General features: G+C 44.2%; 6 protein-coding genes, 2 long non-coding RNA genes and 1 other non-coding gene across 10 annotated transcripts; 3 read left to right on the forward strand and 6 right to left on the reverse strand.

Moving 5' to 3' along the window:
• Nucleotides 1-2,682: 2,682 nt before the first annotated feature.
• Nucleotides 2,683-38,925, reverse strand: LONRF2 (LON peptidase N-terminal domain and ring finger 2). Its single transcript, XM_064438932.1, has 12 exons — nt 38,047-38,925; nt 21,829-21,947; nt 18,407-18,529; nt 17,226-17,387; nt 16,540-16,765; nt 14,446-14,542; nt 13,970-14,084; nt 13,154-13,275; nt 12,175-12,333; nt 9,080-9,242; nt 6,952-7,101; nt 2,683-6,590 (listed from the first exon to the last, which is right to left on the reverse strand). The coding sequence occupies exons 1-12, from the start codon at nt 38,813-38,815 to the stop codon at nt 6,432-6,434; spliced, it is 2,364 nt and encodes a 787-aa protein (XP_064295002.1). The 5' UTR covers nt 38,816-38,925; the 3' UTR covers nt 2,683-6,431.
• Nucleotides 38,926-44,183: 5,258 nt separating this feature from the next.
• LOC135310620 (uncharacterized) lies at nt 44,184-51,368 on the reverse strand. The gene is made up of 3 exons (XR_010370693.1): nt 51,153-51,368; nt 45,186-45,425; nt 44,184-44,942 (listed from the first exon to the last, which is right to left on the reverse strand). It is a non-coding gene; the product is annotated as an uncharacterized LOC135310620 (long non-coding RNA).
• Nucleotides 51,369-62,332: 10,964 nt separating this feature from the next.
• CHST10 (carbohydrate sulfotransferase 10) lies at nt 62,333-81,726 on the reverse strand. 2 transcript variants are annotated; one of them, XM_064438954.1, is made up of 6 exons: nt 81,704-81,726; nt 75,308-75,442; nt 72,470-72,567; nt 69,564-69,798; nt 66,787-66,892; nt 62,333-64,920 (listed from the first exon to the last, which is right to left on the reverse strand). In XM_064438954.1, the coding sequence occupies exons 2-6, from the start codon at nt 75,405-75,407 to the stop codon at nt 64,383-64,385; spliced, it is 1,077 nt and encodes a 358-aa protein (XP_064295024.1). In that variant the 5' UTR covers nt 75,408-75,442; nt 81,704-81,726; the 3' UTR covers nt 62,333-64,382. The 2 variants fall into 2 exon arrangements, with proteins under 2 accessions (XP_064295024.1, XP_064295013.1); XM_064438943.1 differs by lacking the exon at nt 81,704-81,726 and adding an exon at nt 81,258-81,672.
• Nucleotides 72,521-75,313, forward strand: LOC135310623 (uncharacterized). Its single transcript, XR_010370696.1, has 3 exons — nt 72,521-72,584; nt 73,503-73,630; nt 74,967-75,313. It is a non-coding gene; the product is annotated as an uncharacterized LOC135310623 (long non-coding RNA).
• Nucleotides 81,727-88,228: 6,502 nt separating the features above from the next.
• LOC135311673 (U1 spliceosomal RNA) lies at nt 88,229-88,390 on the reverse strand. The gene has a single exon (XR_010371286.1). It is a non-coding gene; the product is annotated as a U1 spliceosomal RNA (small nuclear RNA).
• Nucleotides 88,391-97,002: 8,612 nt separating this feature from the next.
• NMS (neuromedin S) lies at nt 97,003-105,098 on the forward strand. The gene is made up of 8 exons (XM_064471470.1): nt 97,003-97,166; nt 97,303-97,358; nt 97,711-97,761; nt 98,851-98,910; nt 101,364-101,399; nt 102,367-102,408; nt 103,409-103,439; nt 104,988-105,098. The coding sequence occupies exons 1-8, from the start codon at nt 97,100-97,102 to the stop codon at nt 105,008-105,010; spliced, it is 366 nt and encodes a 121-aa protein (XP_064327540.1). The 5' UTR covers nt 97,003-97,099; the 3' UTR covers nt 105,011-105,098.
• Nucleotides 105,099-118,676: 13,578 nt separating this feature from the next.
• Nucleotides 118,677-119,027, reverse strand: LOC104043369 (histone H2A-beta, sperm). Its single transcript, XM_009502979.1, has one exon. It carries the CDS (start codon nt 119,025-119,027, stop codon nt 118,677-118,679), a length of 351 nt encoding a protein of 116 aa, XP_009501274.1.
• A 3,369-nt stretch (nt 119,028-122,396) lies between these two features.
• On the reverse strand, nt 122,397-122,816 carry LOC104043370 (histone H2A-beta, sperm). Its single transcript, XM_009502980.2, has one exon. The coding sequence runs from the start codon at nt 122,814-122,816 to the stop codon at nt 122,397-122,399; it is 420 nt and encodes a 139-aa protein (XP_009501275.2).
• Nucleotides 122,817-129,196: 6,380 nt separating this feature from the next.
• Nucleotides 129,197-136,110, forward strand: PDCL3 (phosducin like 3). Its single transcript, XM_064438980.1, has 6 exons — nt 129,197-129,325; nt 130,700-130,829; nt 131,518-131,608; nt 132,247-132,390; nt 133,200-133,408; nt 135,662-136,110. The coding sequence occupies exons 1-6, from the start codon at nt 129,320-129,322 to the stop codon at nt 135,802-135,804; spliced, it is 723 nt and encodes a 240-aa protein (XP_064295050.1). The 5' UTR covers nt 129,197-129,319; the 3' UTR covers nt 135,805-136,110.
• Nucleotides 136,111-142,671: the final 6,561 nt, after the last annotated feature.

Consider the following 142,671-nt stretch of genomic DNA (forward strand, 5'->3'; position numbering starts at 1 on the left):
TCCACACATACAGATAAGCTTTGGGGATGGTGCATCTTCAGCAAAACAGGCCAGATACAGCAAGTCCATCTGCTAGAAACCATCTTCTCTTAGCCAACAAGCAAGGGCAGCCAGCAAGCACTGTCAGGTGCCTCAGCCACCAGCAGAAAACATGAAGTATTTGCTCCATGGCAAGGCTGAGTCTAAGCTCAAGTTGGGTATCTTTCCTCTTCTGAAGAACAACATCACATTACATATTCATCCCTCCTGCTTTAAGTGTCGTCTTTTGCCTGTCAGATCTGCTCTGACAGGACATGAGGGGACCTGCTGCCTGAACCTGCTCTCCCAACTGCAGTTTCAGCCAAAAAAAAAGGGAAGTGGAGCTACAGGGCAGTGAGCCTTTCCTGAATGTTTAGTTCATTTCTTACCTTATATCCCTTTTCTCCCTTGAAAAGAAAACCAGCAGATCAACAAGGGAAAAACAAGGGCTCGTGACAAGAAGGGGCTGGGAATGACAGGAAAGACCACAGCCACGATGAGCGGTGGGTCTCCCATGGGCTCCGTGAGCTGAACTGAGGGTGGGAGGATTTCGTACCACAGTGAACACAAACGGGTTGATGGACCGAAGGGACTGCATGGAGGTGTTTCCCTTTGGCTGTTGTTACGGTTAAAGAAAATTATGCTCTTGGGCACTTGCAGTACACCATCCTTAAGCCTGCATGGACACCGGTAGTATAACTTGAGAAATTTCAGCTCTGCCTCTGGAATACACCGGGTAGAGGAAAGGGGACCAGAGCTGTTGCTCTAACTTGGTCTATGATGAGGTTAACTGGCCTCACCCCCAGTCCCAGCTTCTGGTCTAGCTTCTGTGTTCAATGTCCAGGTCTTCCCAGGATCAGGCCTCCAATATGGTTGTTGCACACAAAGAGCAGATGTTTATGAAAATAAAATATAAGTGACATTTAAAAGTGAAGACATTTATTCCATGTGCATGGAGTCCCAAATTTAGCAGATAAGGCTGAACCCCACAAATGGCAGAACATACCTATAAAAGTTGACAGCAAATGATACTCATCTTGGTTTAGAAACAACTTGCTCCTACCATGGAACATAAACGTGATTAAAAACATGCCTGTCTTTTAGCTGCAAATATAGTATACACATTTGTTAAAGGAACTAAGGAAAGTGCTGGTATGGATTCATATTCCCCCCCGCCCAATACACAGTCCCAGGTTTTTTTTGGTCCAGATTACTCATTTTTCTTATTCTATGGCTCAATAACCAACAGCTTCCACAAGTGCTTGACCTTCCAAATATAAGTGCTGCTGGACAGAATAAAGTGGTGTTATTTCAGGTTCCTGTTTTGATGAAGCAGAAAGTAATGCAAAGAGGACAACAGATCACTAAGGTTTCCGTGCTCTAGGAATGGCATCACACTAAGGCTCAGGGAAAAGGGCACAATCTGTTATGCTGCCCTTCCAGGGCTCGACATCACCTAGCAAAGGATATGCAGGGTGAGAAAGAAAACACCCTATTAATACTAACCAACTTCTTGGAGTTATTTTGCTTCTATTGCTCTCAAAGTCTTGAGGCATGCAAGGGTCTGGATAATAAAAAGGAAAGATAAATCAGCCATCTTTCCCCCTCCTCCCTTTGGTGAAAGGAGTGATGTTTAAAGAATGCTGTTGTCTAGTGTATCGAAACAGCTCAAGCACCATTTATATGTGTACTCCATCATACACTTGCAACTTCTAGAAGAGCAGTCCTATAACTGATGTTTGTTCAAACATGCAGCAAATACAGGCATAAATAAGGCCAAAGTCAATCCAACACCAAAGAAAAAAAAAGGCTAATATTTACAGAAAAATGCCTTCAGAGTGGTTTTGCTTAGCTGGCAGTGACACGGAGCTGAGGGATCGGATATGGTCTCCATAATCTGGCTTGGCTTTGCACTCCCACAACTGGATTTTGCTGCTGCTGCAGCATCCTGGCCAGTCTCCCACTGCTCCCCGCACTGGTGCCAGCTGCGCCCAGCAGCTCAGCATGGAACATCACCTCCACCGTGCAGCATGCTGAAGGCATCTTCTTTCACTGGGTTTAATGAATAAAGCATTTTGTCTCCTTAAGTGTAACCATATTTTTCAGAATGTATTCCGTGGGACCAGTCAGGTCACACTTAGGGCTAAAAAACTACTCAGTCCAAGAAGCTATCAAAAGAAGAGCCAACTCCATGACCCCTCTCCCGTGTTTGTCACATCGCACCCTGGGGGAGTTAAGGGTTCACCTCCCCTGGCCCATCTCTGCTGAGGGCTCCTTACCTCCCTCCCATTTTGGAGACCTTCTGCTCCCCTTAAAATCCATCCCTCCTGTTCACACACAGCGCCACAGGCTGCCCTGGACCCCCAGCAAACCCCACCGGGCTCCGTCCTCTGCAGCCTCCTCTACTTCTGCCGCACCGCGGCTAAGATCTTTGCCATGCAACTTATGAAGTGCAACATCTAACCACTGCTTCTGGAATGCCATTTGCTTCTTAAAACTTCATGGGGCCCACTTTCATCCCTTGGGCTCCTGCCAGTGAAATCAAACAATCACCCCGCTTCTGACAACAGTACATCAGTGGCTTCTTTCTGTTCAGACAGTATTTACACCATGGCTGTAGCTTGTAGCCCTCACAAAGCAATAAAGCTTTCCCATAAACTCACGCTCTTATAAATTCCATCTGTTTTATTCCAAATATCACATAAATTAAATACATTTCCCATGAATATTGCAAATATACATGAAATGAACACTGCAGTTTTTAAAAAAAGTTTTGGCTTTGCTTATGCAACAAGAAGTGCCAAATGTGGTTAGAACATGAACTTCTCCTGTATTTACTAGATACAAAAGGTGCAGATTAATAATTTATATTTATACATATGTACACACTCCATTTCATAACTAGCTTTAAAACAGTAAAAAATGGTTTCAAGTTTAATCTACATTAAACATACTCGTTTAAATCTGGTCAGAAGCCCCAGATAAGAGTTGATACAATCATTTCACAACTGCAAAATTAAGGCGCTACCAAAATACCAGTTCCACTAGTGTAAAATGTAATAGGAATAGAGAGTGTACAGCTTTCTATTTAATCAATTTAAAAGTGGACTGGAGAACAAGGAAAAAGGAGCAGTAAGAAACATGACAAGATCTACAGGTTAGAAGTACAAAGAGATCTCGATGACTATCAAATGAACATATTAAAATACAGTAGATAAAAGGCCTCAGTGGCAAACAATTAGTATGCTTCTGAAAGACAAAAAAAGGTTAAAATATATATATCATTTTGTAGCTTGAAGCTTTACAGGTGAACAACAGGTGTAGAGGTAGAGGGATTTTTTTTTTTTTTTTGGCCTCTTTACGATGTATAAAGAAGGGCCACATTCACCACAGTGAAAAGACTCATCATATATCCCAGCATCCTTGCTTGGAGAGCAAGCAAGAAATGTGTAATGAGCTAGAAAGGCAACGAATCCTGTCTATCTCTTCCAGGAGCTCAGCTCCAATGCTTCCACATGTACCTTGGCGACAAGTTACACCTAAGCGTAGATTGACCATAATGTGGACATTTCCTCTAGAGAGGAATGAGATAGCTAGCTTCTCCCATGAGGTACTACTGGATGCTGTAGAGATCATATGGCAGAGATAATTTGGTAACAATGAAGTTGGTACTCTCCCTTACAAAGTAAGTACCACAGGGCAGTGGTGATTTTTTTATTTTGTTTCATTTTATTTATTTATTAAAGCTTTGCCATTTGATCAGCATTCAATGTTTTGGAAGAAATGTCAGCTTTGGGCTGCTAATATGGTTATTCGCATCCATACACAGACAATTCCTACGTTGTCATCATTTATCCAAAACATCAGTCACTGAAATATTCACAAACCACTTTAAACCTTGACTAAAAAAAAATCCCTCTACAGTTCTGCTTTCTCTTCGATAACTATCATTCCATTAATTATGCAGGCCTTCATGAACACAGTAATGTCACTTTCCATGTAAAATGTGTCTTTACACATTACAGAACAGCAGTAAACAACCTCTCTTGTTACATAGGGTTTCCTCTCAGAAGTACCTCAAAAGTAGATATCTTGAAAAATCACTTTCGCGAAGAAGAATATTCACATTAGTTACTGAGGCAAAGCCAAGAAGACACTAACTAGCACCTTGATTTTTTTTTTTTCTTAAACGCACTCCTATATGTAAAATTAAGCACATATAAGATCAGGGACCAGCAATACACAAATACCATTGGCGTCCCCTGCAGCTAAACTAGTAATACTCAAAACTAGGCCAGACACACGAAGGAGCGAGATGAGTGACTCTAGAAGAAATACACAGCACAGAAGGGGATAGGAAGAACAGGAAGCTGAACAGAAAGGATTGCGAGATCAAATACAGTCCCTCTTCTGGTCTGAGAATTAGTTTGTGAAACCACATTTCGGTAGCTGAGCTGACAGTGGGCTCAAGACCTACTGACTTCTGACATTTCCTCCCCCATATATAGCACAATTCCTTTATTCTTCAGTGACTTCATCATCTTCAAATCCTGGAGGAAATGCATTCAACTTGAATTTTGAGTGTTTTGGTGATGGTAGCAGAACTTGCAGAAGGCTACTGTAGAGGTTATGACATCATTGGTTGTAAGTTATGCACTTCACAATTCAGAGAATATACTTACAAACTATTTAAATAGAAAAGGCGTGTTCAAGGTAGAGGCAGTTACAGTACATTCAGGGTATGTTATAGAAACCATTTGTGGTAGCCATTTGCTGAAAGGAAAAAAACTCTGTATTTTTGTTTCCCAGACCACACAGGTTATGACTACAATACCCAAAGTGAGCAGGTAATATATCTTAATCACTGCACGTAATGCAGTCTTCTTCTGGAACTCATGTGCAAATTGGAAAAAAAGTTTAAATACATCTTCACTGACAAATAAGGACAAAAGAACTAAAAAAGAAACCAGGCACTTTGACCGTTTAGGTAAACAGCCATTCTTCTTACCAGACTTTTGCACATGAACGTCTTTACATTGGTCTTGCTATGCTTGCAGCACATGGAGATTCAAGTCAACTTTTTTTTCCCTGTTGGTAGTATCAGTTCTACTTACAGGAAACCATGCCAATTGATTGGTAACACTGTTAGTTTTTTCCATTGGCAGTTGAGCAAACGTTGATCATTTGACTGACAAGCGATCAATTTAATAGCTACCAAAGTTAGATAGTAACAAAACAATACATAAAAAATAGTCAAAAAGACAAATGAAGGTTAACACCTGACTTAAGCTTGCATTGAGACTTGCCTTTATAGGTTCAGTTTGTGCCTCCTTTCATGGTGTTATTGTGGACTGATTTCCATCACATGCAGCAACTGGTACTAAACTACAATACTTTTGGTTTGAAACGTGTTCAGTAGAGATCACTCCAACATAACAGGAGGTTGGCATGGCACTGCAGGCAGGATGGAGATGGAAACCTCCCTGCGTTTCATCCTCGCCGGTCCCGCATGCAGAACAGGCATTCAGAGCAAACTGCAGCATGCCTCCCTTGTGCTTGGGGTGAAATCATTATTTCACAGCAGAGTTTATCATACTTTAGGGAGCTAGTTTGTTTTGAATTTAGCGATAAGACCAGCTGGGATTACTTCGATTTTTCTTTTCAAATAAACCAAAGTACACCTTTCCAAACATTTTGTACAAACTCAATCTGCTACAACACATAAATCACAACATGAGGGATTACCTAAGGCTACTAAATAGTGTACTTATTCAGTAGCTATTATTCTTTCAGATAAACATCCTCAGATGTTTTGACCACAAACAGCTTAATTTTTTTTTCCTCACAGAGTGCTATTTGCTGAAAAGAGAGAGATGTGGGTGTATGACAGACTGCCTACCAATCCACTAACAGAGCATACTGTTGGTTATAGTCTTCATGCATACTTCTGCTGGGCAGCGTAACTCCTCTTCACTACCTTCAAGAAAGTCTAGGAAACACCTCTTCAATCCACTGTCCAGTTTCCTTTTCCTACCAAGTGGAAATCCAAATCACATGCAGGCCAATGGTGCTACTCTAGTACTTAACTCTCTTGCAGGCTAGAAACATCAACTCTATCATAGTACTTTGAAGCAATTATCCACATCTATCAGCTATGCTCTAACTGTAGCACAGCTTTGTAGAGGCTCAGATTTCACCAGGACAACAGGAGAGAGTGCAAGGTTTGATGAATACCCAGGATAACAAACCGATGCAATCAATGGATGCTGGACACAGTCAGAAAGGGCTGTTCCTTTTAGAAGGAATCTTTAAAAAAAAAAAACCACCCCAAAAACAACCCCTCCCCCTTTGCCCTCCCACAAAACAACCTGTCGTGAGATGTTTTCGGTGCCCACTCACAACTGAAGTCCATGTTATCTGGGTCTTTTGCGAGTCACAAATATCAATACACGTCTGATGGCGATAAGACGATCTTTAAGGGAGGTCATAGCCAATATAGCCAGCTGAGCTCTGTTTTCCAGAGGCAGCACTGCCAAGAGCCACCAGTACCAGGCAGGACCACTGGGGTTGCTCTGCAAAAGAATGGAAAGACATGCAATCGCATATTCACTGGCACTGCCCCATAAAGAACACCACCTTCCTTCCCACCTTCTACTTCTATTTGCTAACAAAGTCACCATAAAACAAACAGTCCAAGCAGCAACTAAACACATCGTTTCAGGTGCTCTCCTTGTCTGTATGCGCCATTGAGACTGATCTCTTCAGGTATCAGATTACACTGATATACTGTTTTCCATGCTTCACGCTAATAGACCAATATTGGGTAAGTAAGAGCTTAGAATGCACAAAACCACAGCAAAAACCTGTCAGAAAATAGTCTTGTGTAAAAAGTACGTATAGAATAACGATGCATAAGTAGGATGGTTTTATTACCTGCGGCTCTGGCTCTTTTCCTGGCATGGACCCAAAGTGATTGAGAATTTGTACTTTCATATTGTCTTTAAGAGAAGTAAACCAGGCAACGGCTTGATCATAAACCGAGTCATGAAGGCGGACAAGTTCTTCATATTCGGGTCCTTCAACCTTATTGTTAGAAGAAAGGAGATGGAACAAAACAGGTTTGATACCGTGGAGTCCTTATGCTTCCCCAGAAGCAAGCGAAGCAAAATAATGCAGTGACTACAGCTGTTCAAATGTCCTTATCTAAGCAAACTGTACCCAAGTCTGAGTTTTCAAACCTGTGATGCTGGAGTCTTTTTACCCTCCCCTAGGTGTTCTGAACTGGCATTTCTTGGAGCAGTTACTGCCTTAATATCCATTCCTATGGCACAAGAGAGGAATCCGCTCTCTAATCCCGGGATATCATATTAATCATCTCAAATGCACAAGCTCGACTCCCTGTCACAGAAGGACCTCTGAACGTTATTACATTGTCTGGCAAAACAAAAGAAATACTACTGCCACTGAGCACAGAGACAGGGGGGCTAAGGCATTTAGAGATCAGCAGTGTTTTATAGAAGTGTTAAGGCTGTGGTAGGACAGCCAAGGAGGAGGAAGAGGAGGGCAGACACCTGAGCAGGCAGGAAGTGGGAAAAGTGGATGCTTTCCCAATACCAGGAATGGTCATAAAAAAGACCCTCGCTGAGGCGAAGAGTGCTTTAGTTGCACAGGCCTGACTATTAGCCATTAGGCAAAAGAAAAAAGCATACGCAAAGCCCACTACAAATTGGCGATTTGGCTTTTTTTGTTTGTTTGCTTGTTTGGGGTTGTTGAGGTTTTTTTTCTCCTGTGATCTGTACACACTAATAGTGTGATTCACCAGTGCTACTCAGATACGCATCATCTGAGCTACCTGCTCTGGATGTCCTTCACAGTTGAGGAGAAACAGCTCTAGAGGGCAATTAATTTCATCTTAAGGTAGGTATCCAAGACAGAGCAGGTAAAATAGCTCTGGACTGAGATTTCTCACCATGAAATATAACATGAACATAGGGTGCTGAATACAGACGTCAGCCTCTCAAGTGAGACAAGGTAAATCTCACCCTAATTATGAAGAGGTGGGTCTCTGGCACCATCTACAAACAATCCCTGGACACCTGTGTCCCACTGCCCTCACTGGGGATTTAAACACAGCAGAGCCCTCACTCTGAGCAGGCTACCTACTCTGACCTTTTGCAGAGGGAGGCACCTCCATGCGATCCGCCTTTCCTGCCTTGGCAAACAACTGCATCATCCTGCACAGGTTAGAGAAGCCCTGCTAAGACTTTACAGACTTGCACTTGAACTATGAGAGCACACCGAAGAGCTATATGACCAGACTGGACTTCCTCAGTTGGCATGAGATTACTACTAAACTCAGTGTAATGAGGGATCAGGGTTTTATAGACATGCTCTAAAGATGATCCAGGAAGTCATCATTAAGCATGACCAAAAATCCACCCTTTGGCCAACACCCATCACAAGCACCTCACTTGATGCAGGTTTTTTAAGAGGATGTGTTTTTAAAAACTGCTCCCCTCTGTCCATTTCTCTGCTCTCAGCCAGCTCTAATGGATGCTTGTACAGGCACGGTTAACTACATGTCAGTAAGATCTCATTTTAAGAGTGGACTCCCGCATTTGTTTGAGGACCTGTTTGGCAAACCAGAGCTGGGAGGTCATTTGAAGTCTGCCAACTGTCTGTTCAGTGTAAGAAGAGAATGGTCAGTTCTCTAACAACAGGGGCAGGTGTTCTTGGAAGGGTTTCAAGTCCGTAACAGTTTTAAAACATTACCCTGACCTCACCTACACATCATCACAGACCTCAGCACCTCAGTCTCAGAAGCTACTTTGAGATCCATGAAGGGAGTGCAACACTTCAAGCAGAGATAATTGTAAGGGCAGAAAGGAAGAAAGGGAAGGAAGAGACAAAGTTTGTTCCATGGTTTTCAAAATAGAACTTTAGTATTTATAATGATATTGGTTTAAAAATAAGGCACAGCTAGCTTGAAATGCAACAAGGAAAGGCTATTTAAGTGAATCCAGCAATACATGGGTATGAATAACTTTGCACCATAGATCACCTTTTTATCTTCAAGATACTCGATGTTTGCTGTGTTATATCCATCTCGCTGGCCATGGCTTAAGACCCTAAAACGACGGACACCAACTGTATCAACAACTGAGCGTCCATCAGGAAAAAACTTTACGTCCCTGATCTCTAATATACAGCCATGATCTGCAAATCTGAAATGACAGAAGGGCATAAAAGTGGAAGTCATCAACAAGTGTTTATACACATCAGGACAAATACTGGGCCTAATTCACCACTTTTTATTTGAAAGAGGATCCTGCTTTGGTGACAATACATTTCTGCTTATTCATGTAAGCCACACAACCCCCCCCTTCCCTCAGAGGTCCAGGGCAGCAGCATTTTCAGACTGAAATTATCTGGGTTTGGGAAGGGACAGGAAACTAAATGGAGCATGTTTCATGCTGGGAGTTGCCAGCTACTGGTGGCAAATTCACCTGGTTTGCGAAGAAAACAAGATGGAGAAAGATACCATATGGAAGTCCAGAAACTGAGGAACAAATGCAGGGCTGGGAGGGCTATACCCCTGCTCCAAGGTATAAGCAGAGGATTACAGGCTTTAGAAGGAAAAGGCTTCTATATAGCAAGATTTTTCTTGCACTTGTATCCTTTAAGTTAAAAAAAAAAAGAAAAAAGGCAGAAACCCCCCAAAAACACTTTTAAAAAGCACATTTGTATCTGTTATATTTAAAGTAGGTACAGGGTTTAATCACGTCCTGGAAACAAGCATGCAATAAATTTTTATTTAACATTATCAGGCTTACCTACTCTACATTTGTGCAGTGGTGAGTTCTCTAGGGAGGTTGATTGTACAATGACTTCACCACTATGTTTCACCTGCCAGCATCTGCAGCTCTGTACCTCAGCTTACTGCTAACCAGGAGAATGCACTGTATCTAGTCTCATCTCAAGATATCAAATCCCTGCAAGGTCTGATAAATGTTTCATCAGGGAAACACTTGTTTTACCAGGGCTTGGCCATTTCTTACATCAGAGTGGTGAAGAAACAGTGACACTGTGGGGAAATGAGTCCTGTTTCTACACTACCAGAAGTCATGGTTTTGGGACTGGAAAAAAGCTGACTGCTGTGAACAACCAACCATCACACAAAAACTGAGGAAGAGCAAGAAGAGAACAGCTGCACACAGCTAAACCCTGGTGCTCTACAATGGGATTATGAGTGAGTTTATTGTAGCAATATTAGACTAAACAGCTACATAATTTTTTAAATTAAGGATTTTGGTGACATTCATACCAAGTTTAGGAACTAATGTATAAGTGATGGTTCTGGGGTTTTTTTGTCATTCTTTGAGAAGTTATTTTTGAATAGAAAGTGACCTTAATCAAAGAGAGACAAGAAAGCAGCTAGAGATGGGTATAAAATGTACTGACACATTAGGAGTTTATAAACGATTCTTCTCCCAGTTTTAATTTCAAGTGGAGAAATAAAACAGAGTAAGGTGGTTAACGGAACATGTCTTGTTACCGTGTTTTTCAAGGGAGGTATGAATCTCAGCCTTCCATATCCATGTCTCAGTAGGGGAGGCAAACAAGTTTGCCCACTTTTTCTGTTCCCAGTTCATTTTGCAATTTTGAATAAACAAAAGAACTTATTTACTTGTGTAAGAAGCTACAACAGCCTGCCAGGTATCTTCCTGCACATCAGTGTTTGATTTAAGTAGAAGTTGCCATGCTTAAAAAGTTTAATTATTTCAGTAACTCAAAACAGACAGGATATAAAATCTAGCCATACTGGCTGCACTTTAAAATACCCTTTATGACACTACATAATAAATCAGTTCTTGTGTTTTTAGGATTGTAACCCCTTGGCCCTCTGTATTAGACCTGACTACAAATAAGTTTGAATGTTCTAAGCACCTTCACAAATATAAGGAGAGTTATCACTCATGTCTCGGTCATTTTGTCCTCACTCTTACAAGTATTTGCTTCCAGAAGATTGGTAACAGGCCTGGAAGGGACTGTGAGGCATCACCTGCTGTTGGATCCTGAAATCCACTGAGTGCAGCACTGACAGCATGCCAAATGGCATGAAACACAGCCAGAGCTGACTGGAAGCTCTAGCATCTCCTGTGTTCTTACTGCCACCTTACCATCCAGTCTGGGAGAAAGAAAAACAACGCCTGAACTGGACAAGGAAAGGCTGCCAAGTCCTGGTATGAGTGCCCTCCTCTCAGCTCCAGTGATGATCACCTACAAAAATGCTGCTCCTGAGGATGCCTGTCTAATGTATTCTTAAAAATTCCCCACACTGGTCATCCATTCTACAGCCTGCATCATTCCAACCCATCTTCTGAAGTCAGCAATTATCTATTACATCTCATAAGGCAGACCTTTCTTAAGACCACTGTATTTTTTTTTCCATGAGCATCTTATCCCATTCACCCAAAAAACTATTATCTATAAAGGACTTAAAAACATTAAGGTTTTCATCTAATGATTAGTATTATGTCTCCACATAGGGAGCTGGAAACACACCAATGTCAGAATTCACAAAAATTAATTAAAGGTCAGATCATATAGAAAGACAGTGTAACCCGCCTACTGCAGATAGTTTAGACATTGCAACACAGCACTAAAGACAGACATCGAAATTCAACATTCAGCAGCAGAACAGGATTCTCAGCCAAGGGTATACTTTGTCTCATTCAAATGATACCACCTTTGCAGGAAAACTATGCAAGGATTGCTTTTTTTTATATATTATTTCTGTTTTTTAAAACTGAGCAGGCAGAGGAGCAACCTCATCCAGTCAGCTTTCACTAGAACAAACAGGCTAGAAAGCTTTCCAACCACACAGACAATTAAGTGCTATTTTTGGAGCCTGTAGTAGCAGGATGAGTTGTATTTTTGCTATCCATCCAACAGGGGAACAATAAAAATTCCATCTTTGTGTCAAAAAGAATATTTAATATATGAAATTAAAATGCCAGCAACTTCTGTACTGGTTCATACAGGACTGGAAGGAACTACAATGGTTCGGGGAGACAAGTATACTGCGCTGTAGTACTCCATTAGCATCACAGCAGCCTCTGCAACAACAAGGACATTCTAAGCTCATCTCCTTACCCTTTCAATTCATCAGCTAAGCACATGCCAAACTGCTTGGTACCAGTTTCCATGCATCTTCTTATCATTAGACGATAACGAGGCTCAAAGACATGGAGCGGGCAAGGGATGGTAGGGAAGGCCATGGTACATACGAAGATGGGAACATCTTTATTCAAACTGTAAGATAATTGTTAAAAAAAAAAAATCAGCTTTTTTCCTGAGTATTACTATGTTCAGCATAAACCCTTAATACGACACAAAGTCCAGTGGCTTCTTTAGACTCATTCTTTGTAAATATGTATCTGGTTGAAATTTGTCATTTTTAAAAGACAAACATATTTCAGGACTCCTTCTGTTAGTACATTCAAGAAACAATCCGTCTAATCTACTTTCATAGAGGAAAAGTCAGGAAATAATAGCCGATTTCCCAAATGTGTGTATATCAATACTTAAGTACAAGTAGTAAGATTCTGGTGGTAACTTTCCATAGCAATATAGTACCTAAGAACTAACCACGTTCAAAGCAAGGTGGTAGAGAATTCCCAAGCTTAGCAAAACCCTTTAATTTTTAAGAAGCCCATTAATCCTTCTATTATTTTTTCAGGCTTAATTGCATGATTTTTCTTTTCACCTGAGTTTAAACATAAGATCCACAAGTCACTGACAACACTGAACCCCTGAACTTCTCCTGAACTGAAGTATAACTCAATTATAATTGGACTTTTACTCCCAGAAAACCCCCATTATAACTTTTAAAGCTGTTATATTATTTCAGAGGCAAAAGCAATTATTTTAAGAATATCGTTGTGCCTCTCTACCATCCAGGCATACTGTTTCTTGTATATCTGCAACAAACATCAAAAATACAAAACATCTGGCAGGTTCATTTACAAAGTCATTCATTTTGTGTGCTTCCTAAGCAAATGAAGCTTCTTCAAGTAATTTAGATTAAAAAGACGTTTTTATAACAGCTGTCAGTAGTACAATGAAAGCCTACTTTGACAATTCCTTCATTTCTTCCTCATAAACTTTCTTCCTTTCAGATAATTCCTCTGGCAAGTAACGGACTATCAGTTCTTCTGTAAGGACGGTCTTCTTGTAAGTTCTGCTTGCCAGAAACTGCAAGGAAGATTCAACTCCTAAGTCTGATAACGAGAAGTCAGGTAACACCTCTTCCTCCCAGCCCGTCCCCTTTCCTAAGGCCAAACAGCATGTTTGTTCAGGATTGTACCAATTCCTCCTCCTTTCCAGCCTTAAGGTGTCAAAACTTCCACTGTAGGATATGAGGTTCACTCCAGTGCCCATTTAACTATAACCCTGTGCCCTTTTTTTTTGGCAGAAGTTGTACAACCACCAAGAAAAGGCAGTCCCTCTTCACTTTTGCAGAACATACGTACATTATTTTCACCTAGAGCTGCCAGGTTACTGCTCCTCAAGAAGTACTCCACGTACGAGACACGTTATGTCTGTCGGAGCAGAAGTTTTGGCCAAGGAGTGACCATTCCTCATTCACCGCAGATAGAGATACAGACTGGAGAGGTGGTAGGAATAGGGCTATGGTTGGGACTTCCCAGGCATGAGCCTGACGTGACACTGGAACCCTCAGTTCCTTTCAGCACCAGCAAACCACGTGTGTCTTCCAAGGAATGACAAAATATATTCTGGAGCAAATGAGATCTGTGCACAGCTTGATGCTGTGAGCACTACTGCGTTGTTCTGGTCTGCGAGTAAAGCACAGAAAATCCCCACATACGTGCTTTCAGAAGAACACAGCTTTGTATTTTTTTGTTAATTAGGACAAGGACATACTTACTTCTGACAGCTTTTCTTTGCAGAGTGGGCAATGCGGATTATGGTCAAGGCAACGCTCAAGGCATTTGAGGCAAAAGGTGTGTCCACAGGGAGTGGTAACAGGTTCGTAGAACAACCTGAACACGAAAACACGGAGCAAAAAAGCTAAGCTGCCAACATACACAACACAGATTCACAAACTGTGGAAAGAAGTGACTAGATCCAGCCACCTCTTCCTCTCCTGCTTTTGCATAAATCACAGGTGACAGTTTTAGCTGAGGATATAAAATAAGTTTTCTTTTTTTAAGTGGTAAAAAATGGAGAAAACCATGCATAATGGAGAAAACTACATCTGTAAAGATTCACCAGATGCAAAGCTGAGGAAAAGGAACACAGTAATAACAATTTAGACAGGTTTCCCTTCTGGCACCAAGAAAGCTTTTTTTTCTGAAGCTACAAAGGCTTTCTGATCTTAATCCCAGGTCAACGCATTCGTACCTCATGCAGAGGGAACACTCAAAGTCCGATGCATCCACCAGAGTTGTTGGTATTTCACTTGAAGTGACGGTGGTGTTTTCAGGTAAAACATCTGCATCTAAGTAGGTAAGATGATGTTTATAGTAAATATTTAAGTATTACTGCAATTTCAGATGCTGATTAAGTTGTTTTCCATAAAGAACCTAATTTATCCCTTTTATTTTTAAAGTTTTGTTCCAAACAAACATATTTTCCATCTAAATTTTAAACTTTCTGGCAGGAAATCTTTTGGAGAGCAGAGGATGATTTCTATGGCCAGAGAAAGCACTTTAGAGCTGAATACCCATGAGCTGCTACTCAAAAAATGACTGCTTTGGGGTTTTGTGCCTTTTTTTTTTTTTTTAAGGGTAGTTTTTAAAATACTCTCTTGCTTTCCCACCACCATCACCACTCCCACATCAGCCAGGCCAGATGTTTTAAAGTACATTAAGTCCAGGATTTAATTTGTTTACGCACAGTTGGACTATTTCATCAGTGTTTATTATAGATTTCTCAGCAGGGGTAAATTTTCTTGCAAGTATAAAAAAAGCTTCCGTTCTTCTAGACTAGGCTGTTGTGGAAATCCCATGTTTCAGACGGCTTAATGTTTAAGGACTACCGGACCTGCATTAGCTAATACTGATTTCACTAGCTCAGCACTCTGCAAACATGGAGACAAAACACTTCACTTAAAATTCTGCCCACTCTGGCTTTTTGGGGGTGGTACATATCCCTGTGGTTAACATACATAAAGGGTATGGGCTTCAGACTTCACAGCAATAGCATCTAAGCTCAAGAGCTATCAGCTCAAGCTTCTGATGACATGTATAACAAGCAGATTCTGCAACTTTTTACAATCTGCATCTTTGCCGCTCAGTGATGAGTTGCAACAGAGCCATGAGTGCTGCCTCCATGTCCTAAATTCTTGACTGTTAAAAAAAAAAAGCTCAGCTTTTTACGTTAAGTTAAAACACAAGGATGTTTTTTGTTAAAGGATAACTTTTGCTCAGCATCTGGTTTATCTCGAACACAGACAGGATAGGGGAGAGGGCACGGGTGTTGTGTGGCCTACAAAGGAAAACAGCGTTATCTTTAACCTACATCTCACATGTTAGCATTTAGTAATAGCCAGAACCTAACTATGTTAATTCTGCAAATAGTAACATGGCATCGGGATCTAGCACAGACCAGAAATTAATGGTTATGGGTAAAAGGCGATCTCTGGCCTTTGCTGTGAAGCTATAGGCAGGTCAGATTTCACAATCTATTTACTGAGTCTGCAGTTCACGGGCAAGTACGTGGTTTTTCCCTTCAGAGCAATGTAGTCAGAAACTGGCCATACGCTGATAATTTGCAGAGGTGGCAGATGAACAGCAGCACTTGAAGACTAATATTTCAAGGCAGAAGTCAGATTTGTCAAGGTGGTGGTGGCTGGTTTTTTTTTTCTTTTAAGGGAAAAAAGGCACACTAATATAGCAGCATTTTAAAAGCCCCATTTAACCAATTATTTCACTACTCAATGCAATAAATTGCCTTCAGCATTTTTATCCCAGAGTACTAAAAACACTTTGGAGGTGTTTGTTAGAAGCTTCAGAAGCATGGCAACTGTAAGCACAGCTACTGAGCTTATTACCCTTCAAAAGGTTTCTTTGTTTGCTTGGAAAATTTCATGTAAAGTTGCATGTGACTGTTTCTGGTGCCAGTTAAAGATTAGTTTCCAGGCTTACTGCATGTTTCTTTCATATAGAAAGACAATGAACTTCAGCTATACCTCTGAGACCTAGAAAATGGAAACGGGGCACCAGCAACACAAAGACTACACTGTTAGTGGATTACATACTGGAAATGGCCCATTTGAGAAAGGAAAATACAGCGTTCATTGAATGAATTGAAACTGCTCTGGAATAAGGTAAATAGGCTGTTACAGCAGAAACAGACAGACCAGACAGCAAAATATTATTCCAGTCCCTGTAGGGAATGTTTCACTGACATCTATAAAAATGGAGGAGGAAAAAATTAGTTTATCGTTTTCAAGTATGTGCAAAAGAAATCCCCTTTCTAAGCCACAACACAAACCTTTTTTAGGAATCTTATTGGGGACATCCAAGCTTTGTAAATCCCTCATATCACTGGACAGCTTTCTTTTCAAGCCAACCCCAGGTAAACTGGAGAGAATAGCTCCCAAAGACTTCTTGTTGTCTTCAAAATAGAGATCCAGAACATGATGGGAAACAGGAGAATCTGTACTTCTAAATACATCAGATTCTTGTGAGGGTGTTTTTGTTAACCTGAACACAGTATCCTAAAAAAATTAAGAACAGATATATACGACATGAGACGATTTTACTTTGCTTTTTCCTATTAGTTGTACACATCAGCAATAGATCAATGTCACTACAACAAGCTTAGCACGGGACAAAGGTCCATATCAAGGAAGGCACTCTCCAGTTGCATGATAAGGGACGCTTCTCTCCCCACAGGTCCCATCTCTAGAAATAACAGTTCCTGAGCGCATAAAAAGCACAGACGGGGAGAAAAAAGGCCACAAATATAACCAACCCCGATGTGAAGGCACCACACTATTTTGTAAAGAACCAGTTTCATCCTCTTGTTTTTCTGAGGAAGTACATCCCAACAAGAGATCTAACAGCAATGGAGAAAACAGGCTTACCATGAAAGTAAGGGCAAAGACAATGTCACACAGATCAGACAGATCCTTGGGTTACTTTTGGTATTTTTATGTTGAATGCTTTTTACTTTACCTTTGAGGACCCAGCAATAGAGCTATCTTCTGCAGCTGACTGTGTGTTTATGCTACTCAGAAATGCAGGTTTCAATCTTGTATGGGATGTTCGACTAGAGAAAGGTGCTGTTAGACTATCATGCACATTTTCAAAGGCTGGGAAAAACATCTCACACATTATCTAGTCAATTAGAGAGAGAAAAAAAGAAAAAATAATAGTAATTATGACACAGATATTCATGTTTGTATAAACACAGATACACAAACTTCACAGCTTCTGGATGCCAAGAGCCCTGCAACAACCAGGACATCTTGCATTCCCCAGTGCCCACAGGACTTGAAGAGCAGTCCCCACCACAACCACGGATGTGTCCAAGGTGCTCTTCTGGTGTCCACCTCCCTCCCAGAAGGCCTCTGCTCCTCAGGAGCACCCAGGGCAACAGCCTGTTGTGTCTTTCTCCTGCCTCCACTCCTCTCCACTCTGACCCTCAGACCCCTGCCTCCAAAAGTCTTCAGACCATGCTCTCCTGTCAAAACTGGTTAACAGAGATGTGTTTCAGTTCTCCTCATCCCCTGCATCCAATTCCTCTATCATCAAGCAGATTTCTTCTCTAGCTAAAAGCTGTGTATAGCCTGTTCCCCCTCTCACCAGTCCCCACCAAGTGCCTTGTCAAATCCCCATTTCTCTTTTTAAAAAGCTGCCTGTATGGATCATCACAGAGAACCTGACAATGGTTAGTTAGCAGTAAATGCATCCCTTATAGGAAGTTATACAAACTGCTAGGGAGACTGCAAGATTTTTCCAGGACAGGGCAGCACACAGCTCCCCATTCTCAACCCTCGTCCACTTTGCACTTAGAAGTCGTTTTCTGATGGGCACTAAAATTAGCAGCCTCAAGCCTACGAAATCCAGGTGTACTCAAATCCGGCCAAAATACTGCAAGTGTAATCCACAATGGCAGCAGCCAGACCTACAGATTTGCAGTGAAATCCACAAATATACAATCCCTCTGGTTGAGGTGTCAATCAAACCCAACAGGCACCTCACACAGCATAATGCTAATGAGGTTTATTGGAGAATCTACTGAATCAAATTATCCTTTGGTTGTTTACTGTCACCTGAAATAATAAGAATTTTACCTAGCTGCAGGAGTAAGAGCAGCATGGCACCCAAAAAGTGGCCAGGAAATACATTTATACCTTTTGGGCTTCCTTCTTCATTGAGCTCCATTCAGGATTTAAGGCAACACAATAGAGAAACTCCTTCAATGCTTCCTCAGTCCTTTCCAATCCAGAAAGAGCTTTTGCTTTCACATAATGGCCCTGTTCACACAAAGGAAATGTACAAACCTAGAGATCATTTCTGAAGTAGCAGCAAGAATCCAGCAAACAAACTTGGAAGTTCACACAATTCTACAAGGGAAGAATAAGACGCTGTTTGGGAAACAACCTCTTTGATCCTCATAACTCAAGAACAGTCAGACCCTTTTGCTGATAGATGATCTCCCAGGAACCCACTATGGCATCACCCCCTGCTGAAGACGCCGCTCCTTTCCTCAGGGAGGACTTGATGCAGGATAAGGAAGGGTATTTGTCTCCCCAGGGACCGAGACTACTACATATCCCACAGGGCTTGATACTCCAGAGAACGGTTTCACATACCAGGGCAAACTTAACAGTAATGAAGTTGCATGGGAAAGACCGTGGCACATGCAGGCTGGAGGTGGCAGCTGGGGGGGCAAAAGATTTTAGGTTCAGGATGCTCTCACTTCTCCTGGGTGTCTTACCAGGACAGAGATGATTTTTTACGTATTTTATTTGGCTAGAGAAGATCAACAACATTATGAATTTAAGGCAACTTATCAATACTTAACCTGAAACCTTTTGGCCCATCCTACCTCTCCCACGTCCTAGAGTAACACATCCATGGCCAACAAGTAGGGTAGTCAGCTTGGGGACAAGCCTTATTTTACTTGTTACTAGTAGCAAGAGAGGAATGCCTCACCTCTCAATTTCTCTGTGGATATCAATTTCCAGTTCAAATCTGACTATGGAAATTAACTTCCTTAACGACGAAAAGAAACTTAAGTGTGCATTTAAATATATTTGCCTCTTGCTTATTAGACAGAAGTGTACTCTGCAAGTCCACCTCTGATCCACATGAATACCTCTAGACTGTGCTGAAAGTACAATTTCACTAGTCTAAATGACTGGTTTGATATGCTTTTCTATTCTTCCTACTAATGCCAAAAGATCCAGTATCACATAACCTTCCTGAGCAGGTACCTCCCTCACTCTTTCAATACAGCCCTTCAAGCTGAGGACCGTTAAGATCCTCACCTTTCTACTGTTGGGAAGATTGCGGCTTGTACCAAAAGCAAGTAAGGGCACTGTGTAGGACAGGATAATTAATGTATGACATTTGGTGACCTGAACAAGAAGTCTCAGTAGACACCAATCTCTCACGATGAAATACATTTTTCTTTTCCTAAATGCAGGAAGAAGAGAGGTACTGTGAGGCCTGACCCTGACCTTCTCATCTTGATGCTTGTACAGCCTCTGTAAAACTTTTTTAGAGAGGTCCTAACATGCCTGACATCGCTGTCAAGATTACTCCACTGCACTGGGAAGGCTACAAGATTGTTTGGCCTTGTTCTCTTGGCTGCAAGAACAATTTCTTTATCCAAACTGCAAGGGAGGACTGAGCTGTGCTGTCTATGGACAAACTACCTGCAGATTCACACCAGAAGTTAGGCCCAGGGACTAGAGGCCCCTACACTTCAGAGACTACTGCTGCCACCTTCCCTTTCCTATCTTCACACACCCTAATAAGCATTGGATTGAAGGGTAAGGTCCAGGCAAGACCTTGTGCAGCAGGCAGGATCTAGGCAGGAGGGCATCTGTTTCTACCTACCACATAAAAGTACAAGTGGAAACTTCTCCCTGCCTCAGAGAGGCCAAGGACCTGGTTTTCATAGCAACTGAAAAGAAACCAACTTGTCTATTGCTCAATGACTACAGTAGACCCAAGAGCTTCACCAGGAACTCAGCAAGCCACTGCATTTCAGTTACCAAAAAGCCAAAAGGTACTGGCAAGTGAAAGCTTCCCTCCCAGGAGCTACTCCCAGAATCAGTTTGATTTTATGGTCAATTTTTCCAAATTTTACATTTTATTTTTAACTACACAGCGCATGTTAAAGCTAATCTCTGCCACTGGATGAGATGCCACAAGATACTAAACAAAGCAGATGCCCAGAATTCCTGGAGAACATGGATTCAGGATCAGTGTAGCTTACATGGAAGTTCTCACACACACACGCAAGCACAAGTGAAATGCAACTGTGACACTGCTGGTTATGCCATGATGACAAATTTCATTCTCAATTAGCATTCTTCAGATATGTGATTAATGAAATCTTTATCTGCCTACAACTGACACATATCCCATTTCCATGGATTCAAGGCAAACAGAGAAGACACTTCAAGAAAACATTTGAACATGCGTAATTCATCTATCTCCCTCCGCACAGAAACCCAGCCAACGCCACCTGAGATGGATTCCTGACTTGATGAGAAATGATCCTAGACAGAGAGCCAAACTGGAGGCAGGGGGAAGACTATGAACTGCCTTCAAATAAGAAAGATTTTGATGGGTGACAAGACAGATAGCTGTCAGAGACAAGTATCTAACTTGTCAGAAACTAGATGCTTCAGACAGCTTACCCCACGCCCTCCCCAGCTGCAAAGAAAAAGCTAGCTGCAGCCCCCGTGCTGAGGCAGGTGGCCAAAGGGTTCATGCAACACCTCCTTAGTCTTCACAGCGAAGCCAAGGTCTACCTAAAATCCTTCCCCAGTTCCCCATGCTACCGTGTCTCCAGGTAGCACCCAGGGGCTTTATATGGTCAAACCTGTGCTGCAGTTTTGCTGCTGACGGGTGAGAGACTGGAGGTATAATCCTAGGTGGGGCCAGCTCTCAGACACGCAGTCTAGCCTCAGGCAACTGGTGGTAATAACAGGCACCACATGCTTCTTCCATTTCTCTCTCAAAGCATTATTTCTGATGCTTGCTTCAGACTGCCCATGAACCAGTGCTCCTTGTAGCACCTCCTCTCGTTATGAAAAAAAAATCCCAACCTCTGCTATGAATCACCATGACACAGATAGGAATCACAGATATGAACTCTTAGTACTAAAAGGGGAAAAGAAATAATCCTGAAATACAGTCTGGGGTGCTTCTCAGAAAGACGCATTGGCCAGCAGGTTGTCAAAACTGCCCACTGCCTGGGAGACACCATTCCAGAGGGAACTGCAGGGCGATCCTGCTGCTGGAGCCTTACGGACCCGATTCTGCTGCCAAGCTGCAGCACTAACCCCAACAGATTGACGTACACCAGCACAAACAAAACCTCATCACCAGCTGCCCACCACTGAAATCCCTGGCTGGAGACATGCTAAGGACCTTCCAAGACCCGTCCTATGAAGAACTTAGCTTTTGGTAGACATTCCCAGCTCTGATAATGCCACAATGTTCTTCCAACAATGCCCTCAGAAGCACTGTCCCCCACCACAGAGAGAAGCCCTAAGAACAAGCAGTTTTAATTTGGTACATGCAAGCACCGTACCGCAGGCCAGTGGGGTTTGTTTCGGCAGAGGACATCCGCGTCGTGAAGAGCTTGCTGGTAGTTTTTCATCGACAAACAGAGTTCTGCTCGTTGTGCTATTAGTGAACACTTGCAAGGAGCTGGAAAACAAAAAAAGTTACAAGGAACTCCATTAAAAGAAGCACTAGTACATACTAAATACAGTAACCTAATTTCCAGCCAGAGTAACCTAAAAAGCACTACTGCACAACAGTTACGTTTATATTCTCCTGTAACAGAAAAAAGGCAATTCCTTCCTTTTTTTCTTCCCAAAATATACTCCTCAGCCTGGAAGCAACCACTGCATTTTACCTAGCAGGACAGATTTCATATGCACACACAGGATGCCACCTGCTCTTTCCCTCCCCTTGCTCACAGGACACTTAAGAATGCAAAAAGGAAAAAAGCCCCAGTGTGGCTCTGCTTGAAAGAAATTACCAACGCAAGACTTCATCTAAAACGTTCCTGTAAGCCACTCATTAAGAAAAACGCATGCGGCCTTCACATTTCATATCCATTTCCACCCATGTACCCTGCCCTTGCATTAGAGGCAAACCTCTCATGATCACACACATTGTCTCAGCACCCACACACACATGAACTGTTCTGTTTGCGTGGATTACCAATATTATTATTCTGTCCTTTCCTAAGGTCTCCATAACACATTTTAAGATGGAAATCTAGCTCCAACATACAACTTCATAGAACCCATCCTGGTTTCGGCTGGGATAGGGTTAATTTTCTTTTTAGTAGCTGATATAGCGCTGTGTTTTGGATTTAGTATGAAAATAATGTTGGTAACACACTGATGTTTTATTTGTTGCTAAGTAGCACTTGTACTACTCAAGGACTTCTCCAGCTTCCCGTGCTCTGCTGGGTGCACAAGAAGCCGGGAGGGGAAGGGATGCAGCCAAGAGAGCTGATCCAAACCGGCCAAAGGGATATTCCTACCATGACATCATGCCCAGTATATTAACTGGGGGGAGTTGGCTGGGAAGCAGCGATTGCAGCTAGGGGGCTGGCAGCATCGTTCCACAGGTAGTGAGTGGTTGCATCACTTAAGGTTTTTTCCCCTGGGTTTTTCCTCTTTTTCTCTTTTTTTTTTTTCCTTTTCATTACAATATTATTATTACTATTTTATTTTAATTATTAAACTGCTCCTATCTCAAACCATGAGTTTTCTTACTTTGGCTCTTGCAATTCTCTCCCCCATCCCGCTGGGATGGAGGGAGCAAACGAGTGGCTGGGTGGTGCTTAGCTGCTGAATGGGGCTAAACCATGACAGAACCACGGAAAAACCTTGGCTGATCTATGTTCAGCCTGGCTACCAGGACCTCCAGGTCTTTTCTGCAGCACTGCTCCTGCCCATCCTATCCTGTTGCATGCGATTACTTTACCCCAGGCGCACTTGCCTTTGCTGAAGTATGCAAGACCAGCCAGCCCATGCCCATATGTTGGTCTGAATGGCAGCCCTGCTCTCCAGCGTGTCAACCACTGCTTCCTCCCCCAGTCTGGTGTCAGGGACAAACTTGCTGACAGCGTGCTCTGCCCACTCATGGGGGTTGTTAACAAGGTGTTGAACTGCGTCAGCCCCATTACCAACACCTGAGCAATGCCACTGGTAGCCGTCCACCCAGCAGCCCTCAAGCCACTAACCACCACCCTGTGCCCCTGAAGGCCCAGCCAGCTCTCCACCCATCCCACAGGAGGGTGCTGCGGCAGGCTGCCTCAGCAACCTTGCAAAAAACCACAAAGCCCCAAACAGTGCTCTTCTCTTTGTCCACCAAAGCAGTTATCTTAGGAGGCGAGATTTAGGTGTGATTTGCTCTTGGTCACTCTTGTTCTTTGCATGCCAGGAAAGGCCTCCGGAGGGCTGGAGGCTGGCTGCTGGATGGTGCAGTAGCCCTTACCCAAACATGAGCTGATTAAAACTGTCATAACTGAGATTAAACTTCAAAAAGGTTCCAAGGTCTGCCAAGAAACAGCGCTGCCTCATTTCTACAAATTTTAAACTCTACCTCTAAGCTCTCAAGACTGTTCCTGCAAGGTGTCACCTCCTGTTTGTCCCTGTGCAGGGCTCATCTCCATACCCCTTCTGCTCTCTCCAGCCTGCTTTGGCTTCACTGTTTGCACCTCACTTCGGCACGAGCATCCTAAACACGTCCTCAGTAAGAGCACGTTGCCCATACAAAGCCTGGGCACAGACCCAAGCGTGCATGGACACACAGAATAAGCTCGTAACTGCTGCAAGTGCTCATTAAAGTCAAGCACCTACCAGGAGGGATGGCCCAAGACTACTTAACACCCCACTTCCACCTCCTCCCCTCCCCTGAGCTGACACTAGCACTCGCACAACAAACCAGGTTCCTGTGGTTGCACAGAGAACCAGACAAGGAACCAATTGACTGAAAGCTAATCCAATAAAAACAAATAAATAAAAAGGTTTAAAGAGGATCAGTTTCCCCTCAACTGGTTCACTGTACAGCCACGCAAACACGAGTGCCAGGACAAAGGATGAGAAAGAAAGCAGCAGCAAGGACTGCTGCCTTTTTTGGCTGTAGTGTGGACTGACTCCAGATACACTAATTGCAGAATGACATCCCAGGGTTGCTGCCACCCCAGCAGTCCCAGACAGTGACAGCTAAAGACTACACCTAAAATAGGGAGCTCTGCAAGAGCTAGTTCACACTGGGGTTTGGTTTTTTTTTTTTGTATGGTATTGGCATTTTGTGTGTTGGTTGGGGTTTTTTCCAGTATTACACATACAGCCTGCTGCATGACACTTTTAGCTGGTAATTCTTAAAAAGACTGCAAATTAAATGAAATTGAAAACAATTAAGATCTTCAGAAGCAAGCTTTTCTTGTAGTAGATGCTCAGATACAAAATTATTTAATGGAGCTACCATTTAAACAGTCTGTTTCTGTTTGTATTAAATACAAATGCATATTTCCATCATCGTATCTGCTGCAGGGCATTTGTGCAGAGTACGCTGAGGGAGGTGGGTGCAGGAAGCAGCGGTAGGTGCGTCGGCAGCCAGGCAGCGCAGTGGGTGGGGTATTTTTTGGCACCACAGGGGAAAGGAAGCAGTGTGAGATTAGGGGGCAGGCAAGCCGGCTTCCTGCTTCTGTTCACTACTGCACACTTCAGCCACGCTGACACTTCCTAGCACTTTTCAGCACAGTTCATACATTCAGCAGACTCGGAGAGACAACAGCTTCTTTTTTTGGGATCTTGTCTCCACTGCAAAAGTTTTAAGCACACACAAAAAAAAGCCAAAACGGTGAGGCAAAGGCTGCAACTCCTCCCAAAGCAGGGTCCAAAAGGCTCTCGCAACATGAAGGGACAATAACAAGATACTGAAAAAACCCCAACCCCCAAGGCAAACCAGAAAAAGCTGGGCTTGTACCTCTTGTTCACGGAGTCTCAATCAAAAAGCATAAGGCATGGCCCATCTTCATGACTAACGAGCAAGGAATGTTTAGTTAACAGAGAGAAAGATAAAAAAAGACAACCCAGCTTTGCTAAAGAGAACAGTGTTTAAAAGACTATAGTATAACAGGTTTTCTATAGGGAGACGAAGCAGATAGACAAGATGCTGTAGCTGGAGCGGTGCCCAGACTCCTTCATTCAAGCTCACCCCACTCGGAGACACAGGGGCACAGCACAAAAGCCAGCTCCACGCCTGACCCGCACGTCCCCTTATCCCCAGCCTCCTGCTGTCAGCAAGGTGGGCCCGGGAGGGCACACAGCTGGTCCCAGGGCAAGGCTAGATGGACTGAAAACATCATATTCTCTGTCAGTGGAACTGTGGCATCAGCTGGCTGCCTCCAAGTTCAGAGCGTGTGTGGCAGTGGGAAGAAAAAGTGAATATCCAGCTATAGCCTAAATAACTACAGTGTTTATATAAGCACCGTGATACCGAGTTGTTCCATGCCACTGGATGTGCCATGGTGAAAGAAGTTAGTCAGGGAAGGTGGATGGAGATGCTTGAGGACATACAGAGTTTGTGAACACTGCTAGATGCCGCTATACTATAACTGTCAAGTTTATTGAGGGTGGGGAAAAAAAAAAACCAGTCACACAATAGCCAATAGCTTTTTCTAAAATAATGCACCCATTCTTTCTTCTGGAGCTTAAATAAGAAAAGATTTATTTTATGAAATTACTTATTATTTCAGGACAAATTAAAAAAGAAAAGCGTAGAAAATTTTGCTGTTTCCACAATACCAGCAGATGGCATTTCCTGAAGCAAACTCTTCTGGGAGCCTGCAGCTGCACAGCAAAATTTATGTCCTTGTCAGCATCACGGATCTACCACTGAGGCTCCCAGGATCTGCGGCTCCGGGCAGCCGGAACACAAGAGACTTCCTTGGAGCCACAGGTCCTGGGAGCCTTCCTACGCAGCTCCCTCCCTTTGCCCCAGCTGTAATCCCATGCACCAGACAAACCCCAGCCTGAGCAGCACCCAGAGCTGAGGGGCTTTGGTGGCTCTTCTGCATCCTGGACCCTCCTTGGGACCGGCTAGTATTGCCTACCCCAAGTGTGGTTGCCAGCTTGGATTTTCCAAAATGGTTAACTTTCCACTCACACCACCTTCGCACTCATTTGCAGATGTTTGTTAGATTACGCTTTTACTTATGGAGAAGCTAACACCCAAAATTACTTTTCCAGATATGCCCAAACATTCAAGTATTTAAAAAAAAAAAAAACCACCCACAAACCAAAACGAACCTATGCTGCTTGAGTTCAGGAGGCTGACAGGAGAACAGGACTCCCCAAAATCTCCTTATGCCAGGGAGGCAATTAAAGCAGTTAGAGAATTTGCCAAAACTGACCATAGATAAAAGTTTTACTGTAATAAACTACTGCTGAGATTTCTTCCAGGAACTCAGCACAGAAGAACAAGTTTAAAGTTGCTAGAACTCCCTAATCCTCCTTATCTGACATTCCTTCCTAGAAAAGCACATTTTATTCAAATCTGTTTCAGTCCTAAGCCCATTTCCTAAACCCATCAGCAGAAATAGTGTCATTACAAAAACACCTTTCAGTCTTGCTAGCAAGAGTCAGCCTGCGCAGGACTTCAGGGGAAATGTTTCCAACATATTAAAGAAACTTCTGCCCCTGGAGAGAGGGCTTGCTTTGTTAATGCTAAGCATTCAATTCTGAACAATTCAATATTGAAAGCCTTTTCATAAGCTTAAAAAAAAAATACGAAACATTTATTTTCATTTCAGTGAGAAATTAGCAAGATTTAGTAATGAACTGAATAGCAAGCTAGTTTTTCTCCTCCAGACTTTGTGCAAGCATGACAAGTGTGCACACAAAAAGTGGATGGACAGGGGTTGTGAGGTTGGTGGGAAGGGGAAGGAGCATGCTTGATAAAATAATTAACAGAAGCAGTAAGGACATTCAAGTAAAACTTCATTCTACAGCAAAGATGAAAAACAAGGTCAGCTTCCCAAAAATGATTAAGAGGGACAATGAACATGATCCATACTTGCAATCAGCAAGCCCCCATTGTCTCACTCACCAGTCTACCTTAGTTGGATTAATAACTGGATTTTTTAAAAACTTAATATTTTCAGGATATCATGGCTTTTCCTCCTGCATTCACATCACTGGCAGTCTTCAGGGGCTGAAGTAACCAAAAGACCCCAGTGGAAGCATCCAAGAAGTTTTAGTGCACAGAGGATGCAAAGAAGGAAACCCCTTCCACAGTAAGCCCACTCTTGAAACCAAGCATGGTTCAACTGTGATTAGGAAGCAGATGCTTGCAAACAGTACTCCGCAGGCAAACATAACACCTGTTTCCACCAGCTGACCAACACCCACAGGCAGACACAGCAGCACAGGAGTTTAGGAGCTCTTGAAATAGGCTGCAGCAAGGAGCAGGAGGAAGAAGAGAAGAAGGAGGAGCACAGGGCACCACCACTCTCCGCTTGGAGCCTGCACCACCAGGCAGCAGCTGGCTTGTGCGCGCAAAGGCCTCTTTCCTCGTCCACACTCACGCTGCCCGCAGCCAGCGTAATAAAACATATTTATCTCCTCCTCCAGTGGAGTCTGCCTTTCATCGAGCTCTTCTAATTTTCTTTTATCTTAATGCAGATATAAAGTACTTTTCTTCATACTTTTCTTCCTTCAGAAGTGCCCATTAGAAATTTCAAAAAGCCACCCAAGCCAAAGTTTTCTTTCCCCTCACCTCCATAGGGAAGCTGATTCAGATGCCACCAGACAGCTCCAGTACTGCTTGTTTGCACTACACAGCTGGTCCACGTGTGAGTGGGATTTCATGTCTACATACAACCTAATCGTACTGAGATGAAAAAGTAGGAGACCTATTTAAACCAGGGTGAACAACTTACAGCCACCACTTCACTGGCAGAATTGAAGCTGCATACCTGTCCCCTTGCTGTCCCACCCAAAAATACAGGACATCCACCCACTCGCTTCTTTGCCCTGCAGCATGCTTACCTAGGTCCTCTCTGGTCTGGGAGACAGGGAGACATCAAGAAACTCCCCCATATTATCACTTCAGCTGAAGGAAAGAACACTGGTGACAGATGAGCTGGATTATTAAGAATATATGACTTAAGACTGAATTAACTTCTTCCCAGGCCTCTGTATTTTGCTATTCAGAAGTCCAGATGTAAGAACACAGATTTTTCGGTGTGCTGGACAAATTGCTTTGGATTTCCAGTGGTTTTATTTCAGGCTCAGTAAGTAAGTCCTCAGCTAGGAAGCTCCGTACATTATTTAAAACTGGACTGTCATCACTGCTAAGCACAGATAATCACTGCTCCCATCATTACTCAAGAGAAACACTGTAAGGGAAGTTACATGCCACCTGGAAGAAGAGCTGCTACAAAGAAGGTGTGGCTAATTTTGCACCCTTGCTTTCATGTTGTACCTCTAGCCTCATGAGGCAGAAGCGTGTCAGACCAATTACATTAACCTACAGTTTAGTTTGCATTTCCACAACTGCAAAGCCAGTGAAAACCTTCCTTACAAACCCATTAACTGATAAATTGCACAGTATAGCAGAAGTCCTCAATTCAATCATGTCCCAGCATAGAGCTAGGTGTAATATATTAGATTATTGCTCTCTCCTATCCAAATCCTAATCTTTCAACACTTTGCTCAGTGCATGCTACTCTTGCCAGATAAAACAGGATGAATCAACCCCTCCGCCCTGTATTTTCAGTTCCCACTCTCCCCTTTGGACATTTGGGCACTTCTTCAGGTGACATACCCCAAGTCCGTCTGTGGCTGCTTGGCAGTAGTAGAAGAAAGCCAGTAAGAAAGTACACAAACATGACTTATTTTCAATGCTTACTAGTTCTCCCAGCATTTAGTTCGGGGTTCAGGTAAGGTTTCCTACCAAAGCCTGTCAGAACTGAAGTATCCTCTCAAACAGCAGGTATAGAGACTGTCCCAAAGCAAGATGCCTACAGATTGAAGACATAACAAGTAAGCTTCAAAACCAAAACACCCCAAGAAGTCAACCCCCCTGCCTGATCTCTTCAGCGCCCAAGGAAGCCCTGACCCCCCACAGAAACACGGAGCTGCGCTAGGTGCACATGAACCTGTGATGGCAAGGAGACTCCAAAGACACATGCGTCACAGCCAGGTGGGACTGGCCAAGTAGGTCTGCCATGACCACAGTTAACAAGATCAATTTACAGCCAGATATTCTATCATAATATGACTTTACTGGTGATTACCTAGTTGCCTACTTTGTCACAGTCTCTACATAAGCTACATTTCTACCAGTTACTCTTCAGGTCTCTATAACATTCTCTTTTTCCAGCCCAGAATTTCTGACTCTCTGCAGGTTGCAAAAAGGACCTTCTTTTGTCTCAGCTATTACCTCACTGTTTCTGTCCTCACTCAAATAGAGCCAATCACTTAATACATTTGCAAGAGAGAAAAGGAGCGGTACAGTATCCTACTAATTTTAAGAGTAGGAAGCGCAAGTCAGTTCTATAAATGTCTTCTTCCAAAAGCAAAAGACATACCGTGCTACTTTATTACAGAAAAACAGAATATGCCGTTTGAAGAGACTTCAAAAATTCTTAGGGCTTTCTGATATGTAGGTATAGTTCGTTCTCTACGATTGTTGAAGTAGTTCAATTATTTATAGAAAATTACATCTTGGTTACATACATGGGGGGGTACTCACCCTATCTTAAGTGGTGTATAACTCTAAGTTACATGAGCAATGTTAACTACTTAAAAAAAGAATACATCCAAAAACCGTCTACTGTACAGCATGATGCCTCGTCCCCCTCGTGCCCATGACAAATAAGCCTCCTGTCCACCCTGACCCTAGTCTTGCAGCCCTGCAAAGCCTCTGTCTTCAGCAGACCCTCCGCAAGCAGGCAAAACTTCCAGGCATCCAACTACAGGATCTGAGCTCTTTACAAATCAGGAGTAATGCGAGCTCCTCTTCCAAAGCACTTGACACATTGCCAGTGGTGTCAGATATGAAGTATTTACTACTACTTTTCAAGCAGCACCTCAGTTAAAAAAAAAAAAGGGGGGGGGTGGGGGCTGAAGGACAGAAGCCTGCAAAATAGTTTAAGTTTATAAATAACACTCAGACTACTGCAACAGTCTCTAGGTAACCTTGACTCCTACTTTTACACATTTTTCTGCCCCCGTAAAACAGAACAAACAGGTTTTGGAGACACACTTTAAACAGATTCCAAGAGGCGCTTTTACAGAGGGATGGGAAAGTTCCTTTTTTAGCACAAATCCTCTAAGCAGCAAGCATCTACTGTTTTTTATAGCATGTCATTTCAGAAAGACTACCTCTCATTCTTCACTCAGAAGTCACATTTTCCTTTAGGAGCAACAACATTAAATATTCTTTGATAAATTATTAAAATGACTGAACCATTTGCTGTTCCAGGAGTCATGACAGCTGTCTACCACGGCTTTTTTTTTTTAATGGCTGGTACAACATTGAAGACTTACTATTTTACTACTGGAAAGTGTTCCGAAGACTCTGTGAAGAAAGATTTGGTCAACCTTTTTTATCACATCAGAAAAAGACAACCAACCTTATTCCTCTAATAGCAATCTTCTAGACATAGTGTGCAAGAGACCATTAAAGTGTACTTAATACACATAATTCACATACGGGTGCATGTGGATGCTCTCTAGCAGTTGTCTTTGAACCACACAACTTCAGTGCAAGCATATCCCTAAGGAGTGCAAGTCTGTAGAAAACAGCAGCAGAAGTAAAACGCATACTATGGCATCAGTTAACGTGACGAAAATTTAAGCACAGCTTTCTGAAGAGAGATCAGCAGCTTCCCTTTGTAGAAGGGGACTCTGCTTCTTCTGCCCTTGACCCACAACTAACACAGAAACCCTTCAACCATCAGGTCTGCGGTAGGATAGCACCAAGAGGATGTCCCACCACCCCACCAAGAAATTCTGATCCTTCCCCTCCTTACCTGACACAGCTCAGAAGCAGGTTTGGAAGGAAAATACCCCAGAAAATGTTTGAGGCATGGCAAAACGCTTGCCCATAACTATCTTACTCACGGCTGTAAGCGCTCAGCCCAACTCCAAGAATGCTTGGTTGCAAGTTTACCTATGCCATGCTCTCTGGGAAGCAGCATAACTCTGCAACCTGGCGTTTAGCTAGCAGGAAAATCCAGGTCGGTTGCTCTTGAATCAACTTGCACTGAAACATTACGCAAATTAAGACGGTCCATAGCTGTAACAGTCTTAACAGCCAGTATGGAAGGTCAGGAGATGCCGCAAAACACGATTATGTTCCACATGCACCACTGCTAGTATTTTTAACCTATTTAAGAGTTATTAATGTAAAGGGGAGATAGAAGGGAAGGAAAAGCCAAAGATATACATCAACTATGCACCTACCTAGCCAGTACACTAAGAGTAGCATAACTGAATTTGTTTGCAAAGACACTGACATGAACAACTGTCTATACAGACCAGAGAAAATAAGATAGGACAAGAAGGCCACGACAGATTTCAGATATTCTATACTGATATCAAACCATCCCACTTGCTACCTGAGCAAAGCAGCGGCCAGAAGCTCAGGAGCATGGAGGCAGCACCAAGCTCCTCACCACGCAAACTCAATGCTTGGCACAGGCGGGCGATGGGGGTACGGTGACCCTGAGGAGGTGAGCAAGGCCAGGGAGCAGGAACCAGCACTGAACTACCAAACCAGGAGGCTCTGTCTGCTTGAGAATAACTGTATTTTCGCTTGAGACCTTGTCCTTGCATGCCTGACTCTCCCTTTACAGCTCTTTTCTACTGCCTCCTGGCCTGCCATGCCCCCTTAATTCAATTCTTATGAACAGAGATTTTGGAAGGCGCCAGATAAATTTCCATGAATTGCTTGACCACAAAATGAATTAATGCTGAGTAGCCACACTAAGCTTTCTTTTGGATCAGGCCAATTTATGGTGAACCTCTGCTGGGATGAGAGAGGAGAAACCTCTCTCCCCTGAGGTCTGGCCAAGAGAAGCAGATCCTCCTCTTTCCACCAAAGCTGAAGAAAGCTCCTATATTTTATTTCTAGCAATGCCCCAAACACCACACCGTGGGCTGAGGGTCAGCATGCAGCTCTCCATCTCAAGAGATGAGAGACACAGCATCTCCAGCACCCAGGCAGCAGCATCTCCCTCGCTCGCTCTGGGGCATGCTACCTCTGACGCTATGTTGGGCTTGATACAAACTCGCCTCCTTGCCTTGGCCTTTCCTGCACCGTTCTTTACCCACTGGAAGCTGAGATCCACGCAGAGGACTTGGGAAGAAAAGGCCCCCTTTGCACATATATCCATCATTAAAGCTCAGCTGTATCAGAGTTTTAAAATACAGTGGAGTTATCTCCCACAAACTTCTGCTGAACTCCCTGGGTGGTTAAAGTTAAAACACTGGGCAGTTTGAGCAGCTACGTGAAACCTATTTCTGCTCAGAAAGAACCTGTTGCACCAGAAGTAAACACAACCACTCCAAGAGATTGCTGTGGCTTTTACTGCTCTCCAGAGGCAGCGATGCTTCTCAGGCTTGGCAGACTCCAAAGGGACACTTCGCAGCAGCGGGTAATTACATGCCAGAGCCAACGCGCCTCACGCAGAAACGAAGTGCCCTGGCACGCCAGTGTCCAGATACGACGTGTGCCACTTCACTGGAAGCCAGATGCAATTGCATGGCACGCAGCAGGCAAGCAAGCATCTGCTTCATCACGCCACAGGAGCCAGGGCACAGCCATCCCTCCCCACCCGAAGCAGCTCATTTGGGATTAGGGTCAGGTGGGTGCAGCTAGGGGGACAGCCCTTCCCAAGCAGAGCCGCAGCCCCACGCGCTGGCTTGAGACTGCTGGAGACCTGTAACTGTGACACAGCTCAGGCACCAGCGCCGTTCCAACAACAACGGCGGCAGCAAGCATCAGAGGGCTGCACCGCTGAGCTTTTTATCTCCAAGCAGGCGTCTTCAGGCTGATGTACAGGGAAGGTGCAGGGTACTAACAGGCTGTCTCAGTACAAAGGGCACAGAGAAATGCCAGCTGAAGGCACGAGCCACCCAAACCCCCTAATACACGCATGTGTGTTTGCTTACATGTGTGATCCCTCACCCTGAGGAGAGCTCCGTTTCTTTCAGAGGCGTATAGCATCTAATTTTAAAACCAGCAGACTAGCACAAATATGCTCCTATTTGATCTGCACAAGATGGGAGTATTTTTTGATAGATACTGTTCCCTAAGAGTGAACTTTGTTGTTGTACTCCCACCCCTGCCATGATACAGTCTTGGCCATATAAAGTTAGGCATGATACTTGGGAAAAGCCCTATTCATTATCTTCCCTATCACCTCTTACCTCTGTAATTGGGAATTGGCTTTCTAAAATAAAAACAACCTCAAATACACTCCCTAAAGCATATCCTCAAAATACCTACATTAACTTGTCACCAAAATCTAGCTTTTTATACATTCAGGCATACAGCTTAAAGAGTCTGTAAACCCTAATACACAAAAACTGTACTCTTCCCAGGCACAGTCCCTCCAGAGAACACCCCCATCAGAGAGCTGCAGGTGAGAGGAAAAAGGGTGCAGAAGGCACCTACTGCACAAAAAAAACCCCAAACTCAAACAAAACAAACACAAACACACGCACGCACCCACCCCTCAAAAAACCACAACACCAACCCTGCAGGCATATATGACAATATATTTCAGTTTAATTGACCTAAGAGTTCATATAATCAGAAGACCAGTTAGAAGAGAAGGGATGGCAGAGAGGAAGCCCACCTGATACCCCATCTCTCTGAATTTTATCTGTGTGGGGAACAGCCCTGAGAGTGAGATTCGGACAATACTCGATATTACGATGGCTGAACAGCATAAAGCTTGGCACAAAGAGTGATCCAGCTGGAAACAAATGCTTCCTTTCAAGCAGCCTGACATGTGCTTGCTTTGAAGTTGTGGTAATCAGATACCTTGCAATAATGAGGGATCTATTCTGATGTCTATGGTAGCAAAAAAGCCAGCAACTTCGTTTAAAACAGCAGAGATCACCAAGCTGTGGGCATCTCAAGAGGACTAAGAAGGATCTAAGAGTAAAGTTGATCATCTTAAAACCAACAACAAAAGAACGCCACACAACAGCACATGAATTCATAGCAGACTATCAGAGTGAACATGGGAGCAGCACTTGCATTGTAGATCCGATAGTTAAGGACAAAAGACGAACATGCTTGCTGAGAGTACACTTTTACAAGACTAACTAGTTCAGCTGGAAATAGTTGACAACTTGAAGGCATGCAGACCTCTTCCGAGACCTGAAATTAGGAGCAGATATTCCAGATTGTACTGGAAATAAGCCTACTGGCTACGTGACAGGAGCCTTTTTATAGTTTAGACTCAAAGCACCTCAAGAACTAAAATGCAAATCAGAAGACAGAAGGCTGCAGCAACCAGAATGAGAGAAGTGATCGGTAACTGGAAAACTTGCTTTAATATTACATCACACAAAGCCAGTTGTTGCAGATGGAGCAGGAAAGCACTCCACAACAAATGCCAGTAAAAAAAAAAAATCCCACTGAACGGGGGGATCTTTGCCATCAATGCACCCTGCCAAGAAGCCTGGAGTTTTACCTAGCTTTATACAGCAACTGTATAATCATTGTGTTCATGTGCCTTCAGACTCTAAAAAGAAATTAAAAGGACACCTACACCCTTGACTCTCAGTAGTAATATGTAAGCATTTCGAGGTTAAAAATGGCAGTTGTTTTCTCACACTTTAAAAATCTTAAATAGCTGACAGAGGCTGATAAGCATTTCAAGTTGCCCATATGCTAACACTTAAGAGGTCCTGAACAGTTAGAAAAGAGCCATGTTTTTCTTCTTTTTCTCCTATTGACTGTGATACTTGGCTGGAAAGCAAGAAGGCAACTCCAGCAGGCCAAAAGGCAGTACCTGATGAGCATGTGGGAAGAGTTTCAGAACACAAAGCTCAGACAGTTTGACCTGTGAGAAATGGCATCGACACAGGCGAAACAGGAAAAGAGGCAAGGGGCTGGGGGTGGGCTGCCCTTCAGCAACCAGAATTTGGATCCATAACTGGGACGTTACAACATGTCAGTCTAGAGTTTTAGGATTTCAAAATCTAGCAAGATATCTGCTATTTTAAATGAGAATTTAAAAAAATCTTATTAAGCAATTTTAGTGTCATTGACAGAGTGAGGAGTTTCTGAACAGATTCCCAGCGTGCTTGGGAAACCGCAGGAGACAGAAATAAGGACACTGCAAGGAGGTTATCTCAAGACCCTGACGCACAGCAGCCACGGCTGGAGATAAGTGCCCCAGGAGCAGGAGGGCGAAGGACAGGCTGTGCGTGAGCACCAGCCACACACTAATCTTCCCTCTCCTTCCACCCCCACGCTGACACAGCAAGAAGCACATGCGACAGCAAGAAACAGTTCTCTAAAAAAAATCATATTATGCGCTTATTGCATTGACGAGATGCTATTTTCCCCAGCAGTGGGACCCTGAACCCAAAGCTTTACGAGGCTCCAATACTGAAAACTCGCGGCCTCCACCAGTGACCTACATCAAGTCTCTCCCCTCCTTCTGCTTCACCTTCCTTCTTGAGCTCTCCGTCCTGCCCTACTTTAACAGAGATTACTTCAGCTAAACTGCGTAATGGTTTTACAGAGAAGACTCAGCCAGGACTGAAAACCTGTCACATCTAGCTGGAAAAGTGGTATAAATAGCCAAACTAACAGTTTCCACGGCCAGCATCAGCTGTGAGGTGACAGTACGCTATGCTATCCCAAACTCTCGCGCTTCTCAGATGCCTATCATGCAACCGCGGCAAAAAATGAAAGTGAGTCAGGCACTAGCATAATGATGTGTTTCTCTCCACAGCAGTCAACAAAATAGTAAGGGGGGGGGGGGGGGGGAAATCACAGCCATTTAACCCTAGATGTAAAAGCTAGGAATAAGGAAGCCAATTTTACTCAAAATAGGGAAGGAGCTCTTCAAGAGGAAGGGCACCGTTTTCTCTATATTTGTGTTCTGAAGATATTCACCTGCAGGATTTTGCCACAACCAAGGCTCTCCTCCCCCCCTTCCTCCCCAATTAAAACGGACATCTATCACACTCAGGCTGGAGGAGCGGCAAATTCAAGGGGGATTTGCCGAGATCCCAGCTCTTCCTGTTGCAAAAAATCACCAGATTTGATTATAGTAGGAATTGAATGTTAGAATATCGTGTGTTTTGAAAGTTGTAACCACAGAAACCTCACTAGGTAGTTACTGTTTTGTATTAAGAAACTAATAGAAACTGGATGAAACAATGAAGAATTGAATAGTAGAGTTTCACTGGAATCCTGTAACTCCAGGAACCATATTTGTTGATTATTGTATTTGTTAAGTCTGGTGAAACCAAGGAAACTTGCTATAAAAACCTGTAATGCACCAGTGATGCTGCTTAGAAATCCCCTTACCCTTCCCATCTTTGAATATCAAGAACTCCAATTAGTGGATATTAGTAGGGGGGACCAATGATTATTTTGGGATATGAATATTGATGAAGTTATATAATCAAAGGAACCAATCGATGTAAAGGTTACATTTAATAGCGAACACAGTATGCATTTTTATGGTAAACAATTTATATAATAGTGACTTGACAGGTGTATAAAAACTGGTGAATTTTAGTGCAAAGGCGGACACGCCTTTGGCAGAGTTATCTGCCGTGTCCCCAGCGCTGAAATAAAGAAGCGCCTGCTCACCCAGGCAGTGTAGGTGAGCTTTTCCTCCTACAGGTTTGTGACATTCCCAGCTGCATGCCTCTCTCCAGGCGTCTTAGGCACCCGCGGTGCTGTGCCACCCCCACCGCTTGCGGAGCGAGCAAGACGGGAGCACGCAGGCACACAAGCATTACTCCAAGGCTACAACCGAGCGAGCGGGATCCACCTACTACTCGGCGCAGAGACTGAAAACAATCTAGTTCTAATCAACTAAGGCTGCCATCGGCTTGGGAGAGAAGGGCAGCCCATGCCTCTTTTATTTACACCCAGGCTCTTCAGGGAACACTTTGCACGTAGGAAGACTGCATGCCTATAAACTCAAAACACGGGCGGACGATTTCCGCGAGTGAAAATGCAGATTTATCTCGAATGATTTGCACAGTGCAAGATAATTTTCTGAGCCGTTATGCCTACTGATATGTCGGTAAGTGTTTTCAAAGGCTATGATTTGCTGAAGATGCACGCAGCTGAATGAATCTGAACCACCCACTAATTTCTTCCACGAAGCCGCGGTCGGGCTCACCACGACCACTACTGCGTATCCTTTACTAAAAGATGGTTTCCCCATAAATAGGAAAGCGGGTTTTCTAGAAATACTGCATAATGAGTCATCGACTGCAGGCAGTTAAACGACAGGCACCTTCTGAGCAAGGACAAAAATAACAGCGGAACAAAAATAGCCATTCACTTGGGGCGGGGGGTTGAGTAGACCCGCTGGGAGGATTCATTCTCAAAACCACCCCCAGGTGCCCTCTCCCACCATTCACCACAAATCGCACCCCTGGCAAGGGTACGGGGGGCCGGCGGGCAGCGCTGCCCCCGCCTCGCGCCTTCTTCCTCCTCCTCCCTCCTCCTCCTCCTCCACCGCCCCCCGCCCCGCTCCGCTCCCCCCGCCACTCACCCATCTCCAGGGCCTGGTTGTACTTCTCCAGGGCGGCCGGCAGCTCCTGGCGCTCCCGCAGCGCGTCGCCCTCGGCGCGGAGCCGCCGGGCCCGGCTCTCGGCCCCGAACCACTTCTGCAGCAGGCTGCCCAGCACCACGTTGACCCGCGGGCGGGAGCCGGCGCCGGCGGCGGGGGTCGCCGGCGGCGAGGCGGCGGGGGTGGTCTCGGCGGGGCGGCGGGGGCGGTGGCAGCGGCCGCAGTCGCCGGGCTCGGCGCAGCGGCGGCAGTGGGTGTGCCCGCAGTGCAGGGTCACCGGCTCGCACAGCAGCCGCCGGCACAGCGGGCAGGCGAAGAGCTCGGGCGGGCGGCAGCACGGCGGGTCGCCCAGCCCCTCGCCCTCCGGCCCGCCGCCGGCTCCGCCGCTCCCCCAGGGCGGGAGGCGCAGCTCCTTGTCGCGGATGCTGAGGGCGAAGCTCTCGGCCAGCTCCCGCAGCTCCTCGGGCCGCAGCCGCGCCAGCCGCCCCGCCGCGCCGTAGGCGTCCAGCGCCTCGGCCATGCGGCCGGCCCGGGCCAGCGCGTCGGCGCGGCGGAGGCACAGGCCCCGCTCGGGCTGCGGCAGCTCCGCCAGCTCCGAGCCGTAGATCTCGGCCGCCAGCTCGAAGTTGCCGCCGCGGAAGGCCTCCTCCGCCACCTGCAGCATCTCGGCGCAGGGTCCCCCCCCTGCCGCCGCCGCCGCCCCGGTCCCGGCGGCGGGGGGCAGCGCGCAGGGCCCCGGGCCCAGCTCCATGCCCGCGCGGCGCTGCCGGCCCCGGGCCGCCCTACTCCATGCCGGGCCCGCGGCGCTGCCGACTCCGGCTCCTTCCTGGGAGGGGACGGCGACGGAAGGAGGGCGGGAGGGAGGGGGCGGGTCACATCGCTGCAGCAGGGGGGCGGCTCCTGGGCGCGGGGGGGCCGGGGGGGGAGAGACGGGGGGCGGCTGGCACCGCCCCCGCGGGCCCGGCTCCCGGCTTATGTAAGGGGCGGCCGGTTGTGTAAGCCGCCTCCGACCGCCCTCCCTCGTGGCGGGGCCGGGGGAGCGCCCCCTCCCTCCCTCTCTCTCTCCCTCCCTCTCTCCGGGCTCGCCGCCGCCGCCAGGTGCCGGTGCCGCACGTGCCCGCCCGTCGCCGCGCCCGCACGTGCGCCCAGCCCGCCGGCGGCGGCTCCCGGCGGGGGCGGGGCGGGGGGGTTTCCGCTGTGCCGCTCCCGCTGGGCTCAGCCTCTTCCTTCCCGTTTCCTGGTGTCCGGCTCCTTAACCGCTTCCTCGCCGGGGCCGCCCGCCCCTCCCCTCCCCTCCCCTCCCGCCGGGCGCCGCCGCCGGGACCCCCTCGGCGCCGCCGGGCTGCCGGGCGCGGCCCCTCCGCACGGGGTGGGTCGGGGTATGTCGTTGTTGTTTGGTTGTATTGCTCTGGTTCCCGAGGAAGAAAGCACGTGTCCTCTCCTAAACGGCCAATATATATATATATATATATATATAAAAATTCCCAAGCCCAACAGCTCTCAGAAAAAATCCTTTTCTGTAAGCGGCAGCCTTGCCAGCTCAGCTTGGGATCTGGGAGTCGTGCTGAGCGCTGGCTTGTGCATCGGCAGCAACAATAAAGATAATGCAGCTGGAAGTTAGTTAATCATGCGTGAGTCAGAAAGGCATCCAACTTGCTCCGCAGGAATAACAGGGGTAAAAAAAAAAGGAAAATAGGCAACGTTTATTTTAGACACAGCTGTAAACAAACCGTTCGGAGGAGCGGAGAGCCTGTCAGTCGGACGGGGAGGTGTCCGTGTCCAGCCGCTTCTCGGGCTGCAGCTGGACAGCGGCGGGTATGCCGGTTTTTGCCTCTCTCCTGCTAGGCCTTAAGCCGCTTAGCCTGTGTTAGGAAAATCTCGCTCCTTAATTATTGTACGAATTAGTCTTTATAGTATGAAATTGTATCAACTTTCTTAATAGTGTGGAATTGTATTAACTTTCTTAAGATCTATACAGTTTGCATCATATACTGCATAGTCATGCTTACGTAAGCATCAATATTCCTGGTGAAGTAAGCGTGACCGAAGGACCTCAGCTTGTGGCAAGGAGGAGCGGGACAGGCCCCACCCAGAAGGTAAGGACTTCTGTTTCTCAGAATCTTAAAGCCGTCCACGAAGGATAACGGATACCCGCGCACCACCGAGGTAACACCGGTGCCCTAGCCCCTCCGACAGCTCTGTGAAACCCTCCCCTTACCTGTCATCATAGGTAAGAAACTGTAGCAAGACTGGCTCCAGGGATGTCTAGATCAATAAAGAAGCAGGCGGATGATGGCCGTAGAAGTGGTTGCTTTGCAAAACAGTTTGTGTGCGTAAAGTTGTTCCACGGCTTACCCGTTTTGCACTATTAATGTTTCTAATAATGGTTCTTTGAGCGATGCTCACCAGTCCGGCACTTGCACCACCCTCCTTGGCCCAAGGTTTCTATCCAGAAGCTGACCTCAGCATCCCGTCACTATTTCATCATTCTCAAAGTTTTCACTTGGAATTACGATGGGATTGAATCCCATTGCCATTTTATCAGAGTCAGCTGGGGACGTGATCCATCAGGGATCCATCTAGGACAGAAGCAGTGCGGCTACTTCTGCTCTGCCGTATCAAAGACAGGCCGCAGGATCTTGGATGGACGATGAAAATGTGGACTTGCCACTTGAGTCACCCCCCAGCGTTATCCTCTGGTTCCTGGGACCCTGACAAGAAGCAGCAGCATTTTTGCCGATTGCTCCCATCCTGCTCCCCCGGCCCTGAGGCTCTTTGGCTGGGAAGTCCCCAGCAGCCCTCGTACTTTCCTGCAGAAGGTGGGAACAGGCGAACCCGTCGTGCCGCGCCGCTTTTCCTTGCATGTCTTAGGACTGTGGCGTGATCGCCCTTCGCTTCCAGTTGTCCCTGCTGGCGGGCGGCACCAGCTCAGGTGGCGGCACTGAACACCACCAGTCAGGCCCTCCATTTACTGCCAGGCTTGTGTCGTGCCGTGTGGGGAGGGCTGCGGTCCTTTCCTCATCAATGCTCAGCAGGTGCTTCTAGAAGACCCTACTGCTAAATGAGGCCACTGCTGCATTTAGCAACGTGATCAATAGCTTCTTGGCGTGAACTCTCTGTTTTTTCCAAGACATCTATTTCCAAGGGAACAAAATTACCTCGCTGCTCTTCAAACTGACTCAGCGTGCCATCTTTCTCCTTCCTCCCAGGCACAGAATTGCTTGCCACCAGCATCTGAGCACACCTCCATCTCTCTTCTCCTTGGTGTCTATTTTGGGGCCATATTCTTTTGCAGGTCTTGCTCCAGAACATGGTGCATTTGTCTGGCCATGGCATTACTCTGCACTTGTATCCGCTGTTTCCCTATCTGAGCAACAAAGCCACTTTGATACAGCTCCCTTTTGCAACATCCATGAAAATTCCCTGAGGCCAAGTGTTAATACTTTGCAGGGAAGAAGGGTAGCTGAAGAAACAGCAAGAAACAAGAAGGAAAGAAACTAAAGTAAAATCATTAATGATCTATACTTAAGAAGCTCATGCTTCTCACTGAAGTTGTCATTAGTATGCCCAGCTTATTCATCCACGGTCAGCGAACGTGACATAGGAGGCTCCTGCCAAGAAGTTCCGGTGGAACAGGTGCCCCATGGCATGGCCGTATGGTTTATGGCTTCTTGTTGGACAAACTTCGAGCGACTGATTGCAAGAACCACAAAGCAGAATGGATTTTTCATAAAGCAACTGAAAGCCAACTGAAACGCTAAAGTTGATTTGTAATTTTTATTAGAAGAAAAGCTGTAGCTACTGTGTAGGATTGAAATGTTGCCTACCGCAGGAAATGAAGGACCTCTTGTACTCACCAAAAGCATGGCAGGACTTCTGCTGGCTTCATCATCTTAAAAACAACAACAAAAAAAACCCCCAAACAAACAGACAAACAAAAAAACCCCATCACCCAAAATTAGCCACCACGTGGCAGGTTGTTAGAGGCGCTCGCCGTTAGCAGTACTGTTTTCCTGTTACTAGCACTCTTCCCCTTAGGAATGGCCTCACCACGCTGTCTCAGGCAATGCGCAGAAGTCTGTCCGCTTTCCAAGGGGAGAATTACAGGTGCTCACTCCTCTGAGTCACTGTTACACACTTTGAAGTTGACACGAAGTTTCCTTTAAGTTTGTAGCCTAATTTTCAACCTCTTCCTGAGGCCCAGCTTTCCCAGGGTTTTCCCCAGGGTAGAATTTTACTTGAAGTTTGAAGGGGAAAGGAGGAGGAGATGAAGCAACTTTGAAATGACAGCATTTACATATTTGGAGGGCTTTTTTCATTCCTCTAACACTTTCCTATTCCAAGGTAGTTTGAAGTGTTAAACTCCAGTTTGTTTTGATGATCTTGTGGAGGAAATCTGTCTTTTACTGTTTCGGAATAAGTTAATTAGGATATCATCAGCGCACAGATGCACACACACACGTACCGCACTGAAATGTTACTGAAGTTGTAAAGTCAAAGACACAAAAATTAGGATACAGCATAATTAAGGCTGTGTATGCTTATTTAATGTCTCCTTCGTGCATTAACCTGATACAATTTTAATTAATCACATGCTATCTTCTCTACAGGATACATGGCACAGGAAAGAAGATATTCAGTTAATGGGCATCCAAACAGCAATGTTCTCCCTGGTCACGGTGCAGACCCCTGCACCTTTTCATTTGTATTAGTCATACCTTGCTGCAGTAGCAGAATGATAAATTTCCCCATGTGCTTTTCTATAAAATTCAGGGTACAGCATTGGAATGTCTCACAGGTGTGCACACATTTGCGTTTTCAACAAGAGCATGAGTCAAAAGGAATAATAGTACACCAGCTGGGAAGTTGAGGTACAGGTGACTTGAGTCCAGACCGGCCACTTACTTGGGCCACTCAGTTTAGAGGATGAAACATCAGAGATATGCACATTATTTCAGAAGTACAGCTTCCTTCGGTGGAGCTGCAACTGGATGGAGGTGCCGAGGCTTCGGTCTGAGTGTGGGCCTCAGCTTGAGCGCTCTGCAAATGCGAGCTATACAATTAGCAATCCCCCTCTCAAGGCATGACGTATTCGCCTTACACTTTGGCACAAAGAAAACCCACGGCAGAGGGCAGAATGCAGTCCTTCCAGCCAGCACTCAGCTGCTTTTCTCCTTCCCTAATCACTGCCTCATTTATTACAAACTTTCCAGCTTTCAAAAGAAAAGATCACTGTATAATTTTTGCTACTGAAGCCTTTGTCAGCTTACTGAATCTGCCCCTGCTGAAATATCAGAAATAAAATGTTTTATATGTTTTTTTTTTTGAAGAAAGACTTGTTTCAAAAGTATAATTTTTATAAGAAAGTTGCAGGGTAGTGCCAGTGATGAAAAAGGTGCTAGCTAAAATCTATTGATGTTCAACATAATGAAGATTATTTATTTCCCCCCAGAAGACATGCAATACGTTAATCCAGCTGCCGTGAATCCCAGGAGCTAGGCCTGTTTCTGGAGGTTCTCATGCTTCCTTGCAATGTCCCAGACCGGGAGGCGGATCTTGCCTTTTCAGCGTGACACATGGGTATCATGTACAAAAGATATTATTCTTAACTACATCCTGCATGGTCTGACTGGAAGATTAAACAGCTTAATAACTGTCCAACAAATCATTAACACATCCTATGATGCAAAAGGAGCCAATTAAAGGGTACTGCTGGATTCCCTTCCAATAGCTGCTGCGCGGAGCAAGTGGCTCCTCACTCCGAGATAAGCACTGTTAAGAAAATCCCCTTCCCTATTATATCAATCAGTCTTTACAGTATGAAAGTGTATTAACTTTGTTAATACATATATTAATGTTAATGTTAATAACATTATATGTTAACACATATATTAACAAAGTTAATACACTTTCATACTATATTAGTTCACATTATACATGGTAATGTAATGAGGTAGTGGAATTTTACTGCAGACTGGTGTTGTTCACCCTTAAGTAAAAAAAACTGAAGGACAGCCCAGCCCTGGAAATAAGGACTTTGCTTCTTGGAAGCTTAGAGCTGTCCATGAAGGACAAAGGGTACCCCGGGACAACCAAGATACCTCCAACATCCTACTCCCTCCAACACGTCTTTGAAACCCTCCCAGCATTGTCCAGCCTCCTAGATAAGTAACTCTAAGACTGAATCCAGGGATGTCTGGATCAATAGGCAAGCAGCAAGAATGCTGCAAAAATATTGTTGCTTTGCAAAGTTTTACTATGATTAGTAATCAGTAGCATGGGTGTTAGTGATTAGTCAAATTGTGCTGTACCTCGACATTTGAAGGATATAAGAACCCTGCGTTAAGCGCATTCAGGGTGCCCCAATTTGACACCTCATGCACACGAATAAATATTTACTGTTGTCATTCTCTACATTGTGTCCGAGTCTCTCTCCTCGGTCGGCACGGGCCAGTTGCGAATTTTCCTGACAGCACCTATTTCCTAATCGGAGGGTTACACGGAGGGTGATGCCAGCCGTAGCACCCGGTGGGCTGGGGAGTGGCTGCCGTCCCGGCACGCGCAGCTGTGGACGTGATTAGCTCATCCGAAGGAGGTCTCTTTCCATATCACCTGCTTTGCTATTTCCTAGCATAGAGTCGGGGAATTTTTCAGTCTTTTTTGGTAAGCATCAACTTGGATTTTCAGAATATCGTTAATATCTTCCATTGTGCTGGTTCACATGCCTGAAGAAATAGCAAGACCTGTGTTTCTGTTGCTGGCGCCATCAGGGCTTTTGGCAGGCACAGGGTTGGAGCAGGATGTCCTCTTGTTGGGCGCTCATCTCCATCCACCTCTGGGTAGCTGGGGTCAGTTTGCCCATCGAGCGGGAGAGGGTTCTGCAAGCAAATGCGTGGTGAAAATGAGTCAAGTTACACCTGTGTTGCAATCCCTGTTTAAACTGTGGATTAGCAAAGCCCCGCTCAGACTCCTCTGGACTGCTGCACATGCTTAAGCACAGCAGCACCTGGACCAGGCTGAAAGCTAGCAGCCCCAGCATTTACCCCACACAGGTGGAAAGCGCCGTTGCCCAGGCTTATGTCATGCCAGGGCACCCTCAAGTTCAGTAAGACAACACACACCACAGCACGGGACTCTTCTGGCATCTGGCATTAAGCTCGTTTTACAAAGCAGGATAGCACACTGCAGTTGGTGGCGTCCCAAATCCCTTCTGGTGCCAGCTGCTCACATGGGTGGTTGTCCAGCCAGATGGTGGGCACAGCAAGTGGCATCTCCGTGGGTACAGGAGACAGCTGTTTGTGTCCGGGGGCCTCTCCCATTTCTGGAGTGCCGCACAAACATTTTTCAGGGAGATGGGCTGCCTTGGGAGTACAGACGGGGTTCAGTGTTTCTCAGGGTACACTTTCTCCCAGTCCTGCTAGCACACCATTACCTTCTCAAATGTTTTATCTCAGTCTTGTCGTCTTTGACTTTTGCATTACATGGTCTTACATATCATTTCAGATGGCATTTTTTTACTGAGAGACATCACGTTTTCCAACTGCTACTATTAGCTGAAAAAGGACCCACTGAAATGTAACACTTTGCCCCGTTTCAGAAGGGATTCCCTTATAGTTTTACAACATCGAAGTGACACCGCATACCAGCAAGTCTCTGAGACTGTACTCTGGAACAGATTTTCCAGAGCCTGGAGAAGGACATTCTGGATTTGTTCTCAAGCACCCTACCTATGGTCACGACTTTGCGCGGTTCGTGTACTGAGGCCCAGATACTACCTTCATTAATAGCGGTGACATGGGAGCTTTCGTTTCAGGAGCGCTGCCCGGGATTCACCAAAACTGGATCTCAAGCGTGAATGTCTTTCCCTACTTTAAAATTCTCAGTCAGTTGCAATCCAGCATGCGAAAGGCAAACAAAGTCAATTAGATGCATGCATGAGATACTGTTATGCCTGCAAGAAACTTTCTTGTCCTGTTTTGATGGCTTCTTTACTGTGAGTCAGACTATGACACATTTTCATGAAACTCCCAGACATTATGCTTACAAAATTAAATGTAGGTCAGATGGGAAAAAACATTCTGAAGAGCTGACAGTGTTAAGGCAGAAAAAAGATCCCGTTCCTACAGGTGGAGAGCCATGGAAGAGTCTTGTCCCCGCCCCGGAAAACTACTGGTCACTGTCTTCATGACCCCATTCAAGGAATACTCTGGGAGTCCATGCTGCAGCAATCCAATTTTCATTGTAAAGTGATTCCTGATGAAGCGTTCAGTGTGGGCCCCTCACACAGCACCCGTCACCTTGAACCTCGTTGCTATTATCAGATCAAGCATTAGAAACCTCCTGCTGACATCCCTGGTCCTAAAAGTCTTGCAGCCTACAAAATGCATAGGCAGCTTGAAAGATAAAAATTTTGAGATAACATAGCAAAATAAAAATATGTCTGTTCTTTGCCAGTCAAGAGCAGACAGGACAAGGCAAGTTTCCACCTCTTAAACAATGAGTGTTTGTCTTTTGTGGTTTTTTTGTTGTTGGTTTTTTTTTTTTTTTTGGCAGAGGCAAGTATTGGAAGGAGAGCATAGTGGTTTTTTATATTTTGATTAAACGCTGATTTTGGGTCACTATACCAGAGCAGGCTGCTTCAGCGGAAAGGTCAGCCATCCTGTTCTGCGGGGCGCAGCTGAGGGGGTGAATTTCATCAGTCTGCCCAAATCAGGGCATCTCTGTTTCTGAGTCAGAGCCTTCAGTTTTTCCGCTCAGCGGGCTGTGCTGTGGAAACATGTGCTCAGTGAAGATCACTGGTTGGTCACTGGGGGACTTGGAGAAGGACCTGGCTCCTAACTTCTCAGCTGAGAAGACAAACTGGATGTTTGCTGCCCCAGGAATGAAAATCTGTGTGCCAGGACTCTCCTGCAGTGGGAGGAGGTGGCGGATGCCAAGCCAAGATGAAGAGTGAGGTTACATGGCAGGGGTCAGCAGGGATGATGGTGTCATCCAGCCAGGAGGCTTGGTTGCACACATTTCCCCAAGCTCAGCCACCAGGACCCAGGCAGGACCGCCTGCCTCATTCACAAGGGACTGGGGCCGTGGCCACCCTCCCCACGAGAGAAATGGCCTTCACCAAGGGAGCACCCATTACCCCAGAAACCAAAAAGCCAGCCAAGCCAGGCTGAACAAAGCTATGGAGGAGACTGAGGGAGGTTTCTCCTTACACAGAAAAGGTGAGGTAGCTAGAGGACCTGAACAAGGAATAAGAGAGTAACGAACAGGAAAGGCAGGAGGTTTGAACAACCGATTAGTGAATGGGCACAGTCAGAAAGGAGACCAGAGATGGAGAGCAGCCCTTTCAGTCATATGGGAACAGCATGACTGAGACCAGGAAAATAATATGGGGGTGTGAACAGACATGAGATCTTGTCTGGAAAACACAGTGCAGGCAGGAATAGAAATATTTAGACAAAGCCTGAACATTACGGCCAAACCGCAGGAGACAAAGATTACAGGTGCCAGTTCAGCAATACGGATGGTTGTGATGAAATGTGGAAAGATCCAGCCTTCTGGCCATGGCTAGCTACCCACCAGGGGATGTTAGGAGGGCGCATCATGACTTATTTCAGCTGCGGGGAGAACAAAGATAATGGGTAGAACTGTTTGGGGCTGACAATGCTCAGAGGGGCACCAGAGGAGAAAGCTCGGGGGGACAGCATTCTTCTGCCCCAGGACATTAGATTCTAGGACTTGAAAGAAAGGGGAATCAGGAGGCAGCAGTCACAAAGTTTCCACGGATGACAGGATGTAACAGCAAAACATGTTGTGTAGGGGATGAAAACAGACTGGGGGGACCTAAAGTAAAATTAGAGGAAAGTAAGAGTCAGTGGCTCTGGGTAGAACATTGACAGCATTTGGAGGTGAAAGGGAAGGCAAGCAGGAAGGGCAGTGCTCCTTGGAGCAGGGCTGGCCCATCTGTTGTGTGACAGCTGACAGAACTGACATTTTCCATGTAAGCTGGTGAGGAGCTGAGAGAAAGAACGAGGTAAAGGGTAAGAGAATGCAGGGGGGTGAGAGGCTGCAGTCGCTGGGGAAGGAGAGGTTGAAGATGACAAGCAGTTTTAAGCTTCCACGGCAGCAATGCCATGGAGAGAGGCTTTTTCAAATGGCTGGGATGTCTTCTCAAATGTCTTTTTGCTGTGAAGAAATAAGCAAGATCCTGAGTGGAGAGGATTTTGAGAAAAAAAAAAAACTGCCCTGAATTCAGCCACAGGACCACAAAGATGGAAGAATGGGAGAAGAGGAGGAAAAGGTAAAATGCTTGTTTTGTTGGATTTGTTTTTGGTTTGGGGGCATTGTTTTGTTTTGTTTTTTGTTTCATTTTTTAAACCTACCTCTTAATTAATGTGTTAATTACTGAAGAAAAGCAAAATCACTTAGACAGTTGGGAGCCAAAGATAAGGTTGCATGCGCGTAGCTTGGCCCAGATGCAAAGATAATCCTTTATGGTGCTTTATTCAACATCTTCATCCAGATTCATTGGGTGTCATCCAGCCAAAAACTGATCCATTTTAAGAAAGATCCAGATTTTAAGGAAGGCAATAGTAAAACTCCAAAGAATTAGATCAGTCCCTTGAATGAAATGTCTGAAAGCAACCTCTGTCTATCAAAAGGACTGCACAAGAAAAATGTTGGTATCAGCTCTGTCATAAACAAATGGATGTCTGGGAACTAAAGAGCAGCACTGGAAAATGGATGCCAGTGTAATAATCACCATCTCCCCAGTTAAAACTAATGATTTGGAAAGAAGCAAGACGAGAAGGGAAACACACTTCTGTGATCGATTCCGATTGCAGTGTGTTAGCTAGTATACAAGCAAACCTTTAGGAAATTGAAAGAGTACAAAAATAGGGGTAGGGGATTTGTAGTAATTTTGGTTCAACGTATTTTTTAATCAATGCACCAGTGATTAGAATGGGTAAAAACACATTTAGAATCTCTTCTGTTAGGATATTTAGAACAAGACGTCTTAAAGCCATTAAGGTTTCCAGCAAAATTTACTCTGAACAGCTAACAGGGCTGTGCAGAGCCAGATACAGCTTTCAAATGTGTGTGAAGCTCATACGTAAAGCTCATCCTTCTACTCAAGCAAACACAAGTAAATTTTCGTAGCTTCTCAGTCACAGAAACACATGGTGTTTACTTTTAAGAGCTATAAGGAGATGTATTTTAAATGGCCAGCCCTATAAAGTCCTGATATGGAATAGCCACAGCTGACTGCTAAAGCTGACCATTAGTTTACATGTTACCACGTGAATTAGCCCTTTTCCAGCCTGCTTTCAAGCAAGCTGTGCACGATACATAGTCTACCTTTATCCTTCCTGCACACATATGCACACCTATTTTCTGGTTTTATTAAACTAGTAATCAGCAGACTCCACACCACTCTCGTCTCTTCTAGCAGTCTCTTCTCCCCAGACTGCTTGGCTCAGATCCTCTATAAACATTATTTAGACAGTGTCTTTCATTTTCCTTATTTTTCTAGCTGGGGCGGCAAGCCCAGCCCTTCAACAGAGTCAGCAGATCTCACGTACCATGGAGGCAATGCCAGCTAACCAGGTACAGTAGTGCAGGCAGGTGTCATTGATGACTTAGAACTACGTTCAAGATTAATTAGTTCCAAGGTGTCCTATACCTCATTAGGCAGTCAACTGGCTCACTCCAGGCTGAAATTCAAACTGGTCACTAAGAAAGAGGCTCACAGTGGCTGGAAACCTAATCCTCACAGCTCTGGTTTATCAGGTCAAAGAGAACAAACAACAGTGCTGTTAAGTGTGAATAGATGCAGGTGATTTATAGAAAGACATAAACTGCCGCTACACAGCTGCAAAATTAAAGGTCTTCTGGATACGGTGCCAGTGGTTTAGATTTACACCACAAGGGAATAAAAGAGCTCCTAATTTATTTCAGGCTTGGTCAGAGTGATTTGATTCTTAAAGCAAATTTTGGAAACAGAGATTGAGAAACAAAGCAGTACTTTTTTATTTTTTACATTCATCCCCTTCCATTTCCCTTGCACCCACATATCACGGGACTGACATACAAAGCCAAAGAAGTTGAAAAGCTGACAGTGCTTTTGAAGCGCATGCCAGGAACAGAGCCTTATTCCATGGAGTGTTACAGGACCGGTGGCATACATGAGAATATTAGGAAAGGGAGAAACCTCACTGCTACAAGTCAGTCCCAGTTCTTCCCACCTCTAATGATTGTTATGGTAAGGTGCAGGATCCTCTACCAGCACCAATGCCAGAACAGACCTTGTATCTAATCTCCTGGCTGTAGCGAACTGAAGCATCCCAAGTTTCAAAAGATGAAGCTTGAGGAAAGTTTAGACTAGAAATAAATAATAAATAATTAACTGTGATGATAATGGCATGTAATTACCTGTGAAGGTAATTAAAACTAAGACATTTTACTAAGCACTGTGATGACTTCTCCATTAATGGGCCTTTGTAAATTCAGGTCAGGTCAGAATCCTTCCTCCCCCCCCCTTCCCTAAACGTGTACCCATGGTCAAAACAGAGTCAGTTCAGGAGTATTGTGTAATGGCTGTGTGATGCAGAAAGTCAGAAGAGATGATCATGGAGTCTCTGTACAACCTATGAACCAATTTAGGATGCAGATCCCTAATACAACTTTTTTCTAGCCTCTCTGTGCTTGTTCTGGTTGGAAAGTCACTCTTGGAGTTGTGTGCCCATGTTTGGGTGAAGTTTCACTTGAGGCTTGCACAGCAGCATTAATATTGCCCTGTCTTCACCAGAAATCCCTGAGTACATGCCTAAATAATAAATGCTAGGCACAGGAGTGGTGACAACGCTTGACTCACTGCCAGAAGATCTGCGTAAAAGCATTCACAGCAGGACAGCTTAAGGGTATTCTGATTTAATTTGGAACTCAAACATAATTTTTCTTAATTAACAAAAAAATACTCTGTTTCCAGAGTCTGTCTCTGCCCACCCCAACCTGTAAAGCAAAACAAAAAACAACAAAAAAACCACTCTTGATAGGCCAAATAAGCAGTAGTGATGGAAGCTAACCATTACCTGTTTACAAGGGTTTTCTCCATGCTCATTTCATCACCTTCACACAAATACCTTATGGTTTCTGCAGCTGTAAAAGAATTATTAACAGAGTGGTTTGCATTCCCACCCTGCACTGAACAACTCAGTTGCTATGTGGGTGACAAGCTTCAATCAAGGCAATGTATAGCAGCCATCGAACACTTATTGTGTGGCTCTGAAAGGCACAGCGCACGCACAGTGCTGTTCAGGTGTGCCAGAGGTACTGTCCTCCAGTAAAACTGAGTCCATAGCAGTGGTGCTCCATGTTAAAAACCTGCCAGCCAGTGAGTCAACAGCATGAGCTGCCAAGCCAGAGGAACTTCCTGACAAGTGAAATTGCTGTTTGTGTTTTGCTCAGCACGTCACACCCAGTATATGTTACTTGGAAAACAGCGTGTGAGCAGGAGGTCACATTGCCTGGGTACGAAGGTGCTGGTGGAAAACAAGATAAGGAGGTCAAGAGTACAGCCAAGCAAGCGTTGCTTTATTTGTGTCTCAAAGAGGGGATTTTGACAGAGTGCGAGGAATTCTACAACGGGCCTTGCTTGCAGGCCAAGGGGGTTGGAGAGAGTGATGTTAATCAGGTGGAGAGAAAAGGCTAGCAGCAGATAGGATCACGTAGGTGTCCCTTTCTAGCCCACTTGCAGTGAATGGCATTTGGCCAGCATTTCACCTTCTGCATGGGTCACTTCATGGAACTAAAACATGCATGTTCCATGGGCTCCTCCTATTCCATACACCTTGTTTTGAAGAGAAAAAAAGACAGAAAGATAAAGGTAAGAAGCTGAGGAAAACTATGCTTACTGCGTACCCAGACCATAACAACAGGAATACGTGGGTTGGAAAGGATCTCTGGAGATCATCTATTCCAAACCCTGCTCAACACAGGGCCAAACTCAAAATTAGAAGGTGGCACTCACTCGAGAAGGTTGCTGTGTACAGCTGAGTTTCACGCACATCCAAGGATGGTGATTCCTCAGCTGCCCTGGGCATCTACTCCAGCACGGACCCATCCATGCTGTGAAAAGCCTATTTTCTTACATACAGAGTTTGCCAAACCTTGTGACTGCTGTCTGTCATCCTTGCAGGCCCAAGAATATTCCACCTTTTCTATAGCCAGCCACCCATTAGGCAGTTGAAGAACATAAGTCTATACAGGACTGAGGAACGTACTGTATATAAAAGAGATAGGAGGAGTTAAGTTTACACATTATATACTCCCCAGCAAATTGGTCCCTACCCTGTGCTGATGCCTGGGACTGTTCTACCCCAGGTGCTGAACCCTGCACTTCTTGTTGAGCTTCATTAAGTTTCCACTAGCCCAACCCTCAGGTTTTTCAATGCTGCTCTACCATCAGCATAGCAAACCTTTCCCTGCCCAACATGCAATTTAATGTCATCTACAAAATGGCTGAAGGTACACTCTGGCTGATCATCCAAGATCAGTGATGAACATATCAAACAATACTGACCTCTTGTATTGACCTTGGAACGCTCCATTTGCTACGCTCTGCCACCTGGACATTGAGCCATTGATTACTTACCCTTGAGTCCAACAGTTCAGCCAACTTCCAATCCATCTTCCAGTTCCTTCACCCAGTCCGCACTTCCTGAGCTTTCAAATGAGAGTCCTGTGGGAGACCATGTCAAAAGGAATTTTGAAGACAAGATAAACAATATCTGCTCCTGTCCCCTTGTCTCCACAGAGAGATGGCAGCCAGGCTGCCCGGGTTTGATGTTCATGTGGTGAAGCCATGCCAACTGATCCCAACGGCCACCCAGTACTTCATGAGCCTGAAAATGGATTCCCAGGGCACGTGCTGTGCAGTAATTGTTGCCCAAGGGACGGAGAAGAGGCTGACTGCCCTGGTGCTCCCTAAATCCTCATTCATTAGTGTTAGGCCTTTTTCCCATCATCAGGGAATCTCCATGATTTTCTACTGACAGTCAGCAGCAACCTTGCACTCACATCACCCTCTGCATGAACAACCTCTAGCCCCAAGCATTTGTGAGAAAACTGTGTGCAGTATATGCACTTGTGCAGCGCATTAATACGTGTACCATAACAGAACAGAATCACACAGATAAATTCTTCCTGTAACTAGGGCTGAGGTGAATGCGGTTCTGTGACATGGATTTATTTTGATGCATGCTCTTCACATATTTACCACCAGAATGAATTAGTGTGACTGTGCCTTAAGAAACACACTGAGCCCATTTATGCGCATTCTATTCCGTACCAACCCCCTCCTCCCCAAAACTGACCTGGAATGTCAAGATTGCGAAGTCACACTCAAAAGTCCAGTAGCATTAAAGTTAGAGTGGTCTAAACAGGTGTGAATTTACAAAGAGAGATCCTAGGGCTTTATTCATGCTGGCAAGTGATGGGGCCCAACAGGAGCTGATGTGCAGAGCCAACAGCTCTGAGGAAGCTACATCCACACTTGAGGGGTTTCCCCTTTGACTGGCTGTAGCCTGGCCCTGCTCAGGGGAGGACACATCAGGTGCTCGGGTTCAGTTCTCGTGCCCCAGCAGCAAGGGATGTGAAACACGGAATCAAAGGGGTGGGTCAGCCCTGAGCTTAATTTCAAAGGCATGCTCCTGACCCACACTATAACTTGCACTAGAGACTCTGTGGTATCATAGACTCACAGCCAGCATTAATACCAGCCGCCCTGGCCTCCAGAGAAATGTGCCTGCTAGTCCCGGCTCCCTAACTTGTCCCCTCACATCTATGCGTTATGCCTGGCTCTCCTCCTCCATGGCTGGGCAGCTTTTCCATGCTTTGTTTTGTCATTCAGGTCATGTTTATATGACACTGCCCAGAGCACGACTGAGGAAAAAACCCTTCTTTCCTATTCCTGCAGAGTTTTCCAGCTAGTAATTATTTTCCCCAGAATGCCTGTGAGGTGAAGGAACATGTATTAACCTGGTTTATAAGTGGAGATCTGGTGTACAAAAAGCCTAAGGAAAAAATACCCACCCATTTTGAGTGTCAGCTGAGGCACCTAAAACCTGATTTAATATTATATTCAGACTGCAGCCTTGACTGACTTCATTCACAGCTGTGAACAAACAGGACTTGTGCAAGTCATATCTCAAGGCTTGCGGTCAGAGAATGAGGAACCTGTTGCCAGCGACCACTTGTGAGAAGTCAGGGTTAGATGACACAATTAGCATCACGCAAAACTTTTGTGTCCACTGCTGACGTTGTAAGATTATCTTTTTTTCTTCATGCAGTTCTCCCATCCCTCAGTCCCCACCTTCTATATATTGCAGGAAATAACAAAACAGAATCACTGGCATCTTACTCTTCTTCAAGACCTCGCTCAAGGCAGGAGCACCCATCTCTCCAGTACAGAATTCATGTCTCATTCATTGTGAAAAAAATAGCATGTGACAATGTAACAAGAATAACTCCTACGCTAAGAAGTGTGGGCCAGAAGGGCCGGGGGAAGTCCCTAATTTTGGCATTTCCCAGACTTCAGTACCAGCTGTTGCAAACTCAGCACTTCCTGAATGTAAATTTCTAGACATAGGCAAAAAAAAAAAAAAAAGGTAAAGAGCAAAGCAAGTCCCATCAGCCCCAGCATCCTTCACAGGCCCTTAGTGCAAGCCTTCTCTTGCTCTGTCAATCCCTTGCTTCTCCTGTCTCCCACCTTGTTGGACCTCAGTTCTATTACTCTTCCTACCCAAGCATTCCTGAAGTGTCCAGTCTCCTTAACCATGCCTCTAGCCCAGATTCCCCCCAAATTATCCTTGCCCCTCTAGTCCCCAGTGGCCCACTCTCAGGTCTAGCACCTGAGGCTGCAGCAGGCTGTTGCAGAGATGAGCAGTGACTGATGGAAGAGCCATCTTCACCATTCACAGGCTGGGATAGGTCATACTCTTTATGAATAATTTATCCATGCAGCTATAGGGCTTTTCCCAGTTTGTGTGGCCTGAATTCTTCAAAGATTTGGCATTTCCCCAGTGGTTCTATCACACAAACAGCAAAAGGCACATTTCAAACAGAATGACTTCACCTTCTCACTGAGCTTTAAGTCCTTCATCCCAGCCAAGAGATCAGTGTAGCACACCAAGATTTATTTCCCATCAAGGGCACAACACAGTCTAAGTAATTTTCCTGAAGTGTATTCCCAGAAACAGCATAACCATTTTAGCTCTTAGAAACAGTCAGCAAAATTAGAAGTAAGCAAAGCCAGAGATTTATAAAGAAAGCATTTAGGAGACCTAATTGCAGTTGGAACTATCAGCTGTACATCCTGTAAAACAAACCACCTCAGCCAAATGCCCGAAACGGCTTGTTAGCTACTTCAAGCTGAAGATGAGGTGCTCTATGATCCAGTCACACTTGCAGAACTCACCTCAAGTAACACAGGTGTTAAGCAAAGCAAAACTCGAGTAACCCCATGAAACCCCAGGCTCCCCAACTCTCACCCGTGCCCGCCCTCTCAGGTAGAGCAGAGGATACACTAAGTCTTTCTGTGCCTTTAGCTCAAGCGAAGTGCCTAGCAGACTCAATGTGCTTCAGAATAATATATTACAAAGAAAGCCCTCAACTACATTTAAGTTTCAGGTGGCTAATGAAAGTATCACTTGCAGTCCGGAGCATTAGGTTGCTGCACTGACTGCAAAACCCATACATCTCTGATTGTTTATGTGTCAGTGCAAAATTAAAATAATGCATCAAATTAAGCTCCTGACATATTCAGCATAATCTGCAGTAGCCGTAAGCACTGGCAACCTACATGTTCAGTTCACTCTGCGTGATTGAACCCAGAGGTTACGATTGCTGTTTAAAGGTATCTGCTGATAGTAGAGCCATTAATATTTTATTCCTGCTCTATCTCCTACAGGAACTTCTCACCTTCTCTAAACATGTTACAAATATATTCAATACTCCCAGCCTCATAGGAAAAGTTTTGTTTACAGGACACAGTCATCAATAAAGCCTATTCGGTATATCGTCCCCCCAGCAACTGCTTCTTCATGTCTGAGGATGGCAGTTCCCCTCTGCAGAAAGTGCTTGTTATTCTCCCCTTCGGGGATGAGGAAGCAGAGGTGGATTGAAGCTTCAAGATTCATTTTCAGGAGGCGATACCTGTTTGAGCAGGATCGGCAGAGCCTGCAGTGGCGATGCCTTGTAGAGTCCTCCCGAGTAATGACACTGCACGGATGTCTGCATGCACTGTGCCACGCCGACAGTTCAGTCAGTCTGGTCAGTTAGAGATGAGATACCTAGAATTGGAGAAGTCATCTAGTTTCAGCGTCCTGCTCATCCTCTCCCTTGGATTAGGAAGGGAGAGGGGCCAGGGATCCCAAAAACTTTAAATGAGGAAGTCACTCTATGATACCCTTTGCCTTCCCTCTTGTTTCCTACCAAGTCACTTCTGTTTGTGTCAGACATCCAACTCAAACATGGGCAGGGGGAAGATAAGATTTCCACTAAAGAAACAAAGTCGGGGAATTAACTCTGCACTCCTGGCTCCTTGCAAGATTTGACATTTCTTCTATCATCTCCAAATATGATTAACATCCACTAAAGAAGATATGGAGGCAGTAGATGGCAACAGCTCCCCAGGTATAGCCCATCTCTTGGCATACAAGACTGGGCTGGATATATGTGGCTATGTGAGATTGGCCCCACCTGCCTCTGCAGATCCTTCTCCAGTTGCATCACTCAACGCTTGCACACCAGCCCTGCTCTGCTGTGCTCGCAGCCACGGCTCACTGGGCTAAGAGATGGGACCTGAAGGATCAGCTGGGACATGAGGTCAAGGCCTGCTTTAACAGACAGTGGCATACCAGCCTAGTATTATATTTTGCTTCCTTTATATACACCAAAATGGTGACAGAGCCTCAAGGTAGGAAACCTCCTCCCAGTTTCCAGCCTCAGCTGGCTCCTGGTCAAGTCAGACGAGTTTGTCTTTGTGACTCCACTGTCTTCTGGCTCCTCTCCTTCTCTGGATATAAGCTTCTCCCACTCCTTCATTTCCCCCATGCAGGTTTAGACAGCAGTTACACCCCTTCTTCTCTCTTAGATGAACAAGTTCTGCTCACTGCCTGGAAGGTGGGATCTTCGGTCCACTCAAACGCCATCAGCTCCTCCCTGCATCTCTGCTAGATCCTCCCGATCAGAGCTGATGAGAACTGGAAATGGGATCAAGGCGAGGTCTCTCCACAGCTTTAGTCCCCATACTCATATTTATTGGCCATTATTGGAAATATTTAGCTGGATGCATGCAGAATCAGGTGGTAGCTTTCTCACAGCCACGTTATGCTGCTGGCTCATAGTTCTTCATTAAAGCCTTCACACTGTCCCCTTTTGGCATACCTACAGGTCAGTTACATAGTTTCCAATGCGAAGTGTTTAAACCTGCATCAGTTCCAACCAGAAGCTGCAGGAGAGAAGCCCCAAAATAACAGAAGCAGGAAAACTCTGCCAATACTACTTCAGAACAGGAGAGGAATGCACAAAGCAAATCAACCATGCTGTATTTTAAGCCACAAATCCATCAGTAAGCGGATTACCATAAAATAGTATCACTATCTAATGAAGTGATTTTTCTCTGACTGGCAAGCAATCATATAACAGACGCCTACATGGAGATAGCAGTAATGCACGTAAGTTGTTTTCCATCAGAATGGCATTTCCAATAACCTATTAAGTCAACTCTAAACCCACAAAACCCAATTACAATTTACTGCAGTACCTTGCTCTCAGAGAGATGTATTTAAAACGGTGTGCTGAGATTAAAAGCCGATTAAAGCAATGTTATCATCACCAGTCAGCTTCCAGAAAAATGAAATTATGTTTATACTGTCTAGTAGTCAAGGGGAGTAAAGCAACACACTGCCACTGCTTAGAAAGCAAGGAAACAACACCTTTGCTCCATCTTTGCCATGCAGTTCTGTAATGCTTGATGGGACAAAGGTCGAGCCTAGGAGAACCTATCCTGACGATACCAGAGAATAGCAAGCACATACGTACATGCAACCAAGACACCAACAGGAAACCCACCTACGCTACACACTACACTCGACCTTAGCCAAAAGGCCAAGAATCTAGGTCCTAAAAGCAGCCAAACGAGTGTACAAAACAGAGCGAATGGGGTGGAACTGTGAAAGGAAGCGTGGAAGCTCCTTCCTCGTGCTGCTTTTCTTTCTTTCTTGCTGCAACTCTGCTCCTAATACCTTTCCTCTCACATGTTTCTAGATCTGTAATTTTAACCATAAATAGATATCGCAATGGGTTTTACAGCAAAGAGTTACTGAAAATATAATGAAAGGAAAACAGATAGCGGCAGATGAAAGAAGCTTGTGAAGTGGACAGAGGCATATGAATAAAAGTCCACTTTGGAGTCCCGTTCTCTCCAGGGTCTTTGCTGAGTCTTCTTCTTCGCTGCCTTTTCACAAGTACAAACAGCACAGCATTGCAAAGAACAGTCAGGAACTGAGGAAACCGAGAAAGTGCAAAGAGTTGACTCTTTACAAAATGCTTAAAGTAGAATGAGAGTAAAATAGGTGGATCCAAAGTGAAGCTTTGCGGTATGGCAGATTTCTAATTTTACTTGCTGTAAAACCTTACTGGAAGCCATTCAAAGCATAAGAACAAAGATGCCAAATACAGAACAGAACAGCGATAATTTTTCTGTAAGTGAATTCCTGACCAACACATGAAACATCTAAGAAGTAGCTCATGCAATCTTGATGTTTCAGTCATGGCAAGTCATTCGTCACCGATAACAACTCGCTGATTTTTCTCTTTGTGTTCCTCAAAATCATGGAGGACATTTTGTATTTCCTATAGCCTTCTGACAAGAGAAGAGTGATGGGTCATAGTGCGGTGTATCATCCAAAGACATCTCAGGACATGGGAAAGAAAACTGAATAAAGCAGAAAGGCTGTAGACAGGAGGAAAAAAAGATCTACAAGACTAAATGTTCCTACTTCTTAAATCGCAGTAGGTGCATAACACGTAGTTGTCGAAAAAGCTAGTTATTCCACAAGAGCTTTTTCTTCTCCTTGTATGCTTCCAGCGTAGCTATACATTTTTCCTAGATGAGATCTATTTACTTAGGCACGATCGAGAGCCTTGGCTGGGTTCTCAGTATTAATTTGCTTTCCAGAGTGCATACAGATGCCCTATGGCCTGCTTTTACCCTCCTATTTGCAGATTAGCTTTTATCCCACAAACGGCTCGGAAGTGACTTGTACACATCCAAGGCGGTCAATGTATTTCTGGTAGTTAGGGTGGGTACTGCACTTCCAGGTGTGCAACCTTCAATATTACTACTTCATTACTTCCTTTCCACTTTTTTTTTTCTCCCCACTTTCTGTGATTTCAAACAGACACCCGCAGCAGATGCTTCATGCTTTCAGCCTGCCATGTGCATGCTGTCCCATTAGCAGCTGCTCCTCTGGCATGCACACACACCATATGGGGGAGCACGCTTGCTCCTCTAACACCTCCCATAAAAAGCTTCAGCAACTTTCCTTCCACACAGAGTCCAGCATCTCTGGGGGCTTTAAAGTGACTGCCCTCGGCTTTTTTCAGCGTTGCTCTCCCAGGCATTGCCTGCCCTGGGTTTACCAGTATGGAATTTCTATCAGTGCAGCTCCTTTTTATGACACAAAGCTCACACACATCTTTTCCCCTTTCACTCCTTCCTGGATTATAAGGGAAAAATGATAATTTTACAGTAGCTAGCCCCAAACAGCACCATTTCTGTGCTTACACACACCAGCCTGTTATCACCAGCTGCATGGCTGCAGGCCTGATGCCGCTCGCTTCATAAGGGAAATGTCTCCTACTGCACAGCAAAACTGCAGGCCTTTCAAAGCTGCTCTGGTGGGGATAAGATGAGGCACCTCAAGCTACTGCCACACACAGGAAAGCAAGATGGCAGCTCAGCTGCCCACAACTGCATTAAACGCACAAAAACAGGGATTTATACAAGGCAGCACCAGAGTCAGCTGCACACATCAGTGCGAGCTGAACTCACTCCTCCTCCAGGAGGCAGGCACTCTGCACTCGCCAGCCCGAGCACTGCACGCTTTGCCGCTAACAGGATCATTTCCTTCTAAAGCTTTCCTCACAGCAGCAGCCCAGGAACATGCACAGCTAACTTAGGCTGAAAGGGAATTTTCCACCACCCACAAGCCTCTTTCTACCTTGCATAAATCTTCTCAAGCACAGGCCACAAAGAAGCTGCGCCAGCCTCAGCAGATGACACGTAACAAGCAACTAGCCACGATAAATCTTCAGGGCCCAGCTCCCGTGCCTAGTTTCCTTTATACCCTCACATTTAAAGTAAGCACACGTTGAATTTACACCTCCTTCCAGGTCCCTTCACATTGCCATAATAACAGGATGGGGACTTAGTGTAAATCACAATAAGGCCATTAAGCAGAAAGACCATTCACCCTCTCTGTCAATTAAGGGATATCAGATACATGCAGATACACTGACAGGACATCCTTTTTCATCTGAGAAAACAAGCTTAAGCAATCCCTATATAATCACTCTTCTTAGTAAACTTTCTGGAGCACAGATAAGATCAAAGGTGCCTTTCTGAGCTAACAAGTTATTAACACCTCAAGGAAAAAGTAATGTTACACAAAAGCCAGAGCTGTCTGATAGCTGCCTTGATCTGAGGAGAGACTAGCAGTAGCAGCAGGGGGCCGTTACCCTCAGTACAAACAGGGCAGCACCTGAGCATGAATAGGAAAACAACATTCTCATCTGCAAAAAATATGTATTTTCAGGGCATTATTGAATTGCTACTTCTTTGAAGGAACAGTTCCCAAGATAAAAAACTGACACATTTTTAACTACAGAAAAACATCTTCACAGCACGTAACCAGAAAGCATACCAGTGATAATGCACCGTGTGCTGAAGTTAAAATGGGACAGGCATTTTCCTTAATGTTCGTTCACAAGCAAGAGAATTCTGGATCCATTTTCACAAGACAAAAAAACCCCAAAACAACCCAAGACCTCAAAAAAACCCCAGTCAGCTGATGTCTAGAAGCATCCTCAATTTTATAAAGAATGTGAATATAACAGACCCATGGAATACATTTTAATTCATTATTTTTGCCTTTGTTAGCCAAGTTCAGGGGCCAGTATCAGAGCACCAGGGAAGCGAGTTCATGAGAAACAAGGAGCTCCAAATTGAGCAGAAACAGTAAAACTCAGATTCCTGTCTGTACTTTCCCTAAAGCTAACATACAGCATGGATTCTGTGATGTTCAAAGAACATTTTCTCTCCTATTTTCAAGATTACTGCAACTCACTATCCCTAAGAGCTCGACTTTCCTCTGTAAAATGTGGTTAAAATGGGCCAAAGGATTCAAAAGCTGCTGAGGAGAGACAACAGAAAGAGACAGAGATGCACAAAGTAAGGTTGTGAGCTTGTTTTCTGAAGCTGTAACAACAATAAGAAAAGAGAAGTAACAATCTGGGCCAGCAGTTCCCAAAATATGACATAAATACCACCTGCAGTTTGAAAGTGGTATGCAAATGACATCCAAACAGCCGAATGACGTTCATGCATGCCACCGGGACTAAATTTGTAAAGGCCTTTTATAGAGTACAATTAAGCTAAAATAAAACCAGAAACATTTAATTCATCATAACAAGGCATGGCAAGAGCCTCCTCCCGACTCCGTGTGCTCTGACTACCCTACCTGCACTGGACCGACATAAAAAGAACCCTACCATGCCTTGCCAAGGGCTTCCATGGTATCCAAGTTTCTGCAAGAGTCATGCCAAAATCACACCATCATTACTTCAGCCATGTGAGGAAAAAACCCACGCTTCCAGAAAGAAAATATAGCTCTGGAGGGTATCATTGAAAGGACAAACTTTGTGTTTGTATTGAAGAAATGATTACCAGTGTTCCAGGCCCAGCCTGAAAAGTGTAGGAGCACGGAGCTGGGAGAACAGTACACACCTCTGCCTATGTCAGTCCATAGCTCTGTTCGCATTTGCTATCAGATGCCTGAGACAACTCAGAGAAAGCTATTAGAAAAAAATATTATTACTTAATTCTTTACGTAGCACTTTTCACCTGGCAATTTTTAAGCAATTGATACATTAAGTAATTCACCAAGAAAACCAAAACGAAACATTGGCATTCTGCGTGATCAGGAGCTTATGCTTTCAGAGGAAAACAATTCTATTTTATCTTTATTAGAATTAAACTTTAAGGCCTGAATTTACTATACATTATTCACTGTTACATTTTAAATTGGCAGAGAGGTAATCAATCAGGTCATTAGCTCCAAAATGCATTTAACAGTACATTTTGCTAAGTTCCCGTATTAATAAAACCACAGAAGAACCTGGAGCTGTTAACATCTTTTTATCATGGGTTAAGAACTAACAAGTTAGGGCACTGTAATTGGGTTTTTTAAAAAAAAAAAATTGAAAAAAATCCCACCTTCCAGCTCTGCCACCTTGGACTATTCTCTTGCTAATGATGCCCAGTTAATGATTCTCCCTTATTTCAATTAGTATGTTGAGATCTTTCTGAAATCATTTCCAGCTACAACGGGGCTTCCTTTTTGTGGGTAGCAGCACGTGTCAGCTTGGCACAGCTTTCCTTTTTCACAAATGCAAGGTGCTTCCTTGTGTTGACACAGGAAGCTATCAAGAACATACTGTGGCTGGATTTAAGAGCAGACTCCATAGCACTGGCCATCATTAGCATTTCTAGCCAGCAACATTATACTAATCTGAAAATTAATCTTTTAGGACTAAGGTTTTAAAAAAAAAGACAGTTCACATGCTCACTGTGACAGAGCAATTCCTGTATTTCGGATCCATGGTCTCTCTCCCATGGCCTGTGGGATGAGGTGGCAGCACACTGATCTTTATTGCTGGTGATCACAAACAAGAGACTGCTCTTCATGAGACACAATGCAAGCACAGGCAAATATGACGGCTGCATCCGCTCAGTTCTGTTTTTCTTTTTTGAATGCATAAGATGTGTACACACATTTAAGTGATGTTGAAACTCCTGACAAGTTGCTAACTCACCCCACTGGTAACACAAATGTTGAGCATTTTTGAGTCGGGGCACCATGGCAGTGAATCACTGGAAAAAACAGGGATTCATCCTGTCTCCTTTAGCAGTAGGGAGATGAATTTTCAGAGGGGGGTAAATTTTCTGTTCTCTGAGGTACTGAACATTGAGCAAGGCGGGATATAAGAAAAAGGTAGATCATTAATCCAAGAAACTAGCAGCTCTTTCATATGACATCCTGCTTTTGTGGCTTCTTCATTAATCTTAACTGTTAGAAGACAAAAGTTAAATTGTGTGATATTTAGAGAGCATCCCATGGCTTTCTGTGTCCCTGAAAATACAATTATTACTTTCTTTTACATTAATTTTCCTTAAAGTTGCCCTAGCAGTTTCTTATTTCTTTTATGCTCCATTTGCATCTGGTGTTTTTGGATAACTTACATAGCCAGGAGTTAAACAATATTTTGAAAATCAGAAGTAGAATTATGAGGCTCAATAGACCAGTCATAAGTACAGTAAACACTCGACAAAAATACAAAGACAACTGGGCTCTGGAACCAGTCCCTTTAACACCCCTAAAGCTTCTGTCTAATTAGGTTCATTTTGTAACAAACAAAAATGGGATTAGATCAGCATTACTGTTGTTATAGCAGCCACATGACAGAACCTAGGTGATTTTACTTGTGAAGCATTTAATCAATTTTTAGTCTTGTACTGGCCTCTCATTTTTAAAGCCCATGGGAGACTGTGCCTTTCTCATGAGCATGAATCATCAAGTACACCCACATGTCAGAGTTAACCTCAGTGAAATTGCCACCTTTATAAATACTTCACCACATTTTAAAAATGGCATTCTGTCTGGGAGAGGGAGGGGAAGATCATCACTCATTCAGTCTCCCTCTTTTTTTCCCCGGAGGAAAGAGGGGAGAAGTGGAACTCTGTATTTGACATAACAGAGACTTCATTCCTAACAGATTGCAACGTCACATATGGAAAACATGGTCAGTAAACAACTGTAAGCCCCTTCTCTTCATATGACAAGTACTTTACTGAAAAATGGAGCAACATCAAAAGCTAGAAAACAAATGGTCATTCTCAGCTCTGTCAGTGTTGCAGCTGGCATTCACGCAGGTGTAGAGCAATCCATGAGACACTTCTTCAGAGCTCATCCTAGGTGTCAGTTAAGCAAGAAATCTGGCTCCCGATAACCAAAGAGTTTAAAATCACCTTCAAACCGTGCGTAGAGGCGTCTTATGTCTCTCTTGCTAATTCCTGAAAAATATCTCTCTACTTTTGTTTTGTTGTAGACTGTTATGCCTGGTGGAATCGTGGGGTATGATACCAGATGGTCTATGCCAGCTGCTTTCAAGATATACGGCGCATCGTCCTCCAGGGTTTCATGGTGTCCAATCACACTATACGTGATTTCACAGGGGGCGCAAAGTTCCACATATGTTACCCAATGAATGATGTGGTCACCAAACTGAACATCCAGCCATCGGTGGTTAGGGTCACCCAGATAGCGCACAAAATCCTCAAACTGCAGCCCTTTGGTCTCTGTGCGATTCTTTCTATATTTACGAATGATGCCAGGAGCAATTTCATGCCGGTACCAAGGTTCAAACCGAGGATTGTGCACAAACTTGTCCTTAAATGCAGAAATAAGTCTTTCAAACGGATCTCTAACAATAAAAAACTTGAAGTATAAATTCAGTCTAAACAGAGCAAGAAAAAAAAAAAAGAAATAAAACAATTAAGGAAAGCGTTTAGCAAAGTGTTTAAAGTGTTTTTAGCAAAAACTTACAAAATGTACATAAACTCTGACCACAGACACAGCAATATGAATCTTACAGCACTGGCGTAGTCTACCAATATTATAATGAATAGGACTAAAAATACAATTTCTGCCTTTTTACTAACAGTTTTTGGATATAGTGTACAACGTGGAAATAGTTCATCCTAGTTTTCACATTTTATTCAAACTGGAGGAGCTTACTTTATCTCAATCCATATAAGCAGGAGACGAAAGATGCTGAAAAGACGCTGAAAGCTCCATGTGGTCAAGCTCAAGAAGCAAAATACACAAAGACATGGAAAAAGTGTCTTGGTGCAGCTCAATGTATACAGAGGGCTGCATTTTTCACTGGCAGGTAGTTAGACAAATCACTGACTTAAGTGAAAAAAGAAAATCTGGTACTTTGACGTTTTGTCATGCTTTCAATAATGGCCAAGAACAGTTTTTGAGACCAGAGTTTTCAACAGAATTTCACATTTTGTTGTGATACCACTGAACTGTAATATTCTGTAGTCTGAAATTATCTGTAGGAGGAGTAAATTGAAAACAACGTTTATTTCAGTAAATAGCTGAGAAAGGAGATTTAGAGCCCGATCCCCACTGAAATAAGTGGATGGACTCTTTCCAGCCTCAGCAGGAACTCAGATCAGTCTTCAGGTTCTCCTGACTTACTCCTAACTAGGCAGGGCTCGATGTCAGCAAACTAGATCAACAGATCCACACCATCCCTCTCTCCACACCTAAACTCTCTGATGAGTTATTTCACAATTCCCAACCAAACCCATGGTGTGCATCTCCAGCACAGCTTCTGTGGTGGGCTGTCTGCAACAACCCAACCCAAATCATAATGGCATTCAACTTCAAATACCCTAGCTATGGCTCACTCCTCAGGTAAACAGTTACTTTCTATGCAGGGCTGTTCACAGTGAGGGTGAACGGATCCACATTTTTGTGGTGACAGTATTTTCTTTTGCACAATATCAACACCATCAAATGAGCCCGTTTCCACAGGCACTTGTACTGTTGAATGCAACAAACCTCGGACTAAGCTCTACTGATAGCTGACATCACACATATAAGGGGCTGACTCTTCAGAATGGCTTAATATACACAAAAACCACACCAGCACAAGCTTGCAAGCGTCCGCTGTCATCTTATGTCCTGTTCTCTCCATGCTGCCACCCCTTACAGGGATTATATATGGCATAGGCTCTAGTAGACATGAAGGCAGACACAGTCAAAAATCTAGCCAAAGTAATTTAGAAGGCTCTACTGCAGAGAAGTATTTGTTCTGCTCTGAGAAGAATCAGAAGCACCCAAACAGGAAGCTATAGTGGTTCAGCTGAATGGACAATACTCTCACGCTAAGGAGCACTAACGTTTTAAACTCATCAAGTTCAATCCCAACAAGTAAAACTGCCTGAATGACAATCTTACATGTAGGCAGTAAGATTCACTATGCAACTCATCAGGGTGGACGTTCCAACTAAACCTTCCCTTCTGAAGGTCAACTACGTGACACTGAACTAGAGAAACTCTATATCCAGAGGAAGTTGGTTGGCTCACCTAACTATATCACCAATTACACTGGTGTTCTTGTTCAAAGCCAGTAAGGAGATAGTCACAGCAACATCTGTGAGAATAGCAGAGCAGTGCCATAACACAAGTGCTGGAGCAGAAATCCCGTTGTCCTCAATTCCAGAAGTAGACTTCAACGGTACTCTTGATTGTCCATAACACCACTGACTCCAAACCCCTCCCACACCCCTGGGAAGCCACCTCTTACCGTTTTTTAATTTCAGAGTCACTGAAGGAGGACAAGCGTGGAAGGCCATTCTTCTCATGATCATGTACAATATTTTCTGGGATCTCTTCTATGGAAGAAAATGCGCCTAGACAAATAAAACAGAGAGCAAGTGAATCTTTCAAGGAGGAAAAAAGTGAACAAAAGCAAGCATGTGTGCCTTTGGCTGACAGCTTTTTGTTTTATCTTTCTCTTTTCTGTATTTTTAGCATTTATGGTTACTATGTTTAAAACTGTTAAACGATGAGAGATTCTGACTGCAAAGCTGAAAACTGTTAAAATTCTTTAGGGTATGTGACATCAAGGTCCAAGACCAAAAGGCCTCGAAACTCTCAGAAAAGCACATTACGCAAATTTCATCAGCAATTATGTCTAAGCCTATAACTCCTCACCTCAGAGTCCCCATTCTCTTTCCCCCTGCCCACATATACAAATGGAGAAAGACTGAGGATTAACTCCAAAGAAGGAACCAGCTTTTTGGCTGAGTTTCTACCACCACCAAAAAATAAACGCTGTGGGCTGCTTTTGGAACTGCTTCAACACAAAGGCACTTTGCTGTCAGGATCCGTGAAGTTATTTTAATGGCTATGCTGTGCTGAAACAAAAAATCCAATCATACAGTACTACACAGATTAAAAAGCACTAAAATTAACAATAGAAAGCCTCCAGTTATTCATTTTTGCAATCACATAAGCTGACAAGAAAAATAATGTCACTAAATTCTGATGCATTTATTTTAAGATCCTGATCCTGGAAGTTTTTATGACCTTGAGAAATATCTCATGTGGGCCCCTTGGGCTTTAGGAGTAAGCCTTCACACAACAGCATCATTTCAGGGTACCAACCTGCAACAAGAACAGGGTGCTACAAAACAAGCTCTTTAGGTGAAAGCCTCTATGGCCTTCTCTGTTCCAGACTGCAGTGAATAATCCACACCACTCACCTTCTTAGTTTTCTGGGTTGTTTTGTGGTTTTTTTTTTGGGGGGTGGGGTGGGGGTGGGGGGGTGGACTGTATTTTATTAATTTCAGTTTTCTAATTATGTTTTTTGGTACTTTAGGTGAATTCATGTGGACAACAGATGTTAGATTAGACAGTCTCAGAAACTGAAACCTTGCATTCATCCAGAGCAGAGACTTGGTACAAGCAGTAGGAGAGTTAGCTCCCCAACAGTGCCACATCTGAGTTTCTCCATCCCAAACCTCCAAATACCACATAGGTATTTAGATGTAAAGTATTCCCCCTCGAGTATCAGTCCTGCCTGATGGAACTACCCAAAGAGGAAAAAGTTAGGTCAACTGCAGTGGCAGTCTTCATCAGCAGATTCTAGTACACTGGCAGCTCACGGCAGAAGAGACCAGTGTTTACACAGCCATGATTTTCTACCCTTATCCAACATGCCAGAACTAGGAAGCCCAAGGTGGAAGGTTCCCTGCTGGTAAGAACTGAGAGATCATCCACTCAATACAGCCAATACATCTCTGCCTGTCCTGAGCTACTCTTTGCATGTTATCTGTTAAATTTTGGTAAGTGCAGGTCCTTCTAATGCACTCATATGGTTTCATATTTAGTACTTTCTTGTAGTGTAGTTTTAATATGTATTTAAGACACATGCCCATGCCTATGCACATGAATATTCTTCCCTGGATTTTCAGCTCTCATCCATTATCAAAATTCAAAATAATATTAAAGTTTTTAAAGACATACTCCTTGCTACAAAAGTTTTGCTCAGACACACAGTTCTTTTCCCAATTTGCGACTGTTCCTTCCCAGTGTGCAGATTAGCTCACACAAGGTAAAGAAAAACATAACAAGAGAAATGCAGAGTTCTGTCCATTCACAGGGTGCTTCAAACAAGCAAGCTGGGTTTACCATGTTCAGGTTTTGCCCACATCTTGGTGAGCTATGCCACCTGCAAAACCACAGAAGGACCTCAACTGACCTAACTATATGCAGCAAATTCACAGCCCTGGTGCATAGACAGGCAAGAGGGTCTCATGCTAAACAAAGGTGTGTTTTGTTAAATACGATTAAGTTTATGTGTGCAGGTAGTGGTACAATAGAAAACCTGAGGAAATGAGTTATTTTTATTGGCATACCAGGTTACTAGAAGAGGATGGGTAGGCTACATATAGACAGGCAGCGTTCACCTTGTAGATCATTACTCAAACACACTAGTCCTTCTACTCCTTCTTTTACAGTCTTTTATAACATACCTTTGTTGACCAAACTATTGCCTCAAGCACCTCAGAATCTTCCTAACTCCTGTGATGGCTCACTGACAGCACATACACAAGGTTTCAGCAGTACAGACCAATAGCAGCTGCCAAGTTTTAACTAGCTTTCTTCATGGCTAAGAAAACCCTAGTTAAAAGTCAGTGGCCTCAAGTCAGAAATTTTATATTATTCTTAGGGAATTGGGATACCTTATAATTTACTTGTTTCAAATTCTATAAATTAGTGCCACCCCTTCAAAGATAACCAGTCTACCTACCACATGCATATGGGTACTTTCTCATGACTCACATCACTTTTGAGCCAAGTAATAACAATATTTATTTTCACAGAAAGAGCAGGTGTAGTTTCTTTAAAAGAGATATTTTGAAAGGACTAGAAGCAATGCTGAAGAAGGAAAGGCTGAAATTAAGTAGCAGTGTACAGAAAAGCAGAAACAATCCATTTTTGTGTTTTCCCAGTTGGACCAATTCTGTTCTTTCCTCCTCCTCAAAGAAACCCACACACCCACACCAGAGTAGATACCATTTAAAACGATCAAGACTTTTTTCCACTGAGTGTTGCCCACTTTTGGCGTCTGACAAAACAGGATCTTGTGCTTGTCACACACAAATATTCGGTCCAAGACGAATTTGGAAACTGCAGTGTGAGAGAGATTTTTCAATGCAGTGTCTCTGCAGACATTCCTGAGAAGCTCAAGTCTTTCCATATGAACCAGGGGTTGGCGGATCAGATTTCCAGAAAAAGCTTTTCCAGTTGGCTTTATGAAATGCAGAGGGAAAAGAAAAAACAAAAGTGCAAGAATTTAGTTTTCAGATCAAATCCTAACGTATAAAAATCCTCAAACTGTGTATCCTCATGACTCCCAGATTCATGATTAAAACATTGCTATGTATTGACTAAAGGAGTAGCACAGTTTCCTTCCTGTGCTGCTGCTGTACATGTTTGCTTGACTCTTAAGTCATTACGTAGTAGTAGACAGTAGTAAGAGCTTCTCCATACAACAATTTAAGTCCACTACAGAGCAGCAGGGTCATATCTATGTGGATACAAGATGCCTTGACCAAATATTGGAAATCCCACAAAGCTTCATCAGCAAATAAGAAAGCTCTGACCAGTTGGGACAGGAATTTCAACAGAAATTAAGCTTTGATCTCTGAGAAGATGGGGCTTAGGGATGCTGACTCACCTGGATGGGAAAGAAGAATTTAGAATAAAAGTTTTTAGTTGTTTTCTAGCACCTGTAGGGATTCAGTATTTCTGCTTATCCAAGCGGCAACAAAATTAACTGCACAAAAATTCACACAACGAGCATCAGTGCTTACTGTGTCAAACGAGAGAAGTAGGCAGGATTCCTCTCAACAAAAATGGATTAACTGTTTGATATTACTCATTTTTCTGAGACTACAACAGGAACCGCAAGCACCTCTGCCTCATAGTTAGTGGGGAGAGAGGAAAAAGGAGCTTGTCTGAATAACAGGTGATGAGAAGTTGTAAATTTCTGCCAACAGATCTTCCCCCTTCCACTGTCCAATTTACACAGTTGGCAACCCCCAATATCAGTACAGGCTAGAGGATGTGTTGATTAAAAGCAGCCTGCAGAGAAGGACTTGGAGGTACTGATGAATGAAAAATTGGATATGTGCCAGCAATGTGTGCTCGCAGCCCAGAAAGCCAACCGTACTGTGGGCTGCATAAAAGAAAACAAACAAAAAACCCCAAACCATGGCCAGCAAGTCGAAGGAGGTGATTCTCCCCCTCTACTCCACTTTGGAGTACTACGTCCAGCTCTGGAGTCCTCAGTACAGGAAAGACCTGTTGGAGCAGGTCCAGAGGAGGGTCACAAAAATGACCAGAGGGCTGGAAGACCTCTCCTACGAAGAAAGGCTGAGCGAGTTGGGGTTGTTCAGCCTGGAGGAGAGAAGGCTCCAGGGAGACCTTACTGTGGCCTTTCAATGCTTACAGGGGGCTTATAAGAAAGACAGAGACAGACTTCGCCAGGGCCTGTAGTGTAAGGACAAGGAATAATGGTTTTCAACTAAAAGAGGGTAGATTTAGACTAGATATAAGAAAGAAATTCTTCACTATGAGGGTGGCAAGACACGGGAACAGGTTGCCCAGAGAAGCTGTGGATGCCCCATCCCTGGAAGTGTTCAAGGTCAGGCCGGACAGGGCTTTGAGCAACCCGATCTAGTGAAAGATGTCCCTGCCCATGGCAGGGAGGTTGGACTAGATGATCTTCAAAGGTCCCTTCCAACCCAAACTATTCTGTGATTCTATTATTTTAGGTACAGTGTCCAAGCTACATATGAAAAATGAATGGATTTTCTATATGTTTCAATCCTCCATGAGGAAAAAAATCTCATTCTACTTTTTCCTTTTGTTACTCTTCTCCAATAATCCCTGGTCAGAATGTATTCTGAACAGCCTGACAGATTGCTTATCTGTCAAAACAATTCCTCTTACATACAACCAGGATTAATATTATTGTTCTGCATTTCATGCTGTCAGAAAGTTAAAAGGGAATAGTTTTAGTTCCAGAAACCTTATTGTCTTCTTCCACACAAGTAAAGGAAGATAGTAAAACTCACTACACAGATCTGCCAGCCTTCCACTGAACAAAGTGTTCCTCCCAAGTATTTTGAGGATAACAAATTTCATTTGTTTACATATGAAAACAAAAATCATCATGATTATTCAGAAACCTACCTTCCGTGCTGCATCACAGAAATACACTAAACATAAGGTGACTTATGTAACCAGTGTAAAAAAAATTGGCCTTAGCCCACTGTGCAACTAGTCTCAAATTTACATTTGCATTAGGGATTTTCAGTTTCCCTGTAAATTAGCAGGTACCACATTTGTTCTGCTTTATTGCTAAAAGCACATAACTATGCATCCAACGGATCAACTGGCATTGAATACCATTGTGTTCGTGTTCTACTTTGGAAAAACGCCGAGATGTGAAGCACAAAAAGCAAAAAACATGAAAAGAAATGGAGACTGGTAAAAAGAATCAGAGAGACTGGGCAGAGAACTAAGAGAATAGACAAGACACAGGCTTGCCCTCAAGAACCACAAACCTGATGGCTACGGCAAGGCAGAATACAAGTAATCCAAAATCGGGCCATTATATTAAAAAGGCTAGCAAAAAAATGACTGTCCTGACTCAATAAAGGAGTACTGTAATGATTTTCTCCTAGAAATGGAAACACATTAAGTTGAATCATTCAGATGAAACAAGACAGCAGGTTACCATAACAAACTAGCTTTGTGAAGCTAACATTAATTCTGTTGGCTCTACCTAAACAGAACAGTCTGAATAAATAATTCCTGTCTAGCAATTCCTTTTAACAACAGGAAGCCCTTATTTAATCTCTTATTTTCTCCCACTCTTTAATACATGTAACCCTTATCTCAACAGTATGCACCTGGAATTCTTCAGGCCAATGTTTTTCCTCTGGCACATGTACCTCCTCCACTTCTGTCACAGCTGTCAGTATCAATGGCTCTTGCTTGGCACCGTACCCTAAAGGAGGAAGAGAGGTAAGAGCATTACAGAAGGTGGGGGAAGGCAAATATTTCTGCTTTACAACTCACACAACTGAACATCCCTTTCTGTATTAAACTTACAAAACATTAGGCTTTGTTTCCAAATGGGAAGGTACTAGACAAGACGTGAGACAGAATATGAATATTTTAAAGGACGTACTCTCTCAGAACTTTGAATGCAACTTCAGTTGAGTTTTATCAAAGAAACATGTCCGTTATCTTTTATTTTGGCCTTTTTTAAACAAACTGTGTGAAGAGACAGAGAAATCATAAATCCAAATATCACGACTGGTAGACAATTGAGTGTAACTATATGGACTTGACAGTTTGAGGTTTTTATTTTTCAATAAACTTCCCACAGCATATCCAAATAAAAAACTTAATCTATCAGTTTTCTTCCTCCCCTCATATTAGTACGTAGGTTTCTTCAGTTGTAAACTCTTTGGCATTACCAGAAGAAAGGTATCGTTAAGGTCCATCTTTTATTTCTTTGGTGCTCTAAGTAAACACCTCTAACCAGCAGTAAATACAAGATCCCTTCTTCCTTTATTACTAGACTGATGGCCTTCCTTAGAGACTGCCACAACAAAAGAACAAACTCAGCTGATACTCTTGGGTTTTTTTAATGATTTTAGGGCAGCTAATAGTTTGAGACCAAATTAAAATATGCAAGGGAAGAACCCTTTGCATCTTTTGCAATTGGTATGCTATAGAAAACTGAAAAATAACACAATACTGTAGCTTTGCCTTACACGGTACAGAAAGATCAAAAACAATCTGAAGCATCTTTCCCTAACCACAAAGCAAAAAGAACATTATTTCTCCCTGAAAATTTATTTCCATCCACATTGGACTATTTTTCCCTTCATATAGTTTCTTCTATGAATAATCTTTCTTCATTTACATCCACAGCGGCTTACTGTTTTATGGTCAAGAAAGCATGTGTACTGCCACATCCTTTCCTTAAGGGAGTACTCTACTTTGCCTACGCTGAATTTCAAAGGGCACGCATGGAAAAGCAAGTTAAAACTGAAAACAATGTAAGCATCCAAGCAATCAGCTACAGTAAATATTGTTGTGCACAGACTTACTTCACAGTACCATTTTGTAAAATCCAAGTAATCTGACTCAGTGCAAGAGCAGTTAAACGACCTTTCATTATCCCTGGGTAAATCGCTGCAGATGCTACGAGAGACGATGGACAGAACTTACTCCTTCTCATTAAGAAGTTCCTATTGCACACGCAGCCAAGACATCATTAAAAGGCTTAAACAAAAGAACATTGATTCATTGAGCATCTGCTGGTTTTGTTCTAGCTGCTAAGTAGGCACATCCAAATAAGGAAAATTTCTTACAAGCCATATTTTATTAAGTCTAGAAGGGTTCCTCCAGGACTGGCCATTGTGTTGGGACTTCCTCCAAAATTCTGTTGGTATATTGAAATTACTTCCCCTCATTAGTCCCAGTACAAACACTGGCATCTCCAACACATACATACAGCTTAACCACAGTCATGCCTTTGCAGGACTAAAGCTTAAGAAATTACACATTTTTCTGCTCAGAGAACTACGCAAAGGGGAAAGAAGATTCAGCTGGGGGGTGGGTAGAGAGGGGGGGGGAGGAAAGAGAGAGTAATTGTTTTTTTAAAACTACATTTTAATCCTCCCAACAAATGTTCGTGGAAAGAACCATTCAAAGAATACCTGAGCTGGGAAACAAGAGTTGGCATAGAATGAAATACTGGATATTTAGCTACCTAACATAAGATCAGCTTATTTGCAGAGGTACTAGGGCTCAAAAACAGCTGGGACCAAGGAAAGCTAAGTTAGCCTACAGTTCTCATCTGTAAGACTTGCTGAATAAATCTCCATTTAAAAAGGTACCTAATGTATTTATCCACTACAAAGTCTTTGAAACAAACGGCACTAGTGATGTCAGCACTTCAAAAGTGACATATGTTTTGCATATCTTAGGAAGATGCAGAAATACAGATCTCAGGACTGTAAGTCATGTCATCACCTTCAACCTAAACTCCCTGTAGGATAGCTTTATAACAGCAGCTCCCCAGCAGTCAGAAAGTATAGCATGCTGTATGGTGTCATCAGATGGCTTAAGTTCCTCATCAGCTTAATACCGTCTGGGCTACTTAAGCTAAGCAAAAGCCTATAAGCTGTTTGCCAGTCAAACAGCATTGGATAAAACTGAATGCAAGAAGCAGGGCAGAGGTGGCAAGTCTAAGTGCATTGCAAATGAAATAAAACTTTGCACAAATTTTACATAATACTGCAGCCACAGGACAAGCAGTGACAAGAGGACAAACTAGCATCGTGTGAAATTAACTCTAATTCCTTGTGAATCTCCTTTGTCTTTAAACAGGTAATTGTGCTCCATTGTTTTGCATGAGACTTCTACTAGTAGATCAAGATACGGAAACTGAGTGTATTTGATGAAACAGACCTCACAAGACAGTACTGCCAAACCTGATCCCCTCTGTTCTTAATCATAAAAAAAAAAAGAGACATGTTAGTTTTGCTGACTTCTACCAAGAAAAGCAGAAACTGAATATTAGCGCTGTCATTTCTAGAAATGTAGTTGTTCTGTTCTCAATCCTACTGAAGAAGAGGTAACATACCGAGAACTACTTTGCACAGAAACAGTATTTGTGTGAAGCACTATTCAATTTTCTGTTTCACATCAAATGCTGAAGATGAACTTACCATCTGGGTCTTTAAAAGTCAATGTGATAAACTTGCTAGCAACCATGAACATGAATATCACCCAAAAGCATGCAGCTAGCAGCAGCCACTGGTGGTGCATGTTGTCAGATATGAGCCATATGAAGTTGTTGCTTCCTGTTTGAAAGAAGAAAGATTGACACATTAATTATTTCTGCTCCAGCTTAGAAAAATACTTTCTATAACCAAAATGATAAAACTCTAATATGTATGCGCGTCATAAAACCTAGCAGTAGATTTCACTTCTTACTTTTTGTGTGTTTGGCTCTTTTTTCAAGCAATGTTAAGGCTGAGGCAATGTTACTGCAGGTTGCTATCAAATGGAGGCTGTACTCCTTCACCCCCGCGAACACGTTCTCAGTCCCGTACTTGTGCTGGCAGCAGCACTGTCTCTCTGACTGCTCAGGGAGACAGACCAGCAAAATCCACGATCTTTTTAAAGTGTAGTTTATTTTTCAATTTAACTTTGCGAGATGGGTTATTGTAAGACAGGATGGCAGAATGAAGAAAGCTCCTACCTCGGTGATAGCTACTCAGCAGATCAGCCAAGCTGTAACATTAACAGTATTCTTAGTTAACCCAAGTCGGCTCATGACATGTAACATGGACTCCTCCCTTGCCCAGCCTACACGAATTACAAACTGGAAGCTACCGAGCCAGAATACTAAACCTGACAAAATACTTAAATATATTAACATCTCATTTTCTCTTGTCACTTTTATTCCCAGCGAAGTATCAACCATAGGTTCTGGAAGATTTTTTTTATTTCCACCATGCTAAGCACTATCCGCATAAGCAGTGGAAAGGGTTTCCTTGCAGCAGTGGCTGCTACCTGTAGCTGCACCCCAGCAAGCAAGCCTTGCAGACAGGACTTCCCCAAGAGTACAGGAAGCATCACCCAAACAACTGAGACCATAGATTTAATGCACAAAGAAACCACAGGTACTGACTGAATCCAAGCAGAGTGAGGATGAGGGTACTAGACAGTATTACAAATACATGGTGTCTGCCCTACCTCGCACAGCTTGTAAGTTTGCTGGAATGCTCTGAGCACTTCTTAGCTTGATTTCAGAAACTGTAATCCTACAAAATTATTTTTTATGGTTAAAAGTTAAGATGCAATATAAGGAAACCAATTACAAAAAATGTAAGTCCCCATGCATTAAGAGAAATGTATAATTTTAAGCTGCATCTTTTGCTGAATTTCCAGGTTCTGATGGGCAATGCACCCAGGGAAGCACTGAGGCTGACACTGAGTATCTGTGAAAGACCCACTGCAAAATATAAGTTTCCATAGCTTTAGAAAGAAAAACAAAACAAAACAAAACATAAAACCTAACAGCAAACATCACTGCCTACCTACCAAAACCTGAGACTCCTCAGGCTTGAATACTTATCCTGCAAAAATAAAGCACCATTGTCTCAGTTTTTGCTGGAGAGATAAGACACTTAAGGGCCTGAACTCAGGTGCTGGAAAGTTCAAACGTAAGCAAACACTTCCTTTTGAGGATACACATAACATAGCTTCAGAACACTTAACCAAAGAGGATATAACAGAAAAATCTCATACAATGAGATCCTCCCTACAATCCTGTGAGGTTTGAGCTTGTAGCGTCGGGAAGAACAAAAAACTAAAACCACCCACTTAACCAGCAATAGGATCAAACTCAGTCCTAAAGTAGCCACATGCAACTTCAATGAGTCACATCTGCATGGTTTGTGACCACGCTTTCTATACACTCACTTGAGTGAATTGCCAGGGAATAAAAAAGATGCCCTCATTCCCAGATGGGGATGCTAAAAACATGCTAGTTAATACTTCTAAGCAAACTTTGCATTACGTTTTTCAGTCGTGTACCAGTATTCCACCTTTTTTGTTCCCACAAAGCTTCAGTAACAGAAGTGAGCCTGGTTTTGACATTGTTTCAGTTTGTCCACCTGTGACATCAGTACTACTGCTACAGGTGCTGATTGCTTTTCCAACTAGCTTTTGCCTTCCAGCAATGCAAACGTCTCCAGGAAGGGTTCTCATTGTAGCTGACAGAAGTGAAACATCTTCAGGGTGTGTTGAAAGCCTGTGCACGCAGCCAAGCAGTTCAAAACAGATTTGGGACCCTAAGGATGTATGTGGAATGGGTGATAGGAGAAGAATAGAATCTCTCAAATTAAAAAATCAAAATTCATAATCTTTAGCTATGATGGCAGTGTTCAAGTCTATTTTTATTTTCTCAGTGCAGTATTTTTCAGTTTGGCTTCCGAGAAGTCCTTTTTTCCCCCCTTCTTTTATGATTTCATTTTATGTACTTCTAAAAACACTGTATTGGGTAAAAAGATGCATTAACTGTCTTTTGGACAATTACAGGTGCTGTGACCTCCATAAAGTTGTTTGTCCTCTCCCATCTTCTGCTGCAATTCCCTAGCTGCCAACTGAGCATGCAATGTCCAAGACACGTTATTCTTCAACATAGAAAACTGCTGGCCAGGAAGGGCAAATAATACAGTGTGAATTCTAGAGCACGGACCCCTTTCCAGCTAAGTAGTTCAAAAGTTATTCTCATCCTACCATTGCACTAGTGCTAAACTTGCCCTAAGATTCATGCTGAAACCCACCAGGTCTCCAAAGGTCCTCACTTTTGTCTGCCACAACGTCCACCATCTCCTATTTAGAGCACTGACATTTATCACCTTCGCTTTCAGACATCCCAATACTTTGGAAAATTTTCCAACTCTCACAAATGAGAAAAATGCAAAATACATGTCAGGACACAAAAATGTAGCAACGGTATTTTTACTTTTTGGGTAGCTCTGCTAAAACCACGGGAACCATTCAACATTCGAAATACAATTTAACCTGTCTTCCAGGCAGCAGACTGACAGAAACTTGCAGAAGACATTCTGCAGGAGGAAATCCTTTGTCTAACTATCAGCTGCAGGCTTTTCAGAGACATGACGAATGGTGTGGACCAGACCCTTCTGTCTAACTGTCATGGTTTAATCCCAGCCAGCAACTAAGCACCACCCAGCCACTTGCCCACTCCCCCCCAGTGGGATGGGGGGACAGAATCAGAAGAGTAAAAATGAGAAAATTCGTGGGTTGAGATAAAGACAGTTTAATAGGTAAAGCAAAAACTAGGTGCACAAACAAAGCAAAAGAAGGAATTAATGCACCACTTCCCACAGGCAGGCAGGTGTTCAGACATCTCCAGGAAAGCAGGGCTCCATCACATGCAATGGCTACTTGAGAAGACAAATGCCATCACTCTGAATGCTTCCACCCCACCCCGCCTTTTCCCTCTTCTTCCCCCAACTTTATATGCTGAGTGTGACATCATATGGTGTGGGATATCCCTTTGGTCAGTTGAGGTCAGCTGTCCCAGCTGTGCCCCCTCCCAACTCCTTGTGCACCCCCAGCCTACTTGCTGGTGGGGTGGGGTGAGGAGCAGAAAAGGCCTTGACTCTCTGTTAGCCCTGCTCAGCAGTAACGAAAACACCTCTGTGTTAGCAATGCTATTCCTGGCACAAATCCAAAACATAGCCCCATACTAGCTACTATGGAGAAAATTAACTCTGCTCCAGCCAAAACCAGCACACTAACCCGGTATATTTCTTCTACGTAAAGAACCATAGAAACGGCATCCAACATTCATAGCATCCCCGCTAGTCTGCCCGCTTTTATAATGGTGATGGATGCACACCATTCAGTAAGGATTATTGATCTGTATCCCCTTATGTAATTTATGTATTGGATTTCTAAGTTGTGTTAAATGACACAGGGAGAGCAGTTTCCACATGCTCTGACCTGAAAAGCAGTTAGCACACAGAGGACCCTGCTACCAGATCCTGTGCTCCAGGGATAGGAGAACAACATTTCAGCCAAAAACACCTCTGAGCAGTACAATTCTTACCTCAAGGACTGGACACTGAGACCAGAAAGGGGACAGAATTGCTGTCACATCCCTAACAACAACCACTATTACCCCTCAATACATAAAAGCTGAGAGGAAAATATTAAGCAGTTTTGTCTACTCCTTTTTTTTCCTGAACATAGCAAATCTGCAATCGAACTCATTGATGTAAGAGTCTTGCCAGAGGATTCATAATAATGTAATTACAATGACTGGCACTCTCACTCACTTCTAGCATCCTAAACAAAACTACATCTATTTCAGCAGCTCGTTACCTACCTCAAGAAGCAGGACTGTTCAAAATTATATACAGGAGTAACTCAACCATTATGTTCACTTAAATGCAATGACTAGTAACATTTTTTAAAATAACATTGTTATGATGTTTCCCTTTCTCTAGCTTCTTCTTTAGTATTTATCATTTTGACATAGAATAGTGATTTCCTGTTATATCTCCAATCTTACTGCACTTCTGTTGCCTCTCTTGTTACTTATTTTCTAGTGAATATATGTACTAGCTTCTGTTTTTTCTCTTCAATAGTTTCCTTCAGCTTCCAAATGTGTCTTTTATGTCTTCTTTCATAAAATATTTTTCCTTTACAAGTAGAAAAAACAAGAAAACCATTAAAGGTTTAGTCTATTTTCTCACAATGAAATAAGCAGGGATTTTTCAGGTTGCTCCTTCTCCCTCTTACTGAAATTCTACGCTTATTAAAAGTACAAGATCCCTCAAACCCCTCTGTCCACCCATTCCTCTGTCCTTCCCTCCCTGGGCTACTTACCCCAAAGACAAACGGTCGCATAACCCTCAGATCAGCCAGGGGCTGGTTTTGCATAAGCAAAAATGGGATCGCAAACACATACACACAAGCATGAACCAAAGATCAGGACACAAAGCATGGCAGGCTTGACCCATGCCCTGCCAGTAATGTGTTCCCTGGAGAAACCACTTGTACTTTAGGGAAGACTGCTGTTCTTCATGTGAACAACAGGACAAAGCATGGAAGATTGAAACAACATTAAAATCCAGTGCACGGCCCCTGCTGTGCAGCTTATGCTGCTTGGATAGGGGCTCCTTGGCAGGATAGTCCCTGCATGCATCATGAATTACAGTGGCATGCTCGCAGTCTCAAACTACCAACTGCTTGCCCATCAGCACATGACTAATGATGTAATTTGAAATGTAACTGGTAGCGAAGGCCAAACAACTGCAAGCTGGGATATCTAATCCATTCTCATCAAGGCCTCCTTTGTGCTATCTTAGAGTTAAGAGATCTGGACAATTTATTACGCTTTTAAAAAACTTTTTGGAGTAAAATCAATCACATGCTCCTTTGGTAAGTTAGGTGGTGCAGCTAAATGTAGTAACGTACATTACAATAGGCACTGCTGAAAGCTAGTTCCTTCCTAAGGCTTTCCTCCACCGCGACGGCATTAACAGGCCTATCGCCTCTTCCACGGCCGGAGAGAGAAGCCCTCCCTGAGCTCGCACAATTCACCTGTCAGCAGGAGGGACACCAGCTACGGGAGCAGCAGCAGCCCCAGCCACCGCCGCGTAACCCACCTGGGCCCGGGGCAGGCTCAGCACGCCCCAGCTCCGGGCGCCGGGGCCGGCACCCTGCCTCCCCACCCAGCACACCCGAGCCCTGTCCGACGAGACCCCAGGTCCTCAGGGCACCCTATGCTCTCCACAGCCGGGAACGGCAGCTCTTCCCCCAGCACCGGGGCTTCCCAAGGGCTCCGCTCACTACCCGAGGCGGGGATAAAAACAGAGGGGTCCCCCCGGACGGACCGGGGCTAAACAGGCGTAAACTTTCCCCGTTCCCGAGGAAGAAGTAGGGCGGGCTTCCCCTCGCCCCCGGCAGGTAGAGACAACAGACGCCAGAAGCGTCCGCTGCCTTCCCCGCTAGCCCGCCCGGCCGGAGGAGCCTCTCCGCGGGGATGCCGGCCGCCAGGCCTCCCCCCGCAGCCCCGGCCCCGCCCCGGGGTACCAGGCCTCCCTCGCAGCGTCCCCTTTCCCGGCTTACCAGCCCTCCAGCGCCGCTCCCCGCAGCCTCGGCCCCCCGCCGCGGGGCGCCGCTCCTGCCGGGGGCCCGCCTCACTCGGCAGCGCGGCCGGCCCGCTCAGGCGGCCCCGGCTGGTGCTGCCGCCGCTGCATCCCACCCCACCCCCGGCCGGCTGCGGAGGCAACGGCAGCGCCTTCCCGCCCCCACTCAGCCCCTGCTACTGCTGCTGCTGCTGCTGCTGCTACTGCCGCCGCCCGGCCCTGCCACCGCCTCCATTTCCTCCCGCCGCGGGCAGGCCTCGGCCTCGGCCGCGCCCCCAGCCCCGCCACCGGGAAGGAGGGGAAGGTGAAGGCCGCCGCGGCGGCGGCTCAGCTCGGCTCCGAGGAGACGCGGCGCCACGCCCGCCCGGGGGCGGGAGGGTGGGGTGGGCTGGCCTGCGCTCCCCGCCTCTCCCCGCCTCGCCTCACCTCGCCCCGGCGGGCCGGGCGCGACCCCCGGCGAGGAGGGCGGTGCTACACCGGGCCGGCCTCAGCCCCCACCTCGTCGCCCAGCCCAGCCCGGCCCGGCCGCGGCCCCCGCCTCCCCGCCACGGCCCCCCGGTCCCCTCGGTGGCTTCCAGTTTTCGCAGGGTGGCTGGTGCTTCTTGGCGGGGCCCACAGCCAGCGCTCAGCTGGGCTCGCGCATATACGAGTGTAGACCTGTGTTTCTTTTACTGTTAAAAATATCTTTAATAGGTCCCTAAAAAGAAGGCTGAAAATGCGGGGTTTGTGTGGTTGCAGGACTCCCAAAACCCACAAATCACCTCAAAACCAGGTGCTGGTGATGGGTCTGTTTTTAAGAGCTATTTAAATAACTTCTGGGGAGGTATTGCAGTGTGTAGCTGTAGGATGTGTTAGAGTGCTGAGGTGGTGTTTCCTAAACTCTGCAGAAGCGAAGCTCAAACAGTGGAGCAGGGCCCTCTGGACAGTGCCTTGATGAAGGGGCAACAGTGGAGCAAAGCCACCTCATTTTAAACCTCACTGAACACTGAGGCACTGGGGACACATCTTCCTGAATGAAATGAGGTGATGGAAAGCAAAAAATGGGTTTTATTGCCTGACCCCGAAAGATGTGCTCCTGTTACCCAACCCAGCACAAAAACTGTCCTGCAGTATGTCCTTGTGTGTCTGCTCACCAGAACTGATTTGCCCACTGGGAACTGGTAAATTGAGTGGGGGACACTTCCAGGCAAAGAATCAGAACAAACAGCATCCTACAGATGCCAGACAACAGTCCAAACTAGTCGTACAGACATGCTGCGTGAGAAGCCTTTGCTTCTAACCATTATCTCTTCTTCCACCTCTGTATCTTCTCCTCAAATATGTTCTGTCCTTGGAAAGAACCACACAAACAGGATAATTTTGAGCACAGTGATGGGAGACGAGGGAGTCCCCAAATCCACACAAGGAAGAAAACATGACTCGGAAATCTAAGTGGAATTTTAGGCTTTGGGGAATGATCACCGAATCCCAGGCCAGATGGTCTGACGTCCGCACTATGCAGGGCTGGCCCCCTCTGCAGTAGACTGTTGCAGTTCATGCTACACAGAACTTCATCCTGGTTTTCCTATGAGGTCTTGTGTGGAGAACATAAGACAAAAATTGCCAATTATGGGATTGTGTGAATAAGTAAATACCTAAATAATGTCCCGTCCCTTGAAGCTGATTTGCCATGGAAGACTTGAGCCCTAATAAAGTCATGCCCTAAACCCTAATAAAGTCTGTGAGGAGCACAGGGAAGCTTGCTGCAGGATCAGGACAAATTCAGAAGAGACAGAATTGTATAGTAGAAGTTTCTGTCTGTCTCTGTGTCCAGTTACCAATTAATGGAAATATTCCAAAGGAAGTAGAGTTTAAAATGCTTTCACAGCTAAGAAATCTATTTTAAATTTGTTAGAGTCCAAATCAAAACTGCTACAAGCAAGTTTAAACTAGCGCCTCTTCTAGAACAAGCGAGAGACACATAGGTTAGAACAGGCAACCTTAAATACTCATCTCATATACTTCCCAACCTCTCATTTTATAGTCTCCATCACTGTATGGAGCCCGAGTCTGAGTGACACACAAGGACATGTAACTTGCAAGGTTTTCAATCCTGAGTTGCAGGTAGTAGGACTCCATGTGCAACATCAGATGCCTCACTGAATGACCAAGAGGCAGCACTCCTCCCTGTTAGAAGAGGATTTAGTCCCTCTGATCCATGCATTTCCAGACTTGACTACCATGGTGTGCTGTGCTGGAGCCTGACCAAGGAAGCCCAAGGAAGTCCAAGGATGCTGTCATTGGTGCAGACGCTGTGGCCAGCCCACAGAGCAGAACAGGCTAATGCAAATGCTTTAACAACGGTGCCTTCAGTGCTACACTGGTGGCTGCTAGCCACCGGCGAAGCAGCAGAAATGTAGATCTCACTGTGAACCGGTGGCCAAAAAAACAGTAATCAGAAGCCCAAGTTATCTGCCTGACTCTATGTTTGTACCAGCACCGTGGGACACTGCATCCTTGTGCCTCCCTTCCCCTACCTGTGAAGCAGAAATGGTGACAGCAATATTTACCTTGTTGGCAAAGCACATTGGAAATCTGTGCCTGTCACCAGTTTGAGTCTTGCACAGGCCAGAAAGTTGCTTCTTTCTTCAGGCTTCAGCGACGACTACAATTGCAGCCACGCATAGATTTATTAATAAGTGGTCTCCAGCTGTGGAAACAATTCCTACCAGATTATCAGGATCAGCCCAAGTATTTTAACCTTTCAAGTGCATTGCTACTGACATGTATAATAATTAATCCAGTATAAAAGGAACCAATTTTCCAAGCTAAGCGCAGTTAATAAGCTTTGTTGTTAGTAACTGGGCCTGAAAGTGTCTGATGAAGTTGAAGAATGTGGTGCATAGGCAACTGTACGGTTGTACTGTACAGCTGCTAGTTCAGGCCAACAGGATTCTTGCTACTAATAATGCTAAACTGTAGTGGGATTTAGAGCTTTAAACAGGCAGCAAAATCAGTGTTTGAGTCTGGGTTCTTTCTAATACTAGGAATTTTTACAGTGCCAGAACAATATAAAGGACAATTGTGCTGGTGAAAAGTCACCCTCCTCTCTCTGGGACATTCTAGAGTGACTGTGACTTCCTCAGAGATATGCCGCTGAAACCAATGAGAGTGACGCACCCATTTTTATCTAAGGACATGAGCCTAAGCTGGAAAATTTCATCTTAATAACATGTTCAATGCTTATGCCATTAAAAAAGGTTTTTATGTCATAGTAACTCTTGTATATCTTTGTTCCAGGGTTGGCGTTTCTTCCAAAGAGTCTTACTTGCAAAAGATCAATATTTGCAGCTTGGCCAGTCAGGAGGACCAGGTGTGACACTGGACACCTAAGCTGCAAGAGCACATTCAAGCACTTTAAGAAATTATTGTACGTCAGTGGCAGGCTGTCTTGACTGCCCTCAGGATGAGTTAATTCTAAATAGCATTTAAGCGTAGTGGAATGTTTGAATGAGCGCCTGTCTTGGACAAGGTAAGTAATCATCCATACTGCAGTTTGTATTTGAACACATGCAGCCTAACCACACTGAAGGCACCCTCATTTTCCTTGACCTTCCAAGCTCATTCTATTCAGCAGAATAATAGGCTTGCCCAGGTTGTTAAACTTATGCTATGTTTATTTTTTGCTCTTTGTTGTTATTTCAGGTTGTAATCCAATGCTAGTTACTAGGATTAGTCTTGGTAGCCCTTTTAGTCATGCTTTGCCTCCGTAAGAGCTGACCTTATGACAAGTCACCTGTTTGGCACCAAGTACTCGGAAAGAATAAATCTTATTTAAATCCATAGGGACACATGCTTTTCCTAGTGCAGTGCCATTATTAGTGAAATCACCGATCTGATTTGTAGTTGCATTTCTGAGGCATGACTGATCACCCAAGCAGATCTCTTGTGTATAAGTTACTTGCTTTGCAACTGGTCAGACATGGTACCTCTGGCACATTTATTAGGGTGTGGTCTTCATCACCAGATTCTGTCTCTTCCTGGAACTTGAGTAAGCTAGTTTAAATGTGGGTCAGTTTGATATAAGATAGCACATATAGAATACCTTGTGGCCTCTACAGTCACTAACAGACACTGCAGCAATCACAAAAATCAGACTGAGGAATACAGCAGTACCAACAGGGGTGTACAGCCTCACACAGATGCAGGATTTAGTAGTATTGTGTAAATATTAATTCCTATGAAGTGTTATATCTAATATAATACAGTAAAGTATTACTCTTAATTTCTGGATTATTTTTTACATAAAATAACTTGAGCAAAGGACCTATAAGGTGCATGTCTAAAATAGCTGGTGTATAGGGAAGACTGAGCTGTGTGGAGGGGTTGGGAGGTGGCTTAGGGCAAAATCAGACTGCAGCAAAATCAGATGGGCTTTAGTAGGAGCAAGATCAGATCCATATGCACAAAATGAGACTTGTTTTCATTTGAAGATAACGTCCACTTTTTATTTCAGGGTAGAAGCAAGTTTTATCTCATGATAAGTGCCTTGGGAAGTGTTAAATCTTTTTATATCATTGCACTATTTGCCTTCTGAGTAGGAGGCAAAAAGTTTAGACTGAGGTAAGTAGGTCATTAGCTGAACCATCTAGTTTACCTTAAATTCTTAAGACTCTTAGTCTGAGCTGGTAGTTTGAAAGAGAAGACAGCTTTGTGGGGTTTATTAACAGCAATGAGCTGAACGCTTTGCCAGGACTGGGCTAGAGTAGCTAAGAACTACATTTAATTATCAAATCAATGTCAATTACAATTGAACCCAATAATTCAAAATTAATTATATAGGTCATAAAATGAGTGCAGCCAACAAGCAAATTATCATGTCAATGTAGCAAGATAAGTCAATTCTTTAAACAAAAATTCAGAAGTAACAATTGAGTTTTAAGTCCCATTTATGGGTATTTTCCAAAGGAGAGAAAATAAGAAAATTTACTGAATCAATTTGTATTCAAAACAAGTTACTTGACTTCAGAATAACCTGCTACCCTCTTTTAACCCTCCCCTTTCCCCATGGCCTGAATCAGACAGCTGGATTTACCAACTTTCATTTCTCTCTGTTGCTGGCAGAGTCAAACTGGCAAGCAGCTGAGTCTTAAATACAACTGCTGCATCCACCAAGGGACAAATTAGTTCCAGGCTATTTCCAGGTGACAAAGTTGCTGTGACACTGCAGGTACGGCGCTCACCGTCCCATCTGTCATCTGTGACTTAGGTTCCAATGAGGGCAAGCTGCACGTGCCCGTGGCATGCCTCACCAGGAGTTGCAAGATTGGCAATGCACAGACAGAGCGCCGGAGCTGCTCTGGGCACAGGAAAAGAAGTGAGGTAGGTTTTTAAGAATTTTTTTGTTGTTTTTGTTTCTCAAAAGGAGGTATTGGGTGGAGGCAGCTATGCTACTCTGAGCCAATACTTTACCTTGCCAGTGTTTGAGATCACACTCTCAAATGTTAAAGAAACACATAAGGACAGCGTGCTAAGCAGAAGACACAATTTCTGACTGATCTAATACCAGTAGTGCTGCCGTAGCAAGGGTTGGGAGAGCTGTTGTCTTCTGCTTGTTTATCACCCTGTTAGAAAACTGACCAGTTTTAGGGCAAGCAGAAACACCTGAAGGAGGATTGAGAGGTGATTTGTGTCATGGGAGTGTGAGAAGAATAAAAAAGAGAGGTGGAGAGAGGCACAGAACCTGGGTCCCATTTGCTAATGAATGGCTGTAGGATCATAGTGTTTTACATTAAGTGGAACACGTTTCAGAGGGACATTGAGTGCTTCAAATAGTTTATAATTCGCAGGTTGGGGCTGGCTCTCGGGAGGTGGCAGATGTGGTATCCATCAAGAGGAATTTGAACATTTGTTTCCCATATCTAGTAGCTCAATAATTAACTAGGAACAGCACTACTTTTGTGAAAGCATGAAAAAATGTTCGTGCCAGAAATTCTAAGGAATGTAAGTCTAGAAGGGTTATCCTAAAGCAATGGGTTATCCTAAAATGACAGGCATTGCTCTACAGCTGAACTCAGGAAGGCAAGCCTGTGGGAGTTGGGACTTTAGTTCACAGCTCTTGGCACATCTTCCTGGCCAAAGCAGTGCAAAGGCAGTCTGTGCTCTGGCCACGGGGAGTTACTCCCCAGGGCCTATGTCCTCCTGTATGGTGCAGCCCCTGTGCCTTACCTCAGTGCGTGGTCCTCCGGGTGCATGGTCCTCAGCCAAGAGTAATTTTGGAGCTATTTATGTCTCACTGTTGTAAATGGAAATTAAGATCCCTTTTTTTTTTCTTTAACAGAATCTGGAGCCTAGCCCATAGTTTCCTTGATTCATTATTTGAAATGAAAAAGGTGAAAATTTCTTGTGTTTTCAGGGGATTATTCTGCTGCCTTCCCAAATGTGAGCTGTTAATGATGCTGCTATGTGTGCTTGAACTTACTGTGCATCTTCACATGCTAAAATATTAAAAGGAAAAAGCGGGCAAGGAACTTCCCTAGTCAACATGTAGACAGAGATAGGGGTAGGAAGAAGAGCTAAGAGGGAGAAGTTGAATCATTTCAAAGAATCACAGAATCACAGAACGGCAGGGGTTGGAAGGGACCTCTGGAGATCATCTTGTCTAACCCCCCTGCTTCAGCAGGCACACCCATAGCAGGGGGCACAGGAATGCATCCAGGCGGGTTTTGAATGTCTCCAGGGAAGGAGACTCCGCACCCTCCCTGGGCAGCCTGTGCCACTGCTCTGGCACCCTCACAGGAAAGGATTTTTTTCTCATGTTTAGGTGGAACTTCCTGTGTTCCAACTTGTGCCCATTGCCCCTTGGCCTGTCGCTGGGCACCACTGAAAAGAGCCTAGTCCCATCATCCTGACACCCTCCCTTTAGGTATTTATAGGTATTTATGAAATCCCCCCTCAGTCTCCTCTTCTCCAGGCTGAACAAACCCAAGTCTCTCAGCCTTTCCTCATTAAAAAAAAAATAAATCCTGCATTTGGGGAAATCACAGGGGTCAGCACACCCGGAGTGCAGGGGATGAGCCTTGCCCTGGGAAAACCACCTGCCTGATAATGGTGTCTCCCCTGCCAAGTAAGAATGTGGCCTTCAGAGTTGCAACACAGAGGTCAACAGAATTCCTTAGCCACTGAAACCTATGTTGAATTTCTTGCCCTTGAAAAACAGAGACATCAGGCCCACAAGGTCTTCTAGCTTTACCTTGATTTTCTGTGGCAAATTTTTCCTTCAGCTTAATGTTTCCCAAGATATTAGTGTGCAGCCAGTCTTGGGCTGCAACAGTAAAACCTCGTTCTCACTAAGGTAAGAACACATGAGAGATTGTCTATTTGAAAGGTCCCATTTTAAAAAAGCATGTGGTTTAACCAGTTATGGCAACCACCACCGAGAAGAGCCCTGAAAATACAAGGGGTTGGGTAAATATTGAAAGTTTTATGACACAGCTTTCAGCCTCACTACAAGGAAAAGGCTTGAGAGTGTAAGATGATTTCAACATTTACTATAAAGCTTTGACATCTTCTCAAATATAACTGATGGTCATCAACCAGCTTCTCCACTTATTCAGCTCACCCTAAGACCAGTTGATGTTTTGGAACTGCGTGACCACCAACCATTCATCAAACCTTATGTCAGGCCCTGCTGTGATAGATCAACCATGAAAAGCATCATGGCTTATCCCCAGGAATTTCTTCATCTAAAAAGAGGGAGAATAATTTTACATCTTCTTGCTATGTATTCAGCTTAAATGAAAGAAGGTTAATGTGGTGAAATCTGTGTTCGCACTCTGTAACAAGTATTATAAGATACTCCGTTACAAAGCACAGAGTTAAATGGTGAAGTCACTCTTGCTCTTGCAATTGGTATTTGATAAATAGCGATACTGAAGGTGCCAATTTTATATTTCAAACAAAGGAAAAAGTTATTGCTCTTTAATGTATTAGACTGTGCTTTATATCCATCACTGTAGTGTTCAAAAAAGTATCAGGATGTGTTTTTTTCAGCTGATATTGCTCTAAATTGCAAAAGCTACAACTGAGCTCAAAATAATGAAATGTATTAAAAAGTGACCAAGCCAAGCAATGATGTGGTTTTCAACTGTGAACTGAGTATTATCATAAAAAGTGGATTCTTTGGTGGTCCAGGATACCACCTTGGAGCACAGATCCTACTGACACGACTCCGTTCTCAGTTCCTTTATATTGTAGATAGCCCAGATCAGCTGTATTAAGCATTCCTCCTCTTGCAATCTAGCATCATAAATTCTTATTGAATATAATCTCTTTTTTTGACCTTTTGAAGCCCCAAACCTTTCCCTTTCTTAGGCTGTCAGCTCTTGCTGCAGCGTACTAGGTCCTCTGTTCATCTTTAGGCCCTGCTCACAAGAATCTTACAGAATCACAACTATTTCTTTTTTTAGCATAAGGGGCACCCCAGTCCTGCATTTGGAAGCATTGCACCATTTAGGCACATTTCCCCAGCAACACTGTCTTTATTTTAAGTTTTATCCCCAGTAAAGGAGACTGCTATCCATCCGCCCACTTACAATTCCCTCTAGACATTGTGTCCTTTTATTTTTGACATAATATAATGAGTAGGCTTTCCCTGGTTTGAAAAAGTTAGCATGTGCTTTGTTGTGACATCCTTATTTCCCGATTTACATGCAGCTTCCTTGAGCACTCACTTCATTCAGGAAACCTTGTCCCTGTGCAGTAACTCATTGATCCAGGCCATGCAAAGAGAGCAGATGATTTTGTTCTCCAGGAACAATAACAACAGCAACACACTGGGCTTCATTCTCTTGGATAACTCATGATGGTAGATTGTGCCTAGCACTGTTGTTGTCTAAATGCATTCCTGTTATAGAAGTTATTGGGTCAAATCAATTTCTGCTGTTCTCTCAATGATGTTGCTGGAGATAGAATAGGGAAAATTCATTTTGGCTATGTTTTCTCTGAACAGAAGGTGGGGAGCTCTGCTTGATAGCTTCTTTCTTTGTTTTATTGTCACACGGTGGCCAGTACGAGGTTAACGTTAAGCTACCACATGCAGGTTTCATCTTATCCAACTCCCTCTTCCACCAGGAAAAATCCCTTTTTTGCACTAGGATTTCACAACTGTGTAAGTGAAGCACGTTATTTATTCTGTGGTGAAAATAAAGCTGCTTTAAAAATTGTTTGTTAATGGTAGTTTGATACTGAAGTTACTTCATCACTGCTTTTCAGAGTTGCAGGGAAGATCATGGACTGTAGCAGTATCATTGTTATGTGCCAGAACCTCAGCAAATGACTAGAACCTGTCAGGTTACACTTTAAAGTGAATGTGTAAAGTTTTTTCAATGTAAACCCAGCAAAAATGGTATTCACAAATATATTCCTCAGGTAGAACAAAGGACATTAAAAAATATTTTTCAGTTGATAGCTTGGATTTTGGAAATATATCCAATGCCCTCTCTAGAATTTGTTTCTGAAATTTTATTATGCATCATGAAGCTTCGATATAGTCTTTATTGGCTTCTTTGATGTTGTACACATATATCTTACTGCATTTCACCATAGGTGAATTGGTTTTTAATTTTACAGCCATCCTCACTCTTCCATTAAACACTATCTTCTTTAGACGCTGGCCAGGAATATAACAACTTTGTCAACAGAAAGAAAAAGACAATTTAAATTGCATACAATTAATTCTCCTGACTCAGGGCTATTCATCCAACTAAATTAGCACAATGTGATCTCCAGTTTCCTATGGCTTCATGAGACTCACATACCTCTAGCCATCTCAGATCTCTGAGGTTAGCAGTGATAAACCGAACAGGATTCACCAGTTATTGTGCCATATCTTTTTATATTAACAAGTGAGGAGTTGGAGTCCCAATGTGTCATCTTTGCTAAAACCTCTCCCCAGTAAGATGCACTTAGGAGAAGGTGGATGACACGACTATTGGTGTGGCTGCTTGTTTTTGAATTTTGGCTTTTCCTCTTCTTCATCAGTTAAGTTGTTCCAGGTAAACCAGTAAGTCCTTGTTTTCAAGTGTGGTGTCTAAATTATATTGTGGAGGAAAGTCTGTCTTCCCCAGTTACTTGCAGACAAGAATGCTAGAGAGGCTCCAGCCTCTGCTTGTTTCTGGTAGTAGGGCTGAGACAGGCAGGTGCTGCATTTGACAGAATACAAAGGATAGAGCGCTCCTCTGCTGAGTTGGAACTTGGTTTTCGCTGTGGATAGTCACTCTGAGAGACAGAGCTCTCTGTTCCATTCTTTGTCAGTATTTCCCTCAAGTCATGCTTATTCTTTCTCATTTTCCCCCCATCTCTTTTGGCTTTGGAATAATTTATTTATTTCAGAGCCTTCAGATCCAGCAGAAAGTGCAGCAGTTGCCATTTAAGACAGACAAGATGCATTCTCAAGATGTGTTACTATAGAGGGGAGAAGAAATCTCACCTTATTGCATTTCATGCACAATCTTACTAGCATTGAGGGACATTCAGGTGCATAACTATGACAGGGAAAAACTCCTCATAGTTTAAACCAAGTCAAGATTGAAGAGATTTATTGATTTATTAACACCACATAATTAGCCAGCAATTGATGAATAATACATTCAAGATCAATACCAACAGATAAACCACAACACTAGACACTCACAAACTTGCTGAACTCCTACAAATTTTTGAACACTTCTATAACTAATCCCAAAAAGTCCAAATCCCAAACTGGGAGTGACAAGTGCCCACCCCTCTCCCCTGGGTGTGGGGCTCCCCTCCTTGCCCACGTCTCCTTTGGGGGATGTGCCTGCTCTGGCTGTGTGTGATCCCCCACTGCTCCCCACACCCCCTGAACCCCCGTGCCTCCGAGGAAGCCCTGCTGGGCCACAGGCACAGGGTCCCTCTGCACTACACTCACCACGTCGCCCCCACCATGAGCATACTGCTCCCCTGTCTGACTGGGGAAGCACCAAAAAAAAATAAGCCAAGTGAAAGTTCTAGATTGAAGATCTTTTCTAATGCTTCAAAGTGTACTGACTCTAATGAACTTTCAGCCTAGTATAGCCTGATATAGCCCATTGCCACAGTACTGTTTCCATACAGTATGACCTGGTAGAATCATAGAATCATTAAGGTTGAAAAAGACCTCTAGGATCATCAAGTCCAACTGTCAACCCAACACCCCCATGTCTCCTAAACCATGTCCTGAAGTGCCACCTCTACACATCTTTTAAATACCTCCAGGGATGGTGACTCCACCACCTCTCTGGGCAGCCTGTTCCAGTGCCTGACCACTCTTTCAGTAAAGACATTTTCCCTAATATCCAGCCTAAACCTTCCCTGACACAGCTTGAAGCCGTTTCCTCTCATTCTATCACTAGTGACCTGGAAGAAGAGACCAACACCCACCTTGCTACAACCTCTTTTCAGGTAGTTGTAGAGAGCGATAAGGTCTGCCCTCAGCCTCCTCTTCTCCGGACCGAACAACCCCAGTTCCCTCAACCTCTCCTCATAAGACCTGCTCTCCAGACCCTACACCAGCTTTGTTGCCCTTCTCTGGACACGCTCCAGCACCTCAATGTCCTTCTTGTACTGAGGGGCCCAAAAATGAACACAGCATTCAAGGTACGGCCTCAACAATGCTGAGTGCAGAGGCACGATCACTCCCTACTTGCTTCATTTCAGAGGGATTTCCTCTTCTCTAGCTGAATGCAGCAGAAATAAAATCACATTTGTCCAAGAAATTAACCAAGCAACTATCCAAAAAATAGAAACATTCAGATTGCAGGTTTAGTTCAATAACTTCCCATTAGCACCTCTCCTCCATGTTGATGCTCTTGGTTAGCATCTTGTCTTTGAAATCCAGCTGTATGACGCATGCTTTTACTGATCCCCTTGAAATATTTACTTGCTGTCCTACTGAACTTTAAGACTTGGCTTTATATCTGTAATGTATAGCAATCCAACCACAAACAAAAGAAGAGAATTAACTATTCTGTACTTACTTGTGATTCTGAAAACCAAATCAACACCTGTACTAAAAAATAGACTAGATGTCTATTTTAGAAAAGTGTGATTTTTTTTTTCCCACAGTCTTTTTTAACACCAGGAATTCAATGGCCAGTGTGTGCTGGTGAGAGCAAAGTTTGGGCCCAGAGCTCTCAGTGCTGAGTGGAGCCTTGTCCCTGTAGAAACAAAAAAATGAGGCAATCTCTCACCGTTAGGACTGCTTGTCTGTGCTGGAAGGGTAAATGCATGTTAGATAAATCCACAGTAAACCAGCCTAGTATCCAGCATAAACAGGCATTGTCATATTTAATACAAGATGAGCAGGCTTTATGGCAGGTTTGCCTAATGAATATCTTCCAACTTCTGCAGCTTTTCTCATCTTTCCAAACGGATCGTGGGTTAGGTTTAGAAATCCCTGAGAGCAGGATGAGGCTTTATACCAAGCACTGCCAAACTGCAAAGGGTGAGAGGAGTGTGGGAGCAGAAGCAGCCAGTTGGGATGCACTCAGGAACTGCGCGATGGTGACATTTTTCTGGCTCTGTCCTCACTGCCTGCAATTACCTGCTCATTTCGTTACTGAGATCATGTACAAAAAGGAAGCCAGCCCTTCATCCTTATGCCTGTTGAAGCCAAATTTTCTTATTATTCTTCATTTATCAATCACAGCCTGTTTTAATCCAAAACTATGGGTGCCATAATATTGCTGTTGCTAAGTATATGCCAAGCCTCCTGACTCACCATTAAAAAAATTCCTCATTTCTCATTGACCCTCCACAAAACCTTCATTTTTAACTGGTTTATGTGGTCACTGAAACACTTAACCTATTTAACGTTTTGCACGCAGAACATTAACGGAGGAATTTGTGCAGTAAAAGTATGGCTCATTAATGTGGCTTGTTGCTGACATATCCATTGGTGGAGCTGCACTTTAGCCAACACCTATGAAATGAAATGTACAGCAGCAGAAGAAAGTTCTGATTTAAGGAAGGAGAATGTGTTCATAATATGACATATTCAGCTATTTGAAATTCTTCTTTTAAACACTTTTACCTGTTCTTCTCTCATACTGCACAGTCACTGATAAAATACTATTTTCAGTTTGGTAATACGTTGTACTGGTATTTTTTAATGGAGCTTGTATGACTTAATTTTTATCTCATCTCTAAGTATAAACCTCACTTGAAGCAAATTAATAACTCCACAGGATTCACAGGAGCAACATGTAGGCAAAATTTGCTGAAGGAAAGCACAGGGTACATTTAGGGTACTCACTGGTAAGGGGTGCAGTAAAGCAGCGGATCCTGCACTGCGCATGAGAAGTAGGAAGGAAAGGTTCAGGCAGCATCCACTATTTTACTTCATAAGGTTTTACGCACCAACCATGATCACACACCCCTTTCCCTATGCTATTGCAAAGAAATTGTACTCCTAAACTCAGACATAGGTAAATACTTTGAAAGGGGCTATTATTTAGGAGGCTGTGTGGGACAGAAGTGGGATTTTAGGCAGATAATGACTAGCCTGAGGAAGAAAGCAGCAGGCTGTGCCTTCCTTACCAGACAGGGAAAGCCGGACCACCACATCCCATTACACTGAATAATCACTAGCGACTTGGTAGCCTTTTAATAGTATTCTACTCTAAAACGTAGCAAATAGTTAACATTTGAAAGTAGTAGTACCTAGTATGCATTCAAAAGGATACTAACAAACACAGAATCTAGAATGGGTCTCTAAGATCCCGTGTTTCTGTAGCACGGAAGTGATTTGGGTGAAAGATCTGTGACAAGCATAGCAACAGAAACAATGTTGATGAACAATAATTTCAGTTTGGTTAAAGTGTCAAAAAACAGAAAGGAGATAGTTAATACAAAATTTTGTAATCCTTCAGAGTGTCTTTACCTATCTACCTCTGATGGGTCCAGCTCACACTAGTGGGGCTGTTTTCACATTTAATGTGACCACATTGGCATAAATGACATTACACCAAGTAGGAACCTGCTTCTTGCTGCCATCAAAAACAAAATGCCATCCTCCCTTTTCTGAGAAAATTTAACAATTACAGAGACACCCTTCACTCCAGGATTGCATGGGCTTGGACAGAAAGCAGAGTCACCGTGGGAAAGGAATATGGGCTTCTTGGAACACACTATCTCCTCATTACTCAAAGCCTGGAATGATTGCCCATGAGCAACCACCATCACAAAACTCACTGCCATCTGCTTTAGCTCCCACAAAGGGTAAAAATTCTACAGTCAGAGGGAATAATCTCTTTTAATACTATCCTGTCATGAAACTCCTATTTCCAGTCAAGACAGGTGAGAAGCTGACAGCTGAGTGCCTGCTATAGCAACATGTGACCTCTCCTGGCAGCTCCCCACTCAGATTATTGCACCCAAAGGGCTGTGATGAGGCAAAGATGGCTGTCCCTCCGAGGGGAAGGGACAAAGGGTGAACTAATGGTGCTGGGGTGACTCAGCTGCTCCTGCGACTCTTTATGTACTCAGGACACACAGTTGTGGAGCTGATGAAATCGCATGAAGTCTGGGTCCCCTTTTCGGCTCTGCAAGAAAGTGGCTGCGTCTCCTCTCTGACTGCTCTGAGATGCTGAGATGTACCAGGAGCAGCCCTGCCGTCATCCTTTTAGTGCACAGCACAGCCGTTGAGGGACACTATGAGCTAAGGTGGGCTGCTGTGCCATTAATACCTTCTTGTAGCTACCTTACAACTAGCACAGAGAAAACCGGGAAGCGTTTTCCAAAGTCAAACCCAATGATTAAATCAGAAAGAACAGATAATCACCTCCCTGATACAAGCAGCTCTATGTCTTGTCTACAACCTTACCTAATATGAAATAGTAGGTATGGTTCAGCCTGGAGAAGGCTCCAGCGAGACCTTATTGTGGCCTTTCAGTACTTAAAGGGGGACTATAGGAAGGATGGGGGCAGTCTCTTTAGCAAGGCCTGTTGTGACAGGACAAGGGGTAATGGTTTTGAACTAAAGGAGGGTAGATTTAGGCTGAATATAAGGAAGAAATTTTTTACAGTGAGGGTGGTGAAACACTGGCACACGTTGCCCAGAGAGGCGGTAGATGCCCCATCCCCAGAAACATTCAAGGCCAGGCTGGACGGGGCTCTGAGCAACCTGATCTAGTTGAAGATGTCCCTGCTCACTGCAGGGGGGGTTGGGCTGGATGGGCTCTAAGGGTCCTTTCCAATGTAAACCATTCTGTGATTCTATGAAATGAAATAAGAGGTGGACGGCTTTCCTCACTTCACATGAAGTTAAATATAATAAGATGGGCTGGGACTTGTTTGATATGAAAGTTCACATCGCTTATAATTGGAAGGCAAACTTTATTTCCCAAGCTGCCACGAGGGGAAGTATTTTGCAAAGGCTCGGTAAGCCCTGCCACAAAACTGAATTTTCTGTTTAAAATTAAAATCCTGGCAGCTGCGCCGCTTCTCCTTGCACAGCCCCTTCTTTCCCTCCCTCCCTCCCTCCCTCCCTCCTTTCTGTCACCCCATGTAGAAAACCAGCTTTGACGGAGGTTTCCAAAGGGCGGAGGACGGGGCGCCTCAACACGGGACGCCGGGACCCTCCCGCGGGCGGAGGTTACTCGGTCACGGCCGGCGGAGCTACGGGAGGGGCGGCAGGGGTTGGTGTGCCCGGCGGCGCCGCGACCGGCGGCGGGAGCGGGAGCGGGGCCGCCCCGGCGCCCATTGGCTCGGCGGCGGCCCGGGCTCGGCGCGGCCCCATAAAGGCGGCCCGTCCGCCCAGCCGCCCGCTGCCGCCGCCCCGCCATGCCCCCGCCCGCCTTACCCTGGCTGCTCGCCGCCTGCTGCCTCTGTGCCCTCCCGCGGGGCTCAGGTACGTCCCGCCCTCAGCACGGGGAGGGGGGAACACCCAGCGAACCCCCAAACCGTGGAAAGGGTCGCCTCCCGTCGAAGGGCGCCGCCGGGGCTGGGCTCCGCGGTGTCTTCTCCTCACAGCCGTGTCCTCGCAGGGTTCCCGTCGCCTTTCCCGCGCTACAGGGACGGCGTGGACCTGCCCAAAAGCCAGGTATGTCCCTCTTTACCTTCCTCGCCCGCCCCTCTGGAAGCGATGCCCGGCGGAGGTGTGGGGCAGAGCCGGGCTGGGCAAGGCAGGTGGGAAATGCGGTAGGAAAACGGCAACGGGCTGGAAATATATTAGTAAATCACTGGGGTGGGTGGTAAAGAGAGTAAGGCTGAACCCCTCTGCTGCCCGGGGAGGTGGGTGGGAGCGGTGTGGGCAGGGGTGTGATGCGGAATGGGGTACGGGTCAGCAAAGGGCAGGTGGGCTCATGACCGGCCACTCCTGATGCCCTGAGTTAAAATGCAGGTCCCAAGTTATGAAAGGCCCACTGTTAATGTCTGATCTTTATTTTTGAAAGCAACTGGCGATGTGTTTCAGTCAGTGGATGGAACTGTCTAAGCAACCCCAGGTAAACTGACTTTAGTAATCTGTTTGATCTGCTGGGACTCTATTTCAGACATCCTGGTTGCCCCATGTAAACCTCAGCATCAGTGGCTGCAGCTGGCAGAGCCTCTTCCAAGGAGCCAGTGGCTCAGGAGAGCAAGTTTGCTGCTGTGTGTGTTCTCCTTTCTGCATGGCTCACTCAGATCTAGAGCAAGAACAAAATGTGCTTTTCTTCCCATCGCAGTGGTAGCTAGCACTGAAGCAAGGAGCGCTGCTCAGTGCTGTAGGAGTTACAGGCAAGGTCCTGCCTCGTCCTGGCTCTGCGGTGGTGGGTGGATGGTGCTCAGAGGAGAGGGGAGCGAGGGGGAGGTTCTGCTCATTTCTGCTGTGGTGTCTCTGGCCCAGAGCTTGCAAACACTTTAGACCACTAAGTAACTTTGGAATACCAGCCCTGCTGCATTTGATGCTGAGCCTGACGGTCTTTTTTTGTTCGTTTTCAAAGGGGAGAGAAACTTTGCAGGATCAGCAATTATCTGGAAATCTTAAGCATAATTTTTTTTCTTTGGGAAATCTTTCAGTTTTGTAAACCAAAACTGGTGGAAAATAGTTCCCAGAGCCAGTTGTTCAGGTGTCTTATATTTTACTTCCTTCGGAGCTGTAGTTATTTCTTGTCTAATGTGATTGTATACATCAGCAAATCCTTGTTCTGTGGCAGCGAGTATGGGACAGTATAATTCAGCATATGGTTAAAGATTATAGTACTGATTGACTGAAATCCTTATAGATGAAATTGAGTGTAGACTAAATATGCCAACACCCAAACCTATTTGTAGAACACTTATCATAGGAAAATGTATTTTAAATGTAAGAGGCTGATTTAGGTCTCTTTATAGCACAAGACTGTACTGCAGTCATTAGTAGTATCGGGTGTATTCTCCTCATATAAAATACTAGTTCTTCAGCTCGTAACAGCTTCAGTAAGTCTGCTCTGAGTGGTTTTAGTGGAACTGTGTTCAATTTATATTGTGCTAGGATCAGAATCAAGTCCGTTCTGTCAAACCATGGGTACCACATCCTCTCAGTAATTGTATTAAAGTACTGTTTGGTTTTGCAGATCTCCAGCATGGTTTTGGATCTTTGTTATTCCATATTCAACAACATGCATACAAATGAGGTAAGGTGTAATTGCTTCTTTTACTTCAAAGCATCCCCTTCCTCCTTAAACTTAAAAATCAACCCCTCCAAAACCAACTATTGACATTTCTCTCAAAACAATAATGTGTAATCTAACATCATCGTGGTTTAGGAGATGGAGAGTATATGTAAGATTTTTTTCTTCTCCTTAGTAGTTTGCATGTAATTCTTAACTCCATTAAATTTTATATCAAATTACTGTTTTACACCAGCTGAGAGCTCAAGAACCAAACATCCACTTACCGCTGGGGTCAGTATTTTAACCTGACCCTCACTTTTGAATAGTCCAGGGTTGAATATGCTAAAAATATTTGCAACTTTTGAATAATGGCATGCTTAAGCTCATGCTGAACATAGAGACATATGAGTGGTTTTACTGATTTTAATACTCTACTTGAGCTTGGTTTTTTTGTATTTCTGAGACAGATCCAAAAGGTTAAGTTAAGGAGCTATTGAGTATAGCTCTTCCTCATTGGTGCAGTCATATTAGAACCTAGCTCAATGTCAGTTCTGCTTTATATCACTCTCTTATTATCACCAGTTTATTAAGAGCCTTTCCCACAAAATTCACTCAGCCCCCGGGTTTGTGTAAAAAAAAAAAAAAGTAAATTTACTTGTGGAGTTTGAGTCCTCTGTTTTTTTAAATCATGAGTAGAGCCTTCAAGACAATAATAGAAAGTGTTTTGACATGTATTTCAATATCTCTTCTTGCCAGTGTCTTCAGCTTATTGTAATTCCAAGCATGCTTTCCTAAAGCAGCTGTAAAACTCTACAATACAGAAGTTGATTGTATAAAAAAAATTCTAGCATTTCAGTCTTAAATGTCTAATGTTTGGAGTTTAGTATTGACTCTCATACTTCTGCAGCTTAGCTAATGAGGGGACATCCAGAATCATCAGGTAACTTTGAATGGTGCCCTATTCCTGGTTACTATTTTAGTTACTGACTTTGCAAAAAATTCACTTCTGTTACACATCCTCAGGGTCGGGAGCTGGATCCCACACAATAGCCTTTCAAGAGATGTGACTAATACCAGCTACATATCTACAATATGATTCCTTGGTATGGTCTGATTAAGTGGTAGATCAAATCTAAATGTGGGATATGGAAAAAAGAGCTATGCAAAAAGTACAAATTTTTACCCAGCTTGTCACATCTCTTATAACATGGAGTTGTACTTTCTCCTGAGGAAACTTCAGAAGACACTGCAAACAGGAGTATATATGTAGTGCTCACCCAGTGAAACAGTCATGAAATCCTACTGATTTCAGCTGGACTTCAACTTTCTACATGACCCTGTATTTGTGTGGATTTAAAAAAAAAAAGATTCAGTCAGAGTTATAGATTTATGTCGAGAAGGTAGGTGGTGTTTCAAGAGGATGGATGCCTCAGCACTATGAAAGGCAAAGTCAATAGCAATTTTAGCATTAATGGTACTTAAACTCCATCTGGGGAACTTAAAATCTTTTGGGAAGCTAACAGACTACTTAGTTTCAATGTCTCACCTTTGGTAAATCTTGCAGATGGTACTTTCAAAGGGATAAAAAAGAACTAAATATCTAAACCCAGCTACATTGCAGTCAGTTCCATGGGAGTGTGAAATTTCCACCCTAAAGTCAAGCCAACGCACTGTTTAGAAGCTCATCTTGCACCCTGAATTCTGATTCCCTTCTTGTATATTTTGTCTTTTTAAATTCCTCCCCTCCAGTTTCCCATCCACATGCTTTTACTGTGTTTTCCTCCCCTGTCTTCACATCCTTGCTTACTATATGTGCTGGTTTTTCAAGCCCACCCCAGGTAACTAAGCCTAGTCACTGATGTAACTGGCTGTGGCACACAGAGCTGTCCCCAGCTGGGATCTTTTAGCCAGGCAGCTGTGCTGTGGGCAGGAGGGCTCCCAAACCAGATGTACCAGACTCTGAGCTTAGTCTGTTCCCACAAACTCCTGGGAAAGTGTCTTTTCCTTGGTGTAAGGCTGAGAAAAATGAGCAATTTCATGAAGAATAAAGGGTGTAGAGGAAGGCTTAAAACCAGCAATCATGCCTGGTTTAAAACCAAGGGCAGTCTGAAAGGTGGAGAGTGGCCACATTTTAACAAGGTAAGAGCTATCAGTACAACTCAAGCCGGAGGAATGGAGCTTCTCTGCTCACTCCAGGTGGAGCTCTGCCTCACCTCCCAGGGTATGGCTGTGCTTTGCTGCACAGTGAGGGAAGCATGTTGAATGATGGTAATGAATGGCATAAATTGGTTAAGGCAAGATTTAAAATCAGTCTTAAAGATCTGTGTGCTGCTGTTTTTTTTTTATCGGTCTGGTATGTGTTACAGTCTCTCCCTTCTCACATGGAGTGGAGCAACCTCACCAATGATGGAGAATTACTGTAATAAACCAAAGAAATAACAGCATCTTGATTAACTTACCCTGTCCACTTGCAGGAGTCACAGACTGCTGCTGCAAAGTTTACAAAGAAGGTATGTAAATGTGAAGGCAAGTGAGTAGCAATAGATAGGAAGTGTGGCCCTTTCCTTACTTATCTTGCTGCTTTTTTACAGTCAGCTGGGGTTTTTTTTTTTCAGTGGTTGGGAAGTGAGCTGTGCTGATCCTGCTTCTGCAAAGCAATCCACCATGTGTAAAGATTATATACATATTTCTTTCTGTCACTTTTTCCCCTGAAATTGGTTATGCTTTAGGTGTTTGAAAATGTTTGGAGTATGTTTTAGTTGTACATCCCTTGTTAACTATGGCTTCCCTGAAAATGAACAATTTATAGAAAAACTTATCATACTACAGTAGTTTTGTGCAGCCAGGACAAAGATGTGGTTTTATTTGTGACTTCTTTTGAGTGTTGTGTTTTTCTTATTATAAATACCAGTGCTTAAGATAGAGGGTGGTGGGGAAGAAGAAACCTTGCCAGAATATTCCAGCAGAAGGAAGTGGGCATTTGTGACAAACTGGATTAATGGAACAGTGAAACTCTTACCTCACTAGAGGGGAAAGAACAGGGAACATTCTGTGTATAGACTTTCTGCTTTTGTAGTTTTCCTAGCATACTAAGTATGTTCTGTTGTGGTTTTTATGGGAAGTTTAGATTTAGTTTCAGGCAGTCCTGTGAGGAGCAGGGAGTTGGACTTGATGATCCTTATGGGTCCCTTCCAACTTGAGATATTCTATAATTCTATAAAGCCTGCGAATCTTTAATAATGGTAACTTAGTATATTTACACTAGAAGGAATGGGTAGTTCTTGACAATGCCCTTTAGGTATTAACTTTTAATCAGCGTTCCCGATGAATGGGCATTGGGGACTATCAACATCTTGTTTGCTGCTGAAAAAGGCTCTGAATGTATTGATAGTCTGATGGAATGACACCAAAACCTGTTAACAGATCTATGGAACTGAGTTTATAGTATTTTATTATTGCTTGTGTTTTATTTTACAGGATAGTCATGGGACTCTGGGACGGCCTTTTTTCCTTTTCAGGGTATCTGCATCTCTTACTACTTAGATTCTGAATAGCACACATGTTATAGCCATAGATGAGTAGCTGTTTCCCTTCACAAATTCTTGCTGCACTTGTTTTGAGTAGAGGCCAAATATCTCTTGCTCGAAAGCTTAGGGGGAGTCATTTGCTTAAAGAGCTCTCATTCAACTAAAAGATAACAAGATGATGAGTTCTGGGATAGTAATGGATTAAATACTTGCAGAGTCACCTATTCAAATAAAAAAATATTTTTTTTCCTTTTGAGCCAAATCATCCAAAGACAGAAGTAGTATGTAGCATGTATCTCTGAGACTGCCGAGGTGCACTGATGCTAAATTTACTAGATAAAACACATGCGTGAGCTGAACGTCCACTTGGTCAGAAAGGTCTGGCCAATAAGTGATGACACACTGTGTAACAGGGTGAAACACCAAAGCAGAATTATGGACATCATCATAATTTATCTCATGTTTTTCACCCATTGGGTTGCTGAACTATGGCATGGTCTAATGCAGAATACGCTGGTTTAGACATGCTCTGTGATTAACACCAAACTGTTTGTTTTTTTAATGTGTTGAAGATATTCCTAAAAAACAAGGTAGGTCATAGCAGGTAACCATAGTCCCAATTCAGCTGTCATTTACATCTTGGCTTTCTTCAAGTGTGTCTAGCCAGCTACTTCTAGTGCTGGTATTTATATGCTCTTTTTTTTAGGCATCTGCATAGTACCCCAATGAATTGGGACCAAGACCCCTAATGAGACTAATTAAAGCCAGACTCTTTAGCTGTTTGGACAGAGGCTGAATGAATATTTCTCAGATTCAAAGCCAAAACCCACCCTGCATGGATCCCCTGGTATTTGACATGTTGTCCCTTTAAAGGAAATCTTACCGCAGCCTTCTTAGGTACTCTGTCTGCATGATGGGAGATATATTTTGGTATGTTTATAAATCTGGCATCTAATACTTCTGCACAGCCATGTAATTATTATCTTTTTCAGCCTCGAAATGGAAGAACTATCAAAGGCAGTGGTAAGTAGGCAACCAAAAGTGCCAGGAATTTGTTCTGTTTGGTTTTTTTCGTTAATGATGATCCTCATGACAGAAGGCATTACTGAGAAGTATTACAAACCTAGATACTCACATGGATGTTTCATATGGTCACTAGGAGGTGTCTGGGCATTTTTTTTAATGCTCAGAGACTTACAGTGTACAGTGTAGATAAAAGGATTTTCTTCTTTAAGGTTCAGTAAGGAGGAGCTTTCATCCTCTGCAAAATGACAGAAATGGTACAGAAATTACAAGTTTAAAAACAGAGGATGTAAATTGTACTCGGAACACAAGGTAGACTCCTTTCTGTTCCAAGAGATCCTCAGTCACCTAATCCCACTAATACAGGTCTCTGCATGCAGGTGGGAGTTATCCTCACATCAGAATTAGGACCTGTTTTGGGGTAAATCTTAACTAGAAAGAGCAGGGTGGGGATGGAAGGAAGGACTGCAGTGAGATCTAACAGTGTCACCTACCACTTGCATATCTATCTCTGAAAGTGTCTGTTAAAGGTCTTAGTGAACTTTAATGGGAAATGGACAAGACAGTCAATGCACATGTGTCCCCTCCTTCAGCCTCCTTCAAATCTTTTACTCCACAATAAAAGATTAGTTTTCTCTTTGTAATGTAAGAATTACTTCCAGCTGTTGACTGAAAGGGTTGATGTTCTTTGGGAGATAAAGGAACAGAAGGATAGGAAAGAAAAACTGCAGAGAAAGCACAAGTAAAAAACACATTTGCTCTATATTCAGGATTAAACCATTTCAGAAAGAAAGAACCCAAAGGCTTGAGAGAGTGTTGTAAAGCAGCATTGTTACTTGCTTGCTCTGGTCTTAGGCACTGCCCTGTGTGTCGATTGCTTCTCATGGATGATAAGGAAGATAAGAAACAGATGGATCTCTAGTTTGAGGCAGTGTAACTGTTCTTGTGGTGTTAGGTACACATGTGCACAAGAAATGTTTCATAGCTATGAAATGTGTAGGGACAAGTAGTGCTGCCCAGAGCTGTTCAGAAAAATAGGAAGCATGAGTTGACAACTGCTAAGATAAGCCAAACAGTGAGAGAGTCCCTATAGCTTTTGGGCAAAACAGTTCAAAACCAATTAAGAGTAAACTTGCTTCACAGTACTCTGAAGTGCTCTGGTGTTAGTGGACTTGCTATACTTTCAAACAGATCTTATTAAATGTCTAGTGTAGAAGCCATTACACTATAACAATGCCCTAGCAAGCCTTATAGCAGTAAATTTGATCTCGTTGCAAGATGCACACCGTACCTCCATACCCTAAAAGGACAGTGGAGATCGGGCATGGTGGAAAGAGAACTGTGAGGAGGAGGATTCATGTTTCAGTACAAACAATAGACCTGGACACTTATCCAAACTTCTAAACTCTCATCCATCTTTAGCTTCAAATTCTAGCACCAGAAGCTATTTAATTTCTAACTTTGGGAAGGACCAGATATATGTAACTGAATACAAAGACATGTTGAGATGTTGATCTGAATGTGAATTGTTGTGTTTATTTGTTTCAGAGTACAATGGAACACGAAGTTAATGGGTCAATTTACCAGCTTGATGACTTTCTTTATACAAAGAAAAGAGACTGTTTGTCTATTATGTGACTCAGTTGTCTTGAATTTGCTGTTCCATGTAATAAACTTGCAATCACTAATTCTTCTTCTTGTCCTTCATTATTGAAGCAGGTACTCTATTTCATTGGGTTGTAGTGTAGCATTGCCTGGTTCCAAGTGTATTCAAAGGAAATCAATCATCTGAATACTTGTTCTTTTCAACTCAGTGCATTTTATAATTTAGATCTTTATCTTAATGGGGTCATGAATGATAAGCTTGCCCTTTTGAATTAACAGACTTCCCCAGTGTTTCAGAATACTATCCCAAACAGCATGATAAGATATTAAAGTTGTCATGGACATTTTAATTCTTATTATGAATAACTAAGGGGTTGAGTATGATAACTGATGAATCCAAAGTATTTTGAAAGAAGTGGAACAAGTACCATAGTTACACACAGGCACTATTTGATCAGATGGTGTCTTTTTTTTCCAGCCTTGCCTTACTGACTATCATAAACTACAAATGAGTCATGAGAGATATTCTGAACATCAGTATTTCTTACTGAAATCACGCATTTAAACCTGTGGTGCAGCTAGTTGTGCTTGCATTGTATGGAGCAGGGTGATGTGTTTGGGTAGGTAGAGACCTTCTCTGGCAGAAAACTTCAAGTACCAAGCCGTTACTTCCTTAGGAAGAAAAGAGCACAGTAAAAGCCAGGGTCTGGTGATACGCACCAGGTTGGGATTCCACAAGACAGTGTCCCACAATGTTGGCTTCCTCAAGCCCTTTGTTTACCCTGCCTTTCCCTTCCTTGGCTACTCACTCTTAGTACCACAGCATGGTATCATCTCCATTATGCTGGCACAGCCACATATGAACTGGATTTGGGAACTCTTCTACCTTCAAAAACAAACCCTGAGAAACCTGGGGGGTTTAGGGGTTTTTTGACTGGATAAGTTCCTGATTTGGGCTGTATTAACAGAAGTTTGGCTGGTACATAGAGGGAAATGAGTTATTCAGCAATTAGACCACACCTAGGAGTGTCCAGTATTGGGCCCCACAATACAGGAAGGGCATGGACAAATGAGGGAGCTCATGGAGTGCCTCTAAGGTGGTGGGGACTGGAGCCCTTGCCCCGTGAGGAGATACAGGGGCAATGGGGCTGGTTCATCCTGGAGGGGGGTGCCTTCAGGGGCACTTAACAGCCCCTCCAGTGCCTATGAGGGGTCATCAAGGAAGCAGTCAGGCTCCTTACAGTGTTGGGTGGGAGGACAAGTAGCAACGGGCATAAGTTGAAGCAAGAGAGATTGAGAAATCCAGGCAGAGCAACAGGTTGTCCAGAGAGGCTGTGCTGTCCAGTCCTTGGAGGTTTTTGAGACCAGAGTAGACAAAATCATGTCTGAATTCCTGCCTGGGATCAGACTAGAGACCTCCTGATGTCTCTGCCAGCTTTGGTTATTCTGTGACATGAGTACAATCTCATGCTATGTATTTCAGCCTCTAACAGGGTCAAGCCCTGGCTGAATTGTAGCTCCTGTGCCTCTACCTGGGCAGAGAGTGCTGGTGGGGTGGGGAGTCCCCATGGAGGCTGCTGAAGGCAATTAAGGCTTATTTGTGCCCTCGCAGCACAATGTTGCTGTTGTTCACTGTGTTGTTGAATCCTTTTGTGAATGATTAGCCCATGGAAAGACTACCAAAGAGATGCTGGCTTCTCTGGGTCCTCAAGTATTTGGAGCCTGCTGGGGTGCCCCTCTGGAAGAAACAGCGAAGCCAAATGCAAGTGGTGGGGATGCACCATGGTAATTCAAATAAATATGAGATAACGACACAAAAGGACAGCAACGGCACTGGTAGCCTGTTTCATCTCAGAGGTCAAAGCTGAAGTTTTGCTCAGTTCTGCATAAATATTTGTACTGGTTTTGGCTGGGGTAGAGTTAATTTTCTTCATAGCATCTTGTAGGGTGCTGTGTTTTGGATCTGTGACCACAATACTGTTGCTAACAGGGGGATGTTTTAGCTATCACAGAGCAGTGCTTGCACAGCATCAGGGCCTTTGTTTCCCACAGACCCCACCAGCAAGTATGCCGGGGGTGCACAAAAGATGGGAGGGGACATAGCCAGGACAGCTGACCCCAACTGACCAGAGGGATATTCCACACCATATGACGTCATGCTCAGCGTGTAAAGCTGGGGGAAGAAGGAGAAAGGGGGCAGGGGTCGGAGTGATGGTGTTTGTCTTCCCAGGTCACTGTTAAGCATGGTGGAGCGCTGCTTTCCTGGAGATGGGTGAGCACCCGCCTGCTGATGGGAAGCAGAGAATGAATTCCTGGTTCTGCTTTGCTTTACCTATTAAACCGCCTTTATCTAAACCCACGAGTTTTCTCACTTTTACCCTTCCAAGTCTCTCCCCCATCCTGCTGGGGCAAGTGGGCAAGCAGTTGCATGGGGCTGAGCTGGGGTTAAACCTCAACAATGCTGTACCTTAGGCAACTCATGCTGTGCTCTCATGATCAGTGGTGGCTTCTTCCACCCACAGCAGGTTTCAAGAATAACATCTATTTGGGTCTTGAAACTGATTAAAGAAGGCTGATAAATAGGTAGTAATTTGCAGGTGAGGAACTAGCTTAGATTCCTCAGCCATATTTCTGTAGTAACTGTGGCTCCTCTGTAAAATACACAGGAGATCTCTTGCTCACTGCTCAGTGGAAGCCATTACTCCCTGGAGCAACGCAAATGTCACCTGTCGAATAGGCGAGATTAATAATATTGAAATGTAAAGGTCATCCCTGGCCTGAAACTCTTTCTGAACATCCTACTGCAAAACCCACAGCAGAAATTGAGGAGCACAGACATAGGTGACAAAAACAATTAGAAGCACAGAAAAATTTCTGCAAGAAGCGACAGCTCGGTTCCCATTGTCAGCAAGAGACGAGACAAATACAGAGTTATATGACAAGGTATACAAAGTAAAGAATGTGTTTAGAAAAGTAAATCCAATGCTTATCCACCCTCTTGTAATAAAAAGGAGCAAGGAGGGAGACTCAGTTACACCGAGAGGCAATACGTTTAAGCTGCAAAGTGAAATTTTTTTCTAACAATCAACTCCTGAAACCAGTTGCCTCAGCTTAGATCATGTGGTTAGAGACAGCTCTGCCGGCTCTTGGGAAGGCAGGCACATTCAGGACCGCACAATTTTGTGCTGCCTAACTTGCCTCAAAAATCACTTTAGGCTGGCTCAGGACCTCCTGCGTTAAAAGCCTGGCCTGCTTGAGCTGGGCTCCGCAAGGCATTACTCAGCAGAGCGCACAGCAAGGGACCTGGAAATGCGCTCGCTGGTGGGGGAGGAAGAGCTGCCCGGCCTCATGATGTGCCACTTGTCAAAGTGCCAGAGCATGAAGCATGACAGGAAAACCCTCTTGGTGCTTTACTTCACTTTCTCCGGTCCCTACATGCTCCGGTGCCTTGAACAGCCTTAATCCCTTCTCTGCTCCCACACGGAAGAGCCCGCTTAATCTCCAGACAACGGCAAGCTGGGAGGGACGGCAAGTGCTGGAGGACAAAGTCAGCATTCAGAATGGTCTTGACAAAGATACATCTAGAAAAAAATATGTAGGGCTTGCTGAGGATGAAAAGGAAGGTATTACATGTACTGAAGAATAATCTGTTGCAGCTTTGCAGCAAGGGGATGGGTATCTGTAGACAGTCAAATATCACAGTGTTGAGAAGAACACAAAAATATGATGTGGAATGAATAAGAGGCTGTAGAGACTGTGCGTGGGAGGTGTCGCACTACTGATTGTAGGGAAGACTTCATGTACAGAGTAGCACTGGACAAGAAAGAGTGTGACCAACAGGAAAGAGCCCAGCAGAGAGGAAAGGCAGAAGTTAAGGAAAGTTTGTACCCTGAACAAAGTGGAGTTGGTTTGCAAGTAGGGAAGTTTGAAGAGGGGAATGATGAAATGCTCCATTTTAAGCTTACCACTTCTGGCATTATCCACCACACCCATGGATGGATACTGCCGGGAGAGGTAAGCTTCAAATGAAGAAAGATTCACATTAAATCTGAAAATTAGGAGAATGAAGCACTGACTGATAGGCAGAGTTACCTTTTCCTGGTCATAAAAATTCTCCAGGGGGATTGACGCCTCACTTGGATTCTCAGTTACAAAAGTCCCAGCTCTAAAATTACTGCAAGCAGCATTTTCTCTCTTCAGTGTCACATCGTGATGCAATGTTTAGTCCTAATTATGTTTCATTTAATGAAAGATTAGTACTACTTCAGACAGAAGTTGCTCTGGCTGCTTCTGGAGAAGTGAAAGATTCAATCTTAGAGACCCAGCACTTTACATGTTATTACCTCATGTTACTAACACCTGTGACAGTGGCACCTGATGCCCAGAGCTGCATGTACCCGGAGCTGTATGTACCCAGAGCTGCAGGGCAGCCCTGGGAAGGACATTGTCTCTGCTTCTGGAACACTTGTGTAAAACAGAGGAAAGTATCCTGGCCTGGAAAAGGAAGCATATGGATTACAGAAAAAATGGAAAAGCCCATTTGTGACCTGCGAACTCAGATGGCACACAAACTAGAGTCCTTTGAAAATGCAGAGGATTCAGATGACTGGCACTGAGGACTGACCAACACCCATTGAGACAACTGCCATGCATGCATGACATGAAAGAACTAAGAACTAAAAATACATCACCTGACTGCTTGTCTCATCTTCGCAGTTCTCAGCAGGTGATTAGACAGAACTAGCTGCAGAAATTGCAAATCTACCTGCTAGAGATTTAAACGATTTGCTTAGCATAGCCGGTTTGGCAGATGATATGCAGCTGCTTTACAGGCTGGCCAAAAGCTGCCAGAGTCCCATCCCAGCTTTCCTAGTGCATGTGAGGCGGCCAAACGAACTCCAGCTACAAGCTGTTTATTTCTTTGCAGGAATATTAGAGTCGAGCAGGGACTGCAGTATCTTTACTGACAGCCGAGGCTGATGCTTATGTGGCGATTGCTCTTAAGACTTGTCTTACTTGTCTGTTCCAGACAGCTCACACATTGCAATTGCCACCCCTCTACCTTATTAGACAGGGTAAAAGCATATACTTGACAGGGCTGGACTGCATAAACTCTTTTAATCTAAATATATATCACCTTGATAGATTTCTGCACTGAACAACTAGAAGTAGCTGTCAAGTTTCCTTCTCCAGTCATTTCTGGATCTACTTTTTCCACGGTGCAGAAACAAAAATGCGACTGATCTCATAGCTGGTTATGATTCACCATCTAAAATTTTGACATTTCTCTGGGGCAAAAAGAACCTTGTACTCCAAATATCATCTACCTATTAGCCTTAAACCTGCTGAGAGATCAATAGAGAAAGTCTGAAGGAGAACATATGGGAAACTTGAAAGAAAAAAGTTTTTAATATCTTTACCACAAAGCCTCTGCACCCAGGGGATTCTAATCAGCAGTTCAGGTACTGCCTGCTGAATTACTCTGTGTGTAGGGATGCATGCACATAAATACATGCTTCTGGAGTATAGCTGTCTAAACATCAATCAGCAAGAGAGCTAAATATGGACTAGAGCTTCCAGCAGAAAAGGCAAAAATGCAGAACACACACGAACCGACCTCAGAGCACAAAGGACCCGCAATTGTGTGTGACCCGTCAGAAAAGCAGCAAAATCCAGGAGCCTCATTCAGCATAGGACCGAGCTCACGTTTCCTCTCACAACCCTGGAGTGAAAGGATGTGCCACAGCCACCCACCCTGCCTCCCACCCTGGGCAGTGAGGCCTCTCTGGGGACTGCACCAGAGACTCTGCTACATAAATAAACACCAAAACCAGCCTTTGATTATTACTTGGTAGTCTTACACCATGTTTCAACTTCATTTCCACAGCTGTGTATAGTCTTTGTAGATCCACAGACTATGTATAATCTAAGATAACCTGAAGTCCCTATTTTGTGACTTGCAATAAAGCATGCGCTTGACTTCCAAAAGCACAAGGATGTTTAGCATTGCAATATTGGGACCGGTCAGCAGAGGGCAACGCCAATATCAAATTTGTGATGCTCAAAGCAGAGGCACAGCGGGCCCTACCCGGCGGCTGCTGGTGTGCTGTGCTCCTAACTCAGATAACAAATGAGGTCAGACTACGCATCCCTTGTGCTCACCTGGGCAAGGCTCTCCGAGACCATCATGTGGGATGTTTCCTCACAAAGAAAGTGAAGGCGACAGAAGATGACAAGCTTACAAACATACAAATCTCAGTGCAGAGTGAACCGCAGACACTCTGCATGACTAAGATATCCATCAGCAACGTCAGTCCTCCTGGCAGGTAAAGAAGAGCTTTTCCAGGCATCGTTTCATCTCCATGCTTCCATCTGCCCACAGCTTCATTGAATTGTGGAGTACTATGTACACAGGTTTTTCTAATGTGTGTTATTGAAAACATCCATTTTGCTTGACAGACAATAGCACCACCCCACAATTGAGTTAGGAAAGTAATGCTACATCAAGATAAATGTGTTTTGCAGCACTGGTAACAAGAGAGGTGCCAGAGGAGCTGTGTTTTGAATTTTTTCTTTACTTTGCTTTACAAGTCAGTCACGTACCAGCCTCGGCTACAGGTGACTAGACCTAAGCTGAAATCTGTAGCATGGGATATGACAGAACTAGTCATGTGCAAAACTAGCATGCAGTTAATGTCTTGTTTTACCAAAGTAAATGAGCACTTCTGTGATCAACAGAACTAGCAAAGTTATTTCTATCAAATTCGTACTTTGAAGAGGATGTTCTATATTGTATTTAATGAAAGGTAGCTTTTATTACCATTTTGTTAGTATAATTTCATGCTGTGAACCTTATTTCTGTCAGGGCATACACTGGAGCTCTTTCTTTTACAGAGGTACCTATTTCCATGTAACTGGTAGGAATCAGCTGGTGGTTTCAGGTGTCCATCATATTTGCCTAGAACTGCTCAGCAGATTCAGAATTTAGGGGACGAAGACAGACGGATTAGCAAGCAAATGGTGTGCTGCCATCAATGTTGTTTTCTTAGGAGGAAGGCCAAAAACTGAAGGGAGTAAGGCAGCTGAGTAGGGAGGGCATAAAATGGGAAATCAGATGTCTGAGCTCTAGTTCTGGCTCTCTTGATATGTAATGGTAACCCTAAGTTTCACTGAAGCACTTAAGGGGATGATTTCCACACTTACCAAGCACATTGTTGAACAGGGGCTTACCCGTGGGTATGAAGTTAAGCATGTCCACTACCGAAATGGCACCTTTCCACCTGACTCAGCTTCCCCCTTTGTGAAACAAGGGTGTGGTTACTTAGCCTCAAAGCTTTGCTCTGATACCCAGTTCATTTCTGTTCAGAAATTGCTTCAAAGTCCTCAAGAGTGTCTATTAATCAACCTGGATAAAACCCCGACCTTCCAAGGAAGCCAAATGTTGATGATCTGGATATTTGTCTGAATTTGTTCCCAATCACTATGTCTAGAATAAATAATGACATTAATTACTGTAATAGACTAGTAATATTTGTTCACAGAGTTTACTGTCTAATCAAATGAGAGAAATTATCCTTACGTTTAAATTTAGTCTCAAATAAAAGCTGTTATCTTATTACCTTAATGCATCATTATTTATCAGTGTAATTAGCCCTACTCCAGTAAATGTTTAAATACTCTTCAGGGTGTGTTTTGCAAAACCAGGTGCCAAAGCCCAGTTCTGCATTCATCCCCTCCAGACTGGTAACACCTCCAATGAAAAAACTTTTCTTGTTGTTCTTTCCCCAGGTTTCCAAGTGTCTGTCATCTCCCTGCTGATGTGTTATAAGGCAGCAGTGAAGTGTCATAACTATGTTTGTTTCTTCTTCAGCAGCAGATGTTTGATCTCTTGGTAGCCCCTGCCAGGGCTGGTATGAAGCTTAATGAGCTGCATTCACTTTTAACAAATGCTGTGGAAGGAACAATATGTCTGGAAAATCTCAGTGGTCCTGTTGAGTAGGTAATGGGACAGCAGGTATAAATGCACAGCCAGAATGGCTGGAAAGTACCCTGACATTCATCTTGCTTGTCAACCTTTATAGCACAAACGAAAGAACATCACCCTGTAAGTCCTGCCATGAAGGGAATTATTCTTTGTTTTGCTTTATTCTATCATGAAATGCTAGTTCACACAATAAATTTTACGTTCACTTCCTGCTGATATTTATGCTGCTCTTTCCTTCACTGTCTATGTCTCTCTTTCTATTTTTACAGCATTTTCATCTCTGTTCTCCCATCTCCCATAGTTTCTCACCACTTCAACACCATTTCTCTCAACAACTTCTACTTTAGCCCTTCTTCCTCTATTTGCCCTGGCATGGAGTGTCCTGGTACAGACCAAGGAGGCAAAGGATATGTCCTGAAGAGGAGCATGCTGCGAAGCAGGTACCAGAGCAAGTTTCCTTTGAGAGGAACTGTAGATGGTTAATGTAGTGAAAGTAAGTAAATTAAAAGTATCTGGATGTGGAAGAGTAATTTTACTTTTTTTTTTTTTTAATTACAAAAATTACTATTGAAAAATTTATGGATCCGTGGAGGAAAAGAGACAGATTACAGGGGGCAGAAGAGGGAGTAGATCCCTTTTTAAGATCTTAATAACTTGCATACTCATTTTTACCATGGACCAGTACTGAATTTGTAATTTGTGTTAAAAGAGAAGACATGGCTTCACCAGTCTCTGGATCTTTTGCCATGATTTCAGAGGAAGGATGACTAGGTCCATCTGAAGAGAAAGTGATCTTCAAAGAGAAACAAAGACATGAGGAGTCCCAATGTGCACATTTTTTAATTTCTCAGAATAATGCTCCAATTGGCAGTATTAAGTGATGATGAAGCACTCAGTTGTTTACAATGATATAATTTTACCAGGATTTAGTATTGCTGCCATTCTCTTCTCATGGAAGACAGCCCCTTACACCCATCAGGAGGGCACAAGGGAAGTCCTCAGCCAGAAGTAGGCCCTGAACCACCTCTCAAAACACTTTCAAACTTCCAGGGTCTACTACTGAATGGTGTCGCAGTGAGCAGTGTATGTGTATAAAGGTACCCTGGACAAGTTGGGTCTCAGGTACATTATCTCATGTGTTACAATGACCCTGATAAGAGAGATCAATAAGGGAAAAGTAAATCTGAAATAAGTAAGGGTGTTAGAAGTTGGGAAGGGAGAGGAACCAGGATATGTGACAGATGCTTAATGTTTCCCTGACAGATGCATGGGCTATGTCTGGGCTACGGGCTATGCACCTTCCTTGGTGAATTCAGCTAGCAAAGTATGACTTAAGCCTCATCAAGCAACTGCCCTGATGTTTGAATAATAGAGAAGCTCATAAAAAAATCTGTTTCCTAGTTCAAGCAGAAATCGTCACTGTCTTCTGGGTATGTCTGAAAGACTCAGCTATATCTGAGTTTCAAAAGAAAATGTCGGCCAAGTGCTGTGTCGGTTTGACACAGCCTCTCACTCTTTGCTCCTTTGTGTCATTAATTCCAGCTTAACGAGTGCCCTGGATTCAGTGCATGCTACAAAGAGAAAAAGCCAAGTGTCTCCTCTGACCTAGATGAAGAACAGCTGTTTTCAGGTTACTAAGTTGCGCTTCTCTTGTGTTCTGCATTATGCAAGATAGGCCTGTTGACTCTGCCTTTTATTGCTATGTGGCACGATACCTAGGAGTGTACTCATGGGCTGAGATCACATCTGGACTAGATATTGAAAAAAAAATCTTAAAATGGATACTAGCTGAGTTTAAGTGAACTTGTCTTTTTTTTTTTGATTGAGTGATTAAGAAACCCCACTATGATACTGCTGGCAAAAATATTTTCACAGATGCTACGCAAAGAAATGCTGCATGGATAGTTGGAGCAAGCTGGAAAGAATACACTTTTCATTGCAATGATGGAAATAGTTGTGCTGTTCTCTCCCAAGCACTCTCTTCATACAACCCCTTGTTTGGGTGTCTAAGGAGCTGTTTGTATAAACAAAACAGTAATTTCCAGTAGTTCTAACGCTCAACAGCCTCAAAATAGCTAATGAACGTTAGCTAGTTAATAACCAGTTTGCCCCCTGAAGTCAAGGAAGTATGTAAGTTGTGACAACGAGGAGAGCTGGGGAAGAGAGACTGAGAAAGAAATGAAGCTGACAGCAGTGGTAGAAACAGGAGCAGAGTCTGACCCAGCTGCTAGGATAGCCTTCACAAACCATGTACTTCACATATTATCAAGGTATTTATTTGGGGTACAGTAGCGCACAACCTGGTAATGAACAGGCTGAGGACACACAAGAAGACTGAATATATGCTTTACTGTATATTTAACTGACAATGGACTTTATTAAAGATTAAAAGTACCCCATCGAAGAATCCATAATATTATAAGCATATGTATCTTCAAAAGACAGACAAAACAGGCTTCACAGCTGCAGGAGAGAAATGGAATTGGGAGAATTAATGAGTTCCCCCAAATTAATATCTTAACATTGGGTATTACCTTTTCAATTGTCTTGAAACTTCACAAAAAAAGCAGGAATGAATGCACTGGTGGTTCTACATTTAGAAGTGCAACAGAAAAGCTGTAGTAGCAAGCACAGAGACCAGGAGAGCCACAGCAAGGCATATTTCAGGAACCAGTATGTCTATGGGTCAGTTCTAGTTGCTAAAGACAGGGCAGAGCTGTACGATAGCTGCTCGGACTCCTGGGTACTCCGGGGGTGCTCTTTCCCTGTGGCTCTCCCCGGACACGCCAGTGTCCCATGCCCCCTCCCCATTCCAGTATTCCTCCATTTTGTTCTCATCTGCTGAGTTTTGCCAAGGAAGTGGGGTGAGCCACTGCTGAAGGTGATGCCTCTCACCTCCCTGCAGTGTAGCAGATGTGAGCTGCAGACCCCAGAGCACCTGCTGGGCACTCAGACACGACAGACCACATCTTCCCAAGGTTGCTGCTTCTGGAGCAATGGGATGCCTTGAGCTTGCCAGACACCCTGCAGTCATGCTTAAACCTACATAAACTTTCTGGTAGAGTTGATGAGTTTAGTACAAGATGTATTAAAATAGTTATTTGGCAACAAAGGCAGAGATAGGAACCAGTACTACCCCGATAGCTACTGTCCCTCTGACTGGGTCTCAGGCTGAGTCCTGTACCCTGAGTAGCTGCAGTACCTCTTGGCTAGCTTGTCCCAGCACAGGCCGTACAGCTCCTCGAGATGGGGTGCAATCCCTTACACAAGCTAGGGTCAAGCTTTGCAGAAGAGCTGAGACTTAGGGAAAAGTCACCATTAATTTTAACTTTTTTGTAATTTCTCTCTAGGCACAGGGGTTTGCTGAAGCCTCCTGTTCCATTGGTTGTCTCAACTCATGTACCTGGTGTGATACGGCTTCACTCCAGGCAGAGACCTTTGAAATTCCCACAGGGCTTCGCAGTCACAGCCCACCCTGTGCAGGCAATCTCTGCCTCAGCAGCTCCAGCCATCACCCCACCCTCAGTCTCTTCTTCCTGCCCCATGCAAAGCCTTCAGTTGTTGCAGCACCACTGCGAAAGGCACACACAAGTAGTTTGATGTGAGCTTTGCTTTTTTAGAAAGAAAAAAAGGTTTAACACATTAGCACATCAGCAGCCTGGCTTGCAGTGGGTGCTGTAAGCAGCTATGTTGGCACAGGAGAGGGAATGGTGCAGTGTGGCAGGAGCTGCACAAGCCCATGCTGCTGCTGGGCACCCATGCTATGGGTGGCTGGCTTGGGCAGGCCAGGAGCAAGCCTCCGAGCCCACACAGCACAAAATGTAACTGTCAGCCTGATGGGGAAACAGGGGACTGTTTTTCTTCAAATGCAGGTCATGCAGTCAGTGTTGACTGAAACTGCTGTAGAAAAACATGCAGCTGCCCCCTAAGGAGCCGCTCTCGCTTTCCAAGACAGCAGCTTGGAGGATTTGATTTATGGTGCAGGACAGCATTTCAGCACCATTTCACTCTCTAGATGTCTAGCCCAAAGCTGCCATGTTTACACAGATAGCAATGGCTGATCTTATGGCTGCCCTTGAAATGTTTGTCTACCATTCACACTATAAATCGCTTACCTCCAGTGCCCATAGCAGTCAGTTACACTGAGACTGACCTGATACCAACACTCTCCTCTCTTTGCCTTCTTATAGCAGGGCCTCTAGTAGGCATTTGCTGTTTACACACATGCTAGAGGTTTCACATACAGAAAGTCCTCTGGCTGCAGTCCCACAACGCCTCATTCCTCTCTTTTTGCCCTTCATTTAAGGGCCCTAGCCTGCCTATACAAAGATGTGAACTCTCTGCAGCCCATTCTTCAAAAGGCCCCAATTCTCACAAGACCAGAAAACCGGGGAGGTATTTGAGTTATACTAGGGAAAGCAGCAGCATAATATGGATTACTCTGGGGCTGATATGGGAAACAGAGGCTCCCAAACCTTGGCCTGGTAGGGTCAAGTCATGAGGCAGTTCCCTAAACAGCTTTTTTACATGGGTAGATTTATATATCTGAAGCTGGTGGACACCAGGGCCTTCCTGTTGTTATGAACAGAATAATTCAAACACCTAAGAGTGCAGTTATAAAGCTTTTACATTTCAGTGGCATCCTGCTGGCAAAGCTATTAACATCATCTGCAGCACAGTAAACAGATTAATACTAGTGTGTGTCCACCGTAATGTTGCAATCCAGAACACAAATCTAACAGTGCTTAGGTCGCCTTTCAAGTTGCACAGGTGGAAGACAAGAGTTTTGGAAGGTCCTGGAGAAGGCCACTTCCTGGACTGCCTTTTAACACACAGGTTTCCTTGATCTGGATCCTAGTGGAACAAGCCTCAAAGCAGCCAAGGAGCTTTTCAGTACCAGAAAGGTAGAAGTTATATTTGGATTCATTCTTAAGAGTTTCTAGAAAGGCTTTAAGGCTCAAGCACTGACAAGTTTTATATACTGTCTGTAGAAGGCTCCTTGGATTGCACACCATCAATGCAGAAACTCAGAGGACAATTCCAACACCATCTTTTGACCAAGGTCTGTGCAGTGACACTCTGAAGTTGCGGCACAGCCCTACCTCCGAATCTAAATGCTAGAGAAAATAATTCATTAGCCTTACCATCATTATAAGGTGGTCCAGCTTAAGTTTCTCAGGTGCATCTGCTTACCCTGAATAATTAACTGCACCCATGATAAGGTCTGAAGCAGTCAGATGAAGCAGACTTCTACACATACTGAACAAGGAGATTCCGGCCACGCACATGGAGACACAAGCTTTAAAGACCATACACCAGGTTTCCTTAGATAACTGCACTGCCAAAGAAAACCTTCTGTTTGGCGCAACAAATATTTTATAGAAGGGAATAAGATGGACATGAACAAGATGGACACAAATCCTTTGCACACTTATTTATTCATAGTAATCTGGTGACTTTTTTGTTTTGAAGGACATAGCTGGGGAAACCTAACTAGCAACCCCATCTTCAACAGCTTTTCAGACACGTGCAAAGGTACACACAGAAACACACGCGTTTAGACCAAAAATGCCAGCCAGCATGAAGAAATCTGAGCTGTGGAGAAAGCCAGCGTTTACAACACCACAAGGTCAGGAGCCTGGTGGCAGCTAGAACTCTTGTGACTGGACATATTTGTGGGGTGGTCTAAGTGAGATGGTCTTCTTAGGAAGAAGCTCAGGAACAATATTAGGTAACACCCCTCCCTGAGGGATGGTCACAGAGGAGAAGAGTTCGTTCAGCTCATCATCATTTCTCGCAGCCAGCTGGATGTGCCTGGGCAGGATCCTGGATTTCTTGTTTTCCTGTGCAGCATTCCCTGCCAGCTCCAGGATCTCTGCGGTCAGGTACTCCAGCACAGCAGCCAGGTAGATGGCAGCACCAGGACTGATCCTGTCAGCGTAGTTCCCTCTTTTAAGGAACCTGTAGACACGACCCACAGGGAACTGCAGACCAGCCATGGCTGATTTGGTTTTCTTTGGCAGAAGGAGGAGCTTTGTGGTTTTCTTCCCATGCTCAGACATTCTAATGTTAATCTAGTATAAAAAGATAAAGAATTTTAAAAAACCAAAGCAAACAGACACAGAAACTGAGCATTTAAGTCCTTTCTTCCTCTTCATTTTATCGCTTTTCTGATTCACTTACAAATCAGTTTTCCCCTCAGAAAGTTCACCAGTTGTTCATACTTTTGTCTGAAGGAGCAGATAGGTCAGGCTGCTGCCCTAGGAGAGTCTGACAAGTTTCCACCAAGAGGCATCTACAAGCTCAGTAAGAGCAGCAGGTCAGCCACCTGCTAGATTTTTAAGACTTCTTGAGAGTAAGAGTATTGCATCTATTTTAACAAGCGCCCATCACTTATTACTGACATAAAGTCTCTGGTACTGAATAGTACCAACTACTCTGAAATGGAAAATAAACACAGGAAAACTATGCTTTTGTATATAGAATTGTTCTCAATCTTTTATCATTAGGGTTTTTTTAAGTAATAAGAAGCTCTACCCAGCTGTGGGGAGGAACTAAATCAGATATCAAATTAAAGAGATTAAAAATACAATAAAAAGTTATTTTAGCAGATTTTTGTGGGACTTAGAAAAATAAGCTTTTAAAAATAGCCTGCACAAGTAAATAAATTAAAAATAATTTAAATGCCCCCTTAAGCAACTTTATACCAAGCACAACCAACAAAACCATTATTTCACAGAGGAGTTTATCTAACACAGAGATAGCATGCTGTCATTTCTTAAGAACAAACTGTCACCTGAAGAAATGATTGACTTAGCCTCTTTCTCTGACAATACCACTACCCAAATCCCCCAAACCATAATTTCTGGCAAGAGTTGCCTCCTTTTAAACCCACAGTGGTAGCCATATCATTACCAGCTCTTGCGTTGCTTAATGTCTCCTGGGTGAGCAATGATTCAGCCACTCAAAATAAAAAACAATTAAGGTCCCAACACAAGAGCAACTCAGTACAGTCCCTGAGAGCACGAGAATTTGTCACTACTCCTTGTACAGCTGCTTAGCACCTTGTTAGCTGATCTCCTCTGGAAACAAGCCTAACATTTACTGCCTCAGAGAACTGCAGTATCTCTGATTGGCAGTTAATTTATTACGGCTGGAAGGGGGCATGCCTCACCTTGCTGCAGTCAGCAAGAATTCAACCCAGCAACCTGTACCACTGTTCTTTGTGCTGCCAGCTGTGGCCAACCTGCTTTGTGACCATGGTGCAAAGCCTGAGAAAGCTCAGGACCTCTGATATTGGGTTCTCTCTCGTCTAGGACTTGTCCCCATAAGTCACACACTCCCGTTTTTTTCCAAAGTCATGCACAGCTGTGTTGCAAGGCATAATAAGTCCTTTCTAGGGTCAAGGGAGTGATGACAGCTGAATCATTTTTTTTTAATACATGAGTGCTGGAAAGTTGAGCCCTGGCCCAACAGAAACTTTTGCTGAGCAGCTGGGTTAGGAGATATCTACCCTCTGTTACTGTGAAGCCAGAGGGGTGACTTTTCAGATCACTATGCTATCTGGTTAATTTACAAATGGGTTGAACTATTGGCTAGAAGAAAGCAATCAAGATTGTTCTTTAACAAAGAAATACTTAAAAAATTGACTTTTTAATTGGACCAGTACTTCACCACAAACTCTGTCTTCAGGTGTAAATAGAGGCAGGGCCACACAGCTCACTCAGTTTCTTTTATCATACAGAAAATGGCAGTTGAAGGCATTTCTAGAAGCTACCTGAGCACTGGCCATGCCTTGCAGGGTCTGTTTGGCATGGTGCAGAGCAGGCTCACAGGAGCAGCATGATGACTGACGCACATTTCTCCAGATTAGCAAAGGGTGCTGTGAGCACCATGCTTACAACTGCACAACATTAGTACCTTGCTTAAGACTGCAACCATAACCGTAAACCTTTAAATTTTTGCTTGCCCCAAAGAAATAATCATTCCCAGGCCTGCTTTCCTTTGCCACGGTCAAATGGAGGAAATAATTTGAGTTTCATGTGTTCATTTCTCATGTACCTCCTTCAAAGCTTTCTTTTTTTCCTGCCACTTACAGGTTTAAGCACTCAGCACAAGGCTAGATACATATAAGCACATCTTTATGACACGCACAAAGCTTAAGATCTACTCTCAGTTATTTTTACTTCTTACTGCTACAGCATTGTCCACTTTTTCTCACTTCACTGGGTTAATTGCAGGCCAGCCAAGATCTCATCAAATTGCTCTTGAAAACCAGGCAGCGTACAATGACTGTTCCAGCTGCCCACCACCCTGAAATCGTGGTGTCTGCTCAGTCAGGTATTCTCTCTTCCCATTTCTTTGTAAGTAGAGCTTCAAGTAAGTCATTAACTCAGCTGCACACAGCTCTGAGGTCTGTCAGCATCGTAAAACCTGGCCAGTAGGTTCTGACACCCTCATGCCTTGAAAGGGCAAAGGAGCTAGGCCACACTTAACAAGACAGGCAGATCTTGTTCAAATGAAGAGCTCATGCTCCAGCTACAGTTAAGGAAGCTGGCCCTAACTATCTTTTCTCTGTGTGAGATGCTATGAAGTCTATGAGATACTGCCTCAGGGGCAGACTGATCCTAATCCCTGGTTTCTAGTTCAACAGCAAGCCCCAGTACCCACTATGAGCACTTTCCCAGGGGAAGAATTTTAATGACTTGGTCAGCAAAAGCCTGGGGGCTTGTTTGGATACAGAGACTTTTGGGCTTTCTGCACTGATAGAAGCAAGACAGTCACCTCTACCAACAGCACAAGTATTGCACAAAATTTTAAATAACCTACCTATGCTAGTTATGACAAGATGGGGGGATAGAGATTTAGTATCATGTTAAAGCAACCTAGAGAGCTAATTGTTCACCACAGTGTTATGAGCAATAGGACTTTAAAGCACAGGTTTATAAACTTCTAAAGCAGAGTTAAACAACCTCTGAGATACCGAAGTAATTGTGTGATGAATCTGTGATATAGGAAAACTTCACATTAATACAAATGGCAGCATAGCTTTTGACTCCTTTGCCTGCTCCACAAGAGTTACCTGTAACATGTTCAAAAGTAACATGTACTTGACTTTTTTTTAAAAAGTCATTGGGTGGTATGCTAGACTTTTTTTGGACAGTTTCTGGGTTTCTCCATCCCTGGAAGGGGAGCTGAGAAAAGAAAGGAGAACAGTGTTGCATTCTAGGAACTTTATTACAAGCTTTAAAAAGGTATTAAAATTAACAGGAAAAATACTTGACAAATAATTTTTATAAATACAAATTAGTGCTACCGAGTCATCCCATCATCCATAACTGCACAGACCAGACCAGGAAAAGCAAGTTTCAGTGGCTATCACCTTGTTCCTGAGAAGGAGCAACACCTCTGACAGTTTTCTTGGGAAGGAGCTGGGAAAGGATATTTGGCAACACCCCTCCCTGAGGGATGGTCACAGAGGAGAAGAGCTTGTTCAGCTCATCATCATTTCTCGCAGCCAGCTGGATGTGCCTGGGCAGGATCCTGGATTTCTTGTTTTCCTGTGCAGCATTCCCTGCCAGCTCCAGGATCTCTGCGGTCAGGTACTCCAGCACAGCAGCCAGGTAGATGGCAGCACCAGGACCGATCCTGTCAGCGTAGTTCCCTCTTTTAAGGAACCTGTAGACACGACCCACAGGGAACTGCAGACCAGCCATGGCTGATTTGGTTTTCTTCAGTGTAGCTCCAGATTTGCCAGGCACTATGTGTTTCTTTCCACGTCCAGACATTCTGACGGGTGAGGAGACAAAGGGTTGGAGGTTTTCAGAGTACCCAGGCACTTCAGCTACAGCTAACTGATAGCAAGAGGAGACAACAACAAGGTTATAATTTCTGTTCTTCCACACCAAGAAAGAATCTTGCTCTTTTATGAGGAAAGAGTGAGCCACATACTACAGTTCATTAAGAGAAGAGCTAAGACTTTAACTACTGCTACTCTTTTACAGCCTACGTTTCAGGAGAGAGACCTTGCTGTAAAAACCAGAGTGGTCTGACAACCTGCCAGGAAAGGCTTACTGAAATAGATATGAAGAGCTCGAAAGGAGACAGACTTTTCCTGGCTCCTTGGAAGATATCTGGGGTTGAGGCACAGTGGGTCTTCACTAAGATTTTCTTAAACACTATAACATCATTACCTCAAAGCTAACTTGAAGCCAAGCCTGCCTTTTCTTGCAAGAGGAATCTGTATTCTATCTTCTTCCATTATCAAGTTAGATCTTTCATTTTAAATATAACAATTGAACAATTCCTGCAGCCCACAGCATCTTATACCCAAAATACTCCAAGATGTTTTTATACAAAGTTCTAAATTAATGCCCCAAGGGATATTCTCTGGCTGCTGTAAGAGCACTAGAGGTGTTCTGCACCAAGAAAAGGAATAATTGACTTGGACAGCACAATGCAGACTGAAGAACAGAAATTACTGTCTACTTATTCAAGATTAAGGAAATTCAGCCCAGTTAGAGTACTCTTACAATTGGAGTGGCAAAATACTCATTTAAATAACATTTCTAATCTATGAGTAAATAGGACAGTTAGCTTCCAGCACAGCTGTTTGTAATATACAAGAACATTCATTTTTAGATTAACATGTGGAAGGGTTTTGCATAGTCTTTACAAAGAGATTTAAATATTTAAGAAAAATCAGAATAAGATTTGGGAGAGGGGAACAAAAAAATCCCAGCCCATAATAAAATCCAAGCAAACTAAACTGTAACTCTTTATCCACATTATCAGACAATAATTTTCATACTCTGATCAATCACATTAGAGACATATTATGCTACAAATGCAGCTAACTTACAAAACAGAATAAAGTCCACCATAACCCCAATTCTTTCCTTATGCATTATAAATATATCCCATTACCTTCAAAAATTCTTATTTTTGCCTAGCCTGTGCTCTGCTACAGCCTGCATTCAAAGGCACATAAACCACAAAACATCATTCCCCCTACCCCTGGGGCAGAACCTTTTATTAGCAACTTCTCCTCATCAGTGGGTCACCTGGACAATTAGTGAGTCATTCTCACATGTGGTTCATTTTCCTTCTAACCTCTGATTTGGGGGAAAAGGAAGCAATATATTATAGATGTCCAGAACCAAATTCCCTGGGGGGGTGAGGGGGGAAGAGTCAGGTGATCTCCAAGGGCTGAGCTACAGCTATATTTCAGTCTCACTGTGATATTGTCAGATCTCACCCGCTCTGGCTGGAGTATTTCTGTCTGTACAGCATGTGTAAAAGCAGACCTCCCTTTCCTGATGTAGCTTGATACAAAAACTACATAGGGGAAATGTGATTTATAAATATTATGTATTTTTATTTGGGTGGGAGGGTGGAAACTGTGTATTGCTTTATGTGTCTCCTAGGCAGAGAGAGTTATGCTTCATTCACATTATGTCCAAGCCCCACTATGTGATGGGGCTGCTCCTAAGATTTGGGCTTCTGCCCCCTCTTCTGGTAACTCTCTGCCCAGATGGGGCTCAGAGTTTACTGTGGGAACAGAGTGGTTCCGGTGCCAAGGGTCCTTGCCTCATTCCTTTCAGTTCACTTGGGCAAAAACCTCACCTAAGGCAAATGGATATTTCTGAGCACCTTTTTAAAAAAATTACTGTACAGACTCTGCTCATTCTCTTTCTGTGTTTCTTTTCTGGTGTTCAAAATAGTTTCCAACCAGTAACATGCAAGAGCTATGGGTCTGAATAGTATTTCAGCCACTGAAGATGACTAGTAAACCAGCAGGTCCTCCTGAAAGCCCAGGCCCTGACAAAACATTCATACAGCAAAACTAGCACCCACAGCTAAGCCTTGGTGTAACCAGAGTGATAGAATTAACCAACCATGGATGTTGCTATACTCCTTGTACAGCCCTATCCAACTGGACATTAAGTCTGGGGATATAGAGTGTAACAATCAGTGTATTCTTTGATCTGCATTTTAGTCCCTAGGTAATCATTAATGTGAACGAAACAATAGACAATGTGCTTCTGTCAGAAAAGGATGACAAAATGTAGTTTTGTGTAGTGGACTGAGAAAACTGGCCAGGATTGCCAGGACTGAGAGCCAAAAGGGTAAAAGGTAATTCCGGCAGGGGGAGATCGTGACCACCGACCCACGGACCACCGACCCATGTAATACCACCTACTCAAAAGAGAACAATAGAAGAAGACAACTGAGTTTGCGCAGTAATCTACATGTGGAACGAGCAAGTCTGTACCAATCAGTAGAAAGGACAATAATGAATATGTATGAATAGGTAAATTTTTGATCTATAAATTGTATGGGAAAGGTGTGTAAGGTATGCAAGTTAGGAGGAGCGATCCCCTGTGCATCTGGCGCCGTGAATAAAGAATGCCTGCTCTTTAATACTAAATTGGTGTTAAAGAGTTGTTTCTGATTTTACTGCGTTTTTCGGTAACATTGGGTTCTGCATGCCAGGTACTAACTGTGGGTCAGAGCCAAAAGACTTTGGAGCACCTGTAGAAGACTCCAAAACTGTGATCCTGAAAACTTTAGCTCACATGCTGCCCTTCTAGAAGGCTCTGTAGCCCTTTACTTTCTGATTTAAAGGTCTCACATCATCTATATTTGTGGCTCCATCTATCACTCAGACAGCCACTTCTCCCACAAGGATGTTTAGTCTAAGCATGGTGAGGCTGAGTCTTCCTCCACCTCAGGGCCCTGGGAGATGGGCATGGGGCACCGTCCCCGCATCCGAATACTCACCATAAGGACTGATGTCCCCTCAAAATGCAGCTATCCATTTCTTTTAATTCAGAGGCAGAAAAGGTGGCAGTGCCTTCCCTTCAGTAAAACAGACTTAGCACAGGGTAAGCGCCCCAGCATATTTAGGGTATGTGGGTGCTAACGGGATGTCCATGATGTTATAACATGTTATAATGGGGTTTCTGAATTTCCATTTCAGGCCCTTGTTGGAGCGGAGACGGTTGTTTCTTTGCATGCCCAGAACAAGCACAATATTAAGGCCTGCTGGCAAGTTGTGTGTGTGGGTTTTTCTGAGGACTCAGAGCTGGGCTGCCCCTTCCTGGGCGGGTGTGCTGACCATCTTTATCTTATCTTATTGTGCTTTAGAGTGTAAAAGGAGGGGTAGGTGGGAGTGGGCCTCTTCCCTTTTCTCCTCTGCTGCATGTCTTTGAGAAGAAAGCACAAGGTCTGCTCAATTCTTTGGAAGGGCAGAAGTGCCCATTTTCAGGGAATGGGGTGTTGTGCTGGTTTTGGCTGAGAAGGGGTTAATTCTCCTCACTGTGGGGGTCGGCTACCTTTCCAGCTTCCCGCGCTCTGCCGCGTGGCGGGGGGAGGCTGGGAGGGGCGGGGCCACAGCAGGGCGGCTGACCCCGACTGGCCAATGGGGTGTTCAATCCATACCATGTGACACCGTGACCAGTATATGAAGGGGGGGCAGTTTGGGGCTTGGGGAGGTGTGGTGTCGGGTTGGCAGGTGGCTGTGTCACATGTGGTTTGTTTTGGCGGTTCATTCCCCCTTCCCCTCCTCCCTGGGTTTTGTATCTCTCATTGTTTTCCTTTCCATTGCTTTTTTAATTTTATTTTTTAATTATTAAAGTGTTCTTATCTCAACCCACAAGTGTTACCCTTCTGGTTCTCTCCCCCATCCCACTGGTGGGGAGTGAGCGAGCGACTGTGTGGGGCTGAGCTGCTGGCTAAACCATGACAGGTGTTGGTCCCAAATGCATTGGGGTTGCCATACTTGACTCACTTCTCAGTGTTTTTTGAGTGGTGCTTTAAGGCAGACTCAAATATAAAATGAAAGGTAAAAATGGAAAGATAATTTTAAAAATTCTTGTAATTCTTGTAATTGGGTTATGGCCCAATCCTAACAATATTTGAAGTACTGATAATTATGTCTGATATGAACAGATAATGTAGGTTTGAAAGAAAAAGGAGAGAAGCCAGTGGAAAATAAAGCAGGATATGAAATACAAACAGACAAAAAAAGACTCAGTGAGGGGGAAAGGGAAGAGTTACAGAGAAAAACTAAGGCAGAGGAGAGTCCCAGAACTCATTGACTGTATTTGGACACTCCTAGGGAAGCGTTCCCCATGGCGGACAATTTATTTGGGGTGTTTCTATGATGGTGCCCAGTTTGCTTTATACATTCAGGTTTACAGTAGCATGAGGACATGAGGCCATCCCCAGCTCGGCACCCTGCCTGGTTGGGATCCCACATGTCACGGCTACGCTGCCTCCCCTGTGTGCCCTACACAGGCTCGGGGTTGAACAAGGACAAGTGACCTGGGGCTGGGCAGAAGGAGAGGGGCTCACAGCTCTCCCACCACATTGCAAGGCTGCCCATGAACTCATTTCAGCATGGCTAACGCACAGAAAATGCACTTTCTCTCTCTGCCTGATTGCTTCACAGGTGAGAAAGGAATGCTAGGAAGTAGATCCCTGTTTATTTTTAACTTCTGAAACAAAAGTTGTAGAATATGTTACATGTTTTTCCATCTGATATCTAATTCCTTGTTTTGCTGTCCGCTGTGTAACTTTTCCAGGGCAAGTTTAGCAGGCTCCTTTTAGAGGACATGATTTTGTATCCCTCGCTGTGCTGCTGAAACAATGATAGAAGGGGCAAGGTAAGAGCAGAGCTGCACTGCAACCTTGGCTGAGCTCTGATGGTGACAATATAGTGTGGGGATGAGGAAAGGATTCTTAGGTTGTGCCGGCTGCAAGGCTGTGCTGCCTGGAAGTGAGGCAGGAATTCCGCTGCCGTCCATGGCTTACACCCTGCATTGTTTCTCAGCTGATGTTGGTTTGAGGGGTGTGAGGGTAGGGGGCACCTCTCCAGATGAACAATACTTGCGTTAAAGCCCTGCTGAGGTGGCCTTTGGGCAGGGCCGCAGCTCACAGAGCCCTGCTGGGGTCACACAGCCTCATGACTTACATGAACAACCTTTATATGAAACCCATCCAGAAGCCCTTGTGGGGTGGCAGGCAGGGCTGGCTGCTTGCAGGCCCAGGGACGACCTGGCACCTGCTGTGGCTGCTTGCAGAAGGGACTGGTGCCTGTCAGCCCCCGGGCTTGCTCCATGAGGCACCCACACCTTCCTGCCTGCAGCAGGGGGACGGGGAGCAGCGAAGGCCATGGCAGGGGAAGACCAGACAGCACCGTGCCCTTGTGGCCAAGAAGGCCAACAGTATCCTGGGGTGCACTAAAAGCAGTGTGGCCAGCAGGTCAAGGGAGGTGATTCTGCCTTTCTACTCTGCGCTGGTAAGGCCATGTTTGGAGTACTGTGTCCGGTTTTGAGCCCTCCAGTTTAAGAAGGACAGGGAACTGCTCAAGCAAGTCCAGCGGAGAGCTACCAATATGATCAGGGGGCTGGAGCATCTCCCTTTTGACGAAAGGCTGAGAGACCTGGGTTTGTTCAGTCTGACAAGAGAAGGCTGAGGGGGAATTTCCTAAGTACCTATAAATATCTAAAGGGTGGGTGTCGGGACAATGGGACTGGACTCTTTCAATAGCGCCCAACGACAGGCCAAGGGGCAATGGGCACAAGTTGGAACACAGGAAGTTCCACCTCAGTAAGAGGAAAAACTTCCCTGTGCGGGTGCCAGCGCAGCGGCACAGGCTGCCCAGGGAGGCTGTGGAGTCCCTTCCCTGGAGACATCCAAACCCCGCCTGGACGCGTTCCTGTGCCCCCTGCTCTGGGTGTCCCTGCTCAAGCAGGGGGGTGGGACAAGGTGATCTCCAGAGGTCCCTTCCAACCCCTGCCGTTCTGTGATTCTGTAAATCACGCTGCTCTTCACGGTGTGCGTCCCGGGGCGCCCTGCCGGGGAAGGGAAGTGGGATCACCCCGTTAGGATCAGGGGCCGGACCCGCGCAGATGCAGCGGGGGGACGCGGACCTTTTGAAAACCGGCACAGTGGCGGTTACGGGAAATGCTGAGGGTGAGGAGCAGAAGGAGGAGGAAAAAAAATCCCCACAGCAAGAGCTGAAACCCGGGAACGCATCTAGCCGGAGCGCCCTGACGCCGCTGCTTTCCGAACGGGGCGCTTCCCCGCGGCAGCTGCCACCGGCCCAGGCCGCGCCGCGCCGCCGGCACCGGCCTTATTAGGCGGTACGGGAAGCGGCGGCGGTGCCGCCCCTACCCCGCCGAGGAGCGCCGCCTCCTCCGGCCGCGCCGCGCACGCCGGGACCGGCCCTGCCCAGCGCCGCCGCTGACCGGACCCGGACCCGGGCCGCGGCACCGGGGACAGGATGCAGGTGGGCACCCGGCCCCTGTGCGGCCGGTGTTGCAGGGGGAGCCCCACCGGGCGGCGAGCCGGGGCCGTGCCCGGGCCCCGCGCCTTGGCCGCGGCCACCGGGGCAGCCTCCGGCCCCGCCGGCAGCTGTGGGCCGCCCTCACCGGCTGAGCGCCCCGGGGGGCGGCGGGTGGGAGCCCGGTTTCATCCGCCTTTCTGGGGGGTGGAGGCGTCTGTCGTGTGGCGGTCGTGTTATGAAGCTCCGTGCATTGGTTTTGTGGTCGTTTGTTGGGTTTTTTCCAAGTACGGAATTTATTCCACAACTGTAGTAAGCAGATGGGCGGGTGGGTGTTTTAGGCACTTCATCAGTATGTTGATAAACGACAGTAGATGCTGGGAAGTGCTGTGTCGAGGGGAAAAATGACCACAATCGGGGGAAAAAAAAGTAATCTGGTGTGGTTTTTGTTGTGCTACTTTGTTTTCTTCCCTTATTCCCCCCCTGTAGTCCAGAAGTACTGTGTTTTGGTCTAGAGAAGAGATAGGGTCTTGGAGAGACCTGGTGTAAGCTGTATTGATACAAGCCATAGCAAAGCAGTAGGTGTTATATTCAGTTTTCAAAGTGAACTTAGGTCAAGTCAGGAAGGAACCTAAATCAGCCTGTGAGTGCTTATCACAGAATTTTTATTTATTTAAAAAAATAAAATTGCTGTTTAACTTGGAAAAGCTTTTGAGTATCTCAATACATGGGTGCCTGTTAACCTTGTTTTGCAGGATTATTGCGACTGTTTTGCAGTAAAATTGCTTTTTAGCTTTCAAGAACAGCCTAGGCATGCATTTAGATCGGATTCCCTAGCAATGGGTTTGCCTGGCAGAGACTGTGCTTGCTTCTCTAAGCACTTGTGTAGTCACACTGACTTGAATCTACTAAGATATCCAGAGCTAAGTCTGCAAGGCTGGCACGTATGTGTCTTCTCACCAGCGCTTTCCCAATGCAACGACCACTGATCTGGTGGCCTGGTGCTCTGCTGAGGCTCTGTATGTGAGCACTGTGGCTAGTGTGCTTCCCTGTCACCCAGCTGATTTCCTTCCCTTTCCTTTCACCTTGTGAGGGCTGCAACGATTGTTACAGTGCTTCAAGTTTTTTGTACCCCACTAAGACCTCCTGTACATGCTATGAGTGGGATGGAATAAAATGAAGTCACTCTTCAGGGTACTGGTCTGGGGCTGCAAAGAAGCCTCAGCATCAGGAGGATGCACACTGACTTTCTGGTGCCATCCAGACAGTTACCAGTTCTAGCCATGTTCTGTGTCTCTTGAAAAACTTGCCTGTGTTAAGTTGTGGAATTGGTAAAGTTTACCTTGAATGCACATTATCCATTTCTTTGTTCTGTTCTAGGACCCAAATGAAGACACAGAGTGGAATGACATCCTGCGCAAGAAGGGTATCCTTCCTCCAAAGGAAAACTTGGAGGAACAGGAGCGTGCAAAGGAAGAGGAGCAGCTTGCCATCATTCAGAAGTCTCTTGGTGAGTGATCAGCCACTTGGGCAGAAGCAGCAGGACAGGTCTTGTAATGGCTCCTGGGGGAAGCTTGTACAAAGAAATGGCTAGCAGTAATGTTTGTATGCCTGTAAAGCAATGTGTCCTTTTCCAAGTCTGTCCGGGATACCAAAGCTGCTTCTTGTCTAGGGTGTTATTGGTATCACACATACTTTCCTGAACACATGGATTCTTCCAGTACAGAAAAGCTTTGTTCTTGATGGCAGCTCCATATTCTTATAGAACTAAAAGTTTGAAAACTGAAATAAAAACAATGTGAAGGGGGCCTACCATGTGAATGTGCAAGTAAAAGTGTCTCGTGACGTACCTGTTGTATGTTTTTTTCCTCTGTTGTTCAGGCATCCCTGCCATGTCGCGCGCGTGTGTTAGGTGTGTCTCTGCTGCAGCCACCAAACTTGAAAGCTAGTGCAGGTACACCTGTGCTAGTCTAGGCAGCCTTCATCTCTTGAGTCCTTTACATCACTGTCTTTCTATCTATGTGTCTGAAGTGCATAATACTTTCTAAAAATCCAGTAACAATAATAATTCAAAAAAAGCTGTATTTCCCACAGTTAATCTGTCCTTAAAGTAAATAAATTCGGTTGAACTAATAAAAGCTGATGAGTTTTAATCCTGGAGCAAGCTTTTTGGTAATTTGATGTTTCTTCCATTCTAGTGAAAACTTACGAGGACATGACTCTGGAAGAGCTAGAAGAGAATGAAGATGAATTCAATGAGGAAGATGAGAAAGCTATTGAAATGTACAGGTCAGAGCAGCATGCAGAATTTAGCTTTAATGAAAATTGGAGGTCTTTTCTTTTACGTGCTGTCAGATATTGTTGAAGATGTTTTTAGGCCTGATGATAGAAAAAGTGGGCTGTGTTTCGGGTCTCTCATAGAGCTTCTAAGTGTCTTTAATAGGATAACTGGGTGTGAATTCAGTGTCCTTTATCTACAACCTAGTTTTGCAGAGATAATGTGTGCTTGCTGAGTGCATGGCTGGGGATTCTGAGAGCTTTGAAAATCACCTCCAAGATTTCTTAGTTTTTACATGAATGAGATTAAAGTGCTGCAGATTTACATAATTACAGTGTTGATTTTTCTGTTATCCCTTTATCTCTATCATCTCTCGCAGTTTCTGCCGTTTAGTTTGGTAGAGTAGTGTCTGCTGAGGGCAGAAATGGGAGGGGGGCAGCACATCATGAAACTTGCATGTTGTGGTTTTAACTTGTGATGCAAATATAAGAGCATCTATTGACTATGTCAGCTTGCTTTTGTTGCTCTGGGGTTTGAAGAAGTTTGTAATATGTCTCTGAAGTCTAGGGTTCAACAAGCTCCTTTAAATGCTGTTCAGTCAAAAAATGTATCTATTCTCAAGATCTCTTTCCCATTCCTTGCTGTTCAGGCAGCAAAGGTTAGCAGAAATGAAAGCAGCTCAAATGAAGAACAAATTTGGGGAAGTTTTGGAGATTTCAGGAAAAGATTATGTTCAAGAGGTTACGAAAGCTGGAAAAGGTATATGGGTAGTCCTGCACCTCTACAAACAAGGGTAAGAATTTGTTTCTAACCTTTAAACCTTTCACTGTCAATAGCTGGAAATACTCTAGACAATTGTGTAGTTATTGTGGAAATTAAGGAGCTGATTCTGGAGTTCTAAGAAATAAAAAATTGAACTAGTAATTTCATTGCTGTTGACTCAAGACTGCTGAAACAAGTGGCTTTTTTTATGCATCTGTACAGGACCGTGTGAGTTGTACCGTACAGCCACCATATAGGTAGCTGCTGTCACTGAAATATCCAAGCTTTGGAAATTATTCTGGATAAAGTGTGAGGGGCTGTGCATTAGAAGGATCACTGTGTGTCTTTAGCCTGGTTTCTAGAGGCATAAAAATGGAGGGAACAAGGTTTTTGGTCCTGTCAGCATGATGGAAAAATTGGTCAAAAAGGTCTGATAAGTTGCTAGAATTTTCTGGAAAGGGTTAGAAATACTTGATTTTGTTCGTTGTCTCTGCCTCACAGGTTTTTATTATCACTTGCATACTTTCTTGCAGGAGCTGCTTTCCTTTCTGTTTTGCCCTTGCTCATGCAATTTGTAAATATCATATCTTCATAAACCAGTTTCTTTGTATGACAGAGAGGCAGGTTGTATTGCTGATTCCCTAAAACAAAAAAACCCACAACCCACCAAAACCGGTGATGCTGACTTCCTTCAAATACTGGAGTAGTGGACAACAAAAGTGTTCAGGAGTTGCTTCTGGTACATTTGTCTTTCCATAAGGGCTACTCATTGAGCTGATACTTCTGACCTTTCTTCTGGAGCAGATTACTGTCTAATTTGTCTGTTGCTGTTCTTCACAGAATTCCACTCTGTGCCTTAATAAATCAACATTTGAGTGGGCTTGCAAGGAAGTTCAGAGATGTGAAATTCATCAAAGCTATCTCTACAACCTGCATTCCCAACTACCCTGATAAGAACCTGCCTACGATATTTGTCTACCTGGAGGGAGACATCAAAGCTCAGTTCATTGGGCCTTTGGTGTTTGGTGGCATGAACCTGACAAGGGATGGTAAGTGTCTGCACCTCTGGTCTTCCAAAGGAAAAGCAAAACTGTTTTGCTGGGAATGAGAAAAGTGAGGCTTAGGAGGAGAAGGGAGGTACAGAAAAATCATATTACTTTGGTTTTTGCTTTTTTTTTTTTTTGCACCCTTATGGCTCAAGAACATGCGACTAAGGCTATCTTGTAAAAGCAGTGAGTGGCTGAGTAGGCCAACATATAGATATTTATCTTGTGTGTGCAAGTATTCACACCCTGTGGGTGAAACAAATTTTCCTGAATATATTAAAGGGTAAATAGTACCCATGCACGTTCTTTGGGGCTCTTGTGCCTGAATGACTGACTGTGCCCTTGGTTACTTGATAAATTTGTGCACTTGATAACTGGTGCTTGCCTATCGCATTGTAGGGCTTCTTGCTTCATTTTCAAGGCAATGGTGTATATTGGTCTGTCCTACTTTCCTCACATGCAGGCTTTGATCTTTATTAACATTTAAAGGGAGTCTGTCCTTTTGCCCAAATGGGGCTGCTAGCTTGAAATTGGACATCCTTTTCCTCTTGCCATCTCCTGGAGATGGCAGCATGTTATGCTCCTGCCTCAGTGGTTCAAGGGGCACAAGGCTCTTTGGGGAGAGGCTGTTACCTTTCCTGGAGGGAACGGTTTTGCCTAGACCTATTTCTCCTTGCCCATCTCAGCAGCCTGGAGGCAGGCTGGGTCATGCAGCCTCATCAGCATGACATGCTTCAGGAGATGAGGGTGGAGATGCAGGTCTTGCAGAGCACTGTGGCTCCTCAGTAGAAGCTGCTGTTTGGAGATGGTTGGTTTGGGATGCAGAGGTCAGCAGTGAAAAAGGCTCTTAGGAGGCAAATGCAACTCGGATGTAACCTAGTGGATTTTACTTCAGTTAAAAGGATACTCATCAGCTTTCTGAGTAGGCATATTGGTCCAGATGCCTTCAAGCTTTTCCAAGGTCAGACTTAAGGGCGTCTTTATCTGAAGTGAACCACACTTAAGCAGCAATTCAAGGACCCTGCTGAATGATGTCACTGCTTCTACTGGGATAGGATGCAAAGAGTTTTGTGGTTTTTTTTCAACTAAAACCCTGAAGTGTACATGTTACCTTGAGCATGAGCTGTAGAAAATGCTCTCCTGCCTTCAACTGTCAGAAAGGGAAGAGCTCACCAAGGAGATCGCTGATTTGAGGACAGCTAGGTCTAACCTCAGGAATTAACTAATCATGGACTGAAGTGAGCATTGGTAGGAGAACGTACAGTTAGAGTTAGCTTTCTCCCATTTTAGTACATAAATTTGGAGGGGTCCAAAGGTGGCTGAGCCAGCTTCATTCCGTCATCACAGAAAGCTGGGCACTGAAATTCTGCACCTTGTTTTATTCCTTCCTTCCACCCTAAGCCTAGGTGTCTTCCACTGGAGATGAAAGGAGGTGTGAGGTAGTATTCATTACTCTGTAATGTCTGAAGGAAATTAGATTTAATGATAGGGTTGCCAGCAGGACTAGGAGAAAGGTTTCAACTCAATGTGTTATATTGACTTTCTACCACTTCTAGGAAGAAATCCAATTTGGGTCCATATAGTAATAGGCCTACTACTGGTGGTGGAGTCTCTTACTGTCTTGCTAAGGAACTAATAATCAGTGCATGGTGTAGTAGGAAAGAGGTGAACTGCATTTACAAAGTACATCCCTGATAAATACCTATAATTCAGATATGTAAATAGAATTGCTACAATTTTTTTTGCCCCTCAGCAAATTGATTGCCTGCCTTTTCTGACTGTGATTAGCTTGGTATTTGCAAACAGCTGTAGCACGTGCAGTATTCCTCCACCAGCAGTACATGTGTAAACCCATTTTCTGCCCTTGTATGGCTTGAAGGAGGTGAGATTCACTCCCACTAGGAGGGCTGCCTCATCTAAAGCTGCTGCTCTGCATCAGTTGCCTCTTTTGTACTCCTGGTTGTAGGGGATGCACAGATGCCACTGGTGGGCTGCAGAGCAGTACTCTGAGCTCTGCACCCTGTGCCAAAACCTGTGCCAGCACTAGTGACCGTGAAGGGAGGAATATGGCTGGAGTGGGTGTGGGAGACAGGGCAGGGGCTGAGACCTGGGGCTGCAATAGGAGATGGAGGAATAGAGCACAGCTCTAGTTTTGGTGATGGCAGGGTGGTAACAGAAGTTAGGTGGGGAAGCAAGGGTGGGCTTTTTCCAATTTGTTCCCCTGCATTCATGGCTCTCCTGTTTTGCTCTGCACAGAATTGGAGTGGAAGATTTCGGAGTCAGGTGCCGTCAAGACAGACCTCGAGGAGAACCCCAGGAAGCAGATCCAGGACCAGCTCATGTCCTCAATCAGGGCGTGTGTGCCAGCCAGGGGGGAGAGTGACTCAGAGGATGACTAACTCCAGCATCGGCATCAAGATTGATACAGTACACTTGTAGCCAGTGTTCCCATCTAGAGCACTGGAGACACTCATCAAGATCTTGCTGAGCCCCAGAAGGGCAGTATTTCAAGACAGCCATTTGTCTAGAAACTTCTAGAAATTAACAAAGTTTCTTCAAAAAAAAAAAAAAAAACAAAAAACAAAACAAACCAACGAACGAACCTTATTGCAGCTTCACTTAAGATTCTGAAAGACATTTTATATTGTGAAGTCTGAGTAAATATTACTTGACAGTTTTTAAAATATAGACATCAGTAGAAACAGGTCTCTTGTTATTATTTTCTTATTAAATTGCTGACTACTTAAAAAAATCTGAAATATGAAGTGCACTGGTTTTGACAAGCTTATGTAAATCAAATCTAAATAGCTGGTCTTAAACAATTGGTTATACCACTTAGCTGGGCCTTCTCTTAGCCCATTGTGCATGAATGTCCAATAGCCTGGACTGCATGGAGAGTTAGGGGAGGTGACCCATGATGTGAAGGTGGCGTGTGGTCCTTTGTGGAGTGGGGCTGGCATGAGGCCATGAGCTGGGACCCCAGATATCTTGAGAGAGGCCTTAGTGATGGCCAGCATCTCTTAGAACCTGCTGAGTCCAGAACCCCCTTCCATTTAGCAGCAGTAGTCTGCCTTTCGCAGGGACTGAGCTTCCCACACCATCTTAGCTGCTAACTGGGAAAGAAAATTCAAGATGGTGGTGCTCGAGTCTGAAACTGCTGACTTCTTTCACAAGATCAGAAGTCTGATGTGTTGCTACAGTACTGCCATTGCCAAATGGGAGGGAAAAATCATGTTTGAAGACCTGATGCCTTTCTGTATTAAAGCCTTCCTTCTTCTAGGTGCAGTAATAAAAATTGAGGCCTTAGAAGAGAATGAACTAAAATACCACCTTAATTATAGATCTGCTGACACTTAGAGGTGCTTGCTTATTTTGGGTTGGATTTAATGTCCGCCTATGCTTTCAATTTGTCTACGCTTGGGCTAACAAGCTCCAAGAGCTTTTGCTAACAAGGCTGCCCCAAGGACATTTTGTTATATTGCTGATGGATTATGTGGGTGGATGGTACAGAATGCAACACTCAATAAGCAGCATTTTTTTTTAGTTTTGTATTAGTTCATAGCAACTTCTAAGCATGTTTCCTGCACTCTGCCTCCCCAATCAAATCAGTGTGTAGTTCAAACAACAAATAACTGTTCCTTAAACTTAAGGTGCTGTTGTAAGATCCTGATGGAGAGTTTCCTCTCTGAGATCTAGTGACTGGTGTCACTTAAGTCTCATTTCTTTTCTCTTTTGTAGTGTTATTTGGCAAAATAACTAAAACATTAACACTGTAAAAGTATTCTGCTACACTTAGCTCACAAGCTGATAAATCCTGAGTAGTAGTATTATACATAGCACCACATTTCTTTTGATACTGGACTCTTCAAAATGCTATCAGACCTGATGCTTTTCTGTACTTACCTACAACTTCTTACAATCTAGTAAGAGGACAACTCTCTGTAGAAGCCTGTACTGCATATTTTGCTTATCTTTTTCACAGAATGGCAAGGTTTGGAAGGGACATCTGGAGATCATCTTGTCCAACCCCCCTGCTTGAGCTGGCACACCCAGAGCAGGGGGCACAGGAATGCATCCAGGCGGGTTTTGAATGTCTCCAGGGAAGGAGACTCCACACCCTCCCTGGGCAGCCTGTGCCACTGCGCTGGCACCCTCACAGGGAAGGAGTTTTTCCTCTTACTGAGGTGGAACTTCCTGTGTTCCAACTTGTGCACATTGCCCCTTGGCCTGTCGTTGGGCACCACTGAAAAAAGTCCAGTCCCCTCGTCCTGACACCCACCCTTCAGATATTTAGAAGTATTGATAAGATTCCCCCCTCAGCCTTCTCTTGTCAGACTGAACAAACCCAGGTCTCTCAGCCTTTCGTCAAAAGGGAGATGCGCCAGCCCACTGATCATATTGGTAACTTTCTGCTGGACTTGCTCGAGCCACTCCAGATGTGGCCTCATTAGGGTGGAGTAGAGGGGGAGGATAACCCCTCTCGACCTGCTGGCCACACTGCTTTTAATGCACCCCAGGATACCATTGGCCTTCTTGGCCCCAAGGGCATGGTGCTGGCTCAGGGTCAGCCGTCTGTCCACCACTTTGCTTGTCCTCATTTGACTGTACTTTGTGACCTCTGACCACAAGGACTGGTTCCTTTTGGAGCAAGCTAGAGGAGCAGCCCCCAAAGGGAAAGTCAGTCCAAAGAGCTAGGCTAAAGCTAACCTGAAATAAGGCCCTCTGAAATGTGTGTAGACTGGATGTCACATCCTCAGTCTCTCCCTCTAGATCTGCTGCTGTTTTGCTGTCTGGATTGCTGATGCAGATAGAGCTGCCATACTCTTCCCAACTCGTTTCTAATTTAAACTTTATCAAACCTTCTGGGAAGGGGAGGTGGAATCTGCAATCCATCTTGTATAGCTGCTGTGACAACTTCAATCTGAAATCTAATTTAAAAAGTAGGCAATGCTTTGGATACTTTTTTTACTTGTATGATTCCCTCTTATTGTCTCCCACTTCAGTGCCTCTATGGAGGCAGAATAGTAAGCTGCCCCTTCACTGTCTTCTAGACCATTGATGATTCATGGACCACAGCAGGAGAGGAGCTTAAAGCAGGACAACTACTGCATTTGGATGGGGTTACTGAGGGCTCTGTCCTGTGGGATCTTGGAAACATCCAGGGATGAAGACTCCTCAAATTGTTCCAGTGCTTGACTGGCTCCAGGGCAGCCCTCTGTTCTTGCTGCACGGGCAGCAAGACCTTGAGCCAGAATAACTACAGAGGAGGACTATTGTCCAGTTTGATCCAAAGCTTGTTCAATCAGGAGACTGGTGTTTCAAAGACAGACAGACATCCCTACGATACTAACCATAGACCTGCTAGAGCTAATCAACAGAGAAAGGTGAAGGACTGAGTGCATCTTGTGACCAGACCATACCAGCTTGAAAGGACCTTAGCCAGCAGCTCCCAGCTTAGGGTATGTGGCTTGAACTCCCTCCTGGAAAGAGGATGCTTAAGCCCTCTACTCCAGAAACTCTGCAAGTATTCCTCAAAGGTTTCCCCCTTGCTCCTACCCACGGTGGCACAGTGATTCTTCTTCCCTAATCTGAAAACTAAGCCATCTTACATGGGATGGTGTCCCCTCACCAGAAGGGCTCATGCCTGGTGAATGAGGCACGGCCTCAGTGCAGGTTGTAGCCCCTCAGGCCGAAGTGAGAGTTGAACTGAAATGCTGATGCCCTTGGCATGTGGTGTGATAAAACCTTGGATAAAAAGAAGGGGGCAGTGGGACTTTGAGCTGTTTCAATCACAGTCTTCTCCTCCAGCAGGGTCTTTAAAGAAAACCACAGCTGCCTCCCACCCCCACCCCTTTTTTTTTGTACAGAGTCTAATGGGTCTTGTGGGCTCTGGGACCACCAAGAGGACTGAGCTCCTGAAGGTGATGAGGGCTGTGTATAGGCATCTGGTTGCCCCAAGCTGCTCAGCTGTGGTGATCCAGATACCTCATGCCTGTGAATGACACTTATGGCACCCCTAGGTAGTAGTTATGTGTATCTTCTACAAGGGGTGAACAAGGCCTGCCCAGGAGATGGTGGGGGAGTGGGAGAATGCCTCCTCTTCTGGCCTGCTCCCTGCTGTCTGTCAGGACTACAGCAAGGCCTTGCCATTTCACAGGCATCATTGAGCAGCATATAACAATTCAGGAGAGATGGAGACAAAGTTTGACTTGTACTGTCTTTTGTCCAGAGCTGCTTAATGTGTTGACACATTGGGAGATGCCATTGGCAGGTGCTGTGCTGAAAGGGGCAGATGTGAAAATAATCGCAAGCCAGAAAAGGCTGAATGTTCTGCCCAGCTGCTGAGACCCATGTGGAGCATCATTTTAAATGGTCTCTGTGCTTCTCGGTATTTGTCTAAGTATGAAAACAGCTTGTAATCTTATTCTCTTTCTTGCCAATCATATTGCCCTGCTCAAGGCCTTTTGTAGAAATTAGGTCTCTGCAGGAAATGGATAATGAGATCTGTTTAACCTTTCAGCAGAGCAGAAGCTATGGAAGCACACAGTTAAAGGAAAAGAGCTTTAGCTTAAAAGGAAGCTGACTGCTAAATAGGAAATCAAAACAGCCAGTTAATATACGTAGCAGAATGAGGCCATATAATAGAAGAAAAATAATTGGAGAGCCTGAACTCTCATTTGCAAAGATTTGGGGCACTGTTGCTAAATGCACTAGCAATATTTTTGCAGCCTGTCAGTAGTTAGTGTCAGATCAATGCTCGCTTCTCACTGGTGCGAGAAGGGTCTTTCTGTCAGCTATCATGGGAGAAATCAGAGGCAGTGACCCTGTAAACAGTGCTGAGGCTTGTATGAGTTACTGTTCTGTGTACCACTGTGAAAGCATCCCTGACTCATCCCACACTGCAGCAGTGCCAGCAGGTGAGGAGGAAAAAAAAAGTCATCCTAATCCTGGGCCATAGATGGGAGCAGATGATTTGCCATTAGTGGACAGTCACTCTGGAGTTTTCTGTGTGAAATGGAAGTGAATCACTAGTAATAAAAAGTGTTTTCTTCACGGTAGAGGTCTGAAGTCTGCTGCTTACTCAGGTTATGCAAGCAGCCACGTTAGTTCATAGCAGTCTGTCCTGATCCAAATAAGTCACCACTCTGTTTTTCCTTTACCAGACCTGCTTGCACTCACAGTCTGCACTCACTAAACCCTGCCAAACCTGAAGGGTAATGTTTTACACCCACTTCACATGCAGAGAGAGAGCCAGGTGTTGTGCAAGCAGGGCAAGGCCACGGAGGGACATGTTAAACTGCCAGTTCTCCAGGTACTTAATCCCACCGTGGCTGGGAGCCTGCATGTAGGCAGAAGTGTCTGCAGGACTGTGATCGCAGGAGGTGAAATGAAGGAGTGTCCTTTGAATACCTGTGCTGTGCTGTACCTCGTTTGGTTAGATCCCCCTTTCCCAGGGCTCAGTTCCACCTCACCTGCCTCCTCTTTGGGTCTGGCCCATCACCTCCATTCCCAAATACGCTCAGGTGGCTGTCTGGTTGGCCTTACTGCTGGAAGCAGTTTAGCTTAGATGAGATGATTCACAATGATAAAGCTGGGTAAGTGCTTCCAGCTCTGCTGGATCGGGGTACAGAATAAGCTCCTGATCTTAAGGCCATAAGTTAGCATGACATCTGGATATAAATATTTGTCTTTTAGAGAGTTCAGGAAGAGAATAAGCCTGATCTACAGCAATTCCCATGAAAGATAAGGTATATTTTTTATTCCTGTATTATCAACTTGTGTTCACAATAATCTGTCATTAGTGTCTGGAAATCTAGGGAAGTTTCCTATTTCATGGGCTGTGTACCAACTGGAAATGAGACTTCTAATACAAACCTCAGTAACTTAGTTTGAACTAGCTTTTGTTTTGTGAAGAGGGTAAAGAAAAGCACCATTATATGAACCTTTTGCCATGTACTTGCTGGGATCAGATCATGTCTAAAGAAACTTTGGTCTCACTGAGATCAAAGGGTAATGCTTTCCCTTCTCCGTTCTTTCAAATCACTACATTGCTAAAACTAATCAATTCCCTGTCAATTGTTCAGAAGGCAGTTGAACTCCTTTCTCATTACAGCCCATTATAAATCACTCCTCATTTTCAGTCTCATTTAGCTAATTCAGTCATCAAAGGATTGCAGGAGGCATAAAGTATTTTATTGATGTATTTAGCTCTTCACAGAATTATGAAAAGTATTGAACTTCTTAGGTCTGTCTATTTGCAGATGGCTCTTGTGATGCAGGGAGAGGCTTCATTCCCTTCTTTGGAAGACAGAACCATTAAAGAAGAAAATCCAAGCAGCAAGAGACTCTCTCTAGGCTTGTGTGGGAGACTGATGAACGATCTGACTTGTTTTCATATGACTTCTTTAAACTTTCATCTTTTGACACCATGCCAAATTGTTCAGGACTTCACCAGATTAATTTTAATTTACAGAGCTGACTGAAGGAATTGAGGTTTGGTAAAAAATGTTAGGAAAGCTATCAAGTAATTCTGAGGTTGTTTCTGTTTAACACTTCAAATGTTAAATACGCAAAGAATTATATAATCTAAGGCAGAATGGTCCTTGTAACAGATGTTAATGGACAGTTAATGAGATGAATGTAATTATGCATATTTGTAAGCCTCTGGTTCGATATATCTACTATAAGAAGTAATATTTCTTCCAGTATGTTGAACAGCTTAAACACAAAGATGCTTCTTGTGGAGGCAGAAGTTACAGCATTTGCTAGCAGGAGCAAGTCATGGTCTTCCAGACAGCTGTTGTCTACCCCCAAAGTGACAGTGACTCCTGCTATGGCATGTGCCATCCTGATCCCTCTCCCCTAAATATCCGTGGGAATACTTTCATTTAGGAGGAGAGTAGCAGAGCCAGCTACTGAACTTTTCTTCTTGCCTGATAGCAGTTTATCCTTCTGTGAAATAGTACAGACTGTTTGGGGGTGTTGGGAAACTTCATTAATTATCTGCCCATACGCAAATGATTTCTGTTATGTAAAGCTGAAAGTAGGGATGTCCTGGATGCTTCCAGTTGGCTATCACTTTCTGTGGTTGTCCTGCAGTTGGATCCTGCAGGGTGAACCAAGTCTAGACCAAAGAGCTGATCCTGGAAGTGCTTGAAGAAGTTTCTTCTTGTCTTCTTTCTCCCCCTAAGAAGAGATGGAGGGAAGAGCCCTCAAGACACTGGAAGAGATGAAGGGCGACAGGTGTAGGTAGGTAGGTAAAAAGG

Source organism: Phalacrocorax carbo, chromosome 1 (assembly GCF_963921805.1).
Source record: "Phalacrocorax carbo chromosome 1, bPhaCar2.1, whole genome shotgun sequence".
Classification (NCBI taxonomy): Eukaryota; Metazoa; Chordata; class Aves; order Suliformes; family Phalacrocoracidae; genus Phalacrocorax; species Phalacrocorax carbo.

What these genes read in the sequence shown, in the direction of transcription:
- LOC104043370 (XM_009502980.2), bottom strand. Translation starts at nt 122,816, where the DNA reads ATGTCTGGACGTGGAAAGAAACACATAGTGCCTGGCAAATCTGGAGCT.
- PDCL3 (XM_064438980.1), top strand. An exon ending in AAAGCTATTGAAATGTACAG is followed by an intron (nt 131,609 to 132,246) that starts GTCAGAGCAGCA and finishes CTTGCTGTTCAG; the next exon opens with GCAGCAAAGGTTAGCAGAAA. An exon ending in CATGAACCTGACAAGGGATG is followed by an intron (nt 133,409 to 135,661) that starts GTAAGTGTCTGC and finishes TGCTCTGCACAG; the next exon opens with AATTGGAGTGGAAGATTTCG.
- NMS (XM_064471470.1), top strand. Translation starts at nt 97,100, where the DNA reads ATGCCCCCGCCCGCCTTACCCTGGCTGCTCGCCGCCTGCTGCCTCTGT. An exon ending in AACTGTCTAAGCAACCCCAG is followed by an intron (nt 97,762 to 98,850) that starts GTAAACTGACTT and finishes TTGGTTTTGCAG; the next exon opens with ATCTCCAGCATGGTTTTGGA. An exon ending in ACAACATGCATACAAATGAG is followed by an intron (nt 98,911 to 101,363) that starts GTAAGGTGTAAT and finishes GTCCACTTGCAG; the next exon opens with GAGTCACAGACTGCTGCTGC.
- LONRF2 (XM_064438932.1), bottom strand. Translation starts at nt 38,815, where the DNA reads ATGGAGCTGGGCCCGGGGCCCTGCGCGCTGCCCCCCGCCGCCGGGACC. An exon ending in CAACCAGGCCCTGGAGATGG is followed by an intron (nt 21,948 to 38,046) that starts GTGAGTGGCGGG and finishes TTTGTTTTCCAG; the next exon opens with CTCCTTGCAAGTGTTCACTA. An exon ending in ACAAACCCCACTGGCCTGCG is followed by an intron (nt 18,530 to 21,828) that starts GTACGGTGCTTG and finishes TTGTGTGAACAG; the next exon opens with GGCCATTATGTGAAAGCAAA.
- CHST10 (XM_064438954.1), bottom strand. Translation starts at nt 75,407, where the DNA reads ATGCACCACCAGTGGCTGCTGCTAGCTGCATGCTTTTGGGTGATATTC. An exon ending in GACTTTTAAAGACCCAGATG is followed by an intron (nt 72,568 to 75,307) that starts GTAAGTTCATCT and finishes TTCCTCCTTTAG; the next exon opens with GGTACGGTGCCAAGCAAGAG. An exon ending in GACTCTGAAATTAAAAAACG is followed by an intron (nt 64,921 to 66,786) that starts GTAAGAGGTGGC and finishes TGCTCTGTTTAG; the next exon opens with ACTGAATTTATACTTCAAGT.
- LOC104043369 (XM_009502979.1), bottom strand. Translation starts at nt 119,027, where the DNA reads ATGGCTGGTCTGCAGTTCCCTGTGGGTCGTGTCTACAGGTTCCTTAAA.